General features: G+C 41.7%; 2 protein-coding genes and 2 long non-coding RNA genes across 5 annotated transcripts in view; 2 read left to right on the forward strand and 2 right to left on the reverse strand.

Annotated features, from left to right (window-relative positions):
* Window positions 1-3,044, reverse strand: part of psmb10 (proteasome 20S subunit beta 10) — a 29,664-nt gene extending 26,620 nt beyond the window's left edge. Inside the window, exons 1-2 of the mRNA XM_034161237.1 lie at window positions 2,881-3,044; window positions 1,962-2,055 (exon numbers count right to left, since the gene is read on the reverse strand). Of these exons, the coding sequence (XP_034017128.1) occupies window positions 1,962-2,055; window positions 2,881-2,945 (159 nt within the window). The 5' untranslated portion in view covers window positions 2,946-3,044. The remainder of the gene's footprint in view (window positions 1-1,961; window positions 2,056-2,880) is intronic.
* A 5,766-nt stretch (window positions 3,045-8,810) lies between these two features.
* On the reverse strand, window positions 8,811-77,112 carry LOC117501814 (fibrillin-2-like). Of its 2 annotated transcripts, XM_034160772.1 has the most exons (19): window positions 76,848-77,112; window positions 76,623-76,674; window positions 73,102-73,302; window positions 56,497-62,226; window positions 49,107-49,222; window positions 44,821-44,974; window positions 44,300-44,569; window positions 33,631-36,546; window positions 29,082-29,204; window positions 27,525-27,668; window positions 25,836-25,964; window positions 25,587-25,733; window positions 23,771-23,913; window positions 23,514-23,646; window positions 19,925-20,076; window positions 19,265-19,361; window positions 15,461-15,616; window positions 11,960-12,123; window positions 8,811-10,065 (listed from the first exon to the last, which is right to left on the reverse strand). In XM_034160772.1, exons 1-19 carry the CDS (start codon window positions 76,965-76,967, stop codon window positions 9,967-9,969), a joined length of 11,046 nt encoding a protein of 3,681 aa, XP_034016663.1. In that variant the 5' UTR covers window positions 76,968-77,112; the 3' UTR covers window positions 8,811-9,966. The 2 variants fall into 2 exon arrangements, with proteins under 2 accessions (XP_034016663.1, XP_034016664.1); XM_034160773.1 differs by lacking the exon at window positions 33,631-36,546.
* On the forward strand, window positions 13,362-31,689 carry LOC117501815. The gene is made up of 2 exons (XR_004558094.1): window positions 13,362-13,411; window positions 31,548-31,689. It is a non-coding gene; the product is annotated as an uncharacterized LOC117501815 (long non-coding RNA).
* A 1,590-nt stretch (window positions 77,113-78,702) lies between the features above and the next one.
* On the forward strand, window positions 78,703-79,719 carry LOC117501346. The gene is made up of 3 exons (XR_004558020.1): window positions 78,703-78,791; window positions 78,872-78,945; window positions 79,530-79,719. It is a non-coding gene; the product is annotated as an uncharacterized LOC117501346 (long non-coding RNA).
* The last annotated feature ends 47,568 nt before the right edge of the window (window positions 79,720-127,287 follow it).

A 127,287-nucleotide genomic window follows, 5' to 3' on the forward strand; every position in this document is an offset into this window, starting at 1 on the left:
CTATGGTTGCTGCCCTGGGATGACCACCATACATCTTTGATGTAGGTGTACTGAGGCTGGATTGTACTAAATGTTGTTTAGACACCTAAAGCGAGCTGAAAATCTGCTCGAACCATGAATCAGTCTCTCACACAAAATATATTTGGCCCAGACCTTTCACAGTTGTAATATTTTTGCATAATTTGGCACAATTTCATCACATAACTAAGCTTTTGCATGCAAAGAAATAACATAAGTTACACCCTCTAGAAATTTATCATGACCTGCTGTCTCTGGTGTCAAGGTCAAATTTAGGGGGGTAGAGGTGGTGGTGGGGGATGCGTTTTTTATTTTTTAGGGGGGTCAAAATTCAGCTTCTAAAAAATGTTTGTCATGAATTGCTGCCCTGTAGAGTTGATGTCTTTCTGTGGAGATGGATGTACAACCCCTGGCAAAAATTATGGAATCACCGGCCTCGGAGGATGTTCATTCAGTTGTTTAATTTTGTAGAAAAAAAGCAGATCACAGACATGACACAAAACTAAAGTCATTTCAAATGGCAACTTTCTGGCTTTAAGAAACACTATAAGAAATCAAGAAAAAAAGATTGTGGCAATCAGTAACGGTTACTTTTTTAGACCAAGCAGAGGAAAAAAATATGGAATCACTCAATTCTGAGGAAAAAATTATGGAATCACCCTGTAAATTTTCATCCCCAAAACTAACACCTGCATCATATCAGATCTGCTCGTTAGTCTGCATCTAAAAAGGATGTGAACACACCTTGGAGAGCTGTTGCACCAAGTGGACTGACATGAATCATGGCTCCAACACGAGAGATGTCAATTGAAACAAAGGAGAGGATTATCAAACTCTTAAAAGAGGGTAAATCATCATGCAATGTTGCAAAAGATGTTGGTTGTTCACAGTCAGCTGTGTCTAAACTCTGGACCAAATACAAACAACATGGGAAGGTTGTTAAAGGCAAACATACTGGTAGACCAAGGAAGACGTCAAAGCGTCAAGACAGAAAACTTAAAGCAATATGTCTCAAAAATCGAAAAATGTACAACAAAACAAATGAGGAACGAATGGGAGGAAACTGGAGTCAACGTCTGTGACCGAACTGTAAGAAACCGCCTAAAGGAAATGGGATTTACATACAGAAAAGCTAAACAAAGCTAAACTGTGGATGACTGGATGAAAGTCATATTCAGTGATGAATCTTGAATCTGCATTGGGCAAGGTGATGATGCTGGAACTTTTGTTTGGTGCCGTTCCAATGAGATTTATAAAGATGACTGCCTGAAGAGAACATGTAAATTTCCACAGTCATTGATGATATGGGGCTGCATGTCAGGTAAAGGCACTGGGGAGATGGCTGTCATTACATCATCAATAAATGCACAAGTTTACGTTGATATTTTTGACAATTGAAAGGATGTTTGGGGATGATGAAATAATTTTTCATGATGATAATGCATCTTGCCATAGAGCAAAAACTGCAAAAACATTCCTTGCAAAAAGACACATAGGGTCAATGTCATGGCATAGGGTCAATGTCAATGAGCAGATCTGATTTGATGCAGGTGTTAATTTGGGGGATGAAAATTTACAGGGTGATTCCATATTTTTTTCCTCAGAATTGAGTGATTCCATATTTTTTTCCTCTGCTTGGTCTAAAAAAGTAACCGTTACTGACTGCCACAATCTTTTTTTTCTTGATTTCTTATAGTGTTTCTTAAAGCCAGAAAGTTGCCATTTGAAATGACTTTAGTTTTGTGTCATGTCTGTGATCTGCTTTTTTTCTACAAAATTAAACAACTGAATGAACATCCTCAGAGGCTGGTGATTCCATAATTTTTGCCAGGGGTTGTAATCGATCATGTCATTCTGAGGAAGTCATAGACGTGTTTCCAGAATCTCATTATGGGCGTTAAGTGTTGGGTTTGTGTCCGTCTGCTCTGTGGCGAGATCCTCACCTTAAAAACTACACCTGCAATGGTCGTTCCGGTCTTCCTGGCACGTGGAGCCTTGTAGCCGAGCTCAGACAAACTGGACTCCAACACAGCATTCCTGATTGTAGCAGACGTGCAGAGAAACATCAGCATGTTTGATCATCTGATCGGTTATTAAAATCATAGTCACAGACACACAGGAACTCTGTCTTCGAGCTGCAACCTTTACATGTTCTTGGTTCTGGACTGTCTGTCTGGGTGGTTGTTATCCAGGACCCCGATCCAGACCTGCATCAAATTTCACATCATCTCTCACGAGTCTGTGACGGCTTTCATCAAGATCGGTTCTTCTAAGATCAAATGGCTTAAGAAAAACATTTGTCACCATGTAAATTGTAGATTTTTAAAAAGCTGATCCTAAATCCAGATCCTGATCAGGATCCATCAAATATTTCCACTCAGTTTCACAGAGATCAAGGCCAAAGGTTTTGACCCTGCTAACATAAACACAAAAGTTGCTGATAACAAAACTTTTTGGTGAAGGTACACAAAACTATATCCAGAAAAAAAAAAAAAAACCTTTTGATGTATTTATCTGCAAGTTTTACTTGTAATGTGAGAAATTATATTGATTGATTGATTATATTATATATTTATTTAATCGATTTGATTCTTTTAGAAAACACAAAAAAAGTCTTGTTTCTTTTTGTCATCTTCATGTTTGTGTTTGGACATTTCGATTTTCTGAAAAATGACAAACTACATTTTTACCAACATTCCTGAATGCCTCAGATTTTCTCGCAGCACTTTATATTCCTAACATCCTGTAAAGATTAAATTAATGTGATTTATTCAACGCTAAAAAGGCTCCTGATGCTGCAGGGCCTCTTTTTATCCTCCTACCGGCACCAGGTGAGAAGTTTTTATTTTTTATTTTTTTTACCTGCGGCTGTTTTCGAAGCAGAAGCCTCCATTGTTCGGCTCACAGGTTTTTAGACTGTGAAGCATCGTGAGTGTGATTCGAACCGATAACCAGAAGAACCCTGCTGGAACTGAACGACTGTCAGCACCAACAGTTTTCACACAGCAACACTTTTGACTTTTACTTTCACTTTAGTCCAAGTCTACACTGTAAAAAATATCTGTGCTGCTCTCAATGAAAATTACAAACATATGCCTGACCTTAAAATGTTTATTTAAAATTACAAAGTGGCTATCCATACGTAGCCATATTAATAAATAATTCCAAAGTATATTTAAAAAAAAAAACAAAAAACACACAAGTAAGTACATAAATTCCCAGGGGTGTCGAAGGGTCATAATGTAAAGTTATACTGAGAGTAAATTATAAATCCTTGCGACCTTCTTATTTTTAATCCAACATGAATCAGTGCTGTATACCTTAAAATCATTAAGGAAATGAAACCCATTTGGCTTAGTTTCACACCATTTTTTCTTGTGAATATGAAATTTTCCATGTAAAATAAATTGTGTTCACATTCATCTTCAACCGCTTATTCAAGATCGGGTCACAGGGGGCTGGAGCCTATTGACCTTGACACCCTGGACAGGATGCCAGTCTGTCACAGGGTCACATATGGACAAACACCTACGGGCAATTTAAAGTTTCCAGTTCGCCTAACCTGCATGTCTTTGGATGTGGGAGGAAACCGAAGCACCTGAACGGAACCCACGCAAACACGCGAACATACAAACTCCACACAGAAAGGCCACAGGTGGGAATTGATCCCATGGCCTTCACGCTGTGAGACAACAGTGCTAACCACTAAGCCACCATGTTGTCCAACTGTTGTGTTATAAAACAAATATTGCTGTCCACAGTCTCTGTAACAAAATATATAATGACAGCTTACAGTTCGATTAGAATCAACATTCCAAATGCCCTCGTAAAAAAATCAGAGAGGTCAGTCCACAATATTTTTGAACGTATACACTGGAAGAAAAACACAGTTTCTTTCGATGACTTGCAGAATTTATATGTATATTCAATATCAAGATTAAATCTTTCAAGTACACTGAACAAAAATATAAATTCAATACTTTTGTTTTTGAATTCACAGATCCAAAACATTTTCTGTATACACAAAAGACCTATTTCTCTCAAATATTGTTCACAAATCTGTCTAAATCTGTGTTCTTGAGCACTTCTCCTTTGCCGAGATAATCCATCTCACCTCACAGGTGTGGCATATCAAGATACTGATGAGACAGCATGATTATTGCACAGGTGTGCCTTAGGCTGGCCACAATAAAAGGCCACTCTAAAATTTGTGGTGGAATCACATTCCCCTCCAGCTTTAACTCGGAAAGCATTAGAATGCATTTTGCTAAGAAGCCTCTTCTCCCTGGCTTTCAATGTTTCAAAGTTAATTTGTTTTGTTTGCTGTTTCAGCCATCTTATGAGCATTTACGCCAGACACACTATTAGCTTTCTCAAAAAATCTCAGTCTAACTGTAACTGATATACACAATTTTGTAAGAAATACCCAAGTTTCTACCTCACCTAAATAAACAAACAAACAAAACAAAACACAAAAAAAAAACGCACCTTTTTCCGGCAGTCATTTTGGATCACCCACAGGTGGTTATGGTTAGAGTTAGGGTTAGGGTTATGGGTTGTGGTTAAGGATACTTAGCTGCTGCCACAACGTAGTTTAGGAATCTAGGTATCATTAGCAAATACAAGTATGTAGTGTTAATCACATGACTGATATCTTGCAACAGGGCAGATAACACCCCATTTACATTAGCGGTCAACAAACTACATTTTACCTGAAGGGTTTGAACAAATTTCTTGTAGGTCCATCTGGCTCAAATGAAGTTAATAATTTAACACATACAGGAATAAGTTCATTTCTTTCATGACATGTAGTTCAACGTAACTAAAAGGACACGTACTGACTGCTCCAAATGTTATGTGTCAAACTCGCTGCTTGCTAACTTGCTAATCAAGTTGTGGCTAGGGGTAGTGAGGTAACCCTAACTACAACTAACCACATCTAGCTAACCACATCTGCCTGATTGAATGTTTCAAACAAATTAAAATAAAATAAAAAAAACTACTTTTCAGTGCATATTAAAATGACTAAAATGTCAATACTTGTCATCAACATGATTACTGGCAAAATTTAAAATTAATTTGATATGTGACAGAAAAGACATCTGCCGTTGTAATCATTTACTTTAAGGAAAAGAGTTTTTAAGCCTCTGTAAATACCTGCTAAAAAGATGATATATTTTTTGCAGTGTATTAAAAGTGTAAGTTAAAATGTCCGCGACCTCAAATCTCAAATGATCAACAGTCATCAAATAAATGCTTAGTTATTCAGTTTCGCTGTCTCCACAGCACCCAAAAACACAGACTTTAATTAATATTAAAGCACTCTGTTAAAATGCAACTCATCAAAATGAAGTTGCCCATGATTCTTTTATTTTTATAGTAAATTTCAAAACGAATGTGTAGCCCTAATTATCAGTCCTGATAATACACTAAATACTCATTTGTGTAAAGTTGTGTATTTATCGTGTCTATCACATGAACATGATTGAGTCCCTTTATAACACGTTACTGTGGTGTGCCCTCTACTGGCAGATTGAGGCATTACAGCAATGATACGCCAAAAACTAGAGGTGGGCGATACCGGGAATTTTGGTATTGATCTGATACCAAGTAAATACAGGACCAGTATCGCCGATACATACTTTTTCATATTTAAGCTTCATAGATCCAAAGGATCCAAAAGACCTAGGATAGAATTTCGCCAAACATTGTACGTGACAACAAAATACTTTATCACAACCAACATTTTGTTTAAAAAAAATATCACAACACAATCTCCTGAGGTAGAGGGCTGACAAACCACAATACAAGGGTGCGCTGCTCCGTGTTGTGTGACACAGCGCAGCGCTGCTCTTACAGACAGAGAGTAGACTTTGATTAATCTGTGTGCACAGCAGTCAGTGCGTGCGGGAGAGAAAAAAAAAGCTTGAGTATCCATCTTTTTACACAAGGATCGTTCAATATCAATATCAGCGTTGGTATCGATATTATCAATATTAGGATCGATCCGCCCACCTCTACCAAAAACCAGGGCCTCTGGCCTTGCGTGTGTATGCACAAAAATGTGGCAGCTACAAATTTACACGTTTTGCATATGATTCCTGCTTCATGCGCACTTCAACCAAATCCGCACTGTGTGTGAAGGGGCCCTAAATTTTGAACTTCTTGAAATTAGCGCCACGCTCAGATGAGCCTCGTTAGCTGAATATTCTGCCTCTAAGAGCCTCTCAAGAGTTTCTGGGGAAAAGTGAAGTTTGCTCTTTAACGTCCTAATTATTGTCCTTTACAGCACTGTTTGTCCTGTTTGTTCCTGAGTAATATATATAAAATGTCTGAAATTCGGTTTGCGTTTATTAAATTCCACGCAAGTTAAACACAGCAGACACGGGTTATTCGGAATATTGGTTTTAGCAAATTTTCAGGGTCTCATGCATGCAGTCTCTTATAGACGTGATGAAAAGCATACAAAAAATACATTTTGGTAGTGTATTCATTTGCAATTGTCATCATGTGGCTTCTCTATTCACGGTTTTAGAGTATCCCAGAATCCTTTGCAGGGGAGGGAGGCTTGATAATGGCTCAGCTTAATGCTAACTTTAACATTGAAAATGCCATAGACATGCTAACGCATTAGCATTGGCCCTGTTTTTAAGTTATAAAATACATCTATCAACTGTTTCAGAAGACCATAACAGGTCAATTTATCATAAAAAAGGTAAATATTACTCACAGACTTATGCTCTTTAGGGTTTTAGGGGGAAAAATTTAAGATATAGCGAAATATAACAAAGAACCAATGAAGCAGCAGATTGAAGATCGAAGCACTACTTCATTGGTTCAAGGTTCAAAGCAAAGCTGCGCTGCAGAAACGGTTGATTATACAGACCCGTTGCAGGGTCTGTAATCAATGTAGAGAAATGATCATTTTCCTGACAAACACCCCCAAAAACAACAGCCACTCTGAAGGACCGATAAGGGAATCGTTAAGCAAAAAGGTTGTTGATGTCGATGGATCAAATAATTTCTTAAGGTTACCCGAAAAGAACCGGTTCTCGACACGCAACCCTAACAGCAACACGCATATATATATATATATATATATATATATATAGTCACTATTATCTTAAACACCTAAATACATATTTTGGTTGAACTCACCTCCATAATGACGCAATGTTGCAAACAAGTTGCTTGTCCACTCCACCACCCACAAACGCTTGTTTACACTAACAACGAAATCTCAGCCTTCCCAGCGAGAACGTGATTACGCGCAAGATTTGACACCATAAACGCATCAATGCTGTTTTGACTGCAATGACTCTCTGGCGCACAAGGGATTATGGGATATCTCAATATGGTGAATATGAAAACTTACTTGGCAATAAATTTGATTTTGATTCTGAAATTTTCCACCAGCCTAGCGCCCAGCTGTAGGGGGCACAGTAAGATTTCTTTTCATGGAGCCCAAAATCCCTGGCAGCACCCCGTTTACCTAAATACTTGTTCACGTCGGATTGCACCATTTGCTAGGTCTTCTGACAACGCTAACACAGTCATTGTTAGTGCCATTTTCCACATCACATTCCGCATGGTTTTATATCCTCCCATTTAATTGCAAACACGTGGGTGTGTTAATTGTTCATAAGTGTCTCTGTGAAATGCACATCACTCTGATGACTTCTTGTTTTCACGCTATAAAGTTTCCCACCATCACCTCAACATGTCGCCAGAGGAACAATAGCTGTAGAAAAGTGCGTATGCCAGCCATGAATTGGTGTGACGCACCGCACATTTCCACGGTCATTTCACTTTTGATACATCTGAACGTGAGCGTGGAGACGGACGTACGCCACATTTTTGTGCGTACGCAACCTTTGTACATGTGGCCCCGATCAATTCAATCAATTCAATTTTTTTTTTTATATAGCGCCAAATCACAACAAACAGTTGCCCCAAGGCGCTTTATATTGTAAGGCAGCGCCCGAGGTCTGAGAATATTCTGGTTTTCTGACTGTGACAAAGAAAGTCTTCACATGATGTCACAGAAACACACACACAATCAAGAGACGCATCTCTCAGAAGACAATAATTACCAAATAAACCAAGAAAATTAGATGCCCTTTTTAGTAATAATCATAGTACTTAAGCGTAACCTTTTTTCACAGTGTCCATATTAGCTTTCACACATTTCCCAGAATGCCTTTCCCTCACTGATATAATATTGCAAATAATGCACCCATTGATGATGCAAATACATTGATTTCTGATTTGGTTTCACCAAGAACTGAAGATTTTAGTGTTTTATTGTCTGGTCTGTCACATGAAGGACAAAATGCTGGGAGAACGCTGCCGCCTCGAAGCGCAGATCGCCGTCAGGCGCCGTGGGCCGTCCTTACGGCGACACTACCAGACCAAAATCTCTCATCAGCCGTTAAAATTTTTACCGAAAACCAGCTGAATTTATCGAATGGTGTCCACTCAGTTGTGCCTTACAGCTTTTGAAAAATTTTTTATCAAACAAAGCAGCAGTCTCTGAGCCATTCCTAAACAATGAGAAAAAAAAAAAAAAAAAAAAATCGACGAGAGGGTGGGCCACTCCTCACTCAAAGACTGCCCACAGGCGAATGATGTAACCGACAGGCGTGAAAAAACTCTCGCATGCCCACGAGGGTTCAAGCATGTCTGATGTAATCACACGTGATTCAAATCCATATGGTTTTTGAAAAAAATAAGGTCGGATACTTTTCTAACAGACCTCGTATAAGCTTTAAAAAACTACCAAAACGACAGGACCAGTCAAAATTCTGTTTAATGAGGCAACGTATAAAAACAAATATACAGAAAGACAAGAGCTGGACACAAATCAGGTCAAACACATGGTACAGTCCACCTCTGAACCACAAAGTTAAACGGTCCATCACTCATCTATTATTTTCCCCACATTTGTTTCTTCACATAGAAGAAACACAGTGCACTGAGACTACTTCACAGCAAGAGGGCGCTGCTGAGCTTTAAAATCAGGGATGACTTGTATTTACAAACTGAGAAGAGCTTTCAAAAAACAAAAATCACAAGAACCTTTGTTTGCTTTGCTGTCAAGCAAATTTCAAACAATAAGAGAAAAATCAGGAGAACTAAAAGCAAGTGAAGAAAGTGCTGAGTTCAAAGTTCAAATTATTTAAACTTAAACATACCTGACCAACCTGAGCTTAAAGTTCAAATTAATTAAACCTAAACTGGCCTGATTTCAATAAACTGAGCTCAACTTTACATGGCTTTAAACAGATCTGATCTCAAACCTTAAATAATTTAAACCTAAATTGAGCCTGACTTTAATGAACTATAACTAAGCTCAACTTTAAACAGATTTAAGTAGAATTAACTGAGCTCTAATCTTAAATTACATGAAACTAAAATGAAACTGACTCTAAAGTGCTGAGTTCAACTTTAAACTAATTTAAATAATCTGAGCTCAAATCTTAAACTATTTAAACCTAAACTGAGTCTGACTTTAATGAACTAAGTTCAACTTTAAACTGATTTGAATAGAATTATTTGAGCTCAAAACTTAAAAATTACATAAAACTAAACAGCCTGACTTTAAAGAACTGAGTTCAACTTTAAAATCATTTAAATAGTCTGAGCTCAAATCTTAAATTACCTAAACCTAAACTTAGCTGAGTGCATCAAACTGACTTTAAACTTCATATAAAATTTAGCTTAAACTTACCATCTGTGTTTAAAAATTAGATTTTTAAATTAAGTGCCTGAATTTTTCCGTAAATGCAAATGAAGTTTGAGCTGCTTGAAAGACAAAATGATTAAAAATTAGCTTAAAAGTACCACAGTGATAACTGCCGTCTATACCGCCGGTAAAAAAAAAAAAAAGAAAAAAAAAAAGTCTCAGTGGTGTGTGTTAAATGTCGGCTGTGCACACAGTTCTTTATTTTATCCTCGAGCTGGAGGTCTGAAATCCACCGGCCTCATCTTCATCTCAGTGAATGGGATGGAGAAGTATTTTCCTTTCCAACTGCTCCAGATCACACCCTGAAAGAAAAAACAACAACAACAACAACAAAACTCATCTCCATCAGCTCAAAATTCACTATTTGTGAGTTTTTAATGAAGAGGCAGAGCAGGAAGTTTGGTGACGTAGTCACTTCCTGCTGGTTTTCTCATGTGACACTAACTATTACGTGCAAATATCTAACGTCAGTCTAAAATGAAAATATTTCTGAGATTCACTAACTGGATGATTATCACAACACATCACAATATTTTTATTTCCTAAAAATGAAAAAAGAGTCCATTTTAGCTATATGCTAAATGTCAGTTAGCTACAGTGAGGAAAATAAGTATTTGAACACCCTGCGATTTTGCAAGTTCTCCCACTTAGAAATCATGGAGGGGTCTGAAGTTTTCATTGTAGGTGCATGTCCATTGTGAGAGACATAATCTAAAAGAAAAAAGAAAAAAATCCGGAAATCACAATGTATGAGTTTTTAATAATTTAATAACGTTTGAGGTCAAACGTTTCCTGTAGTTTTTCACCAGGTTTGCACACACTGCAGCAGGGATTTTGGTCCACTCCTCCACACAGATTTTCTCCAAATCTTTCAGGTTTGGAGTTTCAGCTCTCTCCAAAGATTTTCTATTGAGTTCAGGTCTGGAGACTGGCCAGGCCACTCCAGGACCTTGAAATGCTTCTTACGGAGCCCCTCCTTAGTTGCCCTGGCTGTGTGTTTGGGGTCATTGTCATGCTGGAAGACCCAGCCATGACCCATCTTCAATGCTCTTACTGAGGGAAGGAGGTTGTTGGCCAAAATTTCACAATACATGACCCCATCCATCCTCCCTTCAATACGGTGCAGTCGTCCTGTCCCCTTTGCAGAAGCGCACCCCCAGAGTATGATGTTTCCACCCCCATGCTTCACGGTTTGGATGGTTTTCTTGGGGTTGTTTTCATCCTCTAAACATGGTAAGTGGAGTTGATTCCAAAAAGCTCTATTCTGGTCTCATCTGACCACATGACCTTCTCTCATGCCTCCTCTGGATCATCTAGATGGTCACTGGTGAACTTCAAACGGGCCTGGACATGTGCTGGCTTGAGCAGGGGGATCTTGCTGCCCTGCAGGATTTTAAACCATGACAGCATCATGGGTTACTAATGTAATCTTTGTGACTGTGGTCCCAGCTCTCTTCAGGTCCTCCTGTGAAGTTCTGAGCTTTCTCAGAATCATCCTTACCCTACAAAGTGAGATCTTGCATGGAATCCCAGACCAAGGGAGATTGACAGTCATCTTGTGTTTCTTCCACTTTCTAATAAATAATCATAACAGTTGTTGTCTTCTACCAAGCTGCTTGCCTGTTGTCCTGTAGTCCATCCCAGCCTTGTGCAGGTCTATAGTTTTGTACCTGGTGTCCTTAGACAGCTCTTTGGTCTTGGCTATGGTGGACAGGTTGGAGTGTGATTGACTGAGTGTGTGAACAGGTGTCTTTTATACAGGTGCAATTAATACAGGTAAAGAGTGCAGAATAAGAGGGCTTCTTAAAGAAAAATTAACAGGTCTGTGTGAGCCAGAATTCTTGCTGGTTGGTAGGTGTTGAAATACTTATTTGCAGCAGTAACATACAAATAAATTATTAAAAAAATCATACATTGTTATTTCTGGATTTCCTCACTGTACTTGTTAGTCAGGCAAGCTTAGCTAGTGAGTGTGTGTGTGTGTGTATATATATATATATATATATATATATATATATATATATATATATATATATATATGTGGTGTGAGATATGTTGGCAGACAAACAAAACCCCAACTGGTGGCTTGGGAGCAAATCCAACATTTAGACCAAAATACAATAAAATAATTCAAATTCAGACTAATAATTTACTTTGAGGATGTTTATATTGCATGAGAATGATTGATGATGTTACCTGGTGTCTGACATTGATGCCATACAGGCCATTGAGGTTGGTCTCGTGGCAGTTCCTGTACCACCAGCCACCACGGTATGACATGGCACAGCGTGTGAGGAATGGCGCCGGGTCCCGATCCTTGGTTGTGAAGATCCCATTGTTGTGGTAACTGAAGGAATCTCCTGCAACCGTGACCAGAGCAGACAAAGAAGATGTGAGTGTGCAGGAAAAGAAAGATTTTATTAAATGAACACAAACTGACATATGCTGCATGACTTAGAGGTGGTGGCATTGACAAAAAAAAGCAAACAAATAGGAGGCAGCGCTGACAGAGGTGAAGATGCTGTGATTTCCTTTAGGAGAGATGAGGATGAGCAGGGGAATGAACATATCAGAAGGACAGCGCAGGACGGTTTGGAGACAAAATCAGAGATGTGAAACTGAGATGGTTTGGACATGTACAAAGGAGGGACACAGGCTGTATAGGGAGAAGGATGCTGAGGATGGAGTCACCAGGTAGGAGGAGAAGAGGGAGGCCAAAGAGGAGATTTATGGATGTGCTGAGGGAAAACATCCAGAAGGTGGGCGTGGCAGAGGAAGAAGCAGAGGACAGGATGAGGTTAAAACAACTGATTTCCTGGGGCGCCCTTAACAGGAGCAGCCAAAACAAGCAGCAGAAGAAGGCAAAATGCAAGAAACTGTTATTAAGCATTTTCCACCAAGACTTGTTTAACTTTGACATGGGAGTTTGTGTCAATACTCAGAAACACGTTTTTGAGATTACTGAGCAGTTAGGAAACATAGTCCAAATGGTAGCTATGATATTACGTTGCACTGTTATATTTCAATTCTAAAATTTTCCTCTCCCAAATTATAAACTGCTCCAAACCTAGATGAATATAATTGGAAGAGGGCCTGCCACGCCTTTAACCAGCATATGCAGACTATTAAAAAATTTGGGAAATACTCTGGCTACATCGATTAATGCAGCTGTCGCGCCGTGATGATTTCGCCAACATATGGCAACGTAACAAAAATGCTGCCATTACACCATTATATGATAGTTGATATGTTCAGTAGGTTCTGTGGTCATCCAGAACATATCAAATACATCAATATGCGCTGAAAATACAGTGCATCCAAAAAGTATTTACAACGCTTCACTTTTTTCACATTTTATGTGACAGCCTTATTCAAAAATGGAGTAAATTCTTTTTTTTTCCTCTCAAAATTCTCACAACACCCCATAATGACAACATGAAAAGGTTTTCTTTTTTTTTTCTTTTTTTTTGCAATTTTATTAGAAATAAAAAACTATGAAATCACATGCGCATAAGTAGTCACAGCCATTTTCAGATCTCTCCAGAGATGTTCAATCGGATCCAGGTCTGGGCTCTGGCTGGGTCACTCAAGGACATTCACAGAGTTGTCCTGAAGCCACTCCATTGATATCTTTGCTGTGTGCTTAGGGTCATTGTCCTGCTGAAAAATGAACCGTCACCCCAGTCTGAGGTCAAGAGCGCTCTGGAGCAGGTTTTCATCCTGGATGTCTCTGTACATTGCTGCATTCATCTTTCCCTCAATCCTGACTAGTCTCCCAGTTCCTGCCGCTGAAAAACATCCCCACAGCATGATGCTGCCACCACCATGCTTCACTGTAGGGATGGTGTCTGATTTCCTCCAAACATGATGCCTGGCATTCACACCATAGAGTTCAATCTTTGTCTCATCAGATCAAAGAATTTTGTTTCTCATGGTCTGAGAGTCCTTCAGGAACCTTTTGGCAAACTCCAGGTAGGCTGCCATGTGCCTTTGACTAAGGAGTGGCTTCCATCTGGACACTGTACCATACAAGCCTGATTAGTGGATTGCTGCAAAGATGGTTGTCTTTTTGGAAGGTTCTCCTCTCTCCACAGAAGAATGCTGGAGCTCTGACAAAGTGACCATTGGGTTCTTGGTCACCTCCTTGACTAAGGCCCTTCTCCCTGATCGCTCAGTTTAGACGTGTGGCCAGCTCTGGGAAGAGTCCTGGTGGATTCTTTTAAGTCCCATCTTAAGGCCCATTTTTATTCCTTGGCTTTTAACACCGCGTGAGTTGTACGGTCCTTGTATCTTATTTTATTTTATTTTATTGAAATTTATTTTTTTATCATGGTTTTTATCTATTTATGTATTATTTTATCTTATCTATTTTATTGTTATTATTGCTATTTTCCGTGTCTATGCTTTTGTTGTGCAGCACTTTGGAGACTCGGGTCTGTTTAAATGTGCTTTATAAATAAAGTGGATTGGATTGGATTTGAACTTCTTCTATGTAAAGATGATTGAGGCCACTGTCCTCATCGAGACCTTCAAAGCAGCAGAAATATTTCTGTACCCTTTCCCACATTTGTGCCTCAAGACAATCCCGTCTTGGAGGTCTCCAGACAGTTCCGTTGACTTCATGCTTGGTTTGTGCTCTGATGTACACTGTCAACTGTGGGACCTTATAAAGGCACACACCTGTATAAGGTGTGTAGCTTTCCAAATCATGTCCAGTCATCTGAAATTAGCCCAGGTGGACGTCAATTAAGCTGCAGAAACATCTCAAGGATGATCAGTGGAAACAGGATCCACCTGAGCTCAACGTTGAGCTTCATGGCAAAGACTGTGAATACTTATGTAGATGTGCTTTCTTAGTTTTATTTTTAATAAAATTGCAAAAATCTAAAAAAAACTTTATCACATTGTCATTATAGGGTATTGTGTGTAGACTTTTCAGAAAGAAAAAAAAAAAAGAATTTCATCCATTTTGGAATAAGGCTGCAACATCACAAAATGTGAAAAAAGCAAAGTGCTTTTCCGGATGCACTGTTAGTTGAATATAAGTTACTCATAGGTTAGAACTAAGTTTTGGGTATGCTAGACATTATCTCGACGTATTTCAACTTATGAGTAACTTACACGTGTGTCACCAATCACATAATTTACCTCCAACATATGACCCGCATATGCGGGACGTATCAACCATATTTTGGCACGCATCAAAAATATTGTGCATGCACAAAATTTTTTGCCGCCTTCACCGTACTGTGACATATACCATTGTAGTACAACATGCTCTTAACGTATACAAAACTTATCCATAACTTATTAGACATATGGCAGTGTATTCACCAAATTTTTCATACATCAAGGTGTGACAGAATGAGTATGTATTTCTTTAAAAGTGATTATGTTTATTATTTGGGTCATGCACAAGCTAGCGGGCTAGCTTTTTAGTATCAATGCCTGCATGATTAGCATGCCGGCTAGCTTGGTCACTTCATTTGTAATTTATTCATGCTGTTTGTTTACAAACAGATTATTGTGGTAAAGTTTTCATTTGGCATTTAGTGATTTAACTCAATTTATTTAACCTGACAGTTGACACAGCAAATCAAATATTACCAAGTTGAGAATGTTAAATATGTCTCATTTCAGTTATTCATGCTGTTTGAACTCAGAACCGGTACTTGGGTTTTACGTGTTTCAACTCGCCTGCCGTGCCGCTATAGCCGCTCACGCTCAGCCTGTAGTTCCCACTGGACACCCGGAAGGTCGAGTATGTGGCGAAAGCAGACTCGTCTCCGTTCCGCAGGTCGACACGTAAATTCATCCTGGTCATGGATGTCAGGTTGTGGAGACTCTCCAGGCCTGTGAGCGATATAAAGCAGCTCATTTCATCTTCAACTTTGACATAATAACCTTTCACCTAAACATGCTCTTAATACAAATGAACAAAACAAGAAATGGAGGGTTCAGGGGGTTAGTGCCTTGCTCTTGGTCGTGGCAGCAGGGTTGCCAACTTTGGGACTTTGGCTGGAGTGAGACTCTGCAATAAAAATTATATTAGAAGGGAAACTCTTCTTGACCGTTCTGTTCATCCTCCTTCCTTTTTCTGAAATATTTCAGCAAGCTCACCTGCAGGCATGTGGGCAGCACAGTGATTTAGTGGTTAGCACTGTTGCCTCGCAGCAAGAAGGTAATGGGTTCGATTCCCACCTGTGGCCTTTCTGTGTGGAGTTTTGAAGTTCTTCCTGTGTTTGCGTGGGTTTCCTCCTACATTTAAAGACATGCAGGTTAGGTGAATTGGAAACTTTATGATTGTCCAGGTCTGCCTCGCAAAAGAGGTCTTGATCTCAATGGGACTAACCTGGTTAAATAAAGGTTAAAATATATATAAAGAAAGAAAAATGGTAAAAATGTCTGGTGGTCATGAGGGCCCTGATTGGCTTCTGGGGGAGCAAAGGCCCCCAGAAGCTGAAGGGTTTTAGCCATGCTAATGATTCCCAGAATAATTTTCTGAAGTGAATTTGCAAGGAGAAATAGGGAGGATGAAGGCAGCTGTTTATCCAACACTTTCCAAGCTGGACAAAATCTATCTTCATATACTAGCAACTTCTGTGCTTTGTGAGTCTTCCCCAAAACTGGAGAAGAGGAACAGACTTGAGCCTAACACCGGTGAGATTATCTTATTTTTAAATAAAAACCTTTGAAGCCCCCAAATCCCCTTCATTTTGTACAACTATGGTCATAACAAGCATGCACAAACATTTCTCAATTTATATCTCTGTTACATACAGTATTTTATGATGGCACAATGACATTGTAACAGGTATATTATTAATGTCTTTAAACAAATATATAGTGACAAATTTCAAGATGCACATAGAACCTTTATTATTTAACATACATAACAGTGCCTGTTTTATTGTTCTATGCGCTATGTTGTTCTAAGTGCTATGTTAAAGACTGGCCAGCAGATGTCGCCAAATTTAAATGCATCAAATAGATGTCGCCAAATTTAAATGCATCAAATACTTCTAAACACTGAACCATTGCAACAGAATTGCTTCATGTTGATTCAGTGGTTCAAAACACTTTGGTTTCTCTGTCAGTAATAATTTACTAAGAAAATACATCAGCGACCACTTTTTTAGCACATGTGCACAGATAGACTTAAAATCATGAATAATTGCTGACATTAAATTATGTATGACATGTCCTTTAAATTACCTAGTTTGCAACAAGCTGATTAGACTGATTAGGCTACGTCTGTGGTGACAACGGACCCAATTTTATTAGACAATAGATTATACTGGCTTACCTTGTCATCCAAAAAGTGACTGACTCAGAAACAAGCTTTGAAGCTTTGGTCGACCTCTCTCTGAACTCTCACCTGCAGCTGACGTATCAGGTGCAAGGTTTTCAGCGAATCAGCAATCAGAGAATACTGCAGTCAGAACACTGTCAGCAGATGTTAACAGGTGTTTCGGGTGTGGGCCTTAAACTCCTCTCCTTTCTTTAAGAAAGGATGCGCTGTGGTCTGGTCTAGTCTAATCTAGTCATCGACAGAAAATTAACAGAAAAAGTTTTATTTTGGAGTGATATTTCTTGCTTGTGTGTGAGATTGATGCTGAAAGCATGAGTGTCACGCCAGATGCATGAGCATTGGCAACCCTGTGGCAGGCACAATTCAGGCTGTCAGCTAATTAGCAAAGCAAATTTTTTTTTTGGTTAGTGGATTAGCTTTCCAGCTAACTTTGAAAACTGTTTGTGGACCGATTAGTTTCCACTTTTGTTCTGCTAACTTTCAGTCAGCTAACATTTTTAAAAATAAACATCACTAACATTAGTAAATCCTAAAAACATGCATGCTTGTTCCTGTTGGAGCTTGAACATAAATACAATAAGTAAAATCAACACATAGAGGAGCAGGAAGTCAGCGTAAACACATTCATTAGATTAGAATGTTTTTTTCTATTTTGTATTTTTAATATTTTTTATTCTGTATAGATTAATTTCATTAGTTCTTTTAATTATTTATCTACATTTTTATCATCATCTTGGTATGGGAAACATTTTTGGAACCTCCATGTATATGCTAAAACCTTTTAAAGTATAAGCGCAATAGGTATGTTTTTTAAGGTTTTATAGAGCTAAAACAAAAAACAAAAAAAACAAAACAAAGCTAAATTCATATACTGAGTAACAAAAGAAACAGCAGTACGTTTTAATATTGCTTTGTGAGCAAAAATCTTGGATGTACAGGATGTCACATATAGTATAAATGAAGGTGTGTTTCAGTTGATTGAATCAGTAAACAGAAAAGTAACATTCTGGATCAGATCACAGTCAGTATTGCGTGTGACCACCATGTGCTGCAATTAATGCAGCTTATCTTCTGCACATGGAACCCACGCAATGGCCAACTTCCTGTTGAGGAATGGCCTGCCACTCCTCTCTCAATGCATTCTGAAGTTTAACAGTGTTCGGTATTGGGATACGAGCAAGAACACGACAATCCAGAATGTCCCATAAGTGTTCTATGGATCCTCCCTGTGTCACGGAACCTCCTCCTTAACTGGCTGATAGCCAATTCTGACATCGGTGTGTCTGTGTGAATGGGTGAATGTGAGGCATAATTGTAAACTGCTTTGAGCTTTACAATTGTGAGGGGAGGTGATGGTCTAGTGGTTAAGCATTGGGCTTTGGACCAGAGGATCCTGGGTTCAAATCCCAGCCTGACCTGGAAAATCACTAAGGGCCCTTGGGCAAGGTCCTTAATCCCCTAGTTGCTCCCGGTGTGTAGTGGGCGCCTTGCATAGCAGCAGCCTCACTTCGGGGTGAATGTGAGGCATTATTGTAAAGCACTTTGAGCATCTGATGCAGATGGATAAGCGCTATATAGATGCAGTCCAATTCATGAACATTTTAAATGTCTAGTTATGTTCCGCTCTATCAATCCAGCAGTTCAGTGAGGCTTGGTATGGCAAAAATGCAATAAATTTCAAATTTTATCATTTGCTTTTATAGGCCCCTCATACCCAAACAAAATCATCACAACTATTTGTTACCAAGAGCGAGTTATTGCTGAAAAGATGCTACACCTCTTTATTTTTGTCCAGGTGTTTGCCAGCGTCCATGGTCGTGTTTATGTGCAAACTCATGTTCTATGACATAAAATTCACTATTTACAGTATAATCGGCATTTCAATGGTAGACTTGAAATGGCAATTACCTCCTCCCACTGTTTGTTGAAAAACTTGTGTTTCTTTTCTTGTTCAGTGGAATAAAAGTTAGCGGTTATTGTTAGCTTCAGCTAAAAAGGGGTTTAGCATTATCACAGTTATCTTTTCAGTTCGGATAACAGCTGTTATATAGCTAACTTTTAGCTTAGCTAGCCTGTGCCCACCACTGGGAATTGGGCAGTTTGGAGGTTATTCTGCAGGAAGTCATGCCCTTTTACTAGAATCAACCTGTTGAAGTGTTTCTCCAACATGGTTCAGATTCGTCTCCTACCGAACCAGAACTCTCCCTTCAGATCTCCAAATCCTTTGACGTATTCTTTCCATCCTCTGTAGAAATTCACCGAGCCATCTTTCCTCCTCTGAAAGACCTGTGGACCAAAAACTATGGTCAGGTCTCCACACAAGGAAAACTTAAATATCTGGTTGCCCTGTCCATAAATATTTGGACACTGACAAATGTTTGGTTATTTTAGATATCACAGCATATTAGATGTAAGTCTGATATATGCTCAGACCTGTTGGTGCCCGTGTGTATTTCCTGATTCCATAGCGTGAAGCGGATGAAAGGCTAGCACTCCCCATGGAAGGGACACCAGTCCCATGCAGGTTATTCCCCCAGCCAAGGTTGGTACCCATTCGCAGCTGGGTGGACTGAGACAAAACAATATTGTCTTGCTCAAGGACACAGACAGGTAGCATGAGCAGGATTCGAACCCTGGTCTATTGCAGCTACCACACACGGCATATTAGAGTTAAAAACACATAAGGAAGATGGAAAAAAAGACATCCATGATAACGCTGAATCAGCTTCAAGCTTCACTGTCTGGGAGACAGTTTTGTCTTTTGGAATACAAAGGTTTTGTTAAAAAGTAGACCTGAAGTCTAGGTGTCAGTTAGCCATAACCGAACCTTACTCATGATGTCATCTTACCATCCACCCTCCGCCGTCTGTCTCCATGTCGCAGTAGATGTTGACAGGAACACCATCTTTCCCGTGAGGGAAAATCTTCACCACATCTGACAACACAATGCCGTTGAGCAGCTCCTGAGTGCAGTCGCGAGGAAATGGGAACCGCAGGAGACCTTTAGGAAGAGGATAGAAACACCTTAAAACCTTTCAAACAACCAAAATGTCCATTTGCTCAAAGACTAAACAGTTTTTTTTCCCTTCTTAACCTATCATTTGGTGACTTTGATGTCTTCAGTATAACACGATATCTACCAAGAGACTTGCTAGTGAGGAACTGGCTCAAAGACAATGCAAACAGACACCTGGTGTGATCAGGCAGTATGAATGAGTGAGTGATAATTTTGTGGGGTGATAATTAAATCAATGTCTTTCTAAAAGATGGAGTGTAGACTTTTAGGTATTTATTAAATTATTATCCATGTACACGCAACAAAAATATAAACGCAACACTTTTGGTTTTGCTCCCATTTTGTATGAGATGAACTCAAAGATCTAAAACTTTTTCCACATACACAATATCACCATTTCCCTCAAATATTGTTCACAAACCAGTCTAAATCTGTGATAGTGAGCACTTCTCCTTTGCTGAGATAATCCATCCCACCTCACAGGTGTGCCATATCAAGATGCTGATTAGACACCATGATTAGTGCACAGGTGTGCCTTAGACTGTCCATAATAAAAGGCCACTCTGAAAGGTGCAGTTTTTTTTTATTGGGGGGGGATCCCAGTCAGTATCTGGTGTGACCATTTGCCTCATGTAGTGCAACGCATCTCCTTCGCATAGAGTTGATCAGGTTGTCAATTGTGGCCTGTGGAATGTTGGTCCACTCCTCTTCAATGGCTGTGCGAAGCTTGCTGGATATTGGCAGGAACTGGTATACGCTGTCGTATACGCCGGTCCAGAGCATCCCAAACATGCTCAATGGGTGACATGTCCAGTGAGTATGCCGGCCATGCAAGAACTGGGACATTTTCAGCTTCCAAGAATTGTGTACAGATCCTTGCAACATGGGGCCGTGCATTATCCTGCTGCAACATGAGGTGATGTTCATGGATGTATGGCACAACAATGGGCCTCAGGATTTCGTCACAGTATCTCTGTGCATTCAAAATGCCATCAATAAAATGCACCTGTGTTCTTCGTCCATAACAGACGCCTGCCCATACCATAACCCCACGCCACCATGGGCCACTCGATCCACAACATTGACATCAAAAAACCGCTCACCCACACGATGCCACACACTCTGTTTGCCATCTGCCCTGGACAGTGTGACCCGGGATTCATCCGTGAAGAGAACACCTCTCCAACATGCCAAACACCAGCGAATGTGAGCATTTGCCCACTCAAGTCAGTTACGATGACGAACTGGAGTCAGGTCGAGACCCCGATGAGGACGACGAGCATGCAGATGAGCTTCCCTGAGACGGTTTCTGACAGTTTGTGCAGAAATTCTTTGGTTATGCAAACCGATTGTTTCAGCAGCTGTCCGAGTGGCTGGTCTCAGACGATCTTGGAGGTGAACATGCTGGATGTGGAGGTCCTGGGCTGGTGTGGTTACACGTGGTCTGCGGTTGTGAGGCTGGTTGGATGTACTGCCAAATTCTCTGAAACGCCTTTGGAGACGGCTTATGGTAGAGAAATGAACATTCAGTACACGAGCAACAGCTCTGGTTGACATTCCTGCTGTCAGCATGCCAATTGCACGCTCCCTCAAATCTTGCGACATCTATGGCATTGTGCTGTGTGATAAAACTGCACCTTTCAGAGTGGCCTTTTACTGTGGGCAGTCTAAGGCACACCTGTGCACTAATCATGGTGTCTAATCAGCATCTTGATATGGCACACCTGTGAGGTGGGATGGATTATCGCGGCAAAGGAGAAGTGCTCACTATCACAGATTTAGACTGGTTTGTGAACAATATTTGAGGGAAATGGTGATATTGTGTATGTGGAAAAAGTTTTAGATCTTTGAGTTCATCTCATACAAAATGGAAGCAAAACCAAAAGTGTTGCGTTTATATTTTTGTTGAGTGTAGGTACCAGCCTAGCTAGCCTTGGTCCATCGCCAATAGCTCATCAAGCCAGCTTACTTGGTGACCATAAAACAAGCCTGTTTGTGAGCAAATAATGTTTTCTGCTAATATTGTGTTTGTTAGGTAAGGATAGGCAGATACTCAGTGCATATTTTACTAAAATACAAAAGCCCCGAGTGCAACCACAAATTTCATGTTACACCCATTTCACTCGGCTGTGCAGGTAAAATTAGCTCCATCAGTCCCTGGTTTGGACAGGAGACCTGATATCTGCAAAATTGGAAGCGTGAGCATACTTGCAGATACCATGAAAATCAGTTATACAGTTAAGTCATTATTATTAACTCCCAAATTAACTTATAACAGATTATAGCAATACCCCAGCATTACTCCTTCCAGCTGGGCATGACTGGAAAACCTACAGAAGGACGCATCTAAGCAGCATCCCAAACAAATGTCCAAACTACTTCAACTGGGCCCTTTCAGGAACAAAGGAGCAGAGGTTCAGAGGTTCTAGTCTGAGCTTCATCTGGACCTTTGTGCCAGTCTCCAGGGTCAAATACAGCTACCTTTGCTGTTCTCAATGATCTCAGAACATCTGCAGAACGTAGTGATGCTGTTTTGAGGTCATCACAGTGGACAATGTTCAGTCCAGCTGAATTTTGAGATTCTGTCACAGAGTCTAATATCAATCTCGAATGTGTTTGAATCTGTCCTCAGAATGTGGACAGAGTTATGAGCATCAACAACCAGTTGTTGGAGGGCGTGGATTCCTATGAATACCTCGGGCTGTGGCTGGACAGCAAACTGGACTGGACAACCCACACCAACCACCTGTACAAGGAGGGACAGAGCAGGCTGTACTTTCTGAGGAGGCTGTGGTCATTTAACATCTGCAGGAAACTCCTGTGGCTGTGCCAACAGTCCATAGTAGCCAGCGTCCTGTTTTACACCGTGGTGTGCTGGTGGGGGGCAGCACATCCAAGGAGGTCACATCCAGGCTGGACAAACTGATCAGGTGGGCCAACATTAAGCTGGACTCTCTGGTGATTGTGGCAGAGTAGAGAACACTGGACAAACTGCTGGACATTATGGATGATACCATTCACCCTCTGCACACCGTAATCAGCAGCCGGAGGAGCCTCTTCAGCCACAGACTGCTCCTTCCCAAGTGCAGGACCAACAGGCTGAAAAACTGCTTTGTCCCTCAGGCCATCAGACTGTACAACTCCTCACTCAGGGGGAGGAGGAGTAACAGAAAGACAGAGGACGGGAATGAGAGGAACAGTTGCAGCCAGTACGCCAGTAGTTCTGGTATTTATATTTGTATTTACTTTTTCCAAATTGTTTCTTACTTCTACTTTTGATACTCTTGCGTGTTACTGTCCATTGCTGCTTCCACAAACCAGACAGCAGATATTCCACAGCTAACAGTAAATAAGAACTAGGGCAGAGGGTTTGCCTTCTCTTACAAAACCCGTAGTAACATCTGATGCAGAACATATGGTACCAGTGGTAAACTCTGTGCTGGTAGCGGCGCTATAGCGTCTGCCCGCCTCTGCCTGCAGCTGCACTGTGTAGTTGGATCCAGGATGAAGTCTGGTCAGGTTGAACTCTGTCGCTGAGGCCTCAACTGTCACTTCCTGTGAAGGAAAAACCAAGGTGGAAGTCAAACAGACTGACGGTGGAAACCTCCTCGGGATGTTCAGGTTATCCTGAGTGAATTCCAGTGACCATTGAGACGTCCACTCTGAGATCTGATTTCACCTTCATATCTTGACCTTCTGTCTGATAGGTCAGCCTGTAGCTATCCACAGGGTTTGAGGGTGGCGCCCATGACAACATGGCAGTACGAGGGGTGACCCGGCTGGCCTGAAGAGTGAGTACCATCTCGGCGTCTCTTCCAGCTCCTGAAAAAAGATCAAAGGTCAGGAAAAGTCAGACCATGAGGTATTTGGGCAAAAACTGTCCATATATAGTGTGGTGTGTGTCTGCTGCAGCCAGGTGATGTGGAGATGTGTCCTTGGCTTTGTACAGCTGGTTCGAGGTGCCAGGAGACATTTGAGAGACACTAAAATATGCTGGAAGAAAGTTCTGCCAACTGATGAGAACAACTTTCAGTACACAGACACCAGGACAATGGTGAGGCCCAGCGGCAGGGCGTCACGCTGTTGTTGACCGTGTGGCCAAGCAGTTTGCACTTGTTTCCAGAGTGGAAGGTTCCTGGTTCAAGACCACCACTACCTATTCTCCCTGTTATGTGAAGTTGCGTCAGAGTCAAGATTCAAACAACTTTATTGATCCCTAAAAGGGCAATTCATATCACACCCAATTACTTTAGACAAAAATACAGCAATTAATCCACAATTATTACTAGTTAAATGTAATAATGGCACACATCAGAATTAAAACAACCACACATATACTTCTGATTGTTTATGTATGCAAAACATTGAAACAGTGCATCATCCGAATTGAGGTAATGTGAGTGTGGGCTGCAGCAGCTTCAAGCCGTGCAACCGAGCTTGGGGGGTGGAAGTGGGAGGTTGCTGCAACCGTGCCGCGCGGTCTCCCGGAGAGGGAAGGGAGTGCCAATTACGGAGGCCAGGGAAGGGGGGGGGGTGTCCTTGTGTGCAGGTGGTTTCATATCAGTCCCTGTTCGTGTGTGCGTAGAGTCTGTGGGGGAGAGCAGATGAGAAAGGGAGCCGTGTGCATCACCAGGGCTGTTGAAATCTTCTGGAGGAAAAACAAGCGGGTCTGGAAGGGCAGTCAGCGTAAAACCAAATCTACATGCAGATACATCTCGGATCTGCCACGGCAGACCAGAGTGGAAACAATGGAGAAGCAGAAGGGACTTACAGTACTTTTTTTGGTGTTTGCAGCCAATCCAGAGCAAAGACTCACAGATATAATTCATCAGTTTTGAGCAAAGCAGATAATGTTGGAAAATGTGCAGAACATTGGTGACAACAGACATTAGCACGAGTAAGTCCCTTCTGCTGCTCCCTTGTTTGCATTCAGGGTCGCCGTGGCAGATCCGAGATGTATCTGCATGTAGATTTGGTTTTACGCCGATTGCCCTTCCAGACCCGCTTGTTTTTCCTCCAGAAGATTTTAATCCAAGGTGGATCTGCATGCTGAATTGGCACAAGTTTCACGCCGGATGCCCTTCCTGACGCAACTCCACATTACATCGAGAAATGTGGCAGGGGTGGGATTTGAACAAGGAACCTTCTGCACTGAAACCAAGTGCAGTAACCACTTGGCCACCTCTGCACAACAGACATTAACAGTGATGTAGTGAAATTTGAATTTTAAATTTGTGATGAACAAAATTAAACTTGCCCGTGCTTGTGAGAAATTACACGTTCTGCTTGAAATCCTGCCCCCCTACTGGAGAATTTTAAAAAGTACTTTGGTGCCAAACTACATCAGAGTGTGAAAACTAAAGAGATAAAATTCAACATTTCGACAGATGTGGAGCCTTAACAGTTTAACAGCCATCTGTAATTTACACAATAAATGTCGTACTAACAAAAAACATCTAAAGTGACTTTAAATAAAGTGTGGAATGTGGCGTGACCGTGGGTGGTGAAGTGGGTGGTGGCCTTCGAGCTCTCCAGGCCGCCCAGCTGGCTGCTGATGGTCACCGTGTAGGTGGTGGATCCTTCCAGACCGCTCAGCTGCAGCTCAGCTGCGCTCCCAGAAACCGTGATCCTCAGTTCTGAACCTGAAGACACAAAACCACGAACCAGCGTCTCACAATCATCGGCACTGGTATTGTACCAAGACTCCACAGTAACCAACACAGCAACTAAACGTGTTTATTTACCTTCCTTGTCTTTCTCCGTGCTGTAAACGATGGCGTATTTGTCAATAGCAGCCATGGCTGGGCGCCATAATAACAATGCTTTGGTTTCTGTGATGTTTATGACACGCAGGTCTGTAGGCGGGGCAGGGACTGGTGAGAAAAAAGTGAGAAATATTTTTAAAAAAATTTTAGTGCAATGAATACAATTCAGAAAATGTTTGTGTGTGGTTAGAAAAAAAAAGGTAAAATGATATCCTGAACCAAATCCAAGAATAGATTCTTCTGAGGAAAGATCTAAAATCATTTCCAGATCCATCAGCTGTTACGGCCATCACAAAAGATAACATGTTTTCATTTAAAATTATATTTCAGCACAAGGAAACGAGCAGATTAACATTGATGATCCCAGAAGAACCAAAACAAAATCCAGCCTCGATGGAACGAGATGGAAGAAGATAAAATTTCAGTCTTTTGCCAGCTTTTGAGCCTAGATTTTGCATCGTCTTTGTTAAAGTCTTCCGGTGTTCTACTCAAAGCTTATAACTCCTTCAGAGTTGTCCTGGGTCTCTAGATGGCTTCCCTCAGGAGTCTCCTTCATGCACACTCACTCCACCCTGCTCATTTACTGTACGGTGTCAGACTCTTTACATTTCTTCATGACTTATTTAACTTATCCCCCAAAAAAGGTTATTCCCCGATGTACCTAAAGACAACTGTCTGTAAAAGTGATCATTAAGTTGCTATTTTAGTAGGAGGGAGAATTTATATGGCCCATTATCTCATGTTTTACATTGGAATTTAGTTTAGGTCATGTTTTACAGATTTAGTTTCCCTTTGATTCACTTTTTAAAAATTTAATTTAATGTCATAATTGGTTATAAAAGCAATGATATATAATTTTGTTACATAAAATAGTTTTGTAGCTTATTATTTTGAGTTTTGTATTTGTACTTGTATTATTAAAGAGGATAATTTTTACCCATTGGCTCAAGAAAGTTTATTTTTTATTTTTTGACTTTCGCATTTATGTCACAAAACAATAAAGATGTAGTCAATTCTAAGTAACTGAACTATAATGACAGCAAAATATGGCCATATTTTAACTTAAGCCCCTTTCACACCGGGCCTGTGTAGAGTTGCACTGTGCTGTGTGGCAAGTACGCTGGAATGGCTGCGTCACAAAAAAAATGTTGCGCGCAGGGGGAAGCTTGGCCTGCCTCCTCTTCTTCTGTGGTTTTGAAGCTTTATTGCCAGCCGAGTTCAGCTGGATGAATAAAATCTAACAATGCACGTATGTGCTGATAAAAAACCTAAAAGGATTTTTTGCCAGACTGGCGTAGGGTAGCGTACAGTTGCGTAGACATGGTGTACAGCATATTGTTGCGTAGACTTTAGCGTAGTGTTGCATCTAATTGCGTAGAGCACTGCGTCCTGCGCTACGCCCATTGTCCGCGATAAATTAAATATGTTTTTTAAAACATCTTTAATTTTTTTGCGTCCATTTCGTAGATCCCTTGCAGCCCTCAGCGCATAGGGCTGCATAAGGTCAGCATAGTCAATTGTGTGAAAGGGGCTTTACCGTTAAAAATCTGCTCTGACTGTAATTCCGTTACCTTAGAATTACTCCTATGTATAATTCAAAGGGTCAGACACTGAATAATACAAGAAAACAGAACGAGGAAAATCAGAACAAGGAAAATCAGAACTCACGTGTTGTGACAAAGGCTTTGATGGGGTCGCTCTCATCCAGGCCCAAAATGGAGACGACACTGACCTCGTATGAGGAGCTGGGAGAAAGCTGTGACAATCCAAGCATGGAGTCCTCAGAGTCAACAGACACAGACATCGGCTCCCCTGCGGAGAAAACGTAACACGTTCTTCCTTCTTACAAGACGAATTGATTGACCAAGTTCTGTGGGTCACATTATAATCTACACTGTAGATTATAATACGGTCAAATGTGATTCTGTAGAATCTACAGAATCACATTTGACCGTAAACTGTTTACACAAACTGTGATGATTTCCAACGTGATATCGAATAACCAGGACTTTGGTCTCCACCTCCTCGTCTTTTCAAACATCTCTCACAGAAATATTTAACCCTAACTTTAAGATTTACGTAATTTTATTACATGACAAATTCCCATTTACTTTTTTTGATAATTTTAATACAAACCTACCAAATAAACCTTACATGATGCATATTCATTACTGTAATAAATCCTATGTATTTGAAATGCATAATCCTCAGCTTTATGTAATTAGTATTAATAAAATATAATTACTATAAATCAATAATCACGACAGTATTTATTTAAAATACATAAAGTATATTGTTTGAATTGCATAATAATTATGTTACCCATGCCATTTATCTTGTATAGGTAATACAATTATTATGCAATTCAAACAATATACTTTATGTATTTTAAATAAATACTGTCATGATTATTGATTTAGAGTAATTATAATACTAAATACATAAAGCTGAGGATTATGCATTTCAAATAAATAGGATTTATTACAGTAATGAATATGCATCACATAAGGTTTATTTGGTAGGTTTGTATTAAAATTATCAAAAAAGTAAATGGGAATTTGTCATGTAATAAAATTACATAAATCTTAAAAGTTAGGGTTAAATATTTCTGTGAGTGGAGAAATGTTGCAGCTAAACATGTTTAGCTGCAACATTTCTGTCACTGCAGGTTCTGACAATTCTGTATTTCTTGTGTTAATTTGGCCAAACCAGACGCTCCCCCCACTGACTCCATTCTGCTTCAGGTTTCTTCTTATAATCATAAAACAGTGAAGAGATTTTTCTTTGCCACAGTCTATAATTTGCGTGCTCATGGGCTACGTAAGGATTAAATCTTGCTCATGTGTAGCAACCTTTGTTGTGATTTGGCAAAGTCATCAGATGATTGGTGGAATGTTGGCCAAAGAGTTGAAGAATTCACAGTTCTACGTACATAAAGTTTGCAGAGTGCCATCTGTCCAAACTTTGATATGATGCAGATCAGGCCAGGATCCAGTACCAACATGCTAAAATATATGAAGGAACTCTGCAGAGGGCTGTGTGAGATGTAGCTCCAGACAGACAGCTGGAACTTTATCCCCGCTGTGGTTAGTCGAGGGACACACCAAAATTATCATAAACTTGGAGATTTTATTGATCGGACATGGTGGAAATGATTAAAAGATCATAAAAAGCTGACAATTATGATCTGAGAATGGCTCAGACACAGAAAAATAATATTCTCACCATCCTCTGTGTGGGTGTAGGTGACCTTAAAACCATTAACAGCACTCTTAGGTTTGGTCCAAGACACCTTCATAGAGTTTTCTGTCACCTCACTGAAGACTATGTTGGACGGAGGTTCTGGACCTGTGGACGGAACAAACAGAGTGAGAAAAGACAGGAGGTGAAATAGAGGACACAGATAGATATAAATCAATAATCATCAATACATTTCCATGGCTCCACCCCTTTTATGCAAATCTGATGTATGATATGATATGTAATAGTTTCTTTTTGCGGTCAGGCAGAACCTTTTCACAGTCTAAAAAACAGTTTCTTTTGTACTTTTTACTACGTCCAAATAATCGGCGTTTACTTATTTGTCTGTCTGTCTGTTTGGCTGTTAGCAGGATTACGTCAAAACTACTGCACGGACTTCGACTAAATTTTTCCCACAGATAGATATTAGGCCACGGAAGAACCAATTAAATTTTGGAGGTAATCCGGATCCGGATTCTGGATCAAGTTTCACTTTATATAGACTCCATTCAATTTTGAAGGTGATCTGGATCCAAATCTGTATTTTGATTTCACTTTAGCGTTTTGAATGATTACGTCAAAACTACTTCACAGATTCTCACAAAATTTGCACCACAGATCAATATTAGGGCATGGAAGACTCCACTGAACTTTGGAGATGATCCAGATCCGGATTCTGGATCAAGATTTCCCTTTATATACACTTTGAAGGATTTGTTCAAAACTACTTAATGGATTCTCACAAAATTTTCACCACAGATGGATATTAGGGCATGGAAGACTCCACTGAATTTTGCAGATGATCTGGATCCAGATTGACAGACATCACAAATCTCTGATTGCTCTTGTTTTTACTCCATTGCTCCGCCCCTTAAAGCTGTGTCATTGTTTTAATGGATTCTGTTGCTGGTCAAACTGAACAGTTTCATTATTCATTCAGTATTTATTGAGAAAATTTGGTAACAAACCAGCAATCAGACGCAGGCGAAAACACAGTCACCTTGGCAGAGGTGTTAAAGACAAACAAACAAACCACCTGGAGGAAAGAAATGAGAAAAGAAAAACAGCAGACAAAGAAAAAAGTGTGAAAATGAAAAAGTATTGACAAAGAAAGCATTTGGACAAAATACAAAAAGATTCAAATCTTTAGTAAATATTCATGTTGCAAGAGTACATTGTTGTAGTGATTTACTCATCTACGTGATGAGTTTTGATGTATATATGTCAAGATCATATATACAGTATTCTGCTCAGATACAACCACATGATTCACAGCTCAAACCTACAAATTAAAGCAGAAAGACACAAAGAATATTACGTTAAAAGAATAAACACAGAGTCTAAGAGCTGTTAAATACACTAAGACACTGACTTTTAAAGAAATGAAATTGAATGATTCCTTTAAAAAAATGAGGTTGATTTTTAAAACCCTTTTCACATTTTGGCAGACTAAACTTTGGGAATGACATTTTCCAGTAGGGATATCATGTTTTCTGTCATATAATTCAAAACCTGTTTAAAAAAAAAAGCCTCTTGAAGAGCAAAAATCCATACATAAGTCGTACCTGAGTATATGTCGCAGTGGGGTATAAATCACACTTTTTCCCGTATTATAAGCTCACTGATTTGTGATTTTTGTGCATTGCTGTAGTGTACTTATTATTGGCATATATTCTATTGATATTAGAGATTATTTTGTTTTGTGCTGTCCTATATAAATAGTTATACAATTTTTTTTTTTTTTTGGTATGTAAGTTACACAGCCTCCTAAACTAATAATAACACAAACATTAACTGCACTCCATTAACTCAGTTTACATTTTAAAAGCTCATTTTAAAACACTAAGCTATCAGCGCCATCTAAAGGCCACCGACTTTCATCATACAATTTTCAGTTTTAGTTCTACACCATTTGTTAATGAAGTTTCTCAATTTCCACAATTTATTGTGAGCTTACCATAGACTGTAAACTGTATATACTGGACAGTCATCGTGATGTCACCCATTGGTTTTCTACAGAAACTCAAAAACAGCCGAACTGACCCCTTTTCTGGGCGTCGCCATGTTAAGAGCCCCGCCCACACTGATTCACGATGAGCTCAATGAATAAAGGGGCAGCGTGCGGCTCTGTCATAAATATTACCTACCGACAGCTGCTAAAAGTGCTAACACTGTTAGCATACAGCATTAAATACAGTGCATCCAGAAACTAAGTGTTCACGCTCTTTTCTCAATACTTTGGCAGCAATTACAGCCTCAAGTCTTCTTGTATATGATGCCACAAGCTTGGCGCAGTTATCTTTGGGCAGTTTTGCGCATTCCTTTTTGCAGCACCTCTCAAGCTCCATCAGGTTGGATGGGGAGCGTCAGTGCACAGCCATTTTCAGATCTCTCCAGAAATCTTCAGATCTTCAGATCTCTCCAGAAATGTTCAGTCGGATTCAGGTCCAGGTCATTGTCCTGCTGAAAGATGAGCCATTGCCCCAGGCTGAGGTCAAGAGAGCCCTGGAGCAGGTTTTCATCCAAGATGTCTCTGTACATTGCTGCATTAATCTTTCCCTCAATCCTGACTAGTCTCCCAGTTCCTGCCACTAAAAAACATCCCCACAGCATGATGATGCCACCATCATGCTTCACTGTAGGGATGGTATTGGCTAGGTGCCTAGTTTCCTCCAAAAATGACACCAGGCATTCGTGCCAAAGAGTTTAATCTTTGTCTATTTCTGTTTGTCTCAGACAAGAGAATTTTGTTTCTCATGGTCTGATAGTCCTTTAGGCACCGTTTGGCAAACTCCAGGTGGGCTTCCATGTACCTTTTACTAAGGAGTGGCTTCCATCTGGCCACGCTACCATACAGGCCTGATTGGTGGATTGCTGCAGAAATGGTTGTCCAAGGCTCTCCTCTCTCCACAGAGGAATGCTGGAGCTCAACACAGTGACCATCAGGTTCTTGGTCATCTCCCTGACTAAGGCCCTTCTCCCTGATCACTCAGTTTAGACTGGCGGCCAGCTCTAGGAAGAGTACCAGTGGATCTGAACTTCTTCCATTTAAAGATGGTGGATGCCACTGTGCTCATTGGGACCTTCAAAGCAGCAGAAATCTTTCTGTACCCTTCCCCAGATTTCCCACACGAGCAAGCACACAGGCGTCAAGGATAAGGAAAAACTCTCTCTGGTCATAATGAGGAAGAAACCTCAAGCAGATTAGACCCAGGGGGGTGACCCACTACTTAGGCCATTCTAACGGTTACAAGGGTTTTACAGATTGTATGAGTTTCTTTACAAAGAGAAGAAACAGAAGAGCAACAAAATCAGAGTCCTTAATTGAAAATAAAGTAGAGTCCATCTTGGATCATTAATACATAGATGTCCATGTCCAGCACTGGTAGGCTGCAGCGCAGGACCTCCAGTCAGTGGTGCAACAGGCGTGGCATCCCGAGGTCAGTCCGGTGACCGAGGGTGCAGGGCCAGGATTAGTCATTGGTGTTTTCAGTGCCTCAGACAGAGAGAAAAAGAGCAGAATCATTCGGCCAGAAATAACTGCACCCGAGGCATTAATTCACCAGCAGCAGCACTTCCTGGTTGGGGTCAAAATGTGAACTTGAGTGTTGCTGCTTAGAGCTTACACTGATGCCAAAGCTACGACTCTTGATAGCTTAAAAATGCCACTGCTTAAATTCTGTATTATCTGGATAGGGACTGAGATAGCAAGCTAGCTGGTTAGAATTCCAAACCCTCACCACCTCTGGGGTGACTGGTGGCACTTTCTTGAAAGCTAGCTAGCCTAGTTCAGTCATTAATAAGACTCATCCAGCCAGTTAGCTTTAGTAGCTAACATGCAGTAAGCTAGCTCGAAAAGGAACTTCTTAAGCCCACTCTGCTAATGCACTCTGTGTGTGTGTGTGTGTGTGTGTGTGTGTGTGTGTGTGTGTGTGTGTGTGTGTGTGTGTCTCTCTCTCTGTTCATTGGCTAATGTTTGTCTGTAACCACTACTGAGTGATTATACTAAATTATGAAGTATCTGCAGTTTTATCTGTGTAAAATATTTAGATCTGAAATACATTCCAGCCAAAGGTTCTCAAGCAATACCAGCATGAACTCTCAAGGCTAGCTAATGCTATGCATTGTGTGTTTAAGAACTACTTCCCAGGAAGTTCAAACCAATGGGCATAACCAAACCAACAATGCTGCAAACAAACAAAGCAGGTTTAATTGTCAAAGGTCATGACAACATGAGAAACACAATGACGATGACAAAAAAAACTGTAAATTCCAAGATTACAGTTTTCAAGAGCAGCTGCACTCTTGCATTGAACATGGAAAAGCATTTTGAGTAAGTCATCAACACTCACGCCTAAGACAAAGGACACTTAGTCACATCTGTGTTGCACACGATGAACCGTGCATGTTCGAGGTACAGTGAGAACAGTTTCATCCCAAGTAGGTGCTGAGGTAAAATCAACAAACATCCAATGTAATGTTATAGATTGTATAGGAGCACTTCACGGTGGTCTACTGTCACAATGGCTTGTACCTGTACTGATGACCAGCTTGTTCAGTCTGGATGGTAGGCCATGCCCGTCTCCCAGGAAGGTCACGTTGTACTCCTTCTGCAGAGGAACATTCTCAAACAAGAAGGACTGATCTGAACCAGGATGGACTTGCTTGAAGATTTGGTCATTTTGTGCTGGAGGTTTGATTGTTGTCCTTGTCTGGATCTTTACAACTTCTGTGGTGACACTTTCAGCAAGTGTGTTTTCAGCTGCATTCTTTCCTTTGTTTGATTCCTGTTCCTCTCCACCTTCTTTCTCAGAGTCTTCTTCTTCTTTCTCACTTTCCTGCTCTGGTAATGCTTCTACTTTTTCTGCACTTGTGAGTTTATATTCTTCTGAGGGCAGGTTTTTCTCACCAGCATAGTCCAGGAGGTCCCTCGTAACCTCGGAAGAAACAGGAACGTTGGATGCACCACTTCCTTTCTGCTCTGTGTTACCCTCAAACCCTGTTTTTGGAGCATTGTTTCTTCTTAAATCATCTGCTCCTTTGCCTCCATCTATGTTATTTTTCCTCTGGATGGCGATTCGTGCTTGTATTATTCCTGTTGAAGATTTGCTCTTTGGAAGTGTGACTCGCTTTAAGGCTCCTTGGCCTGAACTTGGTGAACGCAATTGGATAGTTGGTCTTCCTTGAAATATTGCACCAGTACTTCTATTTTTCTGAATGCCAGAGTAGGAAGCAGATTCAGTATCACGTGTTCCTTCCTCCAAAAATTTGTTAGTTTGTATCGGCACATTCTCCCCCGATTCTGATTGTTCAGTTTGTGTTACGGCAGTGTTTTGACCCACTACGTGTCCATTTGGAACTAACTCTAGAGTGCCTTGTTTTTTTGATGGTGTAATTTGAACTCCGTCAGTTGGGCTTTCGATATTCTGCTCTTCTGATTGGCTAAACGGAATTTTACTGATGTTAGAATTTTGTGACAGACTACTTTGAAATTTCGTGCTTCTGCTTCCGTTTACTTTTCCGTGTAGGACAGACTTGTGTGTGGGACCTCCATGTGGAAATGGATGAGATCTTAGGTATGTCCGGGTTCTGTTTCGGAAGGGTCCTACATAGAGGTTTGGTCGGCGTGAGAAAGCACCTTTGGGAGCTGTGGGACGGAAGGAAGATATTCCATTACGTCCCACAGTTTGATTTAACTGAGTGACAAAATTTCCCTTAATTATGTCATCACTGCCATCTCGCACTGGCACTGTGCCTTCAACTGGACTGGAGTTCTTATGAGAAGAATGTGGTAATGAGGTAGTGTGCAATTGAATTGAGGAGATATTATCGTTCTCTGTTTCAGAATCAAGAGGACTCCTTAAATTAGGATTGATTTGGCTTGTTAAAGTTCCAACATTTGGGCGGCGCAGCAGTCCAGCCTTAGGAGGGAGGCGTCTAACTGTGAGTCTTCCTCCTTCTGTTGGCTGTTTGTTCTGACTTTGCTCAATTCCAGATGACATGTGTTTTGTCACCGCATCTTTGTGTCCACTTGGATCCCCTTCAGGCACAATTCCATCCAATAGAGGCGATTCCCCTGAAGGACCTGAAGATGCGGCTGTGTGTATCCTCTGTGTCCCTAGTCCATGTGTAGTATTTGACAATGGAGAATGATAATGAGCTCTTAAAAGTAACCGGGTACGGTTCTGATATAGTCCTGGGTTTTGACGTAAGCGACGTACATATCCCAGTTTTGGAAATGTACGACGGAAAACAGGAACATCAGCATCTCTTGAAGGTTGTTGGTCTTCTGTCTGTTTAGGGAGGTCAATGGCATTTTCTTTGGTGTTAGCTTCTTGCATTTCATTTCCTTCAGAGTGAGATTTTTCTGAGATTGATGAAGATGATGGCGGTGATGATGAAGCCGTTAATGGTAATGATGATGAAGCTTGTGGATCTGAAGATAAAGACGGGGCTACTGATGACTGTGCAGATGTTACGGACGATGAAGATGATGAGGATGATGTCAGTGGTTTTAATCCATATAAAATCCGCCTCCTCAGTGTTTTTGTGTCAGAGAGATTTGACTGTTTGGAAAGCTGAATAGAAAATGTCTTAATGTTCAAATCATCAAAAGTGTCAGTGAGGAGTTGATGCAAAGGATCTGGTGTATAGTTGGGCTCTGTCTCTTCAGATATAGGGTTCACGTCACTTGTTACAGTCATTTCTTTGGACTCAGAGGAACTCAGATTTGGGTTGGATGTTGTCTTTTCTAGCACATTTTCATCTCCACTGCACCCGCTGACTCTGTCCTTGTAGGATAATCGGATGTGTGTCACTTTAATCTTATTCAAACATTTCTTCTCATTGTGTTGAACAGTCTCAGTTGACTCTGAAGTCACTGGATCTCCAACGTGTGGCTGCTCTTCTGAGACAACGTTGACGTTTGATTCGTCAGAGTTGTTGGTTCTGGAGTCAACCCCAGAGATTACAGTCTGATTTTTGTGGTCCCCCTTCTCCGTGCTTAGGATACTGGGGTCTCTCTCAGTCAAAGGTGCTGTTTGGTTTCTTATTATCGGGACTTCAGATTTGGGTTTTTTGCTCACTGTTGGTGCCTTCTTCTTCATGCCCCCTATAGGAGTTTTCAAACCAATCCTGCTTAAATCAGGTGCAATTCTACTTGTATTAAAAATGAAAGAGCCATTGGTCTTCCCGGATAATGTGGGTCGAGAAGCAATTTTAGGTCTATGACCATCCTTTCTGCTGAACAGGGGATTCGCCCTGGTCTTGGTACTGGATGAGGAGTCTTTGTTTGTTCCAACACGGACTTTGACAGACTCTGCTTCTCTCCAATTCTCCGTCCTGTTCTCATGTTGCTCCTCAGTTGAAAAAGTCAAACTGTGGTCTTGTCCTGGTGTTGGTGTGACGTGCTCGGTCACAGGTGTGATGGTAACCCTTAGTAAGGTCTTTCCTAAAGATGGGGATGCAGTTAACATTTTAAATCAATTGTAAGGCAGTTGTGTGCAGTTTATTACAATAACGTTTAGTTTTAACATTCAGAATTCAATTTAATTTAATGAAGGAAAATTGATTTAAGGAACTATTGTAAGAAGTAGAACTTTCAGAATAATTATTACTCTACTCTACTCTTCAAACTGGCCCCAACTGTGACTAGTTGCAGTAATACCAGCTGTATCCCTGTTTAATGACCAGGATGTAGGGTTTACCATTTTGGGCCTCAGTCCAGTCCCCTGAAAATGGGTGTGTCACTACCACCTATGGTGGCAAACCCTACCACCAAATCATCAGTGAAGGATTACACAGGGGTCAAACTGCTCCAAGATTGGTAAAAAGTGATGTAAATTACTGGTTGAGCTAATGGGATTTTAAAAAGTAATAGTTTGCACCATCTGTTATGCTTAGTTATCACCTTATGGGGTAATATGTCAAATGTCTTAAAATCCAACGGACTTAGACCATTACCTTGGAGACAAAACAAACATTTACACTGCATCCAGAAAGTATTCACAGTGCTGCACTTTTTCCACATTTTTTTTAATGTTACAGCCTTATTCCAAAATGGATTCAATGAATTTTTCCCCTCAAAATTCTACACACAATACCCCATAATGACAATGTGAAAAAAAGTTTTCTTGCAACTTTAAAAAAAAAAACAAAACAAAAACTAAGAAATCATACGTACATAAGTATTCACAGCCTTTGCCATGAAGCTCAAAATTGAGCTCAGGTGCATCCTGTTTGCACTGATCATCCTTGAGATGTTTCTACAGCTTAGCTGGAATAAATTTAGTTGAATGGACATGATTTGGAAAGGCACACACCTGTCTACATATAAGATCCCACAGTTGAAAGTGAATGTCAGAGCGCAAACCAAACATGAAGTCAAAGGAATTGTCTGTAGACCTCCGAGACAGGATCGTCTCAAGGTACAAATCTAGGGAAGGGTAAAGAAACATTTCTGCTGCTTTGAAGGTCCCAATGAGCATAGTGGCCTACATCATCCATAAATGGTAGAAGGTCTGATCCACCAGGGCTCTTCCTAGAGCTGGCCGCCCGTCTAAACTGAGCGATCAAGGGAGAAGGGCCTTAGTCACGGAGGTGACCAAGAACCAGACGGTCACTCTGTCAGAGATCCAGCATTCCTCTGTGGAGAGAGGAGGGCCTTCCAGAGGGACAACCATTTCTGCAGCAATCCACCAATCAGGTGTGTATGATAGAGTGGCCAGATGGAAGCCACTCCTTAGAAAAAGGCACATGGCAGCCCATCTGGTGTTTGCCAAAAGGTACCTGAAGGACTCTCAGGCCATGACAAACAAAACTGTCTGGTCTGATGAGACAAAGATTGAACTCTTTGGCGTGAATGCCAGGCATCATGTTTAGAGGAAACCAGGCACCATCCCTACAGTGAAGCATGGTGGTGGCAGCATCATGTTGTGGGAATGTTTTTCCACAGCAGGAACTGGGAGACTAGTCAGGACTGAGGGAAAGATGAATACAGCAATGTACAGAGACATCCTGGATGAAAACCTGCTCCAGAGCACTCTTGACCTCAGACTGGGGCGACTGTTCATCTTTCAGCAAGACAATGACACTAAACACACAGTCAAGATATCAAAGGAGTGGCCTCAGGACGACTCTGTGAATGTCCTTGAGTGGTCCAGCCAGAGCCCAGACCTGAAGCTGATTTAGCATTTCTGGAGACATCTGAAAATGGCTGAGCACCGATGCTCCCCATCCAACTTGATGGCCCTTGAGAGGTGCTGCAAAGAGGAATGGACAAAACTGCCCAAAGATAGATGCACCAAGCTTGTGGCATCATATTCAAGAAGACCTGAGGCTGTAACTGCTGCCAAAGAGGCATCAAGAAAGTATTGAGCAAAGGGTGTGAATACTTATGTACATGTGATTTGTTAGCTTTTTTAAAATAAATTTACAAAAACACACAAACAACAAAAAAACAATTTTTTTTTCATGTTGTCATTATGTGGTGTAGATACTCAGCTGTACCAATATACGAGGTCTGTCAAAGTATCGTACCTTTTTATTTTTTTCAAAAACTATATGGATTTCATTCATATGTTTTTACATCAGACATGCTTGAACCCTCGTGCTCACGCGTGAGTTTTTCCACGCCTGTCGGTGACGTCATTCGCCTCTGAGCACGCCTTGGGAAGGAGTGGTCCCGCCCCCTCGTCAGATTTTCATGGTCTGGAAATGGCGGAATGAAAAGGACTTTTTTTCCATCAGAATGTTTTCAGAAGCTGTTAGAGACTGGCACCTGGAAACCATTCGAAAAATGTATCTGGCTTTCGGTGAAAATTTTACGGGCTTCACAGAGAATAAGAACTTTTACTACAGCTTTCAGGACTGCTTTAAGGACGGTCGGTGCGTCGCGCTCCGAGCTGCGACGACGCGGCACAAACCACTGGATCATTTCTAAACGGATGGCTCTGTGGATACGAGACCGTCGTGTGCTCTTTCTCTGGTTATCACAAGAGCTGGACATCAGCCATTTTCCGGCAGATTTCACTTTTAACAAGAGATTTTGTCATGGACAGCCGGGCGGAGGCTTCGCGCGTCACGACCGATTCGCTGATGAAGCGAGACAAAGGAACACCTCTGTTTCTGAGTGTTACAGGACAAGTTTGGACATGTCCAGCTCTCCACAATTTCTCTATACTCACTCGACTGGTAAGCACTGAAAGCCGAGATAGACATGTCCCAACTTGTCCTCTAACACTCCGAAACGGAGGTGTTCCTTTGTCTCGCTTCATCAGTGAATCGGTTCGCTGATGAATCGAAATTGCAAGGAGTAGCGTCGTTGGCCATGTCGGCAGATTTCAGTAAGAATAATGGTAATAATAATAGTAATAATAATGGTAATAATCATAATAGTAATAATAATGGTAAATCTCCAATACCCGACGATGGTGTATTACAAGAGATGCTACTCACACTTTACCGAATCAGAATAGGTTGAAATAACTACAAAGAGCATCAGAAGTAAAGCAGAAGCTGCAGCTGCTGTATGTTGGTAAGCTTAATATTTAATTTCATCAAATGACATCATGAAAGACATGATCACACACAGTCTTATTTGGAATGATCTGACAATTCTAATTCATAGTAATACTATAGAGATTTTTTTTTTATGCTTTACTGGTAGACATGTAGGAGAACTTCTGGCCTTTATTTTTTTTATTTATTCATTCATTTATTTAGTTTTTTATGTGGCCTAGTTCAAAAATAATGAAGCCAAAGTGTGGCATAACCACCAAAATTTAAAAGTGGTCTTTTTGTGAAATGTTATCATTTTAGGTATGGTTATATATCAGAGTTTCAATATTTCTATTGGCCTCAGTTCAGTCATTGCTAGAAATTATCAGTGCATATATACTATAATAGAGCGGAATGCTTGCAACAACATTTGGAGGTATCTTCTTTAGTCTGCAGAAGCCTGAAACAAAGAAATTCTGTCCATTAGTTCCTGGTATTATTGAACAAGTAATATAATTATTCTATCGAAGCAGAGTAGGAGATATAGCTAAGGTTTTGACACAAATAAATCAAGGACTTATTCTCAGCGTTATGCTTGCTACAGTTTTACTTTGCTTTAGAAACATGATGTTTTTTTCTAGGAAATGACATTTCTACCTTTACAAAAATGTATTACTGTGTGTTTGTATGAAGCACTAACAAACAAACTGACAAAATACAAGGTTATTTCTTTAACAGTCAACTTTAAATGATAATGCTAAATATCAATGTCACTCGATGAAAAAAGTGCTATTTTTGAGGTAAATTTCATGCATATCTCTGGAACCGTGCGGAATTTTTCCATGAAATTTTAAGTACCTGTCAAAGAGACTATAGGCAACTCACAGGTAAATCTGGATGGTGCTAAATAAAATAATGGCTTGTTCATGACAAATGCAATGCAAATCAGCAGTTAGGCTTCATTATTTTTGAACTAGGCCATATGTAGTTATTCTCCAGCAATTACTCGATTGGAATACTACATCTCATGGCCATTCGAATTCATGGTAATTGTGACTTTCGATGCTTCGCCACACGGGGAACCTCTGGCCAGTTTTTTTGGTTTTGTCTTTACTGCTCAGCAACTGCATAATTGAAATACTGAATCTCATGGCTAACTTATTTCATGGTAATTGTGATTTTATGCAGTTGTATGATTGTGTAATTCAACTTGCCTTTGACACTGGTAATTGTGTAAAAACAAAACTAAATGCACAGATTCAGACATTTGTAGTTGTCTACAGAACAATGTTCCATGCCCAGATCTCTGCAAATGTGCCAGAAACCATTTGTAATAACATCACTGGATGCAGTGTTGTAGATAATGATGACAGTGAAGAAGATTCTGATGAGGACGGCAGTGACAGTGAAATGGAGTAACTCATCACTTTAATATATTTTAGCTTATTCAATAATAAAATCCATAAATGCTGACAAAAGTATTTTTAAACGTTAACTGCATGCTTTCTGTGTTTTTTTTAGATTTTTTTTAATAACATATACTTGATGCATGTTGATATTTCGGATCAGCAGTTCTCACTAACGCTCAGAATTTACTTTTGTGAAAAAAAAAAAAAAAGTATATTGTCTGGGGTACCATAGGCTTTCATTTGCTAAAATTTTTGCACCCACCCCAGACATAGGTCATGGTCTCAAAAATTCCAAAGGGATATTGATTGCACAGCCCATGGTCTAGTGTTGTGAGTAGAATTTTGAGAGAAAAAAAATGCATTTACTCCAATTTGGAATAAGGCTGCAACATAAAGCACAGTGAATAATTTCTGGATTAACCCTATTAACTCAACCAATAATTTGCACCACCGTTTACCAAAATCGGAGTAACTTTAACTTTTGTAGTCGAAACTACACCTTCTTAGAATCTTTACGATCAGACAAATCATGCGATATTTTTTAACAGGGCTGGAACATTTTTCAATTCTGACCCTTGAGTAATTATTATTGACCTTACCTGGCTACAGCTACCACCCTGGGATGGCGACCATGTATTTTTTTTCCAAGTCCCTACTATATAGATGAGCAAACTGCCAAATCAAAGGTTTTGCCACCCTGGGTGGTAGTGACAAACCTATCTGGTTCACAGACTCTCTTTCTTTTGATTCATTACATCTGCTGTCATCAAAGCAACCAATCCACTGTTAGCACAGTCGTACTAGCGTTAGTGAACCACAAACATGATCATACGTACACGACTGTCATAGCTTTTTCACTTCTGCTTCCATTGGCTCAACATGTTACTTATATGCCAGTGATAGCTTTAGCAAAGCATGTTCATCTCCATTGTTTACTTTTACAACTTGTTGATTAATCCATTACCACCATGCTAATATGGTAGCATTGGCAAAAGATGAACATTATCACAATGCTTTGATTGGTGACATCACAGGTTGATGCCCTGATGTCCAGGGCTCACCTTTAGTTTAGCATAATTCAGTATATTTGTTATTTTTGGATAAACATGTTACTAACATGCTAGTAGGAGCAACAGCAGTGCACAGACAAGGTCATCCCTGTGCTTCTAATGGCCTAGTCACACGGCATACGATGAACAAAGGGAAAAAGTAAAAAAGTCAGAAATCGTTGAGAAAAGGCGAACAAAAAGTAAAAAAAGTCAGAAATCGTTGAGAAAAGGTGAACAAACAAGCTTTGTCACTGAATAGCCTGGGAATAAAGAGTGCAGAGAGAAAGAACGAAAGAGGAACAAAATGAAACCAAAGCCAACGTTGATCTCTATGCTTTAAACAAAACGCGCCTGGAGCCACTGCTGGAGCAGTGTGTGTCTGCATCTCTCCGTTCCAGGACTTGGCGCTGGGATGGAGCTCTGTAGCACATGAGTCCTGGAGAAGCTGCAAACAGAAGCGCGTGATCCGATCCACTGTGGAGATCTGTGCGCACATCGGTGGATCCACTTACTCTATTTACTCATCCAGAACAAAAGGGGGATCATCTCCTTCATCATCAGAATCCTCACTGTCTGGTTCAGACTCTGACGACATGCTGCACGCTCCATCTTGCTCCAATTGAAAACAAACTCTGAAGCACTTGCTCAACATTCATAAGACGCCTCATTTTTATGAACCAAAAACAAACAAAAAAACACCATCACCCACGCTAAATACTTCACCAAAATTATACACACTGCAAATATGCCAAATATTTCTCAAATCGCTCAAGTACCAAAACTCTAATCGCTGTCTGTATACCCGAAATGCACACGCATGCGACACAAAAGATTATTATGTTGAGATGGCTCTCAGCTCCATGGAAACAAATGAGGCTGATCGCGCTCCTGCAAGGCCCCTTGCTACGAATAAATACACAGCAATCAAGAATCACCTCCTCAAAATGTTTGAACTGCCAGACTGAAAGGGTCAGCAGGCTGTTCTCTCTCTATGGGCTGGAGGACAGCAAGCCCTTCAGAGTTCATGGACAGAATGCTGCAGCTCCGGCAGGACTTTTTGTGCAGCAACTCTCTCCTCTGGTGCGCGCAGCACTGGAGCAACACCACAATCATAGACTGCCGTGCCCTGGCGGAGGAGGCCGAGAAATTCTTCCTGGCCGGCCAGCACAACGGCGTGACCACGGCAGCACTCGCCACATCACACGCAGAGGCAGAAGCCACACACCACACACCAGCTCTGCCACAGAAATGCTACATCTCTCCTCCACTGCAGCGCTCACAAACCGGCTTTTGTACTGTGTGAAAACATTCAGCTGGTCGAACAAAGTCGAACTAAATGTTAACGTTACAAAAACTAAGCAAACGATAAGAAACCGTCAAGAACTACAGCAATACGAAATACGGACGAATTGAGGTTTTCTGCAGCATTTGTTCAAATTTTTCAACAGTTTAAAAATCCTGACGAAGTGCCAGCTGCAGGAACGAAGCTTCGCAAAGGTTAAATGATGCCAACGAAAGTCAAAGAAAGTCCAGATTTCTTGTTTCGTTTGGGCTTTGTTGTCCGTCGTCAAGTGCCGAGTGACCGGGCCTTCAGATTAATCAGATCAATAATGGGACCATAACTATGTTTCCAAGCACAAAAGCACAAAATCGGTACCTAGAAAAGGTAAATGTTCCCTACCAAGGGAACAAACGCCTGCCCCACTGAAGCCGTACCCCGTCCCTTACTGCTGTACCCTGGATGCGTGGCAAAATGCAACAGTGTGTGGAGAACTTGGAAGCGGAACAAACTTTAGTCTGGAAAATACCCGTTTCTTCTTTTTTAATCATTTTATTATTAAGTTAGTGCTGTTTTTTCACCACTTTTTTTGTTGGTAGATGATTCCCAGGACACAAGAACACCAGCTCACAGCTGATAAGGAATATCTCACTCTCTCCTCTCACTCACACACACACACACACACACACACACACACACACACACACACACACACACACACACACACACACACACACACACACACACACACACACACACACACACAGAGAGAGAGAGGTGTATTATCTGCTCCTCTGACAACTTTCCAAATTATTTGGATTTAAATTATTATGAAAAGCAAAAACTACTCATTAAAACAAACAACAAGGAAAACATCAGAAGTGATTTAGCATTTTCAATTCATGAGGTCTCAACTCAAATCATATTTCATTGACTCGTGACCTGAAGAGAGTCTTTGGTCATACACACCTGGAGTGACTTGGGTCGTCACTGATTCACTCTGACTCGTACCTTTCTCTGCCACTAGTACGATATCATACAAACGCCCTGCCTCCAGCTGCTTAATGTGGGCAGAGTCCCTGTGTGGCAGGATGGTTAGTTCTTGCGTCCTCCCTCGATCACCGTCAGCCACGATGGTCAAACGGTACCTGTCGATTTCACCCCGTGACTGCTCCCATTGGACCACTGCAGATGTGCTGGTCGTCTTGACGACATGTAAGTTGGAGGGACCGGGTATGACTGAAAGGGAAGGAGGAGAAGAGCCCAGGTGCCACTTTATTTTCAACGCACCACATACGTTCTGACATTTTCTGAACTTTATGCAAAAAATTATGCCTTCGATAGGAATTAACGAAGGGTTCAATGTCACAACTTCAGAATCGGACAACTGTGATTTGATGAAACATGTTCAGGGTTTGTATCGTGCTTCTTTAGTTGATCATTTAATGGCACAAACAGTTTCCTGAAGTGACAAGCAAAAACACCCTCACGTGTCATGAAGTGGGTGGAGCTCTCAGCCCCTAGCCTTCCGTCCACTTCTCCCCTGATGGTGGCACTGTAGTCCTGACCGGGTGCCAGGCCCATCTGGGTGAAGCTGCTCAAATCGCCATCCACCTGGATGTTGATCTTTGTGTCACTCTCCTTCTGTTTGAGCAGAAAGAACCGCAGTTAGGACAGCACTCTTTAAAGTACGTTCCTCCTCCAAAATTACCCATCATGCACTGTTATGATATTTTCTACTTTTTGTAAATCTGCCCCAAAAGTCAATGATTTCCATTTTGTGGATAAATCCACTCGTTTTTCCAAGTTTTTCAACAACAAAGTTCTTTGAAACTAAAAGGGATCCACTCTCAGAGTGCTGTTCTAGATCAGGACAGTGTCCAGCAGTGTAGCGACTCCCACAGGAACCCAAACATCATGAAAACACAGCTTCCAAATGGCTGTCATGGTGACAAACAGGAAAACACTACAGGATAGAGATTCATCTGGGTCCACCAAATGGAACCAGATTCAACATAAATCTGAAAACAAAAATGTTCGAAATAAAATTCTTGACAAGAGAATAAAATGACTCAACCCGAAGAGAGACGCACGCAGCGTCACACCGTTTAAAGTAAATAAGAAAAATCACATTTCCGCAGTGGCGGTGATGTCACCTAATGGTGACGCAGACCCGGGTCCTGTTCAGTCGGACCGGGTGAGACTGAATGAAGCTGAAGTTTGCTTCCTTCCCTCTCGTTCTCTCTCGCAGCTGCGAGTCGGTGCTGATGACATCGCTTTGGCTATTGCCATGTTTTGGACAGTGTTTGTGTTCCCATAGCAACAAGCATCCCACATCTGCATCCACCCTCCAAACCCCACTCGATGGGATCTTCTCCTAGCCGCTCCCATTAGGGGGCGCCACAGCAGAACATCAGTCTGTCTACAGTTTTATTTTGATTTCTTTCCATTGGTGCATTTTTTTCTTAACAGCCACCAGAGGATGCCTGGGCTCATGCAGTTTCCTGTCTTTTTGTCATCTTTGTGCCTAAAAAAAAAGTTTCACCTTTTTATCCATTTTATGATGTCATAAAGAACCCTGGCCTTAACTCTAGCGTTCTGTTGTGGACGTGATAACACTACTCATTATCACATTGGTGGAAACCAAATGAGTTTTGTAGTTGGGCATTCCTTTGATTCGATTATAATTTGGTGGAGATCAAATGGCAGACGTTTCCTTTGATCTTTTGTCCTATGCATACTTCTGACTAACATCCGCCTTAATGACTGAAGCAAAAGTAACCAAAGTTTAACTTTTTATGACCACAATTATTTTGGCAACATGGTACGCGCAAAGCAACAAAACAGGGTACTGTAATAACTCCTCTATGTGTGTGTGTGTGTGTGTGTGTGTGTGTGTGTGTGTGTGTGTGTGTGTGTGTGTGTGTGTGTGTGTGTGTGTGTGTGTGTGTGTGTGTATAAACAAAATAAGTTTAAAAAAAATGGCTGGATGAACATTCATCAAACTTGGTGGGAATATGATGGCAGATATCGCAAGATAATTAACTTTTGGAGAGGATTGGACAAAGGTCAAGGTGTCAACAAAAACATGGTGTGAACATAATTTTCTGCTACATCTCTGCAACCAGTAGGGCTGGAGTGATAAACTGATACTGATCAGCAAAATATTTGTGACTGATTGATAACATGAATTATCACATATTACAACAAAAATCTGCCCTATACTTGTAAACCAGCCCTCCTGAGATACAAGAAAAAATAGGGCTGATAAATCATACACTTTTCCTATCAATGTTACTGTCCTGGAAACTGTGGTAATAAAATCAGAGCAATACAAAAAAAAAAAAAACATTTAAAATATCAGGCTTTGTATCACCCCTCTTTTCATCCAATCAGGAGCCCACATTTCTCAGCCCCACCAATGACACCCCCTCATTTTGACAAGTGCAGGATCCTGATACAGGATCCAGATCATTTCATTCAACCAAGATGTCTGATCAAGGTGAGAGAGTTTTAGCCTCTCTGAATTCTACAACTTGAGTCTCACACTGAAGTTATGAGACACCAAGAGGTTCGTGAAGAGGACACTCATGACTTTATAGAGAGACATAAGAACAAGAACACCACCAGGAAAACAGAAAGTGATGTGAACTTGTTCACTGAGTGGAACCAAGAAGGAGAAGAGAGAGCTCATTGTTTTTTGTCCAGTGGAACTTGACAAATGGGGTTGACGATAATTATTTGGTTCTTGTTCTTTATTTTTGGTATGAGATAAATATCTTATGTGTCTGTTTATGTATCACGCCCTGTATCATGCCCCGATGTATCTGTATGAGCCCGAGTCTGAAGGATGAGACGTGATAAGGTATACGTATCAGACATGGATATATCCTGGTGTCGCCGACTGAACGTCCCCCCTAAAAACAGGTCTGTCCTGCCTTCACTGCACATGCGTCATTTCTGAAGTCAGTAGCAATTTATTATCGCCTTGTTTCTGCTTAAAACTGACTTTAGAATGATTTAAGAGGTTTTACTTTGTCATCTGGTGGTTAATAATCACATTACTCCTTTTTATACTTTGGGTGAAGAGTCAGACTCAGACACATGCACAGTGAAGGCAGATCAGACCAATTTTTAGAGGGGGGGGGCTGTTTGGTCAGCGACACCGATGTGCAGAGCGTGCAGGGTTTGCATCAGGTGTCTTTTCATTTACTGTGACACAAAACCGAAGGTTTCAAGTTTAGACTTTCTCAAAATCATCAATGATTAAAACATGATTTTTTAATTGATTTTTTTTTTTACGTTTCATTGGATTAATTTTGTGATGTTGCTAAATTTATAAACTAGTATTGCAGAAAGGCTCAGAATGACGGATCAGACAAGAGAAATATTTACAGCATTTTGGTTGTTTGTGTTTTGGCACAAACAGACGTGGGGCCCGTGTCCATCTTAACGATGTACACGCACTGTCTAAAGCACCGATGGGGGAAATCCAACTGGCTTTTTAAAAATCATATCTTCTTGCCATCAGTGTGTCCATGAGTCTGTCCATCCCGCACCACCACCCCCCCTTTTTTTTTTTTTTTGCTGTGATGATGTCAGAACTGATCGGCTCGCGTTCATCAATAAAGCGACAGTTGGAAGTGACTGAGCCAGAGGAGAGATCCAGTCTCAACTTGCTGACATTTTGGATTTAGACTTGTGTTTTTGTTTTGTTTTGTTATTTTAAATAATGGGAGGGTATTATTTTTTGTTTGTTTTTTTGGCGGTCCACTTCCTGCTCTGCTCGGTTCTGAGAAATACCAACACAATTAGTCATTTTCCACATCTTTAGTGCCTTCTGCTCCAGATTGATCACACATGTTTGTGAACGCATCATCCTGGCAAAGAGGCAAAGCACAGCTTGCTGCTTCATGGTGCTCAGGAAGAAAGACTGGATCGTGTTTGGCCAGAAGGACGTATAATGAGGCGGATGATCAATGAGCATCATTCAGCGCTGACGCAGACATCCTGGATATTGCGGTGTGTGTGTGTGTGTGGGGGGGGGCACAGGAATTTGGACTGCTGTGTTGTGTCATTACTGAAGCACAAGAAAAACACAGCTTGGATTTAAAAGTCACATCAGTTTTCTGCAGCTCTTAAAGGAAAAGTGTTAGGGTAAAGGTCAAAGGTGAAAGGTCATTTATTTCCCTATAATTCAGAGCTGAAAGCTACTGGTTCAAACCCCACCCCTGCTCATTGTCCAGGTTATATGGAGTTACATCAGGATGGGCATCCAGCGTAAAACGTGTGCCAAATCAACATGGCACATGGAACATGGATCTAACGTGGAACAAAAAAATTACACTGCCTGGAAAACAATATTACCATAAACAATATTACGGGTCTTGTTCACATTTTGTGAAACTGGTTTAAAAACTATGCTTTTGAAGCTGCTTTTGTGCATGATTAGTGGCATCAAACTCATCAGCGAATGAGCAACTTTTGTGTCATCCATCAATACAGAACATGCAGATTGCTAAAAAACAAAAACAAAAAACAAAAACAAGAAAAACAAAAACATAATGTGACAGAGGAAATCTGAGCTCAGATTTGGATTCAGCACCCAAAATTACCCTAAATCAGTTCGCAAAGTCCATGCAAGAAAAAAAATGTTGACCAGTGTTGTTCATTTTGGGTCACTTTGACTTAAAAAAAAAATGAAGCAGTTTGACTCCATGAAGACAAGATGATTTAATTCAGAACTAGAGTGTAAAAAAAAAAAAGACTTGTGTACCTGCCCGGTGAAGGTCAGGTGGTAGATATTGTACTGGACAGGGGGCGGAGTCCACGTAAGAGTGACAGATGTCTCTGTGATGTCACTTGTACTCAGCTGGGATACATCTGACATTACTGAGAGAGAGAGAGAGAGAGAGAGAGAGAGAGAGAGAGAGAGAGAGAGAGAGAGAGAGAAAACAGATTAAGTAAATCCAAGTTCTACCACTGAACGTTATTTGCTGTTTTAAAAGTTGGTTCAAAATTAAACTGGCAAAAAAAAAAAAAAAAAAAGTTTAAAACAGGGTTAAGAGACCTTGAAGTCCTTTGGACAAAGAGAAAGTAATTCTGATCAAATGGGGGGAAGGTGGCATTGTTTAGTCTTCTGGGAGCCACTGGGGGGGGGCAGGGATTCCGTTGGAAAGTCTAATTTACCATGTCCAGACAGTGATCCAGGAAATGTCTCTACACAAAATTTCACAAAAATTCATGAATGATCCAAGAATTTTTATGCATAATTCAAGAAAAAGTTATTCAGCAATTTTTCTTTTTGGGGTCCACAAGGATTCACCAATTTACCCTGACCAGACAGTCCCTCAAGGCCTCAGATTACCCATAAACCTCTTCTTTGCAACAGGCTCAGCAGAGTAGTGGATCTGAGGATTAGCGATGAACAGCCAACATGTAGACCAGGGTTTGATTCCAGGTCTGTGCTTCATGCTGTCTGTGTCCTTGGACAAAACCATTCATCTGCATTGTCTGCATTCACTTGCCAGTAGGTCGCTGATGGCAAGATGCCACATTCCCAAAACCCAGCGTGCACCTTCTATGCAGGACAGAATCATAGAATTCTGTGCTCACGGCGTCTCAGTGGTTCTGATCTTTTTTTGCTGTCTTACTGCTCACCCAGCGCAGACCACTGAGGAGGTCTAAGAAGAAAGGGACTGGCTACTCATTGTGTCGAAGTCCAGAAAGTATGCTGCTCGAACTGAGACTTCCTAAAGCTCAGGACTGGGTGAGAGAAACCACAGCACTGCTCCACACAGAATTCACACAAAAAACAAACATGTTAACTGTGTGACTGCTGACATTTTAAGAAGATTTCTATTGAACCTTCACTCGAACAAAAACAACAAACACAAGAGGCAGCAATGTGATCTGAGGAACCGCCCCTCTGGACTCAGGTCAAACCTGTGATCCCAGATGAAGCCATCGAACATGGAGCAACTTTGAATTTCTGATTGTTTTTCTCCACAATCTCAGAATGTGCACAAAACAGGTGACGGGACGCAAATATAAGAGTCTCTGCTTATTTCACGCTGTGCCTGGTTGCGGTTTTGGCTGATGGCTCATTCCTCACCTCCAGTCCAATCAGAGTTTGGTTACGTTTTGGGGAAATGAGCTGCTTTCTTTTCTCTGTCAACCTCAGGAGGAACAGGCAGACTGTTGTGTTTTATGGGCAGCGCCTCTGGATCCTTCTGCGCGTTTAAATGAAACAGTTCCGTCACAGCAGCCTGAACCAGAACCAGACCCATCAGCCAATGCTGCCCAGCAACAGCAACGTCAATAACAATCAAACAGATTGCAAAGAGGTGAAGAGCTCCACTCCACAAGCACCACAAAAAAAGATGTATGGAATCAGCAAACTGAAGCCAAATAGTAAAAGTTTGATCCAGTCCCTAAATCTTATTTAAAAAAGTCTGTGTCAGTAAGTCTTACACGGCCCCTGAGGTCCACTGGTGCCGTGGAGAATGACACAGTCTGACTCTGCCCATCACAGGTTACGTCCCTACAGAGGGCCGGTGCTGTTCACAGCTGGGCGGACTGAGACAATGCAGATTAATCGTTCTGTCCAAGGACGTGGACAGGCAACATGCCCAGGAATCGAACCAAGATCTCCATATTGATAGCCCAGCCCCTTGTCCCGCTGATGTACCTGCTGCACAGTTTCCTGTGATTTTGCCAGTAAAGAATCAGATTCTGTGGACTTGTTTAAATCCAGGTTAAAGACTCATCTGTTTTCTTTTATAACTGACTTGGGCTTAGTTGTGTTTAAATGTTCTGTTCCTCTTCTTTTATTGTACCGTGTTTATCTTGTGTAATTGTTAAAATTTCTATTCTCTATTGCATCAATTTTATGTGTTTACTGGTTGCTAGTTGCAATGTTTTTGTGTTGTGTGGTGGGTGTGTGTATGTGTGTGAGATAAATTCCATCTACCTTGTATTGCTTATGTTAACTGTTTTAATTCTAATTGTTTGTTGTTGTTATGGTGGTCAGATGGGGTCATCACCCAACTGAGGCAGGTCCACTAATGGGGGACCTTACTCTGGTCAAGCGCCTTGGGGTGACTTGTGTTGTGATTTGGCACTGTATCAATAAAAACTGAAATTGAAAATAGTCATAGGGGAGAAGAAGCAGAATAAAAGTTAAATTTGTTGCTGGCATGTCAAAATGTTTCAATTTGTATTATGGAACATTTCTTTAATTTATTATTATTATTTAATCAACCTTGAATTTGACATTCTTCATGTGCTGATTTGGTTCCAAGGAGCTGACTTGCGTGTTGCTGACCGAACGGTCCCTCCTAAAATTTGGTCCCCCTGCCTTCACTTCGCATGCATAATTTCAGAGCGTCAGCAGCGATTCACTGATTATCACCTTGTTCCTGCTTAAAACTGACTCGTTTTTGCTTAAAACTGACACTTGAATGATTTAAGAGGTTTTACTTTGTCATCTGATGGTTAATAATCACATTATTCCCTTCGCTTTGGGGGTAGCGAGTCAGACTCAGAGAGTCAGGCTCAGACGTGCTTCTGCGGTGCTCTGATCGCTCCCTCGTCTTTTATGATGAAAAAATGCTGAATTTATGTGGAAATGATTGTTGTACAAAAGCTTCAGAGATCTGTCACTGAGATAGATGATGACTGGAGTGCAGTTTTAAGCAGAACCGAGGTGATAATCAGAGAATTGCTGCTGAGGCGCCGAAATTTGCAGTGAAGACAGAGCGGGCCCATCAGAAGGGGGCACCGTTTTGACTGTGACACCGGTTGTTTTACTCTGATATTATTCATTCAGTTTGTTTGACTCTTGTTCCGTTGAATTGCCTTTGTTCCCAGGCGTCCGTGTTGGCGTTGTAACAATGACTCCATTTTCATCTTCTGTCAGTCAGTTCTAGAATGAAGTGTTTTCTGAATGTGAGAACACTGAATTATAGGAAAAGTGTTTCTTTTAAAGTGTTAAGGTTTTCTTTTTTTGGTTTGTTGGTGTCTCATCACAACAGAGGACTGCTCAGGTCAACTAGATTTGGGGTTTAAGCATAATTATTGTGGGTCTACTTCAGTTTGGGTCCCAATAGCCTGTGTTCATTTTCAGATCAGTTCTTATTCTTAAAACCACAATTAAAATGTTTTCACAGAGGCTACAGACAGCTTTAAACCTCTAAACCCTTATCTCTGCAACTGACTCGACTATTCCGCTCCTCCAAGGGATGGGTAGAACCACTAATCCAGACCATGTGGAAGTGATGCAGAATGTTCTTGAATAGACTACACAAAAAAAAAAACAAAAAAAAACAAACAAACAAACAAACAAAACAAACCTAAATTGTCTCACTGTGGCACAAAAAAAAAAAAAAAGGATCATCTCTGCCTTATCTGGAAATGGACTATAATCTTAGATTTAGCATTGTTCCTAAGATTTGGGGGTGGGGATAGGAGAGGATTGTTCATCAAGCGTCACCAAAGTTTATATTTGTTGATTCAAGAAGACAAAGTTTTCAGATGTGTCAGTATTACTGTAAATGAAGAAAATATGTGGAGTCTTAAATGAAATGTGTAACTGGACATAATCTACGAAGCACTGACACATTTTACACAACATGATAGGACAAAATACACAGGAAACAAAATGGGACCCAGCAGAGAACCTTGGAGTACACCTCAAGCAATCATAAATTACTTTCCAAAATTATGGTCCCATAATCAGTTGCATGAGTACAAATTTTGCCACATGGAGCAAATGACAGCTGTAAAAGAAGAAACAGGAAACTATTTGACTATCCACATTAATATTTTTTTTTCCATAAAGTCAAACTAACAGAAATGCATCCAATTTCAAATTTCATAATTATTTTTTACAAGTTGCAATGCTACAACTTGTAACTTGTAAATTATGAAATTTGAAATTGGATGCATTTCTGTTAGTTTGACTTTTTGGAAAAAAAAAACAAAAACTAAAATATTAGGTAGCTGGGGTAGCATTGCTCATTGTTCCCCAGCTCAGTCTCCATGTGTTGGAGTTCACCCCGCCTTCGGGTCGGGGACAGGTCCCTCACTGTTGTCTTGGCCTACGGGCCGAGTGGCAGTGCAGAGTACCCGACCTTGGAGTCCCTGGGAGGGGTACTAGATAGTGCTCTGACTGAGAACTCCACTGTTCTCCTGGGAGACTTCAACGCCCACGTGGGTGGTGACAGTGAGACCTGGAGGGGGGTGATTGGGAAGCACGGCTTCCCCAATCTGAACCCGAGTGGTGTTCAGTTGTTGGACTTCTGTGCTAGCCACAGTTTGTCCATCACAAACACCATGTTCGAGCACAAGGGTGTCCATAAGTGCATGTGGCACCAGGACACCCTGAGCCGGAGGTCGATGATCGACTTTGTAGTCGTATCATAAGACCTTTGGCCATGTGTCTCGGACACTCAGGTGAAGAGAGGGGCTGAGCTGTCAACTGATCACCACCTGGTGGTGAGTTGGATCTGCTGGGAGGGGAGGAAGTCGGTCAGACCTGGCAGACCCAAACGTATCGTGAGGGTCTGCTGGGAATGACTGGCAGAACCCTCTGTCGGCGAGGTCTTCAACTCCCACCTCCAGGGGAGCTTCTCCCAGATCCCAGGGGAGGTTGGAGACATGGAATCCGAGTGGGCCATGTTCTCCACCTCCATTGTTGATGCGGCCGCTCATAGCTGTGGTCACAGGGTCTCTGGTGCCTGTCGCGGCGGCAATCCCAGAACCCAGTGGTGGATGCCGGAAGTAAGGGATGCCATCAAGCTGAAGAAGGACTCCTACTTGTCTTTGTTGGTAAGTGGGACACTGGAGGCAGCTGACAGGTACCGGCAGGCCAAGCGTGCTGCAGCCTGTGCAGTCGCAGAGGTAAAAACTCGGGTCTGGGAGGAGTTCAGGGAGGCCATGGAGGAGGACTATCGGTCGGCCTCGAAGAAATTCTGGCAAACCGTTCGACACCTTAGGAGGCGGAAGCAGCTCTCCGCCAACAATGTCTCTAGTGTGGGTGGGGAGCTGTTGACCCTGATTGGGGATGTTGTCGGGCATTGGAAGGAATACTTTGAGGATCTCCTCAATCCCACCGTCATGTCTTCCAAAGAGGAAGCAGAGACTGGGGGCTCAGAGGTGGACTCATCCATCACCCAGGCCGAAGTCACCGAGGTGGTCAGAAAGCTCCTTGGTGGCAAGGCTCCTGGGGTGGATGAAATCCATCCTTAGTACCTTAAGTCTTTGGATGTTGTGGGACTGTCTTGGTTGACACACTTCTGTAACATCGCGTGGCGGTCGGGGACAGTGCCCCTGGATTGACAGACTGGGGTGGTGGTCCCTCTGTTTAAGAACGGGGACCGGAGGATGTGTTCCAACTACAGGGGGATCACACTCCTCAGCCTCCCTGGTAAGATCTATTCCAGAGTACTGGAGAGGAGGATTTGACTTGATAGTCAAACCTCGGATTAAGGAGGAGCAGTGTGGTTTTTGTCCTGGTCGCAGCACACTGGATCAGCTCTACACCCTCCATCGGGTGCTCGAGGGTTCATGGGACTTCACCCAACCAGTCCACATGTGCTTTGTGGATCTGGAGAAAGCGTTCGACCGTGTCCCTTGAGGCACCCTGTGGGGGAGGGGGGGGGGGGCCTCTGGGAGTACGGGGTCCTTTGCAAAGGGCTATCTGGTCCCTGTACGACTGCAGCAGGAGCTTGGTTCGCATTGCCGATAATAAGTCAAACCTGTTTCCAGTGCACGCTGGCCTCCGCCAGGGCTGTCCTTTGTCACCGGTTCTGTTCATTACCTTTATGGACAGAATTTCTAGGTGCAGCCAGGGTGTAGAGGGGGTCCGGTTTGGGAACCACAGAATCTCATCTCTGCTGTTTGTGGATGATGTGGTTCTCTTGCCTTTGTCAAATCAGGACCTTCAGCATGCACTGGGGCGGTTTGCAGCCAAGTGTGAAGCGTCCGGGATGAAAATCAGCACCTCCAAATCCAAGGCCATGGTTCTCGACCGGAAAAAGGTGCTTTGCCCTCTTCAGGTCGGTGGAGGGTCCTTGCCTCAAGTGGAGGAGTTTAAGTATCTCGGGGTCTTGTTCACGAGTGAGGGACGGATGGAGCATGAGATTGACAGATGGATCGGTGCAGTGTCTGCGGTGATGCGGTCGCTGTATCGGACTGTCGTGGTGAAGAGAGAGCTGAGCAGGGGAGCAAAGCTCTCGATTTACCGATCGATCTACGTTCTGACCCTCATCTATGGCCATGAGATTTGGCTCATGACCGGAAGAACAAGATCGTGAGTACAAGCGGCCGAGATGAGTTTCCTCCGCAGGGTGGCTGGGCGCTCCCTTAGAGATAGGGTGAGGAGCTCAGTCACTCAGGAGGAGCTCGGAGTCGAGCCGCTGCTCCTCCACATCGAAAGGAGCCAGCTGAGGTGGCTCGGGCATCTTTTCCGGATGCCCCCTGGATGCCTCGCTGGAGAGGTGTTCCGGTCATGTTCCATCGGAAGGAGGCCCCGGGGAAGACCCACGACACGCTGGAGGGACTACGTCTCTCAGCTGGCTTGGGAACGCCCCGGGGTTCCCCCGGAGATGCTGGGGGAGGTGTGTGTGGATCGGGAGGTCTGGGCGACTTTGCTTGAGCTGCTGCCCCGCGACCTGACGCCAGATGAAGCAGAAGAAAACGGATGGATGGATAATTTACAAGTTTGTAAAAAAAAACAAAATTGCTTCACAGTAGGATGAAGCAAAAATGTATATTTAGTATTATTATTCTCTCTCTGCTTTTAAATCCTCTCTTAAAACACATTTCTTCTCTTTGGCTTTTAATTTAGCTTGAGATGCTGGTTTTATTATTTATTGTTTTAACTGTGGTTTACTTATTTTTTTATATGCATTTTAACTTGGTTGTTCTTATTTGTGTACAGCACTTTGGTCACTGGCATTGATTTTAAAGCGCTTTGTAAATAAATTGAGATTGAGAGATTGAGATTATGGATTTTTTTAAATCTATGTGAATTTAGTTACAAATTAATTTTAGGTATATTTTTTTAATGCTAGAATTTTCAGATTTGTGAATCACAAGCAGAGAATGATATCTAAAGCTTTACTTGAGGCGTGTGAGTCCATGTCCAGATGTTTCTCACTCACTGGTGTTGCAGTTGGTTCCGGTCCACCCCTCTTCACAGCGACTGCAGTCTGCTCCGATGAAGTGATGCCGACACATACACTTCCCTTTGATGCACCGGCCTTTGTGGTTGCAGTTGTTGAGACAAGCTTTGACTGCACATTTTGGACCAGCAAAGCCAGCGTTGCAAACACACTTCCCCCTCACACACATCCCGCGATTGCTGCAGTTGTTGGGACAATCTTTTTCAGAACAGTCCGGACCCAAAAAACCGACATCACAAATGCACTGTCCATTCACACAGCGCCCCCTGCTGTTGCAGTTTCCAGGACAAGATTCATCCAAACAACTAGCACCTGTGAATCCACTGTCACAGATGCATTTGGCATCAACACATCTTCCGCGGCTGTTGCAGTTATCAGGACACGACCTTTCGGCGCAATCAGGACCCATGAATCCAGAGTCACACTCACACTGCCCATCCACACAGCGCTCCCTGTTGTTGCAGTTACTGGGACAGGAGATCTCGGCACAATCAGGACCCGTGAATCCAGGGTCACACTCACATTGTCCATCCACACAATGCCCCCTGTTGTTGCAGTTACTGGGACAGGAGATCTCGGTGCAATCAGGACCCATGAATCCAGGGTCACACTCACATTGTCCATCCACACAATGCCCCCTGTTGTTGCAGTTACTGGGACAGGAGATCTCGGTGCAATCAGGACCCGTGAATCCAGGGTCACACTCACATTGTCCATTCACACAGCGCCCCCTGCTGTTGCAGTTATTGGGACAGGAGATCTCGGCGCAGTCAGGACCCATGAATCCAGGGTCACACTCACATTGTCCATCCACACAATGCCCCCTGTTGTTGCAGTTACTGGGACAGGAGATCTCGGCACAATCAGGACCTGTGAATCCAGGGTCACACTCACATTGTCCATCCACACAGCGCCCCCTGTTGTTGCAGTTATTGGGACAGGAGATTTCGGCGCAAGCAGGACCTGTGAATCTAGGGTCACATTCACATTGTCCATTCACACAGCGCCCCCTGTTGTTGCAGTTACTGGGACAGGAGATCTCGGTGCAGTCAGGACCTGTGAATCCAGGGTCACACTCACACTGTCCATTCACACAGCGCCCCCTGTTGTTGCAGTTACTGGGACAGAAGGTCTTGGAGCAATCAGAACCCCTGAATCCAGGATCACAAACACACAGTCCATTCACACAACGCCCCCTGTTGTTGCAGTTACTGGGACAGAAGGTCTTGGCGCAATCAGGACCCCTGAATCCAGGATCACAAACACACAGGTCCTTCACACAACGCCCCCTATTGTTGCAGTTACTGGGACAGGAGATCTTGGAGCAATCAGGACCCCTGAAACCAGGATCACACTGACACCGTCCATTCACACAGCGCCCCCTGTTGGTGCAGTTACTGGGACAAGAGATCTTGGTGCAATCAGGACCTGTGAATCTACGGTCACACTCACATTGTCCATCCACACAGCGCCCCCTGTTGTTGCAGTTACTGGGACAGGAGATCTTGGCGCAATCAGGACCCATGAATCCAGGGTCACACTCACATTGTCCATCCACACAGCGCCCCCTGTTGTTGCAGTTACTGGGACAGGAGATTTCGGCACAGTCAGGACCCATGAATCCAGGGTCACACTCACATTGTCCATCCACACAGCGCCCCCTGTTGTTGCAGTTACTGGGACAGGAGATTTCGGCACAGTCAGGACCCATGAATCCAGGGTCACACTCACATTGTGCATTCACACAACGCCCCCTGTGGTTGCAGTTACTGGGACAGGAGATCTCGGCGCAATCAGGACCCATGAATCCAGGGTCACACTCACATTGTCCATCCACACAGCGCCCCCTGTTGTTGCAGTTACTGGGACAGGAGATCTCGGCGCAGTCAGGACCCATGAATCCAGGATCACAAACACACAGGTCCTTCACACAACGCCCCCTGTTGTTGCAGTTACTGGGACAGGAGATCTTGGAGCAATCAGGACCTGTGAATCCAGGGTCACACTCACATTGTCCATCCACACAGCGCCCCCTGTTGTTGCAGTTACTGGGACAGGAGATTTCGGCACAGTCAGGACCCATGAATCCAGGGTCACACTCACATTGTCCATCCACACAGCGCCCCCTGTTGTTGCAGTTACTGGGACAGGAGATCTCGGCGCAAGCAGGTCCCGTGAATCTAGGGTCACATTCACATTGTCCATTCACACAGTGCCCCCTGTTGTTGCAGTTACTGGGACAGGAGATCTCGGTGCAATCAGGACCCGTGAATCCAGGGTCACACTCACATTGTCCATCCACACAGCGCCCCCTGTTGTTGCAGTTACTGGGACAGGAGATCTCGGCGCAAGCAGGTCCCGTGAATCTAGGGTCACATTCACATTGTCCATTCACACAGTGCCCCCTGTTGTTGCAGTTACTGGGACAGGAGATCTTGGTGCAATCAGGACCCGAGAATCCAGGGTCACACTCACATTGTCCATCCACACAGCGCCCCCTGTTGTTGCAGTTACTGGGACAGGAGATCTCGGCGCAGTCAGGACCCATGAATCCAGAGTCACACTGACATTGTCCATCCACACAGCGCCCCCTGTTGTTGCAGTTATTGGGACAGACATTTTTGGAGCAATCAGGACCCATGAATCCAGGATCACACACACACAGTCCCTTCACACAACGCCCCCTGTTGTTGCAGTTACTGGGACAGGAGATTTCGGCACAATCAGGACCCATGAATCCAGGGTCACACTCACATTGTGCATTCACACAACGCCCCCTGTGGTTGCAGTTACTGGGACAGGAGATCTCGGCGCAATCAGGACCCATGAATCCAGGGTCACACTCACATTGTCCATCCACACAGCGCCCCCTGTTGTTGCAGTTACTGGGACAGGAGATCTCGGCGCAAGCAGGTCCCGTGAATCTAGGGTCACATTCACATTGTCCATTCACACAGTGCCCCCTGTTGTTGCAGTTACTGGGACAGGAGATCTCGGTGCAATCAGGACCTGTGAATCCAGGGTCACACTCACATTGTCCATCCACACAGCGCCCCCTGTTGTTGCAGTTACTGGGACAGGAGATCTCGGCGCAAGCAGGTCCCGTGAATCTAGGGTCACATTCACATTGTCCATTCACACAGTGCCCCCTGTTGTTGCAGTTACTGGGACAGGAGATCTCGGTGCAATCAGGACCTGTGAATCCAGGGTCACACTCACATTGTCCATCCACACAGCGCCCCCTGTTGTTGCAGTTACTGGGACAGGAGATCTCGGCGCAGTCAGGACCCATGAATCCAGAGTCACACTCACATTGTCCATCCGCACAGCGCCCCCTGTTGTTGCAGTTATTGGGACAGACATTTTTGGAGCAATCAGGACCCATGAATCCAGGATCACACACACACAGTCCCTTCACACAACGCCCCCTGTTGTTGCAGTTACTGGGACAGAAGGTCTTGGAGCAATCAGGACCCCTGAATCCAGGATCACAAACACACAGGTCCTTCACACAACGCCCCCTGTTGTTGCAGTTACTGGGACAGGAGATCTTGGAGCAATCAGGACCTGTGAATCCAGGGTCACACTCACATTGTCCATCCACACAGCGCCCCCTGTTGTTGCAGTTACTGGGACAGGAGATTTCGGCACAGTCAGGACCCATGAATCCAGGGTCACACTCACATTGTCCATCCACACAGCGCCCCCTGTTGTTGCAGTTACTGGGACAGGAGATCTCGGCGCAAGCAGGTCCCGTGAATCTAGGGTCACATTCACATTGTCCATTCACACAGTGCCCCCTGTTGTTGCAGTTACTGGGACAGGAGATCTCGGTGCAATCAGGACCCGTGAATCCAGGGTCACACTCACATTGTCCATCCACACAGCGCCCCCTGTTGTTGCAGTTACTGGGACAGGAGATCTCGGCGCAAGCAGGTCCCGTGAATCTAGGGTCACATTCACATTGTCCATTCACACAGTGCCCCCTGTTGTTGCAGTTACTGGGACAGGAGATCTTGGTGCAATCAGGACCCGAGAATCCAGGGTCACACTCACATTGTCCATCCACACAGCGCCCCCTGTTGTTGCAGTTACTGGGACAGGAGATCTCGGCGCAGTCAGGACCCATGAATCCAGAGTCACACTGACATTGTCCATCCACACAGCGCCCCCTGTTGTTGCAGTTATTGGGACAGACATTTTTGGAGCAATCAGGACCCATGAATCCAGGATCACACACACACAGTCCCTTCACACAACGCCCCCTGTTGTTGCAGTTACTGGGACAGAAGGTCTTGGAGCAATCAGGACCCCTGAATCCAGGATCACAAACACACAGGTCCTTCACACAACGCCCCCTGTTGTTGCAGTTACTGGGACAGGAGATCTTGGAGCAATCAGGACCCCTGAAACCAGGATCACACTGACACCGTCCATTCACACAGCGCCCCCTGTTGGTGCAGTTACTGGGACAGGAGATCTCGGCGCAATCAGGACCCATGAATTCAGGGTCACACTCACATTGTCCACCCACACAGCGCCCCCTGTTGTTGCAGTTACTGGGACAGGAGATCTCGACGCAGTCAGGACCCGTGAATCCAGGGTCACACTCACATTGTCCATCCACACAGCGCCCCCTGTTGTTGCAGTTATTGGGACAGGAGATTTGGGCGCAATCAGAACCTGTGAATCCAGGGTCACACTCACACTGTCCATCCACACAGCGCCCCCTGTTGTTGCAGTTACTGGGACAGGAGATTTCGGCGCAATCAGGACCCGTGAATCCAGGATCACACTCACATTGTCCATCCGCACAGCGCCCCCTGTTGTTGCAGTTACTGGGACAGGCGATTTCAGCGCAATCAGGACCTGTGAATCCAGGGTCACACTCACATTGTCCATCCACACAGCGCCCCCTGTTGTTGCAGTTACTGGGACAGGAGATTTCGGCGCAATCAGGACCCATGAATCCAGGGTCACACTCACATTGTCCATCCACACAGCGCCCCCTGTTGTTGCAGTTACTAGGACAGGAGTTTTCTGAACAATCTGGACCAGTGAATCCAGGGTCACACTCACAGTGTCCATTCACACAGCGCCCCCTGTTGTTGCAGTTATTGGGACAGAAGGTCTTGGAGCAATCAGGACCCCTGAATCCAGGATCACAAACACACAGTTCCTTCACACAGCGACCCCTGTTGTTGCAGTTACTGGGACAAGAGATCTTGGAGCAATCAGGACCCCTGAATCCTGGAGCACACTGACACCGCCCATTCACACAGCGCCCCCTGTTGGTGCAGTTCCTGGGACAGGAGATCTTGGCGCAGTCATGACCTTTGAATCCAGGGTCACACTCACATTGCCCATTAACACAGCGCCCCCTGTTGTTGCAGTTACTGGGACAGGATTCATCCAAACAACCAGGACCTGTGAAACCGACATCACAGATGCATTTACCACTGACACACCTTCCATGAAGGTTACAGTTGCCACGGCAGCCTGTCTGGGCACAGTCCGGCCCTGAGAATCCAGGATCGCACTCACACTGTCCGCTGACACACCTGCCTCTGTCATTACAGTTCCCAGGACAGTTAGAATCCTTGCAGTCCGGCCCACTGAATCCAGGGAAGCAGACACACCTGCCGTCCACACAGCGGCCCTGGTCACTGCACTCGTTTGGACAATCGCCAGTCTGTTCTTTAACAGCACCTGCACCAAACAAGAGCAGAAAAGAAGGACAGAGGTCATATAGTGGTTTTTCTTAACAACTGATAGTAATGTCATTTCCTACTCTCACACATGATTTTGGTAACGAAAAAGTGTTTTTTTATTTTATTCATAGAGTTAAAACCTCAATATTATCAGTTTTGCTTTTTGTTTGTTTGTTTTTTAAATAAAGAACATGAAGAAGACGATGATAAAGATGATGAAGAACATCTCCAATTGGGTCACGGGGGGATGGAACCTATCCCAGCAGTCATAGGGCATGAGGCAGGGTACACCCCGGAGATGATGCCAGTCTGTCACAGGACCACATAAAGACAGACAAACACATTCACACCCACACACACACTACGGACAATTTAAAGTTTTCAATTTACCTAACCTGCATGTCTTTGGATGTGGGAGGAAGCCGGAGCACCCGGAGGGAACTGACACAAACACAGGGAGAACATGCAAACTCCACACAGAAAGGCCCCAGGTGGGAAGTGATCCCATGACCTTCTTGCTGTGAGGCAACAGTGCTAACCACTAAAGCCACCTTGACACTTGCATGAATTTTGGCTCCGCACTGCCGCGCAATTCATCGTGCCAATGCGTGTCATTTAGATGGCATGCTGCAAAGCATGAAGCCTAGTTTGCGCACTGTTCACGCCATGTTTACGCATAAGTTACGCACTTTTCGTGCAATGCATTACCAAAAGTGGCACGCAATAACACGCAATTGCATGACTGTTTTACACCCTGTTGGCACACACAATATGTGTACAATATGCGCACAACATGGTACGCACAATGCGCATTGTTCCCGCAAAAGCTTGCATTGACACAACCACTTTGCTCATGCGTGAAGCAGTCGTGGCATTATTTGGTCCTGCTTTGTCCTGCTTGACACCACGCTATATAAAATAGCAGGCATCACAGTTTGACCCTACAAACTGTTGAATGCCACAGAAGAAGCTCTTAAAAACAAGAAAATGACCCAATTTTATCTCGCAGCTGCAGCACTACTTCTTAAAGAGCAGGAGAAAATGCAGAAAAAGCAAGGCATAACTCCAACTACAAAAAGGAAAGCAAGGACAGTGTGGGTGAGGGAATGGGTGACTAGAAGACATCACTTTGGACATTATGACCTTTTACTGACAGAACTTCACAAGGAAGATCCAAGAGGCAATAGGAATTACTGTCAGGTTCGCCCCGGCTCGGGGTCAAGGTCTTTGTTTATGGCTTAATTTCTTCTGTGGTTTCATTCTTTATCTTATCTTTTAGTATTGCAGTCATTTATTCATGGTCTTGTGTAGTAGTTATAAATTCTCTGGTTTTGCTTTATTTATCTTCAGTGTCTTATTGTTAGATTGTGTTCTGTTAGTCTTGGGTTTTATTTTCTGTTATTGTTTATCGTGTGTCAGTTATTCTTTGCTTTATTCAGTAGTCACCGGTTTTGTTTTCTATTCATCACTTATTCTGTTTAACCATTAGTTTGTTTTGCCACTTTTATTGTATTCACTTTTCTGTATCAGCCAGTATCAGCTTCGCTCTAGTTTTCCACTTTTTGACTTGCCACGTTAGTTCTTAGCTTTGTTCACATTAATTATGGTTTTTCATGCACGTCACGTTTTGCACCGTTGGTTTTTCTGTCAGTTAGTTATCTTGCCCCAGTTCGCTTTGCTTTTATCTCACTGCACACACTTGTACTTACCCTTGTCCTCCCCGGTCACGTCCCGTTCCACACACCTGCACCTCATCACACCATAATTAGTCTGCTCCTTATTTAAGCCTTCACAAGTTCCACAGCTCACTGCCCGATTGTTGACGTAGTTCTCGCCTTTCATTCACGTCCTATTTGCTTTGTAGTTGCTGACCTTGTTTGCTTCGACCTCCACCTTGCTGTATTCTGAACTCCGCCTGTATTTTGACTCTGCCTTTGTTTTGCCTGCTTTATTCCTCGACATCATGTGAACGAACCCTGCCTGGTTTATGGACCATGTCCCAGCCAGTACCATGTCTGATATCTCTGCCTCCATGTCTGATTACCTGTGTACCAAATCCAGTACCTGGTTTCTAGATGAAGCCTTTTATTCATCTCAACCAACCATGCCTGTGAGTCTGCATGTGTCTCCTAATGATTCCTGTGCCAAGCCATCACGAGTCCTGACAATTACAGTATTGTTCAGAATAATAGTAGTGCTATGTGACTAAAAAGATTAATCCAGGTTTTGAGTATATTTCTTATTGTTACATTGGAAACAAGCTACCAGTAGATTCAGTAGATTCTTGATATGCACACTCTTAAGGCTATGAAATTGGGCTATTAGTAAAAAAAAAGTAGAAAAGGGGGTGTTCACAATAATAGTAGTGTGGCATTCAGTCAGTGAGTTCGTCAGTTTTGTGGAACAAACAGGTGTGAATCAGGTGTCCCCTATTTAAGGATGAAGCCAGCACCTGTTGAACATGCTTTTCTCTTTGAAAGCCTGAGGAAAATGGGACATTCAAGACATTGTTCAGAAGAACAGCGTAGTTTGATTAAAAAGTTGATTGGAGAGGGGAAAACCTATACGCAGGTGCAAAAAATTATAGGCTGTTCATCTACAATGATCGCCAATGCATTAAAATGGACAAAAAAACCAGAGACGCGTGGAAGAAAACAGAAAACAACCATCAAAACGGATAGAAGAATAACCAGAATGGCAAAGGCTCACCCATTGATCAGCTCCGGGATGATCAAAGACAGTCTGGAGTTACCTGTAAGTACTGTGACAGTTAGAAGACGCCTGTGTGAAGCTAATTTATTTGCAAGAATCTCCCGCAAAGTCCCTCTGTTAAATAAAAGACGTGCAGAAGAGGTTACAATTTGCCAAAGAACACATCAACTGGCCTAAAGAGAAATGGAGGAATATTTTGTGGACTGATGAGAGTAAAATTGTTCTTTTTGGGTCCAAGGGCCGCAGACAGTTTGTGAGATGACCCCCAAACTCTGAATTCAAGCCACAGTTCACAGTGAAGACAGTGAAGCATGGTGGTGCAAGCATCATGATATGGGCATGTTTCTCCTACTATGGTGTTGGGCCTATATATCACATACCAGGTATCATGGATCAGTTTGGATATGTCAAAATACTTGAAGAGGTCATGTTGAGGACATGCCCTTGAAATGGGTGTTTCAACAAGACAATGGCCTCAAGCACACTAGTAAACAAGCAAATTCTTGGTTCCAAACCAACAAAATTAATGCCTCGCAGATGTGAAGAAATCATGAAAAACTGTGGTTATACAACTAAATACTAGTTTAGTGATTCACAGGATTGCTAAAAAAGCAGTTTGAACATAATAGTTTTGAGTTTGTAGCATCAACAGCAGATGCTACTATTATTGTGAACACCCCTTTTCTACTTTTTTTTACTAATTGCCCAATTTCATAGCCTTAAGAGTGTGCATATCATGAATGCTTGGTCTTGTTGGATTTGTGAGAATCTACTGAATCTACTGGTACCTTGTTTCCCATGTAACAATAAGAAATACACTCAAAACCTGGATTAATCTTTTTAGTCACATAGCACTACTATTATTCTGAACACTACTGTACTTGAGAATTACCCTGCGCACAATGACAATGCACTGACATACAGTGACATGCAGTGTTTGCAAATAGGTTGCGCAATATTCATGACTAGTTCATGCAAGTGGCATGGCATTTATGCGTGCCAGAAATTTTGAACATTTCAAAATTTTCTTTGCACACTGGTATGCAGCCTTGCATAGTTTATGCACAGTTTACAACAGTTTAAACTGAAGGTCAAGGTTTACTGAAGGTCAAGGTAAATCACTTATCCCAGGTAATGGCTTATGGGTAAGAATTCACCATATTCATGCAAAATATGGAGGCAAAAAAGCACAAATTACTACCAGGAAAGTTTTTTGGGATGATTGTAGTATTTGTTCTTCCTTGCCCTTTGACCTTAACCTTACATTTTTCGCATACCAAAAGAAGTGTTCCTCAAGTGTCTACTTGTCTACTTTGAAGACGATCCAAGATGATTTGCATGCTTTTTCACACCCTTACAAATCAAAGTTTTGCACCTTGTTCTCATTATGTCACCAAATGACATCATAATGCAAAACTGTTGATATATTCTGAACCCTCAGCAAGATCTTTAATTTGGTGTACTACACGACATGTTTTACATGTTTCACCTACTTGTTGGTCATCTTTGATCTCCAGGTAAATCCTGAAGGCCAAAGTCAATCACTTATCCCAGGTAATGGCGTATGGAAGACCATTCACTATATTCATGTGAAATGTGCAGGCAAAAAAGCACAAATTGCTGCTAGGAAAGTCTTTTTTTGTGTGTGTGTGTGGGGGGGGGGGAATCTTAGGGTTTGACCTTTCTGTGAACTTGACCTTTGATGTTGACCTTGACCCTTTTGTGTGCTGAAAGGTATCTACATAGTACTGCTATATGTGAACTTAAAAGAGCCTGCAATGATGATTTGCATGTTTTTTCACACCCTTAAAAAAAAAAAAAATTGCAGGTTTTATTGTCATGACTCATGCCATCACCAAATGACATCGTAACTTAAAACTTCTGCTACATTTTGGATCCTCTCATCAAGCATTAAATTTGGTGTAAAACACGACATGTTTTACTCAAATATGAAATTTTACCCAATTTAGGTCATCTTTGACCTCAAAGTAACCCCTGAAGGTTAAGGTCGATCACTTATCCCAGGTAACGGCTTATGTACCAGACCACCTACTATCATCCTGTGCAGTTTAGAAGCACAATTTCAAAAATTGCAACGAGGAAAGTTGTTTTGATGATTTCAGTGTTTGACCTTCCTGTGACCTTGACCTTTGAACATGGCCCTTTGTGTACTGAAAGGTATCTCCACAGGACTGCTATATATGATAATAATGATTTGCATGCTTTTTCACACCCTTATAAAAAGAAATAAATAAATAAAAAATAAAAAATGTTTTGTCATCATCACGTTTTGTCATCATCACATTACCAAATGACATCATAATTTAAACCCTTTGATATATTCTGGATCATCTCATCAAGCCCTTTAATTTGGTGTATGACACAGCATGTTTTACAAATAATATGAAATTTGACCCTCTCCGGGAACCATTACCTTATTGTGGTGGAGAGGTCTGTGTGCCACTGTGAACCTGAGAGCTGTGTTGTCTGGAGCCTTTGTGCTCCTGGTAGGGTCTCCCATGGCAAATTGGTCTCAGGCAAGGGTCCAGACTAAGAATGGTTCACGAGACACCATGACAAAACAAGGCAGAGGAAATGTGACCCGGCCTGGAGGAAGCCCAGGGCCCCCGTCTGGAGCCAGGTCCGGATGGGGAACCCATCAGCGAGCACCTGGTGGCTGGGTTTGCCACACAGCCCGGTCAGACACAGCCTGATAAGGCAATATAGCCCTTCCATCTCCACCCTGTGGGCTCACCAATCGCAGGTGTCCGCAAGAGTCCAGTGCATTGCCCCATGGGGGGCAGTGAAAGTCAAGGGCCTTGGCAGACCAAAACCGGGTGGCAGGGGCTAGCTCTGGGGGTGTAGAATGTCACCTGGCTGTGGTGGAAGGAGCTGGAGCTTGCACGGGAGGTAGGGCTTTACCAGTTACATCTGGTGGGCCTTGCCTCCATGCACAGCCTTGACTCCGGAACCACTCTCCTTGACAGGGGTTTGACCTTATTCTTCTCTGATGTTGCCTAGAGTGTGAGGCACCAGGTGGGTGTGGGGATATTTCCAAGACTCCAGCTGAGTGCCGCTACATTGGAGTTTACCCCAATAGATGAGAGGAGAAGTCCTGTATGTGGCTCAGGTGGGGGACTCCATTGTTCTGCTAGGGGACTGCAATGCACACGTGGGCAATGACAGAGACACCTGGAGAGATGTGATTGGGAGGAACGGCTTCCCCGATCTACACCCGAATAGTCGTTTGTTATTGGACTTCTGTGCTAGTCATTGTCCATAACGAACACCATGTTCAAACATAAGGTTGCTCATAACTGTACATGGTCCCAGAGCACCCTAGTCCAAAGGTCGATGATCAATTTGGTGATTGTATCATCTGATCTGATGCTGCATATTCTGGACATTCAGGTGACGAGAAGGGCAGAGCTGTCATCTGATCACCATCTGGTGGTAAGATGGATCAGAAGATGGGGTAGAACTTTGGACAGACCTGGTAAGCCCAAACCGATAGTGCAGTTGAACTGGGAACATCTGGAGGAGCCCACTGTCCTATAGATCTTCAATTCACACCTCCTGCAGAGCTATTCTGCACTGGAAGGAACACTTTGAGGAACTCCTGCATCAGACCAAAGCATCCTCTATAGTAGGGGCAGAGCCGAAAGCTAATTTCAATGTCCCTGGTGGAAGTCACTGAGTTAGTCAAACAACTCCATAGTGGCAAGGCCCCGGGGTTTGATGAGATCCGTCCAGAAATGCTGAAGGCTCTGGGTGTGGAGGGACTGTTTTGGATGAGACAGTGCCTAAGGAAACTGGGGTGGTGGTCCCCATATTTAAAAAAAGGGACCAGAGAGTGTGTGCTAATTACAGGGGCATCACAGTACTCAGCCTCCCTGGTGAAGTCTACTCCAGGGTGCTGGAAAGGAGGGTTCAGCCGATAGTCGAACCTCTGATTGAAGAGGAACAATATGAGTCCATCCTGGTAGTGGAAAAACCGCCCAGCTCTTCACTCTCATAAGGATCCTGGAGAAGGCCTGGGAGTATGCCCATCCAGTCTACATGTGTTTTGTGGACTTGGAGAAGGCGTATGATTGGGTACCCCGCGGGATGCTGTGGGAGGTGTTGCAGGAGTATGGAGTGAGGGGTCCCTTCTCAAAGCCATCCAATCTCTGTACTCACAAAGCAAGATCTGTGTTCAGGGACTCGGCAGTAAGTCTGATTTTTTTCCGGTGGGGGTTGGCCTCCGCCAGGGCTGTGCCTTGTCACCAATCCTGTTTGTGATATTCATGGACAGGATATCAAGGCGTAGTCAGGGGAGAGGGTTTCTGGTTTGGTGGGCTTGGGGTCTCATCACTGCTTTTTGCAGATAATGTGGTCCTGTTGGCTTCATCGGCCTGTGGCCTACAAAAAACACTGGATCGATTCGCAGCTGAGTACGAAGCACCTGGGATGAGGATCAGCACCTCTAAATCTGAGGCCATGGTTCTCAGCAGGAAACCGATGGATTGCCTACTCTTGGTAGGGAATGCGGTCTTGCCACAAGTGAAGGAGTTCAGATACCTCGGGGTCTTGTTAATGAGTGAGGAGACAAAAGAGTGTGAGATTGGCCGGAGAATCGGCGCAGCAGGGGCGGTATTGCATTCGCTCTACCGTACTTTTGTGACAAAAAGGGAGCTGAGCCAAAAGGGGAAGCTCTCGATCTACTGGTCAATCTTCATTCCCACTCTCACCCATTGGTCATGAGGGTTGGGTCATGACAAAAAGAACTAGACTGCAGGTACAAGTGGCTGAAATGGGCTTCCTTAGGAGGGCTTCCTTAGAGATAGGGTGACAAACTCGGTCATCCGCAGGGAGCTTGAAGTAGCGCTGCTGCTCTTTTGCATTGAAAGGAGCCAGCTGAGGTGGTTCGAGCATCTGGTAAGGATGGCCACTGGGCACCTCTCCAGGGAAGCGTTCCCAACACGACCATCTTGGAGGAGACCCGGGGAAGACCCAGGACTAGGTGGAGAGATTATATCTCCACACTGACCTAGGAACACCTCGGGATCCACAGTCAGAGGTGGTCAGTGTGGCCCGGGAAAGGGAAGTCTGGGGTCCCCTGCTGGAGCTGTTGCCCCCACAACCCGATCGCGGATAAGCAGCTGAAGATAAGTGATAAGTGAAATTTGACCTACTTTATCTTTGACCTTAAGGTAAACCCTGAAGGTCAAGGTCAGTTGCTTATCCCAGGTTATGGCTTATGGGCAAGGCCTTTCCCTATATTCATGCCAAATTTGGACAAAAAAAAAAAAAAAAAGCACAAATTGCAATCAGGAAAATTGTTTTGGTGATTTTAGTGTTTGACCTTCCAGTGAAGATGTAAGATGAAGGAAAAGGAAGATGAAAGCGAGGAAGATGATAAAGAAAAGAAAGATAACGGAAAAGATGATGCAGAATAACAAAGAAGAAAAGGATGATGGTGATGAAGAATAAAGATGAAAGAAAACCAAGATGAGAAAAGCTAATGATGAAGCAATGAATTCTTGCTGAAATGTGGCCTTTACATTTGGTTGAAGTTGGAGGACTCTTGGAGTTGATGGTATTTAATGTCACGCTCAAACATCCACTAAGTGAAACTGTCCAAAGTGCAGTGCATAAAAGAGTTCTGCACATTTATTTCCTTTTGATTTTCAGATCAGCCTCACGTAGCGGTGGCTCTGGAAACAAACAGCGGTTGTTGGGATAGCACAGACACCGGCAGTGAACAACAAACTGCTATTTGTTCAACTTTGAGTCCTCCCACAGGTGGAAAACGAATCAGTTGCAGACGTCTCTGCAGATTTCTGAAAAGATGTTTGGGATGAGTTTGAAGACAAAGGAATCCCTTCATAATTTTGTTTCAGTTTGCACTTTGGTGGGAGGTGGAGCTATAATTCCCGGCAATTAGGCTGTAAGGCACCGTTGTTCCGGCCAATTATCCCCGTGTGTCTGTGCACGTGCGTGTGATGATGATGAGGATAGGGTGGAGGAGAAGACTGAGATCATTCTGGGCAGCGAGCTGTGGCAGCTCTGCCAGAAACATCCTTGTTTGTTTACGGCGACAAAAACAGAAAACCACAGTGCTGAGATTTATATTTTTATCACTGCTTTATGACATCAGATAAATCAAGTCACACTCCTTTAAGACACAATTAAAGTAAAACAGCTTTTTAATCTAAAACTAATGTCGTGGTCGGCCTTTTGTCTGCCTCTCTCCACTCCCTTTATCTCCTCTCGTGTGTTGTTTCTCTGTTTTTCCTCCAGGTGGCACGCTGCAGAGCCGAGGAAAACCTGCTACTCATCATCTCCTCACACCTGACGCTCATGAGCTCCTGATCAGGAGCAGGTTACTTAAACCCTGGCTTTGAACAATGAGTCTTTGCCAGAATCTATCTTGACCTTGTTACCTGCCAGGATCTACATTAACATTGATCCACGACTTTGATCCATGATCTTGTCTATGCTGTCGCTTCCATGCGCTTTGACATCTGAGCTTCCTGCAGCTCATCTCAAGGTAACCTGGCTCCTCTATTTTCTGTAACAGAGCTCTTTGACGTTTTGGCATTTCCAGATGCCTTCCACGCTGCACTGCTCCTGGTTTCCACGCCACTACCAGCACTACATCACTTTGGAACTCGCTGCTCTGATGCAGCTCATCAGCGTTCAGACTCAGAGTGTGCTGCTCTGCTCCGTTCAGGTAAGTTCCTGCCGACTGAGTTTGTGAGATTCCACCTCTCACCCTGCTCCTGTTTGTGACTGTGCATTACCAAGAACTGTATGAACTGTTATGCAGAATTACTAAGAACTTCCAAGTCGATGCTGAAGCCAAATCCAGCTTAACTGAACTGCTTCACAAGGTGCTGTTGCTGACCTCTGACCTCTGTGAACAATTCCTGAACTGTGAGCTATTCCTGTATTAAGCCTACCGTCAACATCCAGGATTCCAACTCACTCTCTAACTTCCAAGCCTGGCTCTGTGTGAACTGCAGCTCCCGGATTTCCACCGCTACAAGCGGGCCCTGTCTCGGCTCTGTAGGCACCATCTCCAGCTCAGCACTTTAATTCCTCAGTTATTCATTATTGTAAATAAATCTCTTTTTGTTGACAACCCGTTCTTGTCCTTGCTCTCAGCATTTGAGTCCATCGCCTGTAACGGGTCGGTCCCGCCTGGACCCCCAACTACAACAACTAAAACCAAACCTTTTTTATCAGGATATTAATTTATTCAAAATATAAAACTATAAATAATGGTGCTTTACATAAATATGAAACCTTTTCATTCATTCATTTTCTGCCGTTTATCCGGATCTGGGTCACGGTGGCAGGAAACCAAGCAACTCGATCCTGAGGTGTTCCCAAGCCAGCTGGGAGATTGTGTCCTGGGTCTTCCCTGGGGTCTCCTCACAGTTGTACATGCTTGGAAGACCTCCCTAGGCAGACCACCAGGGGGCACCCTTACTAGATGCCAGAATCACCTCAGCTCCAGCTTTAATCAGAGTCCTTCTGGGATATTTGAGCTTCTCACTCTGTATCCAAGTGCAAGTCCAGATACCAGATAGGAATCTCATTTCCGTCACTTGTGTCCGTGACCTTGTTCTTTCAGTCATTACCCAAAGTTCATGACCATAGTGAGGATAGAAGCGCAAATCGACTGGTAAATCAAGAGTTTCACCTTCTGGCTCAACTCCTTCTTGACCACGATGGTCAGGTAGACCATCCACAGGACATCAGGAGCTGCCCCAATCCATCTACCGATCTCACGCTCCATCTTACCCCCACTCATGAACAAGACCCAGAGATAATTTAACTTCTCTACTTGGCAGTAACTCTCCCCTGGCCCAGCTCAAATGCGCCTTTCTGCATCAGCTAATAAGGATTAATAAATAATTACAAAACACACTAGTTAACTCTTTATTAGCAGTTAATTGATGCATGTTACTGCATTAACTAACGTTGGTTAGTGTACCCTGATTATAAAGGGTTACTACAGTGTGTCCTCTGACACCACCATCAGGCCAAAACTAACACAGATGCACACAAACATCAAACAGGCAGAGTTTTTTTTTAGAATAAAACTTGAATTTGGAAGTCATAGTTCTGGTCTGAGAAGGTCCTCAGACTTGACTTTGAGGAGTCACATTACCTTTGCTCTCTTTGGGGGCGCAGCAGTCTCGTTCTGCTCTTCCGCATTTCTCCCTGAGGACCGACACCTCCCTCTCCAGCTCCTGCACACGCTCCCTCAGAGTGACAACCTCCACCTCGCAGCCACACCCCCCTGATGGAACCAGTTTGATCCGATGGGTCAGAACCAGAGGAGAACCAGGAACTAGGTCCAGTTCTTTACCTGTGAAACATGGAGCAACTGAGATTCAAAAACTCTTCTTATTGTTACAGGTATGTGCAATGGAATTACTGAAGGTTTCTGACAATAAATAGAAAATCAAAGTCCAAAAAAATGTAAAAATATGAAACAGAAACTGAACGTAGCAGCCAAAACATGAAAAAGTCCAACTAACCAGTGTTAAAGCAAAAACTCTGTTTTTCAATTGGTCACTAAGTTTCTAAAAATCAGGGTGTTTTTTTTGTTTGTTTCTTTGCTTTTTGAGATAGTGGGGGTTTACCTACATGAAATTATAATTAAAGTGACGGCTAATACCGAACTCAGATTTTTTTTGTAGCCAATGAATCAAAAACTATTATTAACGGTTAAGGCCCTGTGACAAACTGGCGTCCTGTCCAGGGTGTACCCTGCCTCATGCCCTATGACTGCTGGGAATTAATGGACCCCCGTGACCCTTAACTGGAGTAAACGGGTATAGAAAATGGATTGATCGATTTATGGATAACAAAACTTTTCATTTCTTTGTGCTGCTAAAAAAAAAAAAAACAAAAGAAAAAAAACAGACAGCTCAGATTATCTATATTATAATAGCCAAGTGGCCTCTCTGTGCATGCGTGCGTGTCTGACTTTGATCACACCGAAACCGGGGAGAGTTGACATTTGCTGTTTGGTATGCTTGTGAATTTTGGGTCAAGGATGAACGCTGTGAAAACGGAAAGTTTATAGGACTAATATTTTTGGAAAAATTACCAATTTTAACTAACCAATAAACAATGGACGTTGTGCTGCAATGCACCATGGGAGTTCAGGGATTTGGGGATTTAAATATTGTTATTGTGGTTCTTGTTAATTTAACACTGTTGTTAGTTATTGATTTATTGTGTTTTTGTAGTTCAGTTGGTTTAGTAGTTAAATCTCATGTTGTCTTTACCATGACTGAAAAGTGTAGTACATTTGATGACTTCCGCTATGTCTCTGTTTGTGCATGTCTAAAATTAGAAGCACCTGCTTGTGGCAGAGTGCAGAAAAGACAAAAAGCTCTCCGCGCGCGGGTGTGTGTAACTTCAATCACAGAGAAACTGTGGACAGCTGACATTTGCCGTTTGGTATGCTTATGTATTTTGGATCAAGAATGAATGCTGCCAAAATGTCACTTTGATAGGACTAATATTTTTGGAGAAGCTACGGACATTAGCTAACAACACTGAACAATGGACGTTGCTAACTGTATTCTGTACACTCTCCACTCACACACCATTCCAGCAGGGGGCCGTAAATCAACTATATATTAAAAACGTGTATGCATGATTTTACAACCCCAATTCCAATGAAGTTGGGACGTTGTGTGAAATGTAAATAAAAACATAATACAATGATTTGCAAATCCTCTTCAACCTATATTCAATTGAATACACCACAAACACAAGATATTTAATGTTCAAACTGATAAAATTTGTTTTTGTACAAATATTTGCTCATTTTGAAATGGATGCCTGCAACACATTTCAAAAAAGCTGGGACAGGGGCAACAAAAGACTGAGAAAGCTGATGAAAGAACACCTGTTTGGAACATTCCACAGATGAACAGGTTAATTGGAAACAGGTGAGTGTCATGATTGGGTATAAAAGGAGCATCTCCAAAAGGCTCAACCGTTCACAAGCAAAGATGGGGCGAGGATCACCACTTTGTGAACAACTCCGTGAAAAAAATAGTCCAACAGTTTAAGAACAATGTTTCTCAATGTTCAATTGCAAGGAATTTAAGGATTCCATCATCTACAGTCCAGATTCAGATTCAGATTCAGAGAATCTGGAGAACTTTCTACACGTAAGTGGCATGGCCGAAAACCACCATTGAATGCCCGTGACCTTCAATCCCTCAGGCGGCACTGCATTAAAAACAGACATCATTGTGTAAAGGATCTTACCGCATGGGCTCAGGAACACTTCAGAAAACCATTGTCAGTTAACACAGTTCATTGCTACATCTACAAGTTAAAACTCTACCATGCAAAGTGAAAGCCATACATCAACAACATCCAGAAACGCCGACACCTTCTCTGGGCTCGAGCTCATTTGAAATGGACAGACACAAAGTGGAAAAGTGTGCTGTGGTCTCATGAGTCCACATTTCAAATTGTTTTTGAAAATCTTGTCATGTTCTCCAGACAAAAGAGGAAAAAGACCATCCAGATTGTTACCAGCACAAAGTTCAAAAGCCAGCATCTGTGATGGTATGGGGGTGTGTTAGTGCCCACGGCATGGGCAACTTACACATCTGTGACGGCACCATCAATGCTGAAAGGTACATCCAGGTTTAGGAGCAACACATGCTGCCATCCAAGCAACGTCTTTTTCAGGGACGTCACTGCTTATTTCAGCAAGACAATGCCAAGCAACATTCTGCACGTGTTACAACAGTGTGGCTTCATAGTAGAGTGCAGGTGCTAGACTGGCCTGTCTGCAGTCCAGACTTGTCGCCCATTGAAAATGTGTGGCGCATTATGAAGCGCAAAATACAATGACGCAGAACCCAAACTGTTGAACAACTGAAATCGTACATCAAGTAAGAATGGGAAAGAATTCCACCTACAAAGCTTCAACAATTAGTGTCCTCAGTTCCCAAATGCTTATTGAGTGTTGTTAGAAGGAAAGGTGATGTAACACAGTGGTAAACATACCACTGTCCCAGCTTTTTTGAAACGTGTTGCAGGCATCCATTTCAAAATGAGCAAATATTTACACAAAAACAATAGTTTATCAGTTTGAACATTAAATATCTTGTCTTTGTGGTGTATTCAATTGAATATATGTTTAAGAGGATTTGCAAATCATTGTATTCTGTTTTTATTTACATTTTACACAATGTTCCAACTTCACTGGAACTGGGGTTGTAGTAAGTTCAATGTAAGTACATAATATAATTCTAAATACATTAAAAATACATGGATGACACAAGAAAGTGAAAACACTTTTTTCCATTGTGGTCCATTTAAAAATCAAATGACAAAATAGAAGTAAAAATAAAATGTAACAATAATAATAATGTGTATATGATAAAAACAACCTAAACAATTTATAAATACATTAAGACAGTACATTAACATTAGAACAAAAATTACAGAATTAACAGGAAAAAAAGTTGTTGAAGTCTAAGTTTCTAAAAACATTCTGGACTCACACACCATTACAACTCATTATACAAGCTTTGCTTAATTTATTACCACCCATGGATCCCCACAGGTAACACACTAGTTATTATTGTTATTATGATTTTGTGGCGATTGAAATGAGTGGAGTTGTTGTGTTCCAAACATCTTTACCTTGTGTGTGTGATGACTGACTCTGACCAATCCAGCTTTCAGAAATCACCACCTGCAGCAATGACAGAAAATATCAGCTGACTTTCAACCGAATGTGTCGCTTTTTAACCTGATTTTTAAAAATTTGTCCAGTAATAAATTGCAAACTGCCATAAAAACTTGTTATACACAAAACCAACCATCGTCATTGAGCCTTTGACCTCAATCAGCAAATTAAGCAATCACCTTGACTGAGTCCTTGGTGTCTGTTGGAGACCTTTGACCTCTGCCCTGTACCTCCTGGGATGCTGACAGGGTCAGGAGAGTCATAACAGTCAGGAGGAGCACCGTGAGGAAGGACACCATGACTGTGTTCAGGACCAGGGTCTGGAAACCAGGGAAGATTGTGGACTCTGGGTGGTAGATTTTTGTATTTTTTATTTTTTTCAATAGACTAAGCAGTTTGGTTGTTTTTTTTTTTAAAGTCACATAGTGATTTTATTCATCTTCTTCTTGTCCTTTGCATCACAGAATTTTTTATTCCTGAAACAGAAACAAATTTCTTGTTAGTTCAGCAGACCCTGCAGGGGTCACAGTTTGCAATAACCGGTCCATTAGGCGTTTACGGGCAGCCGGCGCGGTGTGCCAAATCATAAACCACAATGAAAAATGGTTTAAAAAAAAAAAAAGGAGTCATTTTGGGTCACAGGCTGTCAGCAGATGGACCCTAAAGTTCTGACTGTTTTTCATTTGTACCATTTGGTGCCGCTTGTGGCGCATTTTGTGACTGGACCTCCAGGGACCGTCTGCATGCAGAGGTCATGTGATCATCGTGTGAACACTAAAACAAGAGGAAGTCACCGACAAGTTGAAGAAATTCTGCTGGCAATCCAAATCTGCTTCAAAGATTTCATGATTCATTGATTTCTTTAATGTAACGCAAAAAAGATTTTCTTTTCACATCATCAGACGTTGTTCCCTTATGACATCACAAAGTGACAGGGCTGAATTCTGACAGTATTAGGCTGATTTGTGGTCTGAGCACAGTGGTAAGACATTACAATAAGGGTGCAATAACTGAAATTTGTTCATTTAGAAACTTCAACTTCCGTGTATTAAAAAAAATATTTTCTTTTCACATCATCACATGTTCTTTCCTTATGACATCACAAAGTGACCAGGGTTGAATTCAGACAGTATGACGTCGATTTGTGCTCTGAGCACGGCGGTAAGACATTACAATAAGTGTGCAATAACTGACATTTGTTCATTTAGAAACTTCAACTTCTCAGTAATAAAAAAAAGGACAAAATAAATCCATGAGCTCATTAAATTAAGAGCAAGTTCACCGAAACCGAGCGTGTCCATGAGTCCAAATGAATGTTTGTGTGAATCGAATCTGGAGCATCGTCTCGTTTGGCTTTGGCGAAGGAATGCTCTCTCTGAGTGCTTTACTACACTCAACAAAAATATAAATGCAATGCTTTTGGTTTTGCTCCCATTTTGTATGAGATGAACTCAAAGATCTAAAACTTTTTCCACATACACAATATCACCATTTCCCTCAAATATTGTTCACAAACCAGTCTAAATCTGTGATAGTGAGCACTTCTCCTTTGCTGAGATAATCCATCCCACCTCACAGGTGTGCCATATCAAGATGCTGATTAGACACCATGATTAGTGCACAGGTGTGCCTTAGACTGCCCACAATAAAAGGCCACTCTGAAAGGTGCAGTTTTGTTTTATTGGGGGGGGATACCAGTCAGTATCTGGTGTGACCACCATTTGCCTCATGCAGTGCAACATGTAACCCAGTGTTAAAAATGAGATAAATAAAATGAAAAAAAAAAGATTTTTTTTACCGGAGCATAAATAGTGATAAAATAACAGAGAGATATAAGTTCATAAGTATGTTGACATAAACATACTAAAAGAGAGAAAAAAGAAGAGTTAAGAAGTTGCAAGCTTAAGTTAAAATGTTGTTTTGATTGACACACTGAGCAACCAATAGCAGTAAGCCTGGTGTGATATTAACCAATAAGGTCAACGGTGGAACCGCGGGGCATTGCACAACGCTGCGCCTTGCTCAGTCTTTCATCAGACGCTGACCAGAGAACCCCCCTGCTCGTGTGTTATAGGAGCTACCGCGTGGAAATTGTTTTTTTTTATGGATACAATTGTTGCTGGGTAAGCGCAAACAATTGCTATAACTGCCTGAAGTATCATACGTTGCATATTTGTGACAAAGCCTTTGTTAAATTTCTAAGATACTGAAGTGCCGAGTGCCCGCGGAAGCCTCAGGAAACCCCGTAGCCTTGTTAGCACATTGTGCCCTGTATCGGTGAGTCCCATACAAAATGAATTGTGCTAACGTAGCATGCTAATTTTTGCTAGCTTTTTCCATTTTATTAGGCCAAAATGATTAGCTGTGTGTTGATTAATTAAATCAGCACCGCAATTAAAAGGTACAATGTAAGGTCTTGTGTTTTGTAGTGAACGGTTGTATATTTCTGTAATTTTGAAGCGACAGTCTATCAGATAAGCTAAGCTGTTAACGTAGTTCTTAAGCCCTGGGAATAGTAATTGGAAAACTACAATTGCAATTCACTGCCTCCTTTCTAATCTTTTGGTACAAATGATTAGATCAAGACGCCAACAAGTATTCCAAATGTACTTTAAAGGTGTGTTATTTTTTTTGATGTGTACTATGCACTCCAAACAATGGAATTAGTATAATTACTGTATTATCACATTCCAACTATGTTATTTGGTATATTGATGTGGTAATGATGTAATCGTGAACCTTAGGAATTCATAATGTGGTACAACATATTTTATTTTGAAAAATGAATGTGTACAGTAGTTGTGGGTATTGTAGTTCTATAGTACATATTTTAAGCTACTTTATTCTGACCTTATCCATAGGTCAGGTTTTATGTTGGGATCAAAGTCCGAATCGCAGACGTGCAGAGGACGAACAGATCAAGATTCCCAGTACTGGATGGCGAGCCCCAGCCCAAGAGTCAAATGAACTGGTAGATTGTAGCCCGACTGGTTATAAACACACTGAAGACTGAGTGAACCTAAAGAAGCAAGAAAAGACTAAAGGACTATACCGGAGTATATTTTATTTTATTTGGATATATTTTATTTTATTTTATTTTTTTTTTGCAAAGAGCGCTCTCATTTAATTTTGTACTGTCATTGTTAGTTCAATTGAGTTCATTGACATTAAATTTTGTATACATAGTTTTCCAGTTAAAACAAAGTGTAATGTCTTATGTTGATACACCCCTAGGCTCTTTCAAATCTATAATCTTCTGATCAGGCCATTTCCTCTTTTCTCTGCTGATACAGTGGAGATAAATATACTTCCATTTCCAAATACATGACACAAAGGTCAAGAAATACTAGAAGGGTTACAAACACATCTCCTTCGCATAGAGTTGATCAGGTTGTCAATTGTGGCCTGTGGAATGTTGGTCCACTCCTCTTCAGTGGCTGTGCAAAGTTGCTGGATATTGGCAGGAACTGGTACACGCTGTCGTATACGCCGGTCCAGAGCATCCCAAACATGCTCAATGGGTGACATGTCCGGTGAGTATGCCGGCCATGCAAGAACTGGGACATTTTCAGCTTCCGAGAATTGTGTACAGATCCTTGCAACATGGGGTCGTGCATTATCCTGCTGCAACATGAGGTGATGTTCTTGGATGTATGGCACAACAATGGGCCTCAGGATCTCATCACGGTATCTCTGCATTCAAAATGCCATCAATAAAATGCACCTGTGTTCGTCGTCCATAACAGACGCCTGCCCATACCATAACCCCACCGCCACCATGGGCCACTCGATCCACAACATTGACATCAGAAACCGCTCACCCACACGACGCCACACACGCTGTCTGCCATTTGCCCTGAACAGTGTGAACTGGGATTCATCCGTGAAGAGAACACCTCTCCAACGTGCCAAACGCCAGCGAATGTGAGCATTTGCCCACTCAAGTCGGTTACGACGACGAACTGGAGTCAGGTCAAGACCCCGATGAGGACGACGAGCATGCAGATGAGCTTCCCTGAGACGGTTTCTGACAGTTTGTGCAGAAATTCTTTGGTTATGCAAACCGATTGTTTCAGCAGCTGTCCGAGTGGCTGGTCTCAGACGATCTTGGAGGTGAACATGCTGGATGTGGAGGTCCTGGGCTGGTGTGGTTACACGTGGTCTGCAGTTGTGAGGCTGGTTGGATGTACTGCCAAATTCTCTGAAACGCCTTTGGAGATGGCTTATGGTAGAGAAATGAACATTCAATATACGAGCAACAGCTCTGGTTGACATTCCTGCTGTCAACATGTCAATTGCACGCTCCCTCAAATCTTGCAACATCTGTGGCATTGTGCTGTGTGATAAAACTGCACCTTTCAGAGTGGCCTTTTATTGTGGGCAGTCTAAGGCACACCTGTGCACTAATCATGGTGTCTAATCAGCATCTTGATACGGTACACCTGTGAGGTGGGGTGGATTATCTCAGCAAAGGAGAAGTGCTCACTATCACAGATTTAGACTGGTTTGTGAACAATATTTGAGGGAAATGGTGATATTGTGTATGTGGAAAAAGTTTTAGATCTTTGAGTTCATCTCATACAAAATGGGAGCAAAACCAAAAGTGTTGCGTTTATATTTTTGTTGAGTGTAATTACCAATGAAAAACTGGAGCAAATAAAATCTTTGGCTCAAAGGTCAACTGTTTGTGAAGCTGTTTAGCACCTGCAGCCTGTTTGTCATCTTTGTAGTGACCACTAGTCACGCAGAGGCTTTGATCAACAGGAACAATCAGGACATAAAAAACCCAGCTGGACAAGTTGTGTTTTTTTTTTGTTTTTGTTTTTTCTTCGTGCAGTATTTAGTGTCACCAACACAAACACACAGTCAGAAAGTTCAGAAGGTTAATTGATTGATTACTTTCAAAAGTTTTAGAATGACTCATGGGTGCAGTTCAGGGTTCACAGAGGAACCTTTGTTTGGATTCAAAGGCCAACCTAAAGGACTGGTTCCTTATTGTATTTAAGAGCAGGAAGAAAAACAATTCAAAGTTTCTGGAGCACAAGCTTGGATCTCCACAAGTCTAGTTCCTCTTGAGGAACCATCTCAAATAGGTTCCTGGCACCACATCTGTTACAGAAAAGGATAAGAAACTTCAGACCAAATGGACTTTATGTCATCATTGAATGATGTCGGAATTAATCAAAAGGTCCAACCAAACCTCAACTGAAGAACTGATGGAGTTTGAGGCATCAGATGGAACCGTGACATCATCCACCTTTAACACAGCGGTCCATCAACACAAACTGAAAAACTGCCAACCAACGATGGGGATGATGAGCCAACAAAAAGGATTGATGACAGATCTGTTTTGGTACACACAGTTGTTTTGGTACCAATAATCTTTTTGATATACAGTACATCTGAGATATACTTTATTGATCTCACAGTGGAGAAATTATGTTTACACTGGTGCATCTGGAAAGTATTCAAGCACTTCACTTTTTCCATATTTTGTTATGTTACAGCCTTATTCCAATGTGGATGTAATTAATTTTTTCCTGTATTCACAGCCTTTGACATGAAGCTCAAAATTGAGCTCAGGTGCATCCTGTTTCCACTGATCATCCTTATTGTTTATACAGAATAATTGGAGTCCACCTGGGATAAATTCACTTGACTGGACATGATTTGGAAAGACACTCAGCTGTCTACATATAAGGTGCCACAGTTGAGAGTGCATGTCAGAGCACAAATCAAGTCTGTAGACCTCTGAGGCAGCATTGTCTTGAGTCACCAATCTGGGGAAGGGTACAGAAACATTTCTGCTGCTTTGAAGGTCCCAATGAGCACAGTGGCCTCCATCATCTGTAAATGGATGAAGTTCAGATCCACCAAGCATCTTCCTAGAGCTGGCCACCCGTCTAAACTTACTGATCGGGAGAGAAGGGCCTTAGTCAGGGAGGTGACCAAGAACCCGATAGTCACTCTGTCAGAGTTCCAGCATTCCTCTGTGGGGAGAGGAGAAACTTCCAGAAGGACAACCATCTCTGCAGCAATCCACCAATCAGGCCTGTATGTTAGAGTGGCGAGACGGAAGCCACTCAGACCATGAGAAACAAAATTCTCTGGTCTGATGAGACAAAGATTGAACTCTGGTGTGAATGCCAGGGATCATGTTTGGAGGAAACCAGGCACCATCCCTACAGTGAAGCGTGGTGGCAGCATCCTGCTGTGGGGATGTTTTTTAGCAGCAGGAACTGGGAGACTAGTCAGAATTGAGGGAAAGAAATGCAGCAGTGTACAAAGACATCCTGGATGAAAACCTGCTCCAGAGTCCTCTTGACCTCAGACTGAGGCGATGGTTCATCTTTCAGCAGGATAATGACCCGAAGCACACAGCCAAGATATCAAACGAGTGGCTTCAGGACAACTCTGTGAATGTCCTTGAGTGGCCCGCCCAGACCTGAATCTGAACATCTCTGGAGAGATCTGAAAACGGCTGCGCACCAACACATCCCATCCAACCAGATGGAGCTTGAGGGGTGCTGCAAAGAGGAAAACTGCCCAAATTTAGGTGCACCAAGCTTGTGGCATCATATTCAAGAAGACTTGAGGCTGTAATTGCTGCCAAAGAGGCATCAACAAAATATTGAGCAAAGGGTGTGAATACGTATGTGCAGGAGATTTCTTACTTTTTTATTTTTAATAAAACAAAAAACTTTTTTCATGTTGTCATTTTGGGGTGTTGTGAGTAGAATTTTGAGGGAAAAATTAATTTACTCCATTTTAAATAAGGCTGTAACATAACTCAATGTGGAAAAAGTGAAACATTGAAAATTTTCTGGATGTACTGTAGTTCCTACAGAGAACCTGTCTTGTGGAGATGTAGCACTGTGCTCCAAGTGTGGAAATATTTTGACATTTAGAGATGTGGGCTTGTAAGGTGAACAGCCAGTGCATTCAAAGCACAGCTCCCATGCCGGAAAAAGCAAACTAAAGGTGCAGTTCACAAATTATATTTGAAGATGAAGCATATAGGCAGGGTGGAGGAAGGCAGCAGGAAAGATTTATGATAGACAGATATCAGCAAGAGTTAAGAGGAAAGTTTACAGAAGGTAGTGAGACCAGCTATGTTGTAGAGTTTAGAGGCGGTGGCGCTAACAAAAAGACAGGAGGCAGAGCTGAACATGCTGTGATTTTCTTTGGCAGTGACAATAATAAAGCAGGACAGTTTGGAAACAAAGTAAGAGAGGTGAGATTGAGATGGTTTGGACGTGCAGAGGAGGGACCCAGGGTATATATGGGAGAAGGATGCTGAGGATGGAGTCACCAGGCAGGAGGAGAAGAGGGAGGCCAAAGAATATGGTGAGGGAGGACATGCAGGTGGTTGGTGTGTCAGAGAAAGGTACAGAGGACAGGGTGAGATGGAGACATCTGCTGTGATGTCCCCTAATGGAAGCAGCCAAAATAATAAGAAGAAATGTGAGCTTGTAACCAGAGGAACCTCAGTTCTGTTCCCGATCAGAAAATAAAAGTACCTATGAGCAAGGTCAGCAATCCCCAAGTTGTACACTGACATCTCTGTGTGTGTAACATGATGTGGTTCCTGTTTATACCAGTCTGCAGCCTCTTTCACTCAGTCACTTTCCAGGTGACTGAGTGAACATTGAGGTATGTGAGGAGTCAGTTTTTTTTTTTTTTTTAAATGGCCACATGAGTCACTGTGGCTAAATTATAAAACAACATCCAGCATTTTTAATGACAGTTTTATTTTTGTGCGCACACAGAAAATTTTATTTTTATTACCTCCACAATGACAGAAGGAGATGAGCTGATGTGTTCGTATTGTGCACAAAATATCTGATTTTTTTTTTTAATCAATTTTTATTCTTCAAATTTGAGATGCAATATTTATTTAAAATATATGTACATATCAGTGTTTTGGGTAGTTTTAATTTTGTGTCACTGATTGTGAAAACACCTGTCACTCATGTGACATCACACAGCAGTCAGCTTTCACTCATTGATGATGTCACTTACAGGAAGGTGTTTTTTTTTTTTTGTTAAATTCCAGGAAAAAAAATTTCAAGTGTTTTAGGATTTTCAAAGAAATAATTACAATGGCAGAACATAATTCACATTTTATTAAGACTTTTAAAAAAATGTTTCTTCTCTTAAATTGAGGTTAAATTAAGAAGTGTGCTGCAGAATCAGGTTAAAGGTCATCCTACCTGCATGAAGAGGCTGCTAATGACTCAGTCGGTCCAAAAGTCTCTCAGTAAGGGTTCATCAGAACCGAGAGAAGGAATGAACAGAGAGTGAGAGAAGGAAAGAAAAAAGAAAGAGAGAGGGGAGGAGAGCAGTACACTTTGCTCATTCTGGAAGAATTTCCTCCCTCTCCTTTCTGAAGTCATTTTGTTGCAGGTCCCACTTGGGTGGAGGATCTACGATGGAAAACATATGAGATGTTTTTGAAGGAAAAAAAATTACTGATGTCTTCTGAAGACGTCTGTCGTCTCGTCGATCATCTGCTGGATGTTACAGACACTGGATGGATTCACTGCAAGCACAGATGCATGATGGGATGGTCCACTGAGACGTCCTCACGCTGTTCAAAGACAAACATGAATGTTTCAGTGTGAAAGGACTCACAGTTTGACGTTTGAGAGCACAAGTGACACAAAACAAGATTCACAACGGAACACTGGGAGCACCTCTCCGGGTGTATTTTTCCCCTGTGGTGCAATGCCATGTGCATTTTTCCTACATTGCACCTTTTATTTTTTTGTATTGTTTGTTAGAGTCAGATTATTCCAAACACACTAACTGTTCTACACACTAATTGTTGCACGATATCAGCAAAAGGTCAAAGGTCAAACATGAAACTTTACATGTTATGTTTATCTTTTACAGATGAGGAAAAAAAAATCTGCAGTATTTATGTACTGAAATACAACAAAGGTCAAAAAAGGAGCTTTTAGTCATTTCATGAAAACAGTTAAATGACTGATGATGAATTGAAGCCTGCAATTGGTTCTCTAACCTTAATGGATAAGATATATACATATATATCTATATAGTTTCAGTGTTACTATAGTAACACTTCAGGTTGTTGATTTATTGATCTATTTGACTCCTTTACTTCTTACAGAAGTATTTTTTTCCTTTTCTTTTATTGTTGTTTATACACCAATAACACCGGATCAAATTCCTTGTATGTGAGAACTTACTTGGCAATAAATTCAGTTCTGATTCTGATTTAGAAGATGACACGATGAGCGAATCCTCATAACGTAGCATCCAGAAGAATGTACAAGATGTAGAATTATTGTTGTTTTGTTTGTCAGCAGGTTGTGCAGTTTTCAAAATCAGGTCCAAAATCAGATCTCACATGACGCCCTTATTTGGATCCAGCGGCTCAGTTAGGAGCCGGATTTTGTTTTGATGAAGTTAAATAGAAAAATTTCAAATCCATTTGAATCACAGAAAAGTAAATAAATAAATAAATAAATAAATAAAGTAAATAAAAGAGAAAGAAAGAAAAAAAAGTCAAATCAACAAGAAAAGAATCTGATTTAAAGTCTCTCCTTACAGCTAATCTTGTTCCTGGTGTTTCAGGAAGCAGCTCTATGACGTCATAAAGGGCTGCAGTCTGGTTGGCCAATAATCACCTGCAGCAGTTTTTCCTGCAGGAAGTTTGTTAAATACAACAAAAGTGGCACTTTTACATTTTTTGGGGTCTGTCAGTTTGGAGGGAAAATAAAAATCTCTGTGGTGCAGGTGTCATTGTTATCACTGAACTCTAAACGCCAACAGTCACGAGCATTCAGTCGTGAGAGCTGGAAGCATTTGGATTACGTAAACTTAGAAAAGGCTAATTGAAGTAGACGTCTACATCTGGAAAGTTCTGCCAAAAGCTGCAACACACACAGAGACAAAAGCATTTGAAACGTGGCCGATTTTGTTTTTCCTCTGTGGTTCCAGTTGGGTTTTGACCCGCAAATGACAAAATGTGAGCCCACAAACCTTCTGGTTTCACTCAAATGTCTGAGCATCAACAGCTGATTGGATCCAGAACCACGGGATCGTGCAGCTGTCATTTATGAAACAGATAACAACATAGTCGAGACACCAGCACCGTGCCACTGACCCATTCACTGGAACATTAGAATCATCTGGAGACCCATAAAACAGGTTCCGTTCTGTTCGGAACAAGAAAATAGTTGTAACATTTGTGTTGTGTGTTATACTGAGGTAGTTATGTACTTTTTGTAGCTACATGCCTCTATCCCAAGAAAAAATTCCCTGTGGGGTAAATAAAATGTACTTGATTTGATTTTAAGACTGAATCACAAAAGAAAGCATTCGTATGACTCACGTCTGTCCCAGACTCAGATTTTTTGGGCATAATTAATTATGAAATGACTCAAATTGTAAACATAACATAAAAATCTTGTGTCTCTAGAATGACACTCACAACAATTATATATGTTAAAGTAGATTGTAATTGCAATCTCTACTGGTAGAAATTCCAATCCAAATGTCACCTAACTTTAGTTAGGTGACATTTGGTGACACTGAAAATGGCTCTAATCACTTCCTGAATCACAGAGGAGGATGCAACTGGAGCTATATATATATATATATATACGCACACACACACACACACAGGGTGACCCCAAAAAAAACCCAGAACCCATAAAAATTGTAATAAATCTTACAAAGGTTTAGCAAATTTCTTGAAATTTCTTGAAGTTTCAGTTATCTTGGTGACTTTGCATAAAAATCATGTTCTTTCAAAATTATGCTCCAAATTGTCCGATTTGTTGGCAAAATCGGCCTCCAAGCAAAATGTCTTTTCCTTGGTTGAACAAGACATGTTGGAGCAATCATCATGTCTGCATTGGCGTTATTTGTGCAAACATGAAAACTTTTGTTTTACAAAATGCCCAATGCATCACAACTATTTGGATGTTGAAATGGTGCTGTTATATAGTTTGCCCAGTAAAGCGTGCATCTGTGTTACTGTTGACAATGCTGTCAAGCGTAGCTGGGACCCCATTACCCCTTGGCCACATTAGCTACAAGAGACAAAGGCAAAGCAGCAAGCTGCCATTCATTTTCAATCAGAGTGGGCGTTTTACAGTGACAAGACATAAGTGGTTGCTATGCCCCAGCTAGGTGGGGCCAAAATAGACCACAATGGTCTAAATGCTAAGCTATCCAACACAACTGCCATCTTGAGTAAAGGCATGGCATATTGAATGTATTTATAGTTATTCATAATAAAGTTCATGTTTAAGCTGCAAAAAATAAATAACAAATAAATAAATAAAGACTGAATTACATTCTTTTTCATAAGAGTTTGATGACAAATTGTTAGGAATCATTGCCATTTTAATATAGCATATGATATATTTGTATCGTAAATTATTTTTACTCCCTATGTTGGTCTCCAGCAAAAATAACTTACCAGCCACATCTGGAAACAGAGTTACTTCTTTATTACTGTTTTGTTATGTGTTGTTTTGGTCGTTACCTCACACGTTAACTGTGCCGTTGGTGACACGTCCTGGAGGGGAAACTGTTTTGTTCATCCTTGTGTGTCAGACTGGAAGAACACCAAGAAAGACAAAAGTTACAACAGCTCAGAGTTTCTGCTTCCGTTGCTCCACATTTCTTCAGCCCGGTGGGGCTCCTTAAGTCTCTCTCTCATAACAGCCTGCAGGACACCAGTCTGGACCAGAAACCTGCATCTGAAAGAGATGGAAAAGACAAAACGTTTTCAGACATTTGGAATTTATTGTGATTTGAACAGTTTTGATATACAAAGTGTCAGTAAAAAATTAGACCTCAAGAAGTCACACTGAAAATTCTAACTACTCAAACACATCACCAGGAAAGTTTGCAGAAGTTAATAAATGTAAACCTAAAGAAAAACCGTTTGTTCACTCAGTCTGCTGAGCAAAACCACCTGCTGTGAAAAGAGACAGAACTGGAGCCCTGCCCTGACCTTTCCCCTGAGCTAGCGAGTCGGAGCAGCAGAGATGTTGCACGCTGAAAGGTCTCGGCGGGGCCTGATGACATCGCTCAGGTTTCCTTCCAGCAGCTCCTACCTTCAATATTTAGTTTCAGATCCCGTGGCGACAAAATAAAGTCGGATCGCAGATGTTCGCCTCAGAAAATGCTGACCTGCAGCTCAACCCGTTAAATTCACTCAGCACTTAACGGGTTCCACTCTCACATGACAGGTTCCCTTCGAGGTTGGGATCTGATCCTGGAACCAGTCAGCATTGTAATGTAAACACATTCTTTCACATGTTTTTCAACTATTCCACATTTTAAGTCTCAAAGAAGCAATTTTTCAAATCATTATTGAATTCACACAAATTTAGTGTTGAAGTCATCAAGTGTCAGCTTTCAGGGTTTTCTAACCCCTACAGGAACCTGTAGCTCCAATCAACACATTTAAGAGAACAAACGGAAAACATTTGGGTTTCCTGTAGTCTGGATCGACAGGTTCTCAGATTTGGTATTAATCAGGATCCACAAGACAACTCTAGATTTATAATCCGGATAAATAAATGAAGATACAAACTCACAACGTTACTCATACAAACAGAAAATTCAGGGACTGAAGGGGCACTCTCCAGTTCAGAAACAGATGTTGGTAAAGAACAGCTGGTGGAACCCTCTACAGGAATCATCTGATTGACGAGGAGGAACACAAGAGTTCCCCTCCTGAGAAAACAGCTCTAGTTCAATAGTACAGGTTCTCAGCCTCTCCAGGTTTGGGGAGGTTCACTAATGCATCACGAACTTCATGACGATTCACACTTACCATCACTTCCTGTGTGAGATCACTCAAAACCTACTTCCTGCCTCACCTGGAACACAAACCATTACATTTCAGGAGAATTCATAGAAGAGTGGCGCTCACAAACATTACAAGTGTTTAGTTGACAGTCTGCTTTAAGGCCTTTTGCTCTAATGAGTGCTGATCTATATTAGCTTCAACTTAATTACACTTTTAGGCCAATTACAATTTGACACAAAAACTATTCTGGGTATATCAAGATCGGTGTCACCGAGCGAACAATCCCCTCTAAAAATGGGTCCACCCTGCGTTCACTGCGCATGCATCTGAGTCTGACTCTCTACACCCAAAAGTAATCAAAGGGAATAATGTGATTATTAACCATCAAATGACAAAGTAAAACCTCTTAAATCATTCTAAAGCCAGTTTTAAGCAGGAACGAGGCGCTAATTGGTGAATCGCTGCTGACGCTCCAAATGACATGGGCTCAGCAGCAGCACGTCAGACTCAGATGTGCTGCTGTGGCACTCTGATCGCTCCCCCGTCTTTTATTATGAAATAATGCTGAATTTATGTGGAAATGATTGTTGTACAAAAGCTTCAGATATCTGTCGCTGAGGGAGATCATGACTGGAGTGCAGTTTGAAGCAGAAACGAGGCGATAATTGGTGAATTGCTGCTGACGCACCGAAATGATGCATGCACAGTGAAGGCAGGGCGGACTGATTTTTAGGAGGGACTGTTCGGTTGGTGAGATCATATATCTATACATTATGACTCAAAACTCAACCTAAGTAGTCTGATTTATGTCACAAAGACCTACAGATTCTCACGGACTCGCTGTGTACAAAGTCCACAATGCTCTATTTGAGAAAACAGTATTTCTGCATGTTTATACGGGGTTTCCCAAAAATGTGCCACAAAAATAAAGCCATAGAATATCTATAGTTTTGGCTACTGATATCTGCCATACGTCATCTTGAAGCATATCTCAGGGAATTTTATTTCTGGTGTTCATGTCTAATTTCATCTCAGTTTGTAAGTGTTTTGGCATTCACAAGATGTGTTCGATATGTGCACCGCTCCTCTGATTTAGCCAGATCTCTATTTTGTTAATGTGAACAATTCTGTCAGCTTGAAACTTTTTTTTACAATCCTCCATATTGTCTTTCTCTCTGGAGTTTTTCTAACTGTAAAATCACATTGACGTTGTTGGGTTTGCACGATCCATTTGGTCCTAAAGTAGAATTCCACCAGTTTCCCTTTTGCTCGATTGTAATCGGCATCCTCATTGGATCAGTCTCAAAGTACATCAGAAGAAATATGTCTTGACGTCTGGGTGGGGGCACAATTCAGATTAGCCGGTGCAGAATTAGAGTCAAATGATTATGTGGCACTTTTTTTTGGGACACCCTACAAATGAAAAAAGGAATAGATGCCCCCTCACCCCCCCCCCCCCCAAAACAAACAAAACAAAAAAAAACCTTAAACTTCTTAACACTGACAAAGTAACATCGTACATTTTAGCTTGTTTTTAAATTTTACATAAAAAGTGCTCCAAATTTTAAAAGCTCATAAATTCAAACTGGAAAATAATTTATTAATAGTTTAATAATAGGAAATCATTTTACATCAAAATTGCCTTCAATGTTCTCTGGCTCCCTCCTAAAGGTGAAAAACAGAACATGTGGGGAAAATTCCACCATAGGACACTTTTCCTGTAATATTCCATTAGTTTTCACAATTATTTTCTTTCTTTGTATCATAAGGTTATAGAAACCAAGTTTTTCATTTTCTGGAAGAGATTTAAAAGGATTGAGATTGAATAAAATGGCATGACGACGGAAGAGAACTTAACCATCTCAGTCTCATCACCACCTTCTTCATATTTTAACCTTTTATTGATATTTCATTAAACTTAATTTCTAGGTACAAAAAAACAAACAAACAAACATTTAGTTTGTATAATCAGATTATTTAAATGTCAAAATAAGTCAATTAAATTTATACTTCTAGATCGTTTTTAAATGATTATTTTATTTTCATATTCACAGTTACAGAGAAGAAAGTAAACAACTTTAAATAAATCTCTTCAGGGCAGAATATTTTAGGTTTATACTCAAACAGAATGGAAGTTCTTGGTCCAACAAACGGAAGAAAAAATAGAGAAATGTCACTTTTTCCTTTTGTGAGCCTGATTACTCCACAAACATTTTATTCTTTTTTTTTTTAAACAGATATTGACCATGTTTGAGTTAAACAACAAATTTTAAAAATAAACAAAATATCTACATGAATATTTACAACAATTAAATAGTCAAAAGTTACACGAAGAAGAAATAAATAAATCGGACGACTGCCACGTGAAGTGAGATCAATGCTGAGAAGCCCTTCAGCAAGCACCTCTGACCCCATTGTAACAATAATAATAATAATAATAAAAAGCACCGTTAGCCGATTAGTCATTTATGTAGTGATAATAATAAAATAATAATAATAATAACTGTTTGGTGACACCTTGAAGTTCAACTCCACCTCAGGTTCTGCTCAGTAACACTCACTCATCTTCAACTACTACTCTAATTAAGGGTCACAGGGGTGGAGCCTAGCTCAGCAGTCATAGGGCATGAGACGTGGTACATCCTGGACAGGACGCCAGTCTGTCGCAGGGCTACATATAGACAAACATTTTCACACCCACACGTACACCTACGGATGATTTAAAGTTTCCACCTAATCTGCATGTCTTTGGATGTGGGAGGAAGCCGGAGCACCTGGAGGGAACACACATACAAGCGGAGAACATGCAAACTGCACACAGAAAGAACACCTGTGGAAATCAATCCCATGACCTCCTTGCTGTGAGGCAACACCACTAATCCACTGTGCTGCCTGCTCAGTAACAAAGAAAATTAACTGCTTGGTCTATAAAAAAAAAATCTCATGAATGCCATGAATTTGACATTACTTTTTTTCTACAGTTGTAAAAACAAATTAAAATCTAACAGCATCTTAAACACCTGAATCAGCTGTTTCTGAATAGAAAACATTTACACCCATCATCTCACACACACACACACAGCTTCAAGGGTGGTAATGTTTTGACATAAATTTAAAAAAACGGAAAAAGTGTATTAAAAAAAAAGAAAGAAAGAAAAAAAAAAAAAGGCTGAAATGTTTTGGTGCTTTTCGATTCCTCAAATTGATGTCACGATCCCACGTCATGCAGCAGCCGGACGATTTATTGACAAATATTCCCGTCGTGCAGTTTTTTTTGTAATTGTCTCTGTATGTTGACTGACTACAGCCAAAAACTGCAAACACACAAAAATATAAACTCCACAGAAACCACAAGATAAAGTCAGTAGTGTAACCAAAAAAAAAAAAAAAAAAAAAAGATGAGAGTGACGAGCTGCACAGTTGAGATTGATTTTTCAAATTCCGTTTTCGGGATTCCATGTATTTACTGAGTAAAATTCAACTCTGCTACAGATTAAAGCTTTATAATTCTTTGTCACAAATGACAGAATAACTTTAAACCGTGTCCGAATTTTTTTTTAACAGTTAAAAAATCTGTAAAGCACAGCAGGAGTTTGGCAAAAGACCGAGCAATCACAAAAGTCAAACACTTTGACTTTTATTTCCTGGACTCCGAAAAACTTCACCTAAGACGCCTGAAATCAGCTAGTCAGTAAACCAGGAGGAATTCTGTTTGTTTTTGAGATTAGAGGTCAAAGAGAAGCTGGGTTTTATGTGAAAACTCTTCCTCAAATTTGACTTTGATCTAAACTTTAAAAATCTGTTTTTCATTTTGTTTTTACAGGAGATGAAGCAGGGGATGAAACGTACAGACATTTTAAGTGCAGCAAATTATTCAGCAGGTATCAAGTTAAAAGCTTGGCCACGATATCTTAGAGACCTAACGAATGAACTAAACAATCAACAATCCATTTAACACCGTATCTGACTGGTCCCGGCTGCCTTCGTCTTTCTCCTGATATTTTTAAAAGAATTATTTGATTAATTAAGAGAAGAAAAAAAAAAAAGACCACAGAAATAAGTTTGATGAATCAATTATCTCATAGATCTCTACCTGTACAGCCCTATAGTGCCACCTATCCAAATCAAGAACAGACAGCCACGGTGAACGGCGTTCTGGTCAGAATAAAAAAAAACTATAAAAAAAAAAAATAATAACCAACCTATGCCTCAGCTGTCTCAGTATTTCAAACCCCGTAACCACGGTGACAGCTTCCTGTTTGGATTCCACTTAAACACAATGTTTGAAACATTAAAATGCACAGCATGACATTTAGTTTATAGAAATATACTTGGGATGTTAAATCTTCATTGACATCTAATGTCAAAGCCTAAAATCTCCCATTTCAATTTCTTCACTTTTTCCCCCAAACAGGTGTTTGACGGAGGTTTAGTTATTTTTTTTCTTGTTCCCCCCCTTTTTCAGACTTTGGGAGACTGGATCAAACTATTACCATAAAATTAAAACATTTCAACATTCTTCATTTTCACCTCCTGCTTCAAACCTTCAACTGTTCTTCCGTCAGACTGTTTTCCAACCATGCCTCCTTGTCCTCTTCCCGAGGTTGCCATGACGATGCCTCTAGTCTCCTTCCGACTGACTAATGAAATATTCCGATGCCTGTCGGCGGGCAGGGACAGGTTGCCGTGGAGATGAGGAGGAAGAAGCAGAGGATGCTGAGGAGGAGGAGTGATGATGGTGACGCCCTCGCAGAGAGGTTTGGTTTCCCTGGTGATGAGAGTTGTTGTGGTGAGCGCCGCTGGGAGGAGGCGGATCACGAAGGGAAGGTGGCACAGCAGAGGACTTGATGGGAATGATGCGAGTGTCCATGACCTCGCAGTCAACCTGCATCATCATCTCATAGCCCTGTGAAGAGTTATACAGGCTTTCTGGGGGGTTGGGGGGGGACAAATTTAAATACTCATAAACGCTGAATATAAATACTTAACACCTAAAAAGTGGAGAAAAAGACAAATATAAACACTTAAAAAGTGAATAAAAAGATGAACTGAATGCTTAAAAAAGTAGATAAAAAAGACATGTAAATGCTTAAAAAGTGGTAGAGAAGCTTGAATCTTCGACTGGACTGGGTTGCTTGACGTGAGGACGTTTCGCTTCAAATCACAGAAGCTTCCTCAGCTAAAATTCTTGCTCTGGTAGTCTGACTTCTGTCTTGACTCTTGCAGAGAAGAATAAACCAGAAGCCAACAAAAGCTGGAGTTTTTAACCTAACTAGACCCCTCCTACTGAGAGGCTGACTGCTATAGGCTAGTGACTAAACAATAGCTCACCTAACCTAACCCAGGGGAGGCTTCCATCCCATCATTAGGAGAGTGCACAATAGGTGCTAATTAGAGCTATTGTTTAGTCACTAGCCTATAGCAGTTGGCCTCTCAGTAGGAGGGGTCTAGTTAGGTTAAAAACTCCAGCTTTTGTTGGCTTCTGGTTTATTCTTCTCTACAAGAGTCAAGACAGAAGTCAGACTACCAGAGCAAGAATTTTAGCTGAGGAAGCTTCTGTGATTTGAAGCGAAACGTCCTCACGTCAAGCAACCCAGTCCAGTCGAAGATTCAAGCTTCTCTACTATGGAAACCACCTGGACAACAGAGCCTACGCTTAAAAAGTGGATAAAAACAGGAATTTAAATACTTAAAAAGTGGATAAAAAAAATAAATGCTTTAAAAAGTGGGGAAAAGATTCATGTAAACACATCAAAAAGTGGATAAAAAAGACTAATTTAAACACTTCAAGAAAGAGGATAAAAAATTAAATGGTTAAAAAGTGGATAACACAAATTCAAACACTTAAAGTGGATAAAAGGATTAATTTAAAAGCTTAAAACACATTCAAGTTGGAAAAACATTACCTTAAATGCTTAAAAAGGGGGGGAAGAATATTAATTTAAATGTTTAAAAGTTGGAAAAATTTAAACAGAGAGAGAGAGAGACAGAGAGAGAGAGAGCTCATTAAGTGCTCGTGTTAATTTCGTAAGATGAAACGAGACGAAATATGTTCATCAACAACCCTTTTTCCCATGACTAAGAGGAAACAATGAGACGGCACCAATGTTCAAAAAACACTGACAACTGTGTAAATGTGCGTTAATGTTGACAAATTAAAACGAGACGAAAATGTTTTGCAAGACATAAAAAAAAAACTCCTCCTATTTTCATCTACTACACAAGAAGAAAAACATCCAATCCAAACCAGGACCTGTGAAACCGACATCACAGATGCATTTACCACTGACACACCTTCCATGAAGGTTACAGTTGCCACGGCAGCCTGTCTGGGCACAGTCCGGCCCTGAGAATCCAGGATCGCACTCACACTGTCCGCTGACACACCTGCCTCTGTCATTACAGTTCCCAGGACAGTTAGAATCCTTGCAGTCCGGCCCACTGAATCCAGGGAAGCAGACACACCTGCCGTCCACACAGCGGCCCTGGTCACTGCACTCGTTTGGACAATCGCCAGTCTGTTCTTTAACAGCACCTGCACCAAACAAGAGCAGAAAAGAAGGACAGAGGTCATATAGTGGTTTTTCTTAACAACTGATAGTAATGTCATTTCCTACTCTCACACATGATTTTGGTAACGAAAAAGTGTTTTTTTATTTTATTCATAGAGTTAAAACCTCAATATTATCAGTTTTGCTTTTTGTTTGTTTGTTTTTTAAATAAAGAACATGAAGAAGACGATGATAAAGATGATGAAGAACATCTCCAATTGGGTCACGGGGGGATGGAACCTATCCCAGCAGTCATAGGGCATGAGGCAGGGTACACCCCGGAGATGATGCCAGTCTGTCACAGGACCACATAAAGACAGACAAACACATTCACACCCACACACACACTACGGACAATTTAAAGTTTTCAATTTACCTAACCTGCATGTCTTTGGATGTGGGAGGAAGCCGGAGCACCCGGAGGGAACTGACACAAACACAGGGAGAACATGCAAACTCCACACAGAAAGGCCCCAGGTGGGAAGTGATCCCATGACCTTCTTGCTGTGAGGCAACAGTGCTAACCACTAAAGCCACCTTGACACTTGCATGAATTTTGGCTCCGCACTGCCGCGCAATTCATCGTGCCAATGCGTGTCATTTAGATGGCATGCTGCAAAGCATGAAGCCTAGTTTGCGCACTGTTCACGCCATGTTTACGCATAAGTTACGCACTTTTCGTGCAATGCATTACCAAAAGTGGCACGCAATAACACGCAATTGCATGACTGTTTTACACCCTGTTGGCACACACAATATGTGTACAATATGCGCACAACATGGTACGCACAATGCGCATTGTTCCCGCAAAAGCTTGCATTGACACAACCACTTTGCTCATGCGTGAAGCAGTCGTGGCATTATTTGGTCCTGCTTTGTCCTGCTTGACACCACGCTATAAAATAGCAGGCATCACAGTTTGACCCTACAAACTGTTGAATGCCACAGAAGAAGCTCTTAAAAACAAGAAAATGACCCAATTTTATCTCGCAGCTGCAGCACTACTTCTTAAAGAGCAGGAGAAAATGCAGAAAAAGCAAGGCATAACTCCAACTACAAAAAGGAAAGCAAGGACAGTGTGGGTGAGGGAATGGGTGACTAGAAGACATCACTTTGGACATTATGACCTTTTACTGACAGAACTTCACAAGGAAGATCCAAGAGGCAACAGGAATTACTGTCAGGTTCGCCCCGGCTCGGGGTCAAGGTCTTTGTTTATGGCTTAATTTCTTCTGTGGTTTCATTCTTTATCTCTTTTAGTATTGCAGTCATTTATTCATGGTCTTGTGTAGTAGTTATAAATTCTCTGGTTTTGCTTTATTTATCTTCAGTGTCTTATTGTTAGATTGTGTTCTGTTAGTCTTGGGTTTTATTTTCTGTTATTGTTTATCGTGTGTCAGTTATTCTTTGCTTTATTCAGTAGTCACCGGTTTTGTTTTCTATTCATCACTTATTCTGTTTAACCATTAGTTTGTTTTGCCACTTTTATTGTATTCACTTTTCTGTATCCAGTATCAGCTTCGCTCTAGTTTTCCACTTTTTGACTTGCCACGTTAGTTCTTAGCTTTGTCACATTAATTATGGTTTTTCATGCACGTCACGTTTTGCACCGTTGGTTTTTCTGTCAGTTAGTTATCTTGCCCCAGTTCGCTTTGCTTTTATCTCACTGCACACACTTGTACTTACCCTTGTCCTCCCCGGTCACGTCCCGTTCCACACACCTGCACCTCATCACACCATAATTAGTCTGCTCCTTATTTAAGCCTTCACAAGTTCCACAGCTCACTGCCCGATTGTTGACGTAGTTCTCGCCTTTCATTCACGTCCTATTTGCTTTGTAGTTGCTGACCTTGTTTGCTTCGACCTCCACCTTGCTGTATTCTGAACTCCGCCTGTATTTTGACTCTGCCTTTGTTTTGCCTGCTTTATTCCTCGACATCATGTGAACGAACCCTGCCTGGTTTATGGACCATGTCCCAGCCAGTACCATGTCTGATATCTCTGCCTCCATGTCTGATTACCTGTGTACCAAATCCAGTACCTGGTTTCTAGATGAAGCCTTTTATTCATCTCAACCAACCATGCCTGTGAGTCTGCATGTGTCTCCTAATGATTCCTGTGCCAAGCCATCACGAGTCCTGACAATTACAGTATTGTTCAGAATATAGTAGTGCTATGTGACTAAAAAGATTAATCCAGGTTTTGAGTATATTTCTTATTGTTACATTGGAAACAAGCTACCAGTAGATTCAGTAGATTCTTGATATGCACACTCTTAAGGCTATGAAATTGGGCTATTAGTAAAAAAAAGTAGAAAAGGGGGTGTTCACATAATAGTAGTGTGGCATTCAGTCAGTGAGTTCGTCAGTTTTGTGGAACAAACAGGTGTGAATCAGGTGTCCCCTATTTAAGGATGAAGCCAGCACCTGTTGAACATGCTTTTCTCTTTGAAAGCCTGAGGAAAATGGGACATTCAAGACATTGTTCAGAAGAACAGTAGTTTGATTAAAAAGTTGATTGGAGAGGGGAAAACCTATACGCAGGTGCAAAAAATTATAGGCTGTTCATCTACAATGATCGCCAATGCATTAAAATGGACAAAAAAACCAGAGACGCGTGGAAGAAAACAGAAAACAACCATCAAAACGGATAGAAGAATAACCAGAATGGCAAAGGCTCACCCATTGATCAGCTCCGGGATGATCAAAGACAGTCTGGAGTTACCTGTAAGTACTGTGACAGTTAGAAGACGCCTGTGTGAAGCTAATTTATTTGCAAGAATCTCCCGCAAAGTCCCTCTGTTAAATAAAAGACGTGCAGAAGAGGTTACAATTTGCCAAAGAACACATCAACTGGCCTAAAGAGAAATGGAGGAATATTTTGTGGACTGATGAGAGTAAAATTGTTCTTTTTGGGTCCAAGGGCCGCAGACAGTTTGTGAGATGACCCCCAAACTCTGAATTCAAGCCACAGTTCACAGTGAAGACAGTGAAGCATGGTGGTGCAAGCATCATGATATGGGCATGTTTCTCCTACTATGGTGTTGGGCCTATATATCACATACCAGGTATCATGGATCAGTTTGGATATGTCAAATACTTGAAGAGGTCATGTTGAGGACATGCCCTTGAAATGGGTGTTTCAACAAGACAATGGCCTCAAGCACACTAGTAAACAAGCAAATTCTTGGTTCCAAACCAACAAAATTAATGCCTCGCAGATGTGAAGAAATCATGAAAAACTGTGGTTATACAACTAAATACTAGTTTAGTGATTCACAGGATTGCTAAAAAAGCAGTTTGAACATAATAGTTTTGAGTTTGTAGCATCAACAGCAGATGCTACTATTATTGTGAACACCCCTTTTCTACTTTTTTTTTACTAATTGCCCAATTTCATAGCCTTAAGAGTGTGCATATCATGAATGCTTGGTCTTGTTGGATTTGTGAGAATCTACTGAATCTACTGGTACCTTGTTTCCCATGTAACAATAAGAAATACACTCAAAACCTGGATTAATCTTTTTAGTCACATAGCACTACTATTATTCTGAACACTACTGTACTTGAGAATTACCCTGCGCACAATGACAATGCACTGACATACAGTGACATGCAGTGTTTGCAAATAGGTTGCGCAATATTCATGACTAGTTCATGCAAGTGGCATGGCATTTATGCGTGCCAGAAATTTTGAACATTTCAAAATTTTCTTTGCACACTGGTATGCAGCCTTGCATAGTTTATGCACAGTTTACAACAGTTTAAACTGAAGGTCAAGGTTTACTGAAGGTCAAGGTAAATCACTTATCCCAGGTAATGGCTTATGGGTAAGAATTCACCATATTCATGCAAAATATGGAGGCAAAAAGCACAAATTACTACCAGGAAAGTTTTTTGGGATGATTGTAGTATTTGTTCTTCCTTGCCCTTTGACCTTAACCTTACATTTTTCGCATACCAAAAGAAGTGTTCCTCAAGTGTCTACTTGTCTACTTTGAAGACGATCCAAGATGATTTGCATGCTTTTTCAACACCCTTACAAATCAAAGTTTTGCACCTTGTTCTCATTATGTCACCAAATGACATCATAATGCAAAACTGTTGATATATTCTGAACCCTCAGCAAGATCTTTAATTTGGTGTACTACACGACATGTTTACAATGTTTCACCTACTTGTTGGTCATCTTTGATCTCCAGGTAAATCCTGAAGGCCAAAGTCAATCACTTATCCCAGGTAATGGCGTATGGAAGACCATTCACTATATTCATGTGAAATGTGCAGGCAAAAAAGCACAAATTGCTGCTAGGAAAGTCTTTTTTTTGTGTGTGTGTGGGGGGGGGGGAATCTTAGGGTTTGACCTTTCTGTGAACTTGACCTTTGATGTTGACCTTGACCTTTTGTGTGCTGAAAGGTATCTACATAGTATCTGCTATATGTGAACTTAAAAGAGCCTGCAATGATGATTTGCATTTTTTTCACACCCTTAAAAAAAAAAAAAATTGCAGGTTTTATTGTCATGACTCATGCCATCACCAAATGACATCGTAACTTAAAACTTCTGCTACATTTTGGATCCTCTCATCAAGCATTAATTTGGTGTAAAAACACGACATGTTTTACTCAGAATATGAAATTTATAACCCAATTTAGGTCTCTTTGACCTCAAAGTAACCCCTGAAGGTTAAGGTCTATCACTTATCCAGGTAACGGCTTATGTTACCAGACCACCTACTATCATCCTGTGCAGTTTAGAAGCACAATTTCAAAAATTGCAACGAGGAAAGTTGTTTGATGATTTCAGTGTTTGACCTTCCTGTGACCTTGGACCTTTGAACATGGCCCTTTGTGTACTGAAAGGTATCTCCACAGGACTGCTATATATGATAATAATGATTTGCATGCTTTTCACACCCTTATAAAAAGAAATAATAAATAAAAAATAAAAAATGTTTTGTCATCATCACGTTTTGTCATCATCACATTACCAAATGACATCATAATTTAAACCCTTTGATATATTCTGGATCATCTCATCAAGCCCTTTAATTTGGTGTATGACACAGCATGTTTACAATAAATGAAATTTGACCCTCTCCGGGAACCATTACCTTATTGTGGTGGAGAGGTCTGTGTGCCACTGTGAACCTGAGAGCTGTGTTGTCTGGAGCCTTTGTGCTCCTGGTAGGGTCTCCCATGGCAAATTGTCTCAGGCAAGGGTCCAGACTAAGAATGGTTCACGAGACCCCATGACAAAACAAGGCAGAGGAAATGTGACCCGGCCTGGAGGAAGCCCAGGGCCCCCCGTCTGGAGCCAGGTCCGGATGGGGAACCCATCAGCGAGCACCTGGTGGCTGGGTTTGCCACACAGCCCGGTCAGACACAGCCTGATAAGGCAATATAGCCCTTCCATCTCCACCCTGTGGGCTCACCAATCGCAGGTGTCCGCAAGAGTCCAGTGCATTGCCCCATGGGGGGGCAGTGAAAGTCAAGGGCCTTGGCAGACCAAAAACCGGGTGGCAGGGGCTAGCTCTGGGGGTGTAGAATGTCACCTGGCTGTGGTGGAAGGAGCTGGAGCTTGCACTGGAGGTAGGGCTTTACCATTACATCTGTTGGGCCTTGCCTCCATGCACAGCCTTGACTCCGGAACCACTCTCCTTGACAGGGGTTTGACCTTATTCTTCTCTGATGTTGCCTAGAGTGTGAGGCACCAGTGGGTGTGGGGATATTTCCAAGACTCCAGCTGAGTGCCGCTACATTGGAGTTTACCCCAATAGATGAGAGGAGAAGTCCTGTATGTGTCGCAGGTGGGGGACTCCATTGTTCTGCTAGGGGGACTGCAATGCACACGTGGGCAATGACAGAGACACCTGGAGAGATGTGATTGGGAGGAACGGCTTCCCCGATCTACACCCGAATAGTCGTTTGTTATTGGACTTCTGTGCGTAGTCATTGTCCATAACGAACACCATGTTCAAACATAAGGTTGCTCATAACTGTACATGGTCCCCGAGCACCCTAGTCCAAAGGTCGATGATCAATTTGGTGATTGTATCATCTGATCTGATGCTGCATATTCTGGACAGTCAGTGACGAGAAGGGCAGAGCTGTCATCTGATCACCATCTGGTGGTAAGATGGATCAGAAGATGGGGTAGAACTTTGGACAGACCTGGTAAGCCCAAACCGATAGTGCAGTTGAACTGGGAACATCTGGAGGAGCCCACTGTCCTATAGATCTTCAATTCACACCTCCTGCAGAGCTATTCTGCACTGGAAGGAACACTTTGAGGAACTCCTGCATCAGACCAAAGCATCCTCTATAGTAGGGGCAGAGCCGAAAGCTAATTTCAATGTCCCTGGTGGAAGTCACTGAGTTAGTCAAACAACTCCATAGTGGCAAGGCCCCGGGGTTTGATGAGATCCGTCCAGAAATGCTGAAGGCTCTGGGTGTGGAGGGACTGTTTTGGATGAGACAGTGCCTAAGGAAACTGGGGTGGTGGTCCCCCATATTTAAAAAAAGGGACCAGAGAGTGTGTGCTAATTACAGGGGCATCACAGTACTCAGCCTCCTGGTGAAGTCTACTCCAGGGTGCTGGAAAAGGAGGGTTCAGCCGATAGTCGAACCTCTGATTGAAGAGGAACAATATGAGTCCATCCTGGTAGTGGAAAAACCGCCCAGCTCTTCACTCTCATAAGGATCCTGGAGAAGGCCTGGGAGTATGCCCATCCAGTCTACATCGTGTTTTGTGGACTTGGAGAAGGCGTATGATTGGGTAACCCGCGGGATGCTGTGGGAGGTGTTGCAGGAGTATGGAGTGAGGGGTCCCTTCTCAAAGCCATCCAATCTCTGTACTCACAAAGCAAGATCTGTGTTCAGGGACTCGGCAGTAAGTCTGATTTTTTTCCGGTGGGGGTTGGCCTCCGCCAGGGCTGTGCCTTGTCACCAATCCTGTTTGTGATATTCATGGACAGGATATCAAGGCGTAGTCAGGGGAGAGGGTTTCTGGTTTGGTGGGCTTGGGGTCTCATCACTGCTTTTGCAGATAATGTGGTCCTGTTGGCTTCATCGGCCTGTGGCCTACAAAAACACTGGATCGATTCGCAGCTGAGTACGAAGCACCTGGGATGAGGATCAGCACCTCTAAATCTGAGGCCATGGTTCTCAGCAGGAACCGATGGATTGCCTACTCTTGGTAGGGAATGCGGTCTTGCCACAAGTGAAGGAGTTCAGATACCTCGGGGTCTTGTTAATGAGTGAGGAGACAAAAGAGTGTGAGATTGGCCGGAGAATCGGCGCAGCAGGGGCGGTATTGCATTCGCTCTACCGTACTTTGTGACAAAAAGGGAGCTGAGCCAAAAGGGAAGCTCTCGATCTAACTGGTCAATCTTCATTCCCACTCTCACCCATTGTCATGAGGGTTGGGTCATGACAAAAAGAACTAGACTGCAGGTACAAGTGGCTGAAATGGGCTTCCTTAGGAGGGCTTCCTTAGAGATAGGGTGACAAACTCGTCATCCGCAGGGAGCTTGAAGTAGCGCTGCTGCTCTTTTGCATTGAAAGGAGCCAGCTGAGGTGGTTCGAGCATCTGGTAAGGATGGCCACTGGGCACCTCTCCAGGGAAGCGTTCCCAACACGACCATCTTGGAGGAGACCCGGGGAAGACCCAGGACTAGTGGAGAGATATATCTCCACACTGACCTAGGAACACCTCGGGATCCACAGTCAGAGGTGGTCAGTGTGGCCCGGGAAAGGGAAGTCTGGGGTCCCCTGCTGGAGCTGTTGCCCCCACAACCCGATCGCGGATAAGCAGCTGAAGATGAGTGATAAGTGAAATTTGACCTACTTTATCTTTGACCTTAAGGTAAACCCTGAAGGTCAAGGTCAGTTGCTTATCCCAGGTTATGGCTTATGGGCAAGGCCTTTCCCTATATTCATGCCAAATTTGGACAAAAAAAAAAAAAAAAAAGCACAAATTGCAATCAGGAAAATTGTTTTGGTGATTTTAGTGTTTGACCTTCCAGTGAAGATGTAAGATGAAGGAAAGGAAGATGAAAGCGAGGAAGATGATAAAGAAAAGAAAGATAACGGAAAAGATGATGCAGAATAACAAAGAAGAAAAGGATGATGGTGATGAAGAATAAAGATGAAAGAAAACCAAGATGAGAACAGCTAATGATGAGCAATGAATTCTTGGCTGAAATGTGGCCTTTACATTTGGTTGAAGTTGGAGGACTCTTGGAGTTGATGGTATTTAATGTCACGCTCAAACATCCACTAAGTGAAACTGTCCAAAGTGCAGTGGCATAAAAGAGTTCTGCGACATTTATTTCCTTTTGATTTTCAGATCAGCCTCACGTAGCGGTGGCTCTGGAAACAAACAGCGGTTGTTGGGATAGCACAGACACCGGCAGTGAACAACAAACTGCTATTTGTTCAACTTGAAGTCCTCCCACAGGTGGAAAACGAATCAGTTGCAGACGTCTCTGCAGATTTCTGAAAAGATGTTTGGGATGAGTTTGAAGACAAAGGAATCCCTTCATAATTTTGTTTCAGTTTGCACTTTGGTGGGAGGTGGAGCTATAATTCCCGGCAATTAGGCTGTAAGGCACCGTTGTTCCGGCCAATTATCCCCGTGTGTCTGTGCACGTGCGTGTGATGATGATGAGGATAGGGTGGAGGAGAAGACTGAGATCATTCTGGGCAGCGAGCTGTGGCAGCTCTGCCAGAAACATCCTTGTTTGTTTACGGCGACAAAAACAGAAAACCACAGTGCTGAGATTTATATTTTTATCACTGCTTTATGACATCAGATAAATCAAGTCACACTCCTTTAAGACACAATTAAAGTAAAACAGCTTTTTAATCTAAAACTAATGTCGTGGTCGGCCTTTTGTCTGCCTCTCTCCACTCCCTTATCTCCTCTCGTGTGTTGTTTCTCTGTTTTTCCTCCAGGTGGCACGCTGCAGAGCCGAGGAAAACCTGCTACTCATCATCTCCTCACACCTGACGCTCATGAGCTCCTGATCAGGAGCAGGTTACTTAAACCCTGGCTTTGAACAATGAGTCTTTGCCAGAATCTATCTGACCTTGTTACCTGCCAGGATCTACATTAACATTGATCCACGACTTTGATCCATGATCTTGTCTATGCTGGTCGCTTCCATGCGCTTTGACATCTGAGCTTCCTGCAGCTCATCTCAGGTAACCTGGCTCCTCTATTTCTGTAACAGAGCTCTTTGACGTTTGGCATTCCAGATGCCTTCCACGCTGCACTGCTCCTGTTTCCACGCCACTACCAGCACTAACATCACTTTGGAACTCGCTGCTCTGATGCAGCTCATCAGCGTTCAGACTCAGAGTGTGCTGCTCTGCTCCGTTCAGGTAAGTTCCTGCCGACTGAGTTTGTGAGATTCCACCTCTCACCCTGCTCCTGTTTGTGACTGTGCATTACCAAGAACTGTATGACTGTTATGCAGAATTACTAAGAACTTCCAAGTCGATGCTGAAGCCAAATCCAGCTTAACTGAACTGCTTCACAAGGTGCTGTTGCTGACCTCTGACCTCTGTGAACAATTCCTGAACTGTGAGCTATTCCTGTATTAAGCCTACCGTCAACATCCAGGATTCCAACTCACTCTCTAACTTCCAAGCCTGGCTCTGTGTGAACTGCAGCTCCCGGATTTCCACCGCTACAAGCGGGCCCTGTCTCGGCTCTGTAGGCACCATCTCCAGCTCAGCACTTTAATTCCTCAGTTATTCATTATTGTAAATAAATCTCTTTTTGTTGACAACCCGTTCTTGTCCTTGCTCTCAGCATTTGAGTCCATCGCCTGTAACGGGTCGTCCCGCCTGGACCCCCAACTACAACAACTAAAACCAAACCTTTTTTATCAGGATATTAATTTATTCAAAATATAAAACTATAAAATAATGGTGCTTTACATAAATATGAAACCTTTTCATTCATTCATTTTCTGCCGTTATCCGGATCTGGGTCACGGTGGCAGGAAACCAAGCAACTCGATCCTGAGGTGTTCCCAAGCCAGCTGGGAGATTGTGTCCTGTGTCTTCCCTGGGGTCTCCTCACAGTTGTACATGCTTGAAGACCTCCCTAGGCAGACCACAGGGGCACCCTTACTAGATGCCAGAATCACCTCAGCTCCAGCTTTAATCAGAGTCCTTCTGGATATTTGAGCTTCTCACTCTGTATCCAAGTGCAAGTCCAGATACCAGATAGGAATCTCATTTCCGTCACTTGTGTCCGTGACCTTGTTCTTTCAGTCATTACCCAAGTTCATGACCATAGTGAGGATAGAAGCGCAAATCGACTGGTAAATCAGAGTTTCACCTTCTGGCTCAACTCCTTCTTGACCACGATGGTCAGGTAGACCATCCACAGGACATCAGGAGCTGCCCCAATCCATCTACCGATCTCACGCTCCATCTTACCCCCACTCATGAACAAGACCCAGAGATAATTTAACTTCTCTACTTGGGCAGTAACTCTCCCCTGGCCCAGCTCAAATGCGCCTTTCTGCATCAGCTAGAAGGATTAATAAATAATTACAAAACACACTAGTTAACTCTTTATTAGCAGTTAATTGATGCATGGTTACTGCATTAACTACGTTGGTTAGTGTACCCTGATTATAAAGGGTTACTACAGTGTGTCCTCTGACACCACCATCAGGCCAAAACTAACACAGATGCACACAAACATCAAACAGCAGAGTTTTTTTTTAGAATAAAACTTGAATTTGGAAGTCATAGTTCTGGTCTGAGAAGGTCCTCAGACTTGACTTTGAGGAGTCACATTACCTTTGCTCTCTTTGGGGGCGCAGCAGTCTCGTTCTGCTCTTTCCGCATTTCTCCCTGAGGACCGACACCTCCCTCTCCAGCTCCTGCACACGCTCCCTCAGAGTGACAACCTCCACCTCGCAGCCACACCCCCCTGATGGAACCAGTTTGATCCGATGGGTCAGAACCAGAGGAGAACCAGGACTAGGTCCAGTTCTTTACCTGTGAAACATGGAGCAACTGAGATTCAAAAACTCTTCTTATTGTTACAGGTATGTGCAATGGAATTACTGAAGGTTTCTGACAATAAATAGAAAATCAAAGTCCAAAAAATGTAAAAATATGAAACAGAAACTGAACGTAGCAGCCAAAACATGAAAAAGTCCAACTAACCAGTGTTAAGCAAAAACTCTGTTTTTCAATTGGTCACTAAGTTTCTAAAAATCAGGGTGTTTTTTTTGTTTGTTTCTTTGCTTTTTGAGATAGTGGGGGTTTACCTACATGAAATTATAATTAAAGTGACGGCTAATACCGAACTCAGATTTTTTTGTAGCCAATGAATCAAAAACTATTATTAACGGTTAAGGCCCTGTGACAAACTGGCGTCCTGTCCAGGGTGTACCCTGCCTCATGCCCTATGACTGCTGGGAATTAATGGACCCCCGTGACCCTTAACTGGAGTAAACGGTATAGAAAATGGATTGATCGATTTATGGATAACAAAACTTTCATTTCTTTGTGCTGCTAAAAAAAAAAAAAAACAAAAGAAAAAAACAGACAGCTCAGATTATCTATATTAGAATAGCCAAGTGGCCTCTCTGTGCATGCGTGCGTGTCTGACTTTGATCACACCGAAACCGGGGAGAGTTGACATTTGCTGTTTGGTATGCTTGTGAATTTTGGTCAAGGATGAACGCTGTGAAAAACGGAAAGTTTATAGGACTAATATTTTTGGAAAATTACCAATTTTAACTAACCAATAAACAATGGACGTTGTGCTGCAATGCACCATGGGAGTTCAGGGATTTGGGGATTTAAATAGTGTTATTGTGGTTCTTGTTATTTAACACTGTTGTTAGTTATTGATTTATTGTGTTTTTGTAGTTCAGTTGGTTTAGTAGTTAAATCTCATGTTGTCTTTACCATGACTGAAAAGTGTAGTACATTTGATGACTTCCGCTATGTCTCTGTTTGTGCATGTCTAAAATTAGAAGCACCTGCTTGTGGCAGAGTGCAGAAAAGACAAAAAGCTCTCCGCGCGCGGGTGTGTGTAACTTCAATCACAGAGAAACTGTGGACAGCTGACATTTGCCGTTTGGTATGCTTATGTATTTTGGATCAAGAATGAATGCTGCCAAAATGTCACTTTGATAGGACTAATATTTTTGGAGAAGCTACGGACATTAGCTAACAACACTGACAATGGACGTTGCTAACTGTATTCTGTACACTCTCCACTCACACACCATTCCAGCAGGGGGCCGTAAATCAACTATATATTAAAAACGTGTATGCATGATTTTACAAACCCCAATTCCAATGAAGTTGGGACGTTGTGTGAAATGTAAATAAAAACATAATACAATGATTTGCAAATCCTCTTCAACCTATATTCAATTGAATACACCACAAACACAAGATATTTAATGTTCAAACTGATAAAATTTGTTTTTGTACAAATATTTGCTCATTTTGAAATGGATGCCTGCAACACATTTCAAAAAAGCTGGGACAGGGGCAACAAAAGACTGAGAAAGCTGATGAAAGAACACCTGTTTGGAACATTCCACAGATGAACAGGGTTAATTGGAAACAGGTGAGTGTCATGATTGGGTATAAAAGGAGCATCTCCAAAAGGCTCAAACCGTTCACAAAGCAAAGATGGGGCGAGGATCACCACTTTGTGAACAACTCCGTGAAAAAAATAGTCCAACAGTTTAAGAACAATGTTTCTCAATGTTCAATTGCAAGGAATTTAAGGATTCCATCATCTACAGTCCAGATTCAGATTCAGATTCAGAGAATCTGGAGAACTTTCTACACGTAAGTGGCATGGCCGAAAACCACCATTGAATGCCCGTGACCTTCAATCCCTCAGGCGGCACTGCATTAAAAACAGACATCATTGTGTAAAGGATCTTACCGCATGGGCTCAGGAACACTTCAGAAAACCATTGTCAGTTAACACAGTTCATTGCTACATCTACAAGTTAAAACTCTACCATGCAAAGTGAAAGCCATACATCAACAACATCCAGAAACGCCGACACCTTCTCTGGGCTCGAGCTCATTTGAAATGGACAGACACAAAGTGGAAAAGTGTGCTGTGTCTCATGAGTCCACATTTCAAATTGTTTTTGAAAATCTTGTCATGTTCTCCAGACAAAAGAGGAAAAAGACCATCCAGATTGTTACCAGCACAAAGTTCAAAAGCCAGCATCTGTGATGGTATGGGGGTGTGTTAGTGCCCACGGCATGGGCAACTTACACATCTGTGACGGCACCATCAATGCTGAAGGTACATCCAGGTTTAGAGCAACACATGCTGCCATCCAAGCAACGTCTTTTTCAGGGACGTCACTGCTTATTTCAGCAAGACAATGCCAAGCAACATTCTGCACGTGTTACAACAGTGTGGCTTCATAGTAGAGTGCAGGTGCTAGACTGGCCTGTCTGCAGTCCAGACTTGTCGCCCATTGAAAATGTGTGGCGCATTATGAAGCGCAAAATACAATGACGCAGAACCCAAACTGTTGAACAACTGAAATCGTACATCAAGTAAGAATGGAAAGAATTCCACCTACAAAGCTTCAACAATTAGTGTCCTCATTTCCCAAATGCTTATTGAGTGTTGTTAGAAGGAAAGGTGATGTAACACAGTGGTAAACATACCACTGTCCCAGCTTTTTTGAAAACGTGTTGCAGGCATCCATTCAAAATGAGCAAATATTTACACAAAAACAATAGTTTATCAGTTTGAACATTAAATATCTTGTCTTTGTGGTGTATTCAATTGAAATATATGTTTAAGAGGATTTGCAAATCATTGTATTCTGTTTTTATTTACATTTTACACAATGTTCCAACTTCACTGAACTGGGGTTGTAGTAAGTTCAATGTAAGTACATATATAATTCTAAATACATTAAAAATACATGGATGACACAAGAAAGTGAAAACACTTTTTCCATTGTGGTCCATTTAAAAATCAAATGACAAAATAGAAGTAAAAATAAAATGTAACAATAATATAATGTGTATATGATAAAAACAACCTAAACAATTTATAAATACATTAAGACAGTACATGAACATTAGAACAAAATTACAGAATTAACAGGAAAAAAAGTTGTTGAAGTCTAAGTGGCTAAAAACATTCTGGACCTCACACACCATTACAACTCATTATACAAGCTTGCTTAATTATTACCACCCATGGATCCCCACAGGTAACACACTAGTTATTATTGTTATTATGATTTTGTGGCGATTGAAATGAGTGGAGTTGTTGTGTTCCAAACATCTTACCTTGTGTGTGTGATGACTGACTCTGACCAATCCAGCTTTCAGAAATCACCACCTGCAGCAATGACAGAAAATATCAGCTGACTTTCAACCGAATGTGTCGCTTTTTAACCTGATTTTTAAAAATTTGTCCAGTAATAAATTGCAAACTGCCATAAAACTTGTTATACACAAAACCAACCATCGTCATTGAGCCTTTGACCTCAATCAGCAATTAAGCAATCACCTTGACTGAGTCCTTGGTGTCTGTTGGAGACCTTTGACCTCTGCCCTGTACCTCTGGGATGCTGACAGGGTCAGGAGAGTCATAACAGTCAGGAGGAGCACCGTGAGGAAGGACACCATGACTGTGTTCAGGACCAGGGTCTGGAAACCAGGGAAGATTGTGGACTCTGGTGGTAGATTTTGTATTTTTTATTTTTTCATAGACTAAGCAGTTTGGTTGTTTTTTTTTTTAAAGTCACATAGTGATTTTATTCATCTTCTTCTTGTCCTTTGCATCACAGAATTTTTTATTCCTGAAACAGAAACAAATTTCTTGTTAGTTCAGCAGACCCTGCAGGGGTCACAGTTTGCAATAACCGTCCATTAGGCGTTTACGGGCAGCCGGCGCGGTGTGCCAAATCATAACCACAATGAAAAATGGTTTAAAAAAAAAAAAGGAGTCATTTTGGGTCACAGGCTGTCAGCAGATGGACCCTAAAAGTTCTGACTGTTTTTCATTTGTACCATTTGGTGCCGCTTGTGGCGCATTTTGTGACTGGACCTCCAGGGACCGTCTGCATGCAGAGGTCATGTGATCATCGTGTGAACACTAAAACAAGAGGAAGTCACCGACAAGTTGAAGAAATTCTGCTGGCAATCCAAATCTGCTTCAAAGATTTCATGATTCATTGATTTCTTTAATGTAACGCAAAAAGATTTTCTTTCACATCATCAGACGTTGTTCCCTTATGACATCACAAAGTGACAGGGCTGAATTCTGACAGTATTAGGCTGATTTGTGGTCTGAGCACAGTGGTAAGACATTACAATAAGGGTGCAATACTGAAATTTGTTCATTTAGAAACTTCAACTTCCGTGTATTAAAAAAAATATTTTCTTTTCACATCATCACATGTTCTTTCCTTATGACATCACAAAGTGACCAGGGTTGAATTCAGACAGTATGACGTCGATTTGTGCTCTGAGCACGGCGGGTAAGACATTACAATAAGTGTGCAATAACTGACATTTGTTCATTTAGAAACTTCAACTTCTCAGTAATAAAAAAAAGGACAAAATAAATCCATGAGCTCATTAAATTAAGAGCAAGTTCACCGAAACCGAGCGTGTCCATGAGTCCAAATGAATGTTTGTGTGAATCGAATCTGGAGCATCGTCTCGTTTGGCTTTGGCGAAGGAATGCTCTCTCTGAGTGCTTTACTACACTCAACAAAAATATAAATGCAATGCTTTTGGTTTTGCTCCCATTTTGTATGAGATGAACTCAAAGATCTAAAACTTTTTCCACATACACAATATCACCATTTCCCTCAAATATTGTTCACAAACCAGTCTAAATCTGTGATAGTGAGCACTTCTCCTTTGCTGAGATAATCCATCCCACCTCACAGGTGTGCCATATCAAGATGCTGATTAGACACCATGATTAGTGCACAGGTGTGCCTTAGACTGCCCACAATAAAAGGCCACTCTGAAAGGTGCAGTTTTGTTTTATTGGGGGGGATACCAGTCAGTATCTGGTGTGACCACCATTTGCCTCATGCAGTGCAACATGTAACCCAGTGTTAAAATGAGATAAATAAAATGAAAAAAAAAAGATTTTTTTTACCGGAGCATAAATAGTGATAAAATAACAGAGAGATATAAGTTCATAAGTATGTGACATAAACATACTAAAAGAGAGAAAAAAGAAGAGTTAAGAAGTTGCAAGCTTAAGTTAAAATGTTGTTTTGATTGACACACTGAGCAACCAATAGCAGTAAGCCTGGTGTGTAACCAATAAGGTCAACGGTGGAACCGCGGGGCATTGCACAACGCTGCGCCTTGCTCAGTCTTTCATCAGACGCTGACCAGAGAACCCCCCTGCTCGTGTGTTATAGGAGCTACCGCGTGGAAATTGTTTTTTTTATGGATACAATTGTTGCTGGGTAAGCGCAAACAATTGCTATAACTGCCTGAAGTATCATACGTTGCATATTTGTGACAAGCCTTTGTTAAATTTAAGATACTGAAGTGCCGAGTGCCCGCGGAAGCCTCAGGAAACCCCGTAGCCTTGTTAGCACATTGTGCCCTGTATCGGTGAGTCCCATACAAAATGAATTGTGCTAACGTAGCATGCTAATTTTTGCTAGCTTTTTCCATTTTATTAGGCCAAAATGATTAGCTGTGTGTTGATTAATTAAATCAGCACCGCAATTAAAAGGTACAATGTAAGGTCTTGTGTTTTGTAGTGAACGGTTGTATATTTCTGTAATTTTGAAGCGACAGTCTATCAGCTAAGCTAAGCTGTTAACGTAGTTCTTAAGCCCTGGGAATAGTAATTGGAAAACTACAATTGCAATTCACTGCCTCCTTTCTAATCTTTTGGTACAAATGATTAGATCAAGACGCCAACAAGTATTCCAAATGTACTTTAAAGGTGTGTTATTTTTTTTGATGTGTACTATGCACTCCAAACAATGGAATTAGTATAATTACTGTATTATCACATTCCAACTATGTTATTTGGTATATTGATGTGGTAATGATGTAATCGTGAACCTTAGGAATTCATAATGTGGTACAACATATTTTTTTTGAAAAATGAATGTGTACAGTAGTTGTGGGTATTGTAGTTCTATAGTACATATTTTAAGCTACTTTATTCTGACCTTATCCATAGGTCAGGTTTTATGTTGGGATCAAAGTCCGAATCGCAGACGTGCAGAGGACGAACAGATCAAGATTCCCAGTACTGGATGGCGAGCCCCAGCCCAAGAGTCAAATGAACTGGTAGATTGTAGCCCGACTGGTTATAAACACACTGAAGACTGAGTGAACCTAAAGAAGCAAGAAAAGACTAAAGGACTATACCGGAGTATATTTTATTTTATTTGGATATATTTATTTTATTTTATTTTTTTTTGCAAAGAGCGCTCTCATTTAATTTGTACTGTCATTGTTAGTTCAATTGAGTTCATTGACATTAAAATTTTGTATACATAGTTTTCCAGTTAAAACAAAGTGTAATGTCTTATGTTGATACACCCCTAGGCTCTTTCAAATCTATAATCTTCTGATCAGGCCATTTCCTCTTTTCTCTGCTGATACAGTGGAGATAAATATACTTCCATTTCCAAATACATGACACAAAGGTCAAGAAATACTAGAAGGGTTACAAACACATCTCCTTCGCATAGAGTTGATCAGGTTGTCAATTGTGGCCTGTGGAATGTTGGTCCACTCCTCTTCAGTGGCTGTGCAAAGTTGCTGGATATTGGCAGGAACTGGTACACGCTGTCGTATACGCCGGTCCAGAGCATCCCAAACATGCTCAATGGGTGACATGTCCGGTGAGTATGCCGGCCATGCAAGAACTGGGACATTTTCAGCTTCCGAGAATTGTGTACAGATCCTTGCAACATGGGGTCGTGCATTATCCTGCTGCAACATGAGGTGATGTTCTTGGATGTATGGCACAACAATGGGCCTCAGGATCTCATCACGGTATCTCTGCATTCAAAATGCCATCAATAAAATGCACCTGTGTTCGTCGTCCATAACAGACGCCTGCCCATACCATAACCCCACCGCCACCATGGGCCACTCGATCCACAACATTGACATCAGAAACCGCTCACCCACACGACGCCACACACGCTGTCTGCCATTTGCCCTGAACAGTGTGAACTGGGATTCATCCGTGAAGAGAACACCTCTCCAACGTGCCAAACGCCAGCGAATGTGAGCATTTGCCCACTCAAGTCGGTTACGACGACGAACTGGAGTCAGGTCAAGACCCCGATGAGGACGACGAGCATGCAGATGAGCTTCCCTGAGACGGTTTTCTGACAGTTTGTGCAGAAATTCTTTGTTATGCAAACCGATTGTTTCAGCAGCTGTCCGAGTGGCTGGTCTCAGACGATCTTGGAGGTGAACATGCTGGATGTGGAGGTCCTGGGCTGGTGTGGTTACACGTGGTCTGCAGTTGTGAGGCTGGTTGGATGTACTGCCAAATTCTCTGAAACGCCTTTGGAGATGGCTTATGGTAGAGAAATGAACATTCAATATACGAGCAACAGCTCTGGTTGACATTCCTGCTGTCAACATGTCAATTGCACGCTCCCTCAAATCTTGCAACATCTGTGGCATTGTGCTGTGTGATAAAACTGCACCTTTCAGAGTGGCCTTTTATTGTGGGCAGTCTAAGGCACACCTGTGCACTAATCATGGTGTCTAATCAGCATCTTGATACGGTACACCTGTGAGGTGGGGTGGATTATCTCAGCAAAGGAGAAGTGCTCACTATCACAGATTTAGACTGGTTTGTGAACAATATTTGAGGGAAATGGTGATATTGTGTATGTGGAAAAAGTTTTAGATCTTTGAGTTCATCTCATACAAAATGGGAGCAAAACCAAAAGTGTTGCGTTTATATTTTTGTTGAGTGTAATTACCAATGAAAACTGGAGCAAATAAAATCTTTGGCTCAAAGGTCAACTGTTTGTGAAGCTGTTTAGCACCTGCAGCCTGTTTGTCATCTTTGTAGTGACCATAGTCACGCAGAGGCTTTGATCAACAGGAACAATCAGGACATAAAAAACCCAGCTGGACAAGTTGTGTTTTTTTTTTGTTTTTGTTTTTTCTTCGTGCAGTATTTAGTGTCACCAACACAAACACACAGTCAGAAAGTTCAGAAGGTTAATTGATTGATTACTTTCAAAAGTTTTAGAATGACTCATGGGTGCAGTTCAGGGTTCACAGAGGAACCTTTGTTTGGATTCAAAGGCCAACCTAAAGGACTGGTTCCTTATTGTATTTAAGAGCAGGAAGAAAAACAATTCAAAGTTTCTGGAGCACAAGCTTGGATCTCCACAAGTCTAGTTCCTCTTGAGGAACCATCTCAAATAGGTTCCTGGCACCACATCTGTTACAGAAAAGGATAAGAAACTTCAGACCAAATGGACTTTATGTCATCATTGAATGATGTCGGAATTAATCAAAAGGTCCAACCAAACCTCAACTGAAGAACTGATGGAGTTTGAGGCATCAGATGGAACCGTGACATCATCCACCTTTAACACAGCGGTCCATCAACACAAACTGAAAAACTGCCAACCAACGATGGGGATGATGAGCCAACAAAAAGGATTGATGACAGATCTGTTTTGGTACACACAGTTGTTTTGGTACCAATAATCTTTTTGATATACAGTACATCTGAGATATACTTTATTGATCTCACAGTGGAGAAATTATGTTTACACTGGTGCTCTGGAAAGTATTCAAGCACTTCACTTTTTCCATATTTTGTTATGTTACAGCCTTATTCCAATGTGGATGTAATTAATTTTTTCCTGTATTCACAGCCTTTGACATGAAGCTCAAAATTGAGCTCAGGTGCATCCTGTTTCCACTGATCATCCTTATTGTTTATACAGAATAATTGGAGTCCACCTGGGATAAATTCACTTGACTGGACATGATTTGGAAAGACACTCAGCTGTCTACATATAAGGTGCCACAGTTGAGAGTGCATGTCAGAGCACAAATCAAGTCTGTAGACCTCTGAGGCAGCATTGTCTTGAGTCACCAATCTGGGGAAGGGTACAGAAACATTTCTGCTGCTTTGAAGGTCCCAATGAGCACAGTGGCCTCCATCATCTGTAAATGGATGAAGTTCAGATCCACCAAGCATCTTCCTAGAGCTGGCCACCCGTCTAAACTTACTGATCGGGAGAGAAGGGCCTTAGTCAGGGAGGTGACCAAGAACCCGATAGTCACTCTGTCAGAGTTCCAGCATTCCTCTGTGGGGAGAGGAGAAACTTCCAGAAGGACAACCATCTCTGCAGCAATCCACCAATCAGGCCTGTATGTTAGAGTGGCGAGACGGAAGCCACTCAGACCATGAGAAACAAAATTCTCTGGTCTGATGAGACAAAGATTGAACTCTGGTGTGAATGCCAGGGATCATGTTTGGAGGAAACCAGGCACCATCCCTACAGTGAAGCATGGTGGTGGCAGCATCCTGCTGTGGGGATGTTTTTTAGCAGCAGGAACTGGGAGACTAGTCAGAATTGAGGGAAAGAAATGCAGCAGTGTACAAAGACATCCTGGATGAAAACCTGCTCCAGAGTCCTCTTGACCTCAGACTGAGGCGATGGTTCATCTTTCAGCAGGATAATGACCCGAAGCACACAGCCAAGATATCAAACGAGTGGCTTCAGGACAACTCTGTGAATGTCCTTGAGTGGCCCGCCCAGACCTGAATCTGAACATCTCTGGAGAGATCTGAAAACGGCTGCGCACCAACACATCCCATCCAACCAGATGGAGCTTGAGGGGTGCTGCAAAGAGGAAAACTGCCCAAATTTAGGTGCACCAAGCTTGTGGCATCATATTCAAGAAGACTTGAGGCTGTAATTGCTGCCAAAGAGGCATCAACAAAATATTGAGCAAAGGGTGTGAATACGTATGTGCAGGAGATTTCTTACTTTTTTATTTTTAATAAAACAAAAAACTTTTTTCATGTTGTCATTTTGGGGTGTTGTGAGTAGAATTTTGAGGGAAAAATTAATTTACTCCATTTTAAATAAGGCTGTAACATAACTCAATGTGGAAAAAGTGAAACATTGAAAATTTCTGGATGTACTGTAGTTCCTACAGAGAACCTGTCTTGTGGAGATGTAGCACTGTGCTCCAAGTGTGGAAATATTTTGACATTTAGAGATGTGGGCTTGTAAGGTGAACAGCCAGTGCATTCAAAGCACAGCTCCCATGCCGGAAAAAGCAAACTAAAGGTGCAGTTCACAAATTATATTTGAAGATGAAGCATATAGGCAGGGTGGAGGAAGGCAGCAGGAAAGATTTATGATAGACAGATATCAGCAAGAGTTAAGAGGAAAGTTTACAGAAGGTAGTGAGACCAGCTATGTTGTAGAGTTTAGAGGCGGTGGCGCTAACAAAAAGACAGGAGGCAGAGCTGAACATGCTGTGATTTTCTTTGGCAGTGACAATAATAAAGCAGGACAGTTTGGAAACAAAGTAAGAGAGGTGAGATTGAGATGGTTTGGACGTGCAGAGGAGGGACCCAGGGTATATATGGGAGAAGGATGCTGAGGATGGAGTCACCAGGCAGGAGGAGAAGAGGGAGGCCAAAGAATATGGTGAGGGAGGACATGCAGGTGGTTGGTGTGTCAGAGAAAGGTACAGAGGACGGTGAGATGGAGACATCTGCTGTGATGTCCCCTAATGGAAGCAGCCAAAATAATAAGAAGAAATGTGAGCTTGTAACCAGAGGAACCTCAGTTCTGTTCCCGATCAGAAAATAAAAGTACCTATGAGCAAGGTCAGCAATCCCCAAGTTGTACACTGACATCTCTGTGTGTGTAACATGATGTGGTTCCTGTTTATACCAGTCTGCAGCCTCTTTCACTCAGTCACTTTCCAGGTGACTGAGTGAACATTGAGGTATGTGAGGAGTCAGTTTTTTTTTTTTTTTAAATGGCCACATGAGTCACTGTGGCTAAATTATAAAACAACATCCAGCATTTTTAATGACAGTTTATTTTTGTGCGCACACAGAAAATTTTATTTTTATTACCTCCACAATGACAGAAGGAGATGAGCTGATGTGTTCGTATTGTGCACAAAATATCTGATTTTTTTTTTTAATCAATTTTATTCTTCAAATTTGAGATGCAATATTTATTTAAAATATATGTACATATCAGTGTTTTGGGTAGTTTTAATTTTGTGTCACTGATTGTGAAAACACCTGTCACTCATGTGACATCACACAGCAGTCAGCTTTCACTCATTGATGATGTCACTTACAGGAAGGTGTTTTTTTTTTTTTGTTAAATTCCAGGAAAAAAAATTTCAAGTGTTTTAGGATTTTCAAAGAAATAATTACAATGGCAGAACATAATTCACATTTTATTAAGACTTTTAAAAAAATGTTTCTTCTCTTAAATTGAGGTTAAATTAAGAAGTGTGCTGCAGAATCAGGTTAAAGGTCATCCTACCTGCATGAAGAGGCTGCTAATGACTCAGTCGGTCCAAAAGTCTCTCAGTAAGGGTTCATCAGAACCGAGAGAAGGAATGAACAGAGAGTGAGAGAAGGAAAGAAAAAAGAAAGAGAGAGGGGAGGAGAGCAGTACACTTTGCTCATTCTGGAAGAATTTTCCTCCCTCTCCTTTCTGAAGTCATTTTGTTGCAGGTCCCACTTGGGTGGAGGATCTACGATGGAAAACATATGAGATGTTTTTGAAGGAAAAAAAATTACTGATGTCTTCTGAAGACGTCTGTCGTCTCGTCGATCATCTGCTGGATGTTACAGACACTGGATGGATTCACTGCAAGCACAGATGCATGATGGGATGGTCCACTGAGACGTCCTCACGCTGTTCAAAGACAAACATGAATGTTTCAGTGTGAAAGGACTCACAGTTTGACGTTTGAGAGCACAAGTGACACAAAACAAGATTCACAACGGAACACTGGGAGCACCTCTCCGGGTGTATTTTTCCCCTGTGGTGCAATGCCATGTGCATTTTTCCTACATTGCACCTTTTATTTTTTTGTATTGTTTGTTAGAGTCAGATTATTCCAAACACACTAACTGTTCTACACACTAATTGTTGCACGATATCAGCAAAAGGTCAAAGGTCAAACATGAAACTTTACATGTTATGTTTATCTTTTACAGATGAGGAAAAAAAAATCTGCAGTATTTATGTACTGAAATACAACAAAGGTCAAAAAAGGAGCTTTTAGTCATTTTCATGAAAACAGTTAAATGACTGATGATGAATTGAAGCCTGCAATTGGTTCTCTAACCTTAATGGATAAGATATATACATATATATCTATATAGTTTCAGTGTTACTATAGTAACACTTCAGGTTGTTGATTTATTGATCTATTTGACTCCTTTACTTCTTACAGAAGTATTTTTTTCCTTTTCTTTTTATTGTTGTTTATACACCAATAACACCGGATCAAATTCCTTGTATGTGAGAACTTACTTGGCAATAAATTCAGTTCTGATTCTGATTTAGAAGATGACACGATGAGCGAATCCTCATAACGTAGCATCCAGAAGAATGTACAAGATGTAGAATTATTGTTGTTTTGTTTGTCAGCAGGTTGTGCAGTTTTCAAAATCAGGTCCAAAATCAGATCTCACATGACGCCCTTATTTGGATCCAGCGGCTCAGTTAGGAGCCGGATTTTGTTTTGATGAAGTTAAATAGAAAAATTTCAAATCCATTTGAATCACAGAAAAGTAAATAAATAAATAAATAAATAAATAAAGTAAATAAAAGAGAAAGAAAGAAAAAAAAGTCAAATCAACAAGAAAGAATCTGATTTAAAGTCTCTCCTTACAGCTAATCTTGTTCCTGGTGTTTCAGGAAGCAGCTCTATGACGTCATAAAGGGCTGCAGTCTGGTTGGCCAATAATCACCTGCAGCAGTTTTTCCTGCAGGAAGTTTGTTAAATACAACAAAAGTGGCACTTTTACATTTTTTGGGGTCTGTCAGTTTGGAGGGAAAATAAAAATCTCTGTGGTGCAGGTGTCATTGTTATCACTGAACTCTAAACGCCAACAGTCACGAGCATTCAGTCGTGAGAGCTGGAAGCATTTGGATTACGTAAACTTAGAAAAGGCTAATTGAAGTAGACGTCTACATCTGGAAAGTTCTGCCAAAAGCTGCAACACACACAGAGACAAAAGCATTTGAAACGTGGCCGATTTTGTTTTTCCTCTGTGGTTCCAGTTGGGTTTTGACCCGCAAATGACAAAATGTGAGCCCACAAACCTTCTGGTTTCACTCAAATGTCTGAGCATCAACAGCTGATTGGATCCAGAACCACGGGATCGTGCAGCTGTCATTTATGAAACAGATAACAACATAGTCGAGACACCAGCACCGTGCCACTGACCCATTCACTGGAACATTAGAATCATCTGGAGACCCATAAAACAGGTTCCGTTCTGTTCGGAACAAGAAAATAGTTGTAACATTTGTGTTGTGTGTTATACTGAGGTAGTTATGTACTTTTTGTAGCTACATGCCTCTATCCCAAGAAAAATTCCCTGTGGGGTAAATAAAATGTACTTGATTTGATTTTAAGACTGAATCACAAAAGAAAGCATTCGTATGACTCACGTCTGTCCCAGACTCAGATTTTTTGGGCATAATTAATTATGAAATGACTCAAATTGTAAACATAACATAAAAATCTTGTGTCTCTAGAATGACACTCACAACAATTATATATGTTAAAGTAGATTGTAATTGCAATCTCTACTGGTAGAAATTCCAATCCAAATGTCACCTAACTTTAGTTAGGTGACATTTGGTGACACTGAAAATGGCTCTAATCACTTCCTGAATCACAGAGGAGGATGCAACTGGAGCTATATATATATATATATATATACGCACACACACACACACACAGGGTGACCCCAAAAAAAAACCCAGAACCCATAAAATTGTAATAAATCTTACAAAGGTTTAGCAAATTTCTTGAAATTTCTTGAAGTTTCAGTTATCTTGGTGACTTTGCATAAAAATCATGTTCTTTCAAAATTATGCTCCAAATTGTCCGATTTGTTGGCAAAATCGGCCTCCAAGCAAAATGTCTTTTCCTTGGTTGAACAAGACATGTTGGAGCAATCATCATGTCTGCATTGGCGTTATTTGTGCAAACATGAAAACTTTTGTTTTACAAAATGCCCAATGCATCACAACTATTTGGATGTTGAAATGGTGCTGTTATATAGTTTGCCCAGTAAAGCGTGCATCTGTGTTACTGTTGACAATGCTGTCAAGCGTAGCTGGGACCCCATTACCCCTTGGCCACATTAGCTACAAGAGACAAAGGCAAAGCAGCAAGCTGCCATTCATTTTCAATCAGAGTGGGCGTTTTACAGTGACAAGACATAAGTGGTTGCTATGCCCCAGCTAGGTGGGGCCAAAATAGACCACAATGGTCTAAATGCTAAGCTATCCAACACAACTGCCATCTTGAGTAAAGGCATGGCATATTGAATGTATTTATAGTTATTCATAATAAAGTTCATGTTTAAGCTGCAAAAAATAAATAACAAATAAATAAATAAAGACTGAATTACATTCTTTTTCATAAGAGTTTGATGACAAATTGTTAGGAATCATTGCCATTTTAATATAGCATATGATATATTTGTATCGTAAATTATTTTTACTCCCTATGTTGGTCTCCAGCAAAAATAACTTACCAGCCACATCTGGAAACAGAGTTACTTCTTTATTACTGTTTTGTTATGTGTTGTTTTGGTCGTTACCTCACACGTTAACTGTGCCGTTGGTGACACGTCCTGGAGGGGAAACTGTTTTGTTCATCCTTGTGTGTCAGACTGGAAGAACACCAAGAAAGACAAAAGTTACAACAGCTCAGAGTTTCTGCTTCCGTTGCTCCACATTTCTTCAGCCCGGTGGGGCTCCTTAAGTCTCTCTCTCATAACAGCCTGCAGGACACCAGTCTGGACCAGAAACCTGCATCTGAAAGAGATGGAAAAGACAAAACGTTTTCAGACATTTGGAATTTATTGTGATTTGAACAGTTTTGATATACAAAGTGTCAGTAAAAAATTAGACCTCAAGAAGTCACACTGAAAATTCTAACTACTCAAACACATCACCAGGAAAGTTTGCAGAAGTTAATAAATGTAAACCTAAAGAAAAACCGTTTGTTCACTCAGTCTGCTGAGCAAAACCACCTGCTGTGAAAAGAGACAGAACTGGAGCCCTGCCCTGACCTTTCCCCTGAGCTAGCGAGTCGGAGCAGCAGAGATGTTGCACGCTGAAAGGTCTCGGCGGGGCCTGATGACATCGCTCAGGTTTCCTTCCAGCAGCTCCTACCTTCAATATTTAGTTTCAGATCCCGTGGCGACAAAATAAAGTCGGATCGCAGATGTTCGCCTCAGAAAATGCTGACCTGCAGCTCAACCCGTTAAATTCACTCAGCACTTAACGGGTTCCACTCTCACATGACAGGTTCCCTTCGAGGTTGGGATCTGATCCTGGAACCAGTCAGCATTGTAATGTAAACACATTCTTTCACATGTTTTTCAACTATTCCACATTTTAAGTCTCAAAGAAGCAATTTGAAAGCAATTTTTCAAATCATTATTGAATTCACACAAATTTAGTGTTGAAGTCATCAAGTGTCAGCTTTCAGGGTTTTCTAACCCCTACAGGAACCTGTAGCTCCAATCAACACATTTAAGAGAACAAACGGAAAACATTTGGGTTTCCTGTAGTCTGGATCGACAGGTTCTCAGATTTGGTATTAATCAGGATCCACAAGACAACTCTAGATTTATAATCCGGATAAATAAATGAAGATACAAACTCACAACGTTACTCATACAAACAGAAAATTCAGGGACTGAAGGGGCACTCTCCAGTTCAGAAACAGATGTTGGTAAAGAACAGCTGGTGGAACCCTCTACAGGAATCATCTGATTGACGAGGAGGAACACAAGAGTTCCCCTCCTGAGAAAACAGCTCTAGTTCAATAGTACAGGTTCTCAGCCTCTCCAGGTTTGGGGAGGTTCACTAATGCATCACGAACTTCATGACGATTCACACTTACCATCACTTCCTGTGTGAGATCACTCAAAACCTACTTCCTGCCTCACCTGGAACACAAACCATTACATTTCAGGAGAATTCATAGAAGAGTGGCGCTCACAAACATTACAAGTGTTTAGTTGACAGTCTGCTTTAAGGCCTTTTGCTCTAATGAGTGCTGATCTATATTAGCTTCAACTTAATTACACTTTTAGGCCAATTACAATTTGACACAAAAACTATTCTGGGTATATCAAGATCGGTGTCACCGACCGAACAATCCCCTCTAAAAATGGGTCCACCCTGCGTTCACTGCGCATGCATCTGAGTCTGACTCTCTACACCCAAAAGTAATCAAAGGGAATAATGTGATTATTAACCATCAAATGACAAAGTAAAACCTCTTAAATCATTCTAAAGCCAGTTTTAAGCAGGAACGAGGCGCTAATTGGTGAATCGCTGCTGACGCTCCAAAATGACATGGGCTCAGCAGCAGCACGTCAGACTCAGATGTGCTGCTGTGGCACTCTGATCGCTCCCCCGTCTTTTATTATGAAATAATGCTGAATTTATGTGGAAATGATTGTTGTACAAAAGCTTCAGATATCTGTCGCTGAGGGAGATCATGACTGGAGTGCAGTTTGAAGCAGAAACGAGGCGATAATTGGTGAATTGCTGCTGACGCACCGAAATGATGCATGCACAGTGAAGGCAGGGCGGACTGATTTTTAGGAGGGACTGTTCGGTTGGTGAGATCATATATCTATACATTATGACTCAAAACTCAACCTAAGTAGTCTGATTTATGTCACAAAGACCTACAGATTCTCACGGACTCGCTGTGTACAAAGTCCACAATGCTCTATTTGAGAAAACAGTATTTCTGCATGTTTATACGGGGTTTCCCAAAAATGTGCCACAAAAATAAAGCCATAGAATATCTATAGTTTTGGCTACTGATATCTGCCATACGTCATCTTGAAGCATATCTCAGGGAATTTTATTTCTGGTGTTCATGTCTAATTTCATCTCAGTTTGTAAGTGTTTTGGCATTCACAAGATGTGTTCGATATGTGCACCGCTCCTCTGATTTAGCCAGATCTCTATTTTGTTAATGTGAACAATTCTGTCAGCTTGAAACTTTTTTTTACAATCCTCCATATTGTCTTTCTCTCTGGAGTTTTTCTAACTGTAAAATCACATTGACGTTGTTGGGTTTGCACGATCCATTTGGTCCTAAAGTAGAATTCCACCAGTTTCCCTTTTTGCTCGATTGTAATCGGCATCCTCATTGGATCAGTCTCAAAGTACATCAGAAGAAATATGTCTTGACGTCTGGGTGGGGGCACAATTCAGATTAGCCGGTGCAGAATTAGAGTCAAATGATTATGTGGCACTTTTTTTTGGGACACCCCTACAAATGAAAAAAAGGAATAGATGCCCCCTCACCCCCCCCCCCCCCCAAAACAAACAAACAAAAAAAACCTTAAACTTCTTAACACTGACAAAGTAACATCGTACATTTTAGCTTGTTTTTAAATTTTACATAAAAAGTGCTCCAAATTTTAAAAGCTCATAAATTCAAACTGGAAAATAATTTATTAATAGTTTAATAATAGGAAATCATTTTACATCAAAATTGCCTTCAATGTTTCTCTGGCTCCCTCTAAAGGTGAAAAACAGAACATGTGGGGAAAATTCCACCATAGGACACTTTTCCTGTAATATTCCATTAGTTTTCACAATTATTTTCTTTCTTTGTATCATAAGGTTATAGAAACCAAGTTTTTCATTTTCTGGAAGAGATTTAAAAGGATTGAGATTGAATAAAATGGCATGACGACGGAAGAGAACTTAACCATCTCAGTCTCATCACCACCTTCTTCATATTTTAACCTTTTATTGATATTTCATTAAACTTAATTTCTAGGTACAAAAAACAAACAAACAAACATTTAGTTTGTATAATCAGATTATTTAAATGTCAAAATAAGTCAATTAATTTATACTTCTAGATCGTTTTTAAATGATTATTTTATTTTCATATTCACAGTTACAGAGAAGAAAGTAAACAACTTTAAATAAATCTCTTCAGGGCAGAATATTTTAGGTTTATACTCAAACAGAATGGAAGTTCTTGGTCCAACAAACGGAAGATAAAAAATAGAGAAATGTCACTTTTTCCTTTTGTGAGCCTGATTACTCCACAAACATTTTATTCTTTTTTTTTTTAAACAGATATTGACCATGTTTGAGTTAAACAACAAATTTTAAAAATAAACAAAAATATCTACATGAATATTTACAACAATTAAATAGTCAAAAGTTACACGAAGAAGAAATAAATAAATCGGACGACTGCCACGTGAAGTGAGATCAATGCTGAGAAGCCCTTCAGCAAGCACCTCTGACCCCATTGTAACAATAATAATAATAATAATAAAAAGCACCGTTAGCCGATTAGTCATTTATGTAGTGATAATAAAATAATAATAATAATAATAACTGTTTGGTGACACCTTGAAGTTCAACTCCACCTCAGGTTCTGCTCAGTAACACTCACTCATCTTCAACTACTACTCTAATTAAGGGTCACAGGGGTGGAGCCTAGCTCAGCAGTCATAGGGCATGAGACGTGGTACATCCTGGACAGGACGCCAGTCTGTCGCAGGGCTACATATAGACAAACATTTTCACACCCACACGTACACCTACGGATGATTTAAAGTTTCCACCTAATCTGCATGTCTTTGGATGTGGGAGGAAGCCGGAGCACCTGGAGGGAACACACATACAAGCGGAGAACATGCAAACTGCACACAGAAAGAACACCTGTGGAAATCAATCCCATGACCTCCTTGCTGTGAGGCAACACCACTAATCCACTGTGCTGCCTGCTCAGTAACAAAGAAAATTAACTGCTTGGTCTATAAAAAAAAAAATCTCATGAATGCCATGAATTTGACATTACTTTTTTTCTACAGTTGTAAAAAACAAATTAAAATCTAACAGCATCTTAAACACCTGAATCAGCTGTTTCTGAATAGAAAACATTTACACCCATCATCTCACACACACACACACAGCTTCAAGGGTGGTAATGTTTTGACATAAATTTAAAAAAACGGAAAAAGTGTATTAAAAAAAAAAAGAAAGAAAGAAAAAAAAAAAGGCTGAAAATGTTTTGGTGCTTTTCGATTCCTCAAATTGATGTCACGATCCCACGTCATGCAGCAGCCGGACGATTTATTGACAAATATTCCCGTCGTGCAGTTTTTTTTGTAATTGTCTCTGTATGTTGACTGACTACAGCCAAAAACTGCAAACACACAAAAATATAAACTCCACAGAAACCACAAGATAAAGTCAGTAGTGTAACCAAAAAAAAAAAAAAAAAAAAAAAGATGAGAGTGACGAGCTGCACAGTTGAGATTGATTTTTCAAATTCCGTTTTCGGGATTCCATGTATTTACTGAGTAAAATTCAACTCTGCTACAGATTAAAGCTTTATAATTCTTTGTCACAAATGACAGAATAACTTTAAACCGTGTCCGAATTTTTTTTAACAGTTAAAAATAAATCTGTAAAGCACAGCAGGAGTTTGGCAAAAGACCGAGCAATCACAAAAGTCAAACACTTTGACTTTTATTTCCTGGACTCCGAAAAACTTCACCTAAGACGCCTGAAATCAGCTAGTCAGTAAACCAGGAGGAATTCTGTTTGTTTTTGAGATTAGAGGTCAAAGAGAAGCTGGGTTTTATGTGAAAACTCTTCCTCAAATTTGACTTTGATCTAAACTTTAAAAATCTGTTTTTCATTTTGTTTTTACAGGAGATGAAGCAGGGGATGAAACGTACAGACATTTTAAGTGCAGCAAATTATTCAGAACAGGTATCAAGTTAAAAGCTTGGCCACGATATCTTAGAGACCTAACGAATGAACTAAACAATCAACAATCCATTTAACACCGTATCTGACTGGTCCCGGCTGCCTTCGTCTTTCTCCTGATATTTTTAAAAGAATTATTTGATTAATTAAGAGAAGAAAAAAAAAAAAGACCACAGAAATAAGTTTGATGAATCAATTATCTCATAGATCTCTACCTGTAC

This window comes from Thalassophryne amazonica, chromosome 20 (genome assembly GCF_902500255.1).
Source record: "Thalassophryne amazonica chromosome 20, fThaAma1.1, whole genome shotgun sequence".
Lineage (NCBI taxonomy): Eukaryota > Metazoa > Chordata > Actinopteri > Batrachoidiformes > Batrachoididae > Thalassophryne > Thalassophryne amazonica.

Bases quoted from the DNA above. Each gene is read 5' to 3' on its own strand.
- LOC117501814 (XM_034160772.1), bottom strand. From the start codon at position 76,967: ATGGTGTCCTTCCTCACGGTGCTCCTCCTGACTGTTATGACTCTCCTG. The intron at 49,223-56,496 runs GTGAGTGAGAAA...TCTCTCTCTCAG, and splicing joins CGGAACCAACTGCAACACCA to TAATGTCAGATGTATCCCAG. The intron at 20,077-23,513 runs GTACCATATGTT...CTCTTCCTAAAG, and splicing joins CAGCACAGAGTTTACCACTG to GTCTCCTGCGGTTCCCATTT.